The 119,408-nt window shown below is 49.9% G+C and overlaps 5 protein-coding genes across 15 annotated transcripts; 3 read left to right on the top strand and 2 right to left on the bottom strand.

Moving 5' to 3' along the window:
• Positions 1-4,642: 4,642 nt before the first annotated feature.
• On the bottom strand, positions 4,643-24,116 carry GSDMB (gasdermin B). Of its 7 annotated transcripts, none has more exons than XM_055388250.2 (11): positions 23,656-24,116; positions 21,271-22,813; positions 16,506-16,677; positions 13,931-14,099; positions 13,133-13,217; positions 12,359-12,397; positions 11,158-11,184; positions 10,308-10,468; positions 10,044-10,182; positions 9,623-9,693; positions 4,643-9,161 (listed from the first exon to the last, which is right to left on the bottom strand). In XM_055388250.2, exons 2-11 carry the CDS (start codon positions 21,503-21,505, stop codon positions 9,009-9,011), a joined length of 1,251 nt encoding a protein of 416 aa, XP_055244225.1. In that variant the 5' UTR covers positions 21,506-22,813; positions 23,656-24,116; the 3' UTR covers positions 4,643-9,008. The 7 variants fall into 7 exon arrangements, with proteins under 7 accessions (XP_055244225.1, XP_063562494.1, XP_018883925.1 ...); XM_063706424.1 differs by lacking the exon at positions 23,656-24,116 and having other exon boundaries at positions 21,271-21,510; positions 21,968-22,996; XM_019028380.3 differs by lacking the exon at positions 23,656-24,116 and having other exon boundaries at positions 21,271-21,510; positions 22,722-22,996.
• A 1,110-nt stretch (positions 24,117-25,226) lies between these two features.
• Positions 25,227-34,560, bottom strand: ORMDL3 (ORMDL sphingolipid biosynthesis regulator 3). 4 transcript variants are annotated; one of them, XM_019028257.4, is made up of 4 exons: positions 31,663-34,560; positions 28,204-28,394; positions 27,293-27,444; positions 25,227-26,865 (listed from the first exon to the last, which is right to left on the bottom strand). In XM_019028257.4, the coding sequence occupies exons 2-4, from the start codon at positions 28,375-28,377 to the stop codon at positions 26,730-26,732; spliced, it is 462 nt and encodes a 153-aa protein (XP_018883802.1). In that variant the 5' UTR covers positions 28,378-28,394; positions 31,663-34,560; the 3' UTR covers positions 25,227-26,729. The 4 variants fall into 4 exon arrangements, with proteins under 4 accessions (XP_018883802.1, XP_004041787.1, XP_004041789.2 ...); XM_004041739.5 differs by having other exon boundaries at positions 28,204-28,399; positions 31,663-31,796; XM_004041741.4 differs by lacking the exon at positions 31,663-34,560 and adding an exon at positions 30,996-31,118 and having other exon boundaries at positions 28,204-28,399.
• On the top strand, positions 31,924-50,725 carry LRRC3C (leucine rich repeat containing 3C). The gene is made up of 3 exons (XM_004041744.4): positions 31,924-31,992; positions 45,635-45,741; positions 48,127-50,725. The coding sequence occupies exons 2-3, from the start codon at positions 45,716-45,718 to the stop codon at positions 48,926-48,928; spliced, it is 828 nt and encodes a 275-aa protein (XP_004041792.1). The 5' UTR covers positions 31,924-31,992; positions 45,635-45,715; the 3' UTR covers positions 48,929-50,725.
• Positions 50,726-67,280: 16,555 nt separating this feature from the next.
• GSDMA (gasdermin A) lies at positions 67,281-83,398 on the top strand. Of its 2 annotated transcripts, XM_004041758.5 has the most exons (12): positions 67,281-67,375; positions 70,040-70,258; positions 70,617-70,794; positions 74,792-74,957; positions 75,819-75,915; positions 76,424-76,471; positions 76,883-76,909; positions 78,116-78,136; positions 78,582-78,736; positions 79,209-79,323; positions 80,238-80,311; positions 81,128-83,397. In XM_004041758.5, exons 2-12 carry the CDS (start codon positions 70,045-70,047, stop codon positions 81,368-81,370), a joined length of 1,338 nt encoding a protein of 445 aa, XP_004041806.2. In that variant the 5' UTR covers positions 67,281-67,375; positions 70,040-70,044; the 3' UTR covers positions 81,371-83,397. The 2 variants fall into 2 exon arrangements, with proteins under 2 accessions (XP_004041806.2, XP_055244222.2); XM_055388247.2 differs by lacking the exon at positions 76,883-76,909 and having other exon boundaries at positions 81,128-83,398.
• Positions 83,399-84,820: 1,422 nt separating this feature from the next.
• PSMD3 (proteasome 26S subunit, non-ATPase 3) lies at positions 84,821-102,272 on the top strand. The gene is made up of 12 exons (XM_019026897.3): positions 84,821-85,491; positions 88,589-88,779; positions 90,853-90,990; positions 92,977-93,113; positions 94,036-94,226; positions 94,391-94,494; positions 99,262-99,376; positions 99,484-99,603; positions 99,732-99,835; positions 100,490-100,645; positions 101,641-101,691; positions 101,817-102,272. The coding sequence occupies exons 1-12, from the start codon at positions 85,272-85,274 to the stop codon at positions 101,892-101,894; spliced, it is 1,605 nt and encodes a 534-aa protein (XP_018882442.1). The 5' UTR covers positions 84,821-85,271; the 3' UTR covers positions 101,895-102,272.
• The last annotated feature ends 17,136 nt before the right edge of the window (positions 102,273-119,408 follow it).

Below are 119,408 nucleotides of genomic sequence, written 5' to 3'. Positions count from 1 at the left end.
TGGGCTCAGCTATGAGGTGGAGTTTGATAAACAGATGCTATGCTATCACTTTGGATCATCCCAGGGTAACAACACATTGATATCTGGTATCAGAATCTAGAATCAAATAAAGAGCAATGAAGCTGTTTAGAAAATAAGGAAACAGGAAGCAAAAATAAAAAAAATTAAAAAGTAGCTTTTTTTTTTTTTTTTGAGATGGAGTCTCGCTTTGTCACCAGGCTGGAGTGCAGTGATGCGATCTCGGCTCACTGCAACCTCCTGCCTCAGCCTCCCGAGTAGCTGGGATTACAGGCAGTAGCCACCACACCCAGCTATTTTTTATTTTTATTTTTAGTAGAGACGGATTTTCACCATGTTAGCCAGGATGGTCTCAATCTCCTGACCTCCTGATCTGCCCGCCTCGGCTTCCCAAAGTGCTGGGATTACAGGCGTGAGCCACCGCGGCCAGCCAAAAGTAGCTTTGTAACACCAATCATTCAGGTTTTGCATGCAGTGCAGACAGCAGAGGAAGCACACTTCAGTCCAAATGAGCTTGAAGTCCTTTTTCTGCAGATGTAGTTCGCACAGCTTTGACTGAACAGCTCCAATTTAGATTCCTGGACCCTACCTCATTTCTGGGGTTTCCTGGAGTGTGGCTCACTTAGAAGGAAGTCAACCAAATTTCAAATGGAGAGGAAAGACTAAATTGAATCTGGAGATATGTGCATGTGCCTCCCTTTTCTTTCTTTATGGCCCAGCTTTGTTTGAGCCTACTATCAAATGTTTTTGTTTCGTTTTGTTTTCTTGTTTTGTTTTTGAGATACAGTCTCGCCCTGTCGCCAGGCTGGAGTGCTGTGGTGCGATCTCAGATCACTGCAACCTCCAACTCCCTAGTTCAAGCGATTCTCCTGCCTCAGCCTCCCAAACAGCTGGGATTACAGGTGCGCACCACCACACCCAGTTAATTTTTGTATTTGTAGTAGAGACAGGGTTTCACCATGTTGGCCAGGCTGGCCTTGATCTCCTGACCTCAAGATCTGCCTGCCTCGGCCTCCCAAAGTGCTGGGATTACAGGCATGAGCCACCACGCCCGGCCCCAATGGTTTCTAAAGCATCTCCCAAAGCATGTCTACCCTGAGTGACAGAAAGCAAGTGAGGAAGACATCTGCAACACACAATGGAAGGGGAAGGCCTCTGGCTTTCTGATTCTGGTCCTGGCTCCATCATTTTCTTTTTCTTTTTTTTCTTTTTGAGACAGGATCTCACTCTGTCACTCAGGCAGAGTACAGTGGCATGATCTCGGCTCACTGCAGCCTCTGCCCCGCTGGTTCAAGCTATTCTCCTGCCTTAGCCTCCTGTCTCCAAGAAGCTGGGACTACAGGCGTATGCCACCATGCCTGGCTAAGTCTTGTATTTTTAGTATTTTTAGTAGAGATGGGGTTTCATCATTTTGCCCAGGCTGGTCTTGAACTCCTGGCCTGAAGTAATCCACCTGCCTGAGCTTCCCAAAGTGCTGGGATTACAGACGTGAGCCACCATGCCTGGCCCTGGCTCTTATCATTTTCTAGTACAGTACATCTTTAGCAAAGACCATTTTCTCATCCCTTTCGTCAGTACAGCACAGTACTGTACTGTTTCATTAGATGCCACTGTAACCTAGATGGCAGCTTAGGACTCTGTCCCTTGGAGATATGGGTGGTAGACTTGAGAAAAGATTTCAGAAAGCGGATGGAGGAGGGGTTTACACTGCCACAACACACACAAAAACTTCAAATAGAACAGTAAGCATTACCATTCTCTTGTTTTTTCACCTTTTATATTGTGAAGTACATCATGGATACAGAAAAGTGTATTTAATATAAAACCATAGCTTAATGAATAATTACCAAATAAACTCCTGAGCTACCCACCACCCAGGTGAAGAAATAAAATATTGTTAGCATTCTTGAAACCCACCCCTTTCAGATGCTCAACCCCTTTCAGATATGATTCTCCTAATCATATCACTTTTCCACCAAAAAGGATGATTTCATAATAGTTATTTCCTTACCTTTCTTGGAATTTTACCGCCAAAGTGTAGATCCCTAAACAATATAGTTACTGTTTTTGAATGTTGTGTGCAGATAATATTGAATATATTCTTTTGTACTTTCTTTCCAAAGATTAATCTCCTGTAGTTTTAGTTCATTTATATCAATTGCTGTATAGTATTCCATTGTATGAATATACCTTAGTTTGTTTATCCATATTCAACTGTTGGTGAATATTCAAGTTGTTTCCAGTTTTTGGCTGTTAATGACATTCTACTAAAGAACTTTCCTAAGAGTGTATCCCACTGATCGACATGTGCATATGTTTCTCTAGGGTCTGTACCTCAACGTTGAATTTCTGGAACACAGCGTAGGCAAATCTTTGATTTGTAATGCCAAACTGTTATTCAAAGTGGCTGTACTAGTTTACCTTCCTAGCAGTAGTGTATGAAAGTTCCCATTTGTCCAGGTGCTCACCAACACTTGATATTGTCAGACTTTTAGATTTTACGGTGAGGGAATAATGTTATTTCATAGTGGTTTTAATTTGTATTTCCCTGATTAGTAATGGAGTCAAGCATCAGTTTATATATTTGTTAGCCATTTGGTTTTTCCTTTATGGAAAGTGCCGTTCAAATATTTTGTCTGTTTTTCTAATGGGTCATCTTTTTGTTATTGATTTGTATTAGTTCCTTATACATTCTGGATACTAGCCCTTTGTAAGTTGCATGTGTTTTAAATATCTTCTCCCACTCCATGGGCTTTTTACCCTCTTTATGATATATCTTGTGAACAGAAGTTTTTAATGTTAATATAATTATCATTTTACCTTTCACATTTAGATCTATAACCCATCTGGAATTTAATTTTTATGTATACTGTGTGATAGGGATCCTTTTTTTTTTTTTTTTTTTTTTTCTGAGACGGAGTCTCAACCTGTTGCCCAGGCTGGAGTGCAATGGCGTGATCTCAGCTCACTGCAACCTTCACCTCCCAGGTTCAAGCGATTCTCCTGCCTCAGCCTCCTGAATAGCCAGGATTACATGCGCCTGCCACCACACCCAGCTAATTTTTGTATTTTTAGTAGAGATGGGGTTTCACCATGTTGGCCAGGCTGGTCTCAAACTCCTGACCTCAGGTGATCTGCCCACCTTGGCCTCCCAAAGTGCTGGGATTACAGGCATGAGCCACCACACCTGGCTCATTTTTTTTTTCTTTTTAGAGACAGGGTTTCACTCTGTCACCCAGACTGGAGTGCAGTAGCAGTCATAGCTCACTGTAACCTCAAACTTCTGGCTCAAATTAACCTCCTACTTCAGCCTCCCAAAACGCTGGAATTACAGGTGTGAGCCACCATGCCCAGCCAAATTTCATTTTTTATCTACATGCTTATCCAGTTGTCTTGGCACCGTTTATTGAAAACTCTAGCCTTTCTTAACTAATCTTCAGTGACACTTTTCTCATATATCAAATGTCCATTTTTACATGGGGATCCATTTCTGAGATCTCTCTTTCATTCTGTTTTTCTGTCTATCCCTGTTCAGTGCCACACTGAAATAATATAGCTTTCAAAATCAGTCTTGGATCTGGTAGAACAAGTCTTTCCACCTTCTTCTTCTTCAAGAGCCTCATAGCTGTTTTTGCCCTTTGCATTTTAGAATCAGCTTATTAAATTACACACCTACATAAACACACACACACAAACACACACACTCACTCATTCACTCAACTGTTAGGATTTTTATTGGGATTGTACTGAATCCATAAATCAATCTGAGAAGAATTAACATTTTTACCATATTGTGTCTCCTAATCCTTCAATGTAGTATCTCTTCTTTTGTTTAAGTCTTTTCTAAGGTCTCTCAGTAAGATTTTTTTTTTTTCGAACAGAGTCTCGATCTGTCACCAGGCTGGAGTGCAATGGCGCGATCTCGGCTCACCACAACCTCTGCCTCCCGGGTTCAAGCGATTCTCCTGCCTCAGCCTCCCAAGTAGCTGAGATTACAGGTGTGCGCCACCACGCCCAGCTAATTCTGTATTTTTAGTAGAGACGGGGTTTCTCCATGTTGGTCAGGCTGGACTTGAACTCCCAGCCTCAGGTGATCTGCCCACCTCAGCCTCCCAAAATGTTGGGATTGCAGGCGTGAGCCACCACACCTGGCCTCAGTAAGATTTTATAACAATGTATTTCAGCTCTTTCAGACCTTCAGTTCAACATTTTCCTAAATATTTCATATTTTTGGTGCCATTATCATTGTATTTTTCAAATTTCATTTTGTACTTGTTAGTGGTATATATAGGATTACAACTGGTCCATACATTGATTTTACAAAATTGTCAAATTATTAATTTCATCATTTATCTGTAAATCTTCTGGATTTTCAATGTACACATTAGATCATCTGTAAGTAATGCAATATTTACAATTCTTACATATTTTGTTGCTTTTTCTTGTTTAACTGCATTTGCTAGATCTTCTGTACAATGTCAAATAGACAGTGATAGTGAATATCCTTGTCTTATTACTGATTTCAGAGAGAAAGCTTACAACATTTTACCATTAAATATGATATTTAATATACATATTTTGTACATACTCTTATCAGATTAAAGAAGTTTCCTCTTGTTCCTAGTTTTCTTTTCTTTTTTTTTTTTTTTTTTTGAGACGGAGTCTGGCTCTGTCCCCCAGGCTGGAGTGCAATGGCGTGATCTTGGTTCATTGCAACCTACACCTCCCGAGTTCAAACGACTCTCCCACCTCAGCCTCCCAAGTAGCTGGGGTTACAGGAACCCGCTACCAAGCCTGGCTAATTTTTGTATTTTTGTAGAGATGGGGTTTCACCATGTTGGCCAGGCTGGTCTTGAACCCCTGATGTCAAGTGATGTGCCCACCTCGGCCTCCCAAAGTGCTGGGATTACAGGTGTGAGCCACCACACCTGGCCCTATTCCTAGTTTTCTTGGAATTTTAATCATGAATGGATATTGAATTTTATCAGATGCATTTTTGTCTTTATTGAAATGATCCCATCATTTTTCTTCTTAAATTGCTAGTGTGGTAAATTACATTAATTTTTCAATGTTAAGCCAGCCTTGAAATCCCAGATAAATCCAGTTTATATTATTCTTTTTCTACGGTGATTTGGTTTGCTGATTTGTTTTTCTGTTTTTTCATCTAAGCTCACGAATGAGACTGGTCTGCATTTTCCTTTCTCTTATTGTTCTTGTTAAGTTTTGCTAGTGTTGTGGATGAATTGGAAAGTGTCCCTGAAAAAGTTTGTGTGAAATTAGAGTTACTTATTCTTAAATGCTTAATTGTATAACTGAAGAAACCATCTGGGCTTGGAATTTTCTTTGTGGGAATATTTTGTTTGTTTTTGAGAAAGAGTCTCACTCTGTCACCCAGGCTGGAGTGCAGTGTTGTGATCTCGGCTCACTGCAACCTCTGTCTCCCAGATTCAAGCAATTTTCATGCCTCAGCCTCCTAAGTAGCTGGAATTACAGGCATGCGCCATCATGCCCAGCTAATTTTTGTATTTTTAGTAGACACGGGCTTCACCATGTTTCCCAGATTGGTCTCGAATTCTTGACCTCAAGTGATCCACCCACCTCAGTCTCCCAAAGTGCTAGGATTACAGGTGTGAGCCACCATGCTTGGCCAATATTTTGTTCTTGATAGAGTATCCTTTGTTCTTAGAGGATTATTCATGTTTTCTGGTTTTTTTTTTTACTGTTGTTGTTTTTTGAGACAGAGTCTCGCTCTGTCGCTCAGGCTGGAGTGCAGTGGCACAATCTCTGCTCACTGCAAGCTCCGCTTCCCTGGTTCACGCCGTTCTCCTGCCTCAGCCTCCTGAGTAGCTGGGACTACAGGTGCCTGCCACCATGCCCGGCTAATTTTTTGTATTTTTAGTAGAGATGGGGTTTCACTGTGTCAGCCAGGATGGACTCGATCTCCTGACCTCGTGATCTGCCCACCTTGGCCTCCCAAGTGCTGGGATTACAGGCGTGAGCCACCGCGCCAGGCCCATGTTTTCTATTTTTTTCTGGGACAACTTTGGGAAATTATATTTTTTTAGGATAACACCCATTTCACCTAAAATTTCAAATTTATTGGCATAAAGTCATTTCTAATATCCTCCTGTCTTTTAAATGCCTGTAACATCTTTAGAACTGTTCCCTTTTCACTCTTAAAACTGATGATATTTGCTCCCTCTCTCTTTTTATCACTCTTGTCAAGCTGGGCACGGTGGCTCACACCTATAATCCCAGCACTTTGGGAGGCTGAGGTGGGTGGATTACCTGAAGTCAGGAGTTCAAGATCAGCCTGGCCAACATGGCAAAACTCTGTCTTTACTAAAAAATACAAAAATTAAACAGGTGTGGTGGTGTGCACCTGTAGTCCCAGCTACTCAAGAGGCTGAGGCAAGAGAATTGTTTGAATCCAGGCAGTGAAGGTTGCAGTGCGCCAAGATCGCACCACTGCACTCCAGCCTGGGAGACAGAGTGAGACTCCATCTCAAAAACAAAAACAAACAAATAAATTAAATTAAATATCACTCTTGTCAGAGATTTGTGAGTCATTTTAAAGGTCCAATGTCTGTCTTTATTGATCCTCTTAACGTTTTTGTTTCTTATTTTGTCAATTTGTGTGCTTTTTCTCCTCTTTTTCCTGGATTTATTTTGCTGGGCTTTTTTGGAGGGGAAGGGAGCGGCTTGTTGTTGGGTTTGTTTTGGAGTTTTCTTTGTTAGCTTTTTGACATGAATACTTAGCTTTTTGACTTTTTTTAGCTTTTTTTCTTTTCTAAAACAAACAAGGTGATACATATATTTTCTCTAAAAACAAAAGACTTTAGCTTAATTCCACAAGTTTGATATGTATATTTTTATTATCATTAAGTAGAAAAAAAATCTTATAACTTCCATTAGGATTTCTCCCTTGACTTTTGAGTTACTTGACAGTATGTGCCTTAGGCCGGCATAGTGGCTCACTCCTATAATTCCAACACTTCAGGAGGCTGAGGAGGGACGATCACTTGAGCCTAAGAGTTCAACACCAGCCCTGGCAACATAGTGAGGCCCTGGCAACATAGTGAGACCCCATCTCTACAAAAAATAAAAATAAAAAATTAGATGGGGCATGGTGGTGCGTACCTGCGGTCCCAGCTACTCAGGGGGCTGAAATGGAAGGATCACTTGAGCCCAGGAGGTAGAGGCTGCAGTGAGCCATGATTGCACCACTGCACTCTAGCCTGGGCAACAGAGCAATACCACACCTCTCAAAAGGAAAACATATGTGCCTTAGCCAGCCAAGCACAGTGACTCACACCTGTAATCCCAACACTTTGGGAGGCCAAGGCAGAAGGATCGCTTGAACCCAGAAATTCAAGACCAGCCTGGGCAATACAGGGAGATGCCATCTCTACAAAAAAAAATTTTTTAATTAGCCAGGCATGGTGGTGCACACCTGTAGTCCCAGCTACTCAAGAGGCTGAGGTGGGAGGATCGCTTGAGCCTGGGAAGTGGAGGCTGTAGTGAGCTGTGATTGCTCCACTGCACTCCAACCTGCGTGATAGAGCATGACTCTGTCTCAAATATATATATTTGTGGAAGATTACTTCCTCCAGAGATAATTTGTGTTTGGTTCTGACAGGCATCTGGGGGTACATTCAGTCCAAGACCCCCAAAAACCAAGTTCACAATTTCAGATTCTCTGGAATTCTCAAGAGGATACAAATGCAGGCTAAGTTCTGAGAAAAGACTGGGCTGTGGTTTTCTCAGAATTTTTTTTCCTTTCCTTTCGCTAACCTCTTCCTCACTTAGTACCAAGAGAGTCTTCCCTGCAGTCCCCTGGGGGTGGAGTAAGAACAGTAAGTTTACTGCTGATTCACCCTAACACTTACAGTGTAGCCTTTGAGATTAGTCTAATATGGTAGGGCAGGTTTCCTTTTACTAGACTCCCAAACTTGGATAGGCCCTTGGCCTTGGCTTCTGGAGCCATCAGTCCAGGAGGCTAGCCAAACCCAAACTTAGTTTGCCTGGATTTGCAAATATCAATCCCCCTCACCTGAGGCAAAATTACTTTAATGTTCTGATATTTCACTTACCTCTCTGGGTCTCTAGAAAGAAAGGGTAGGTCACAGAGTAACTTCACCTGCTAATTTATATTTGGGAAATGTTTGAATGGTTTATAACAAGCATACATTTCTTTAACTTTTAATTACAGTTTCTTTAAAAATATCAAATAGAACTAAAAAGCTGGCCAGGCGCGGTGGCTCACCGCTGTAATCCCAGTACTTTGGGAGGCCGAGGGGGGTGGATCACTGGAGCTCAGGAGTTCGAGACCAGCCTGGCCAACAAGGGTGAAACCCCTTCTCTACTAAAAATACAAAAATTAGCTGGGCATCATTGTGGGCACCTGTAATCCCAGCTATTCTGGAGACTGAGGCAGGAGAATCGCTTGAACCCAGGAGGCAGAGGTTGCAGTGAGCTGAGATCACGCCATTGCACTCCAGCCTAGGCAACAAGAGCAAAACTCTGTCTCAAAAATAAATAAATAAATAAATAAATAAATAAATAAATAAATAAAAGGCTGATGATAAAAACAGCAATCTACTGTCTACCCCTCAGTCCCACACCTCCCAGCCTGCACTCCTTTCATTGCTTTCTAGCTTCCAAAGATGTGTTAAAGTTTCTTATCTGCTGCTGCATTCTTTTTATCCTTGTAGGTTTATACAAAGCTTTTCTATTGCTTTACTGTCATTTAGTGAGGCTTCAAAAAACAAAATTAACATGCACAACCTGCCACTTTTAATCAGAAGTCCATGTATGAAATCCAGGCTGGTTTTGGATGTTAACATGGAGCGAATGGGATACATCAAAGAATGGTTGGCTGCTTGTTTTAAAGAGGTCCCACTGGTGACAGGATGGTAGTGGCGATGGCAGTGAGGACAGACTGGTGAAGGGAGAACCCAGGGGCTTGTGGGGAGAAAGGGCTTTTGTAGTTAGGAAGAGACAGAGGTAGGCCCCTCAGCCAGCTCCAGCAGGATAGAGACAACAACATACAGCGCACAGAGAATTCGTGCCTCAGGGTCATAGTCCATGTCAGGAGGACTGCTGGCCAGCTCATCCCAGTTCTGCTCCATGACAGATTTCACCTGGAAGGAAACCCACCAGATTGTAACAGCTAGGAACAACGATATACCAGAAATGGCAAATATTTGGCCACACTCCTTGCTGCTGAGCCGATAGGCAGACGTAATAATCCATCATGGCACTCTTTCCTGCAGAGCCCGGAGAGCTTCATACTCTCTCAACATAGTGGCAGGCTCTGCTAGTCAATCTGCATGGGAACTCAAGATCACACCAGCTGCTGTCCTGGGACTAACCAATTTGCAGCCCTCTCTTGCCCACAGATAAAAAACAGAGCCTAAAGAACCCACCACAAATTGTTCTGGCAACTCTCTGTCCAGGGAATTGTCACAAACCAGCTGCATGGATGTGAGCCGGCAGAAAACTATGGAATAAGAAGGGGCTGTACCCTGGGACTTCTGGGTCCCTTGAGAATATGGGCATTCCCTTCCACTATGACCATGGCCCTCAGCCCAGGCTGTCTCACCTGGTCCTTCAACAGAGGAAGGGTCCCCTTCTCCAGGGCCTCAGCCACAAACTGCTGCTCTTCAGACAGCTCTGGGGGCAAAGAAAGAGTGGTAAAAAGGAGAGATATATGGTGGGACAGGGCCTCAGTGGCTGATCACACCCAGAACATGCATCATCAAAAGGTTCCAGAGAGCCCCTGGGAGTGCTAGATGAGAGTTACTCCAAACAGGCCTCTGCTGTGACTCCTGCTTCCCTCTCGGCCTGCAGGAGTCACAGACGAGGAACCAGCCCCTCAATGCCTGGCCTGAGGAAGACATGAAGGAGTGCCCCCCATAAACTGTGAAGAGCAACATGCAGCCCCTCCTCCCAAGATGTGACTCCCCACAGGCCTCTCTGCTCACACTTCCTCCACCCCAGCCTACAGCGAGACCCTTCCTCACCTAGCAGGGCATCCAGGAAGTCCAGAATGGCTTTTGCACGTGCTTCTACCAAGACCCCAGCAGCATTAAAAAGGCTGCTTAGGAGAGGCTTGTCTGGGTCCTCCATGTGTAGCTCCCTGGAAATCAGGACCTCAGATACCTAGGGCCAGGAGGTGTGGGAGATGAGCAGCAGTCTCACCATAGCACATTATCCTCACTGTGCCAACTGCCATCCCCTCTGGCTCCTCTCTCTCTCTGCCCCAAGGCTTTCTTAGGTTCCCTTACTCTTTGCTCTAGATCCTGCCGAATCTCCTCCTTGCTGAGGCACTTAGCGAGGGAGTTTAGCATATCTTTTCTCTTCTCCTCTGTCAGGTCCTTGAGGACACCCTCCATGTCCTCCAACTTCTCCTTCATGTTTCTGGAATCCTCCGAACCCAAAGACTTTCCTGTAGAGGCAGCAATTGAGAACCTGGGCCACCCAGCCCAAAAGGTTTTATTTCTAAGGCTCTGTTATTTGTCTGACTGTCTTCTGGAGACCACCTCTTTGTATCTTCCCTTCCTCCAGTCTTTCCGTGTTAAAATTAAGCATCCTTCTTCCAAGATACCTACCATCATTGCCTCCCACTGACCCCACTTCCATCTTCCATCTCCCCAGCTCACCCCCAGTCTAGTCCCAACCCCAAATTCTTTTCCACCTCCTGGAAAAAAACAAAAACTTGGTTATTTGGCCCTTGCCATTCAAAGTGCAGTCCTCAGGCCACACTAGAAGTAATTAGGATTTGGAGAAAGTTAAAGCAGTGGTTCTCAACCTTGACTACATGAGAATCACCTGAGGAGTTATTACAAATCCTGATGTCCAGGCCACACCCCCACAATTAAGTCACAGTTTCTGGAGACGGGACTCAGTCGTCACTAGTTTTAAAGTTTCCTGGTGTGATTTCGGGGTATAACCAATGAGAACCACTGTGTTTAGAGGAGACAGATGCAGCCTCCAGACTAAAGTTGAAACCTGCTAGGCAGTGCCCCCCGACTTCCTACCCACTCAGCTGACCCCACCTGAGCAGCAGTCTTGAGCCACATGGACTCAGGGTGGGTTGGTGCAGCCACCCTGAACACACTTGGCTATCACCCTTACCTAAACAGGATGAAGCACCATCCTTCTCTACAAAGAGAGGAAGAGTTATTTCAGAATCTTCAGATCACCTCCAGTCCCCTGCAGACTTCTCTTCCCAGTGATGGAAGTTTTTACTCTTGCAATCTGAGCCCTCACTGCTGGTGCCAGGGAGCCTGCATCCTCATCAGTGTGTGTCAATGGGAAAGCACTGTATTTGCAGACCCTTCCCACATCCTCAAAAACAGGCAGTCATAGGACTGTGCCTAGATGATTGAGGAAGAAGCCAAGGCCCAGAAAGGGGGCAGCATACACTCAGTCGCTCCGCAAATTTGGGTCAGACTTCTCTATCCCTTTCCAAGCTCTCTTAGGCAGTACAACCCTGCTGGGATCAAGGGGAAAACCTAGAAATTCCAGAGGAAGCCACATAATTCAGAATCACAGGGACCTTCTAGTCTCACTCCTTTATTTTAAAGTCAGGAAAGGCTGGGCATGGTGGCTCACGCCTGTAATCCCAGCACTTTGGGAGGCTGCAGTGGGTGGATCACTTGAGTTCAGGAGTTTGAGAGCAGCCTGCCAATATATAGTGAAACCCTGTCTCTACTAAAAATACAAAAAAAACACAAAACTTAACTTGGCGTGGTGGTGGACACCTGTATTCCCAGCTACTTGGGAGGCTGAGGCAGGAGAATCGCTTGAACCCAGGAGGTGGAGGTTGCAGTGAGCCGAGATCACACCACTGCACTCCAGCCTGGGCGACAGAGCAAGACTCCGTCTCAAAAAATTAAATTAAATTAAATTAAAATAAAGTCAGGAAAACTGTGACTTGGGAGGCTGTAGAGCTAGTGAGTGGCAGGGTGGGACTAGACCCCGAGACTGCCTGACTCCAGTCCAGGACCCTTTTCACAGCCAGTGCTGTCATGCTGGAACTGGCCAAGTCATTTAATTGTGCTTCCTAGGCCAACGAGACTTCAGGGAGGGCTGTAAGCTCAGGATCCAGTTGACTGCCAGCACAAAGTTGTCCTAGGAGCAGCCTGGAAACCCTAGTCCAATGTACAATCCAGACTCTTCAACAGGCTAATTTTTCTCCTGCGCTTGCCATGGTTCCCACCTGTGGGTGCGTCTTACCACATCCTTGGACCTAACCACTCTATAATTCCATTTTTAAAAATAGTGTCTTTGCCCATTCTGAAATGACGAACAGGAAGCCCAGCAGCTCACTCACCTTCTGGAAAGGATTTTGTTTTGCCCCTGAAATGAATATCTAAACCAGCACCAAAAAGGGAGGAAAAAACAAGTTATTGGAGAGACCAGTTCTCACTCTGTAAGTTCCCTTTCTCCAGTCCCTCTCAATCCCTATACCAGCCTCCAATCAAAAAAAAAAAAAAAAAAAGACAATGTTTTTTTGTTTGTTTTTTGTTTTTTGTTTTTTTTTTTGAGATGGAGTTTTGCTCTTGTTGCCTAGGCTGGAGTGCAATGGTGAGATCTCGGCTCACTGCAACCTCCACTTCCCAGGTTCAAGCAATTCTCCTGCCTCAGCCTCCCAAGTAGCTGGGATTACAGGCGCATACCACCACACCCGGCTAATATTTATATTTTTAGTAGAGACAGGGTTTCACCATGTTGGCTAGGCTGGTCTCGAACTCCTGATCTCAGGTGATCCGCCCACCTTGGCCTCCCAAAGTGCTGGGATTACAGGCGTGAGCCACCACATCCAGCCAAAAAAGACAATTATTCCATTTGGAGACTGGGAGAGGAGTTAATGACTCTTATGTCATGTTCAGGCAAATCCTGGGTCAGCGGGTCCAGGTCCCCAGGTCAGAGCATGGAGCCTCAGTCCTTCCTAGTGCTGAACCCACCCTTTTCCCTGGACCCCTCCCCAACCTCCAAGCTCACCAGCCACCCACCCTAGGCTGAGAGAGCCTGGTTGAATCCCACCCCCCCACCTCACTGGTGTGTTTAGGGCCCCCCATCCTGTTCTCCATCAGCCTTTGCTTACTCATCGTCTCCTTGTTGGGGAAGACAAGCTGCTTTACTCGATAGCTCAGGACCCGATTTGGGGGGATGGTCACTTCCCTTTGGCCCTAGAAAAAGGAGCTCACATTGACGGATCCCCAGGTGTTTTTATATCATTATCTTGCCTGATCTCCCAAACAATCCTGTGAGGCAGTCATTTGTATCCCCATTTTATAGACGAGAAAACTGAGGCTCTGAGAGGTCAGCAGGTGAGCCAGTCTCACAGCTAAAAACAGTGGCAGAGCTGAAATTTGAACCCACGTCTGATGCCAAAACTCATCTTGTTGCCACTGTTCATTCAACAAATGTTTACTGAGGAGCTGCTTTGTTCTAGGCACCATGGCTCCTGTCCTCCTACCTCCTAGAAAGGAGACAGACAATAAACAAGCAAAAATACACCTGTGTAATGATGAACCATGGGAAATGTACAAAGAAAATGAAGGCTGGGTGCATGGCTCACACCTGTAATCCCAGCACTTTGGGAGGCCGAGGTGGGTGGATTGCTTGAGCCCAGGAGTTTGAGACCAGCCTGGACAACATGCAAGACCTCATCTCTATTTAAAAAAGAAAGAAAGAAAATGCAAACAAAAAGAGGGCACCGCTAGAGAGTAACAAGGGAAGGACTGGGCAATGCCACCCACCCTTTCTTGGGGCAAGGTGGCCAAGAGCAGCAGGGCTGCTCGGAGAGGAGTGAAGGAAGAGTCTAAGGCTGGCATCGCCTTGACCTGCAGGGTGTGGGCCAACACTGGCCTCCACAGTCCCTGCCTCTCAGGATCCTAACCTTGTGTTTATAGCTGAGATGGCCCTGAGAGATCTGGCTCCAAAATTTATATTGCCGGTCGCTTTTCAGGGTTTCCTCCTTTACCGTCTCCAGAGTTTCTGTCACCAGATACAGGTTTTCTCTCGTATTAATTGATCGGAATGAAAAGGGTAGTTCCCTCTTCAGCTTCCTGGAGAGAGCGGAGAGAGATGAGAGTTGAGGATCTCAGGGCCTTACCTCCCACTGACTCTTGTCCCTCTCTGTGAGCCAGCTCCTATTCAAGATTAATCACTTCTGAGACTGGAAAACCAAGGAACACAGCACCCCATCGCAGTTCACTTTACCCACCTCGGGGTGGAGGTAGGGGTGGGGTACAAAGTAGGGCGAGAGGCCAGGTACGGTGGCTATCGCCTGTAATCCCAGCATTTTGGGAGGCTGAGTGAGTGGATCACCAGGCACACATCTGTAATCCCAGCTACTCAGGAGGCTGAGACAGGAGAATCCCTTGAACCCGGGAGGCGGAGGTTTCAGTGAGCCAAGACTGCACCATTGCACTCCAGCCTGGGCAACAGAGCAAGACTCCACCTTAAAATAAATAAATAAAAACAAAGTGGGGCAAGAATTCACCAGCATTTATGGAAGATTACAATGTGCCAGCTGTGAGCCACGCTTTTCCACTTAACCTTCACATTCCTATGATGGTAGGCAGAATTACGTCCACTTTCCATGTAAAGACACTGAGGCTTAGTGACAGGTTGTGAATGGTCCAAGGTCACACAGCTAGTAAGTGTAGAGCTGGGATTCAAACCCTGGTCAGTGTAAGTCCAAAGAGAGTGCCCTTCCCGTGACACTGAGATAGGCATCTGTGAAGCCCAAGACACCCTCTTCTCTGACAAGGGGCTCCAGCTCCTTGCGCTGGTCCCTGGAGCCAGCTGCATCATCTGCCCTTAGGCTCATGAAGCATCAGATTCCATTCCCGCTGGGGGAAACTCATGTTGAGACCTAAAACAGTCTGATGGAGTTTCTATTTGCAATCAAAAGGCCCTCAAGGAAGACATGGGTCCCTGCCTCCGATGACTTTCCCCTACCTATCCAGTGCCCCACCCCACATACAGATACCAATACCCTCACCTGACAAACAAGCATTCTATAATAGAAAACACCGAGCTCTCTTAGAACAATTCTGAAGGCCTCTCCCCAGCAATACTGTGGTAGGGAGGGGTAATTCAAAGGACCAGTAAAATTTTATTGTAAGCCTTTGTTTTTAATTTATTAATAAAAAAGGGTGGCCTAGGCATGGTGGCTCACACCTGTAATCCCAGCACTTTGGGAGGCCAAGGCAGGTGGATCACCTGAGGTCAGGAGTTCGAGACCAGATCTCTCTCCAAAAAACCCTGGCCAATAGGGTGAATGAAACCCTGTCTCTACTAAAAATACAAAAATTAGCTAGGCGTGGTGGCAGGCACCTGTAGTCCCAGCTCCTCGGGAGGTTGAGGCAGAAGAATCTCTTGAATCCAGGAGGCAGAGGTTGCAGTGAGCCAAGAATGTGCCATTGCACTCCAGCCTGGGCAACAAAAGTGAAACTCCATCTCAAAAAAAAAGGAAAAGGAAAAGGAAAAGAAAAAAGGTACCCGCTCCACTCAAGGAGAGCAAGGCCAGGAAAACTGTGGGTCACCTTCCCCAGAGCTACTCCTCAATCTCCAACAATCCCAGCTGAAGAAAACAACAACAGAACTATTGCTGAGGGGATGGCTAGTGATGTCCTCTTGAATTGGAAGCACCTGCCCACCAGCTACCAGAACCTCTGTGGCACTGGATCGGTGCCACCCTGCTGGGGTGGGGTGGCTGTACTCCATGCAGGAAACGTCCTCCAAGGGGTTCTTTCCTTTCCTCGTGCTTCACTTCAGCTCTCTTTCACTCAGTACCTACTGTGTGCTTGGGGTCAATACAGAGAGGTTAGTAAAGTCAGTCCCTTGTCACAAGTTGCTTCCAGTCCAGTGGGAAAGACGAACATGGAAGCCACTGGCTTGCCCACAAGGCAGAGGGAAACAAGCACAAAATACTGATGTGGGCAGCTCAGTGCAGGAGAGCAGAGGAGAGCAAAGGAGAGTGCCTCTTAAACCACCAGGTTTGGAGGCGGAGGTTGCAGTGAGCCGAGATCACGCCATTGCCCTCTAGCCTGGCCGACAGAGCGAGACTCTGTCTCAAAAAAAAACAAAACAAAAACAAAACAAAAAAAAACAACCAGGTTTGTCCAAGTCAGAGGAATTAACCATCCTGGGGGACAGCAGGGATATGAGTGAACTGGGGGCATCAGAAGGCTTCCTGGAGGCTGCTCCTGGGTGAATGAGAAGGCTTTCTGGAAGCAGAGAAGAGGAAGGCGTGCTTGCGTAAAGGGGCGGGCTGAGGGAATCCTGGAAGTAGAGAGGGAGAGGCTGCCCTAGAGAGCCAGTCCCCCACAAAGCTCATGAAAAGCAGGGAAAAGAAAAAGAAAAATAAATAAATTTTAAAAAGAGCCGGTCTGCCACCCTTGAATCCCTTGGTGCCCAAGATGGGCTTCTTCCCCTCCTTCCCTGCTGCCCAACTCCAACCTCACCTGTTTTCAAGGGTAGCCAGATACTGCTGGGATATCCGGTTCTCCGATATCTTGATTTTCTGATGGTGGAAGCCCTGGAAACTGCCTGAAATTGTTATTTCTTTGGGTAATCTCACTATCAACTCTCCCGTTGAGTCTACATTATCCAGAATTTGAAACTCAGCCTTTTGACCTGGAAAGAGAATGGTAAAGGTCACTCTGGAGCGGACCCCCAAAATATCTCTCTCCAAAACACCCTCCCTGGGGCAGCCCCATCCTGGGCTCCGTGCCACCATCCCCCTCCCTTCTGAGGGAGCACCACAGCTGTGGCTGTCCAGGAAATGCTGTTCTCACCAGAAGCACAGTTACCTTGGGGTCACAGGATCCCAGATTTGAGCCCACTCCTCCACCTTCTTACCACATGACCTTGGGTAAGTCACTTAACTTCTTTGAATCTGTTTCTTCATCTATAGTAGGAGAATATTACTAATGTCTACTTCCTATATTTAGGGAAATTAAGGCCGGGCGCAGTGGCTCACGCCTGTAATCCCAGAACTTTGGGAGGCTGTGGCAGGCAGATCACTTGAGGTCAGGAGTTCGAGACCAGCCTGGCCAATATGGTGAAACCCCGTCTCTACTAAAAAATACAAAAAGTAGCCAGGCCTGGTGGTGTGTGCCTGTAATCCCAGCTACTTGAGAGGCTGAGGCATGAGAATCACTTGAACCCAGGAGGCGGAGGTTGCAGTGAGCTGAGATCACACCACTGCACTCCAGCCTGGAGGAGAGTGAGACTCTGCCTCTCTGCCTCAAAACAAAACAAAACAAGAAAAAGAAAAGGAAAAGAAAAGAAATGAAGAAATTAAATATAATGATGCAGTTAAGCACTTAACCAAGTGCCTGGCATACATTCTAACTGCTTAATAATTGTAAGCCAGTCTTGTAGGCTGAAACAAGACAAAGAAAAGTAAAGCTAAAGAAGTAGGAGCCCCAGCCAATTGGGAAATAAAAATTAAGCAGTTCTGGGTGGGCACGGTGGGGTGGCTCACGCCTGTAATCCCAGCACTTTGGGAGGCTGAGGTGGGTAGATCACTTGAGGTCAGGAGTTGGAGACCAACCTGGCCAACATGGTGAAACCCCATCTCTACCAAATTAGTCGGGGGTGGTGGCACGTGCCTGTAATTCCAGCTACTTGGGAGGCTGAGGCAGGAGAATCGCTTGAACCTGGGAGGCAGAAGCAAAGATTGCAGTGAGCCAAAATCAAGCCACTGCACTCCAGCCTGGGTGACAGCGAGACTCCATCTCCAAAAAAAGCAGTTCTGTCGCTGTTGTTTGTATGAACCACACAAGTATGAAGTGAGGCAACCCTGGAAAGTCACAAACATGCATGGACTCGGCCCTGATTGATCAGGCACTAATAAGGGCCTTGGTTCTGAGTCAGTTGCCACCCCAGGGTTCGTGGAGGATGTGTGGGCATGCTGAAGGGGCTGCGTGCCTTTGTCTCCAACCTCCCAGATGGGAACCTACAGGGGAGGGAGAGCTCCCACTGCTAGGTTTTGGAGGCAGGGCTGGATTTCCAAAGACAAATCCATTTTGGAACTGGTGGAAATGTGACAGAATTAGAAACAGTGACTGAAATCACTATTTGTGTGTACATGAGATACTAATGTCTTAGGGACCATTTGCTTCTTGAGCAGTGTAAAAGAAAAGAAAAATATCAGAGAGAAAAAGAAAAATAAAAACTATGTGCACAAAGAGTACTATATGAAGAAGAGGAAAAAGAGTAACTTCTGATAGAGAAACCTGACAAACATTACCTCAGCCAAGTGATCAAGGTCAACATCAACAGTGATAGATCATGTTGACAGTACATACCCCTGATGTGATGTAATAGGAATGGTCCTTTACCTCTGTGGTCTTCCTCCCCAAGACCCAGAACCCAGTCTAACCATAAGAAAAAACATCAGCCAAATTCCAACAGAGGGACGTTCTACAGTATCCCTGACCAGTACTGCTCAAAACTGCCAAGATTATCCCAAACAGGTAAAGTCTGAGAAACTGTCACAGCCAAGAGGAGCCTAAGGAGACATGACGACTAAATGTAATGTAGGATCCTGGATGGGATTCTGGAATAGAAAAAGGACACTAGGTCAAAACTAAGATAACATGGGCTGGGTGCAGTGGCTCACACCTGTAATCCCAGCACTTTGGGAGGCCAAGGCGGGCAGATCACCTGAGGTCAGGAGTTCAAGACCAGCCTGGCCAACATGGTGAAACCTTGTCTCTACTAAAAATACAAAAAATTTGCCAGGTGTGGTGGCAGGCACCTATAATCCCAGCTACTCGGGAGGCTGAGGCAGGAGAACCACTTGAACCTAGAGGTGAAGGTTGCAGTGAGCCGAGATCGCGCCACTGCTCTCCAGCCTGGGCAACAGAGTGACACTCCATCTCAAAAAAAAAAAACAAAAGTTAATATGAATAAAGTATGGACTTTAATAACAAACACAAAATCCTATGCACACTTTTTTTTTTTTTTTTTTTTTTGAGACGGAGTCTTGCTTTGTCGCCAGGCTGAAGTGCAGTGGTATAATCATGGCTCACTGTGCAACCTCCACCTCCCAGGTTCAAGCAATTCTCCTGCCTCAGCCTCCCGAGTAGCTGGGATTACAGGCATGCGACACCACGCCCAGCTAATTTTTGTATTTTTAGTAAAGACAGGGTTTTGCCATGTTGGCCAGGCTGGTCTCGAACTCCTGGCCTCAAGTGATCTGCCCGCCTCAGCCTCCCAAAGTGCTGGGATTACAGGCATGCGCCATCATGCCCAGCTAATTTTTGTATTTTTAGTAGAGACAGGGTTTCGCCATGTTGGCAAGGCCAAACTTGAACTCCTGACCTCAAGTGATCCACCCGCCTCAGTCTCCCAAAGTGCTGGGATTACAGGCGTGAGCCACTGTGCCCAGCCCTATGCACACTTTAACTGCACCATCAGCATTATACAGTTACAAAATAACCCATTTAAATAGGGAGCAGACCAAGCTAAAAATCAATTCAAATTACCAATTCCCAACATTGTAAGGATTTTCTTTTTAAGTTTGGTTTCACCTCTGCCTCCGAATTTTGTATGCACACAGATGAGCTTTTCCTTAAAGGAAGTTGACTGACTTAGTCAATTTTTTTTTTCCAGACTTACACTTTGCCCTGTCCCTGGGGAGTAATATTATTGTGGCAAAACATCCTAGTTCTGGGTTAAAGTATTTTTCCATTTTCAGTGAATTGATCATTTGGCAAACTGATTTTTTTTTTTTTTTTGAGAGCTGGCTTTTAGCAAATTGGCTCTTAGCAATTTACTTTTCAGAGAATTGACTCAGTCTTTGAAAGATGCGAATCTGAAATTTCTCCAAAAGCCCCTTGCTTGCTTAACAAAACTCTGCTTGTGGAAAGGTCCACCACCTCCAAGTAATCTGGGTACTGCTCTTGGTCACTTAAAGCAGTTCCTGGCACACTGTAATACTCTAAAACTGCTCAGGGCTGTTAGAGCTCTTTTCCGTCTCTTGGCATGAGACCTCATAAAAAGAAATGGACTGTATCAGAGAGGTCTGAGCTATGAACTCCTTGCTATTGTTCATATTATGAAATATTTTTTCACATTATGAAATATAATGAATTCCTCACCATATTCCAGTGTGGGCTCCAAGTGAGAGTTCAACACTTAACCCTGGGGCTTCTGAAACCCAAGTAACCCAGGAATAACTGAGATCAGAGGCAGGGGGTTGGAATAATTGACTCTTCCATAAATTCCCTCAATACCTTAGGGATTTCTGCTCATCAGCAACTTCCCTTTCAGTCTTGATAGCCAAGGAACATGAAAGGATAATAAGAATCACCACCGACCACCAGATGATGGGAGATAACTTTTATTGGGTGCTCCTTTTGTGGCAGGCATGGTGATAAATGATTCACATAATTTGTTCTCATTTGATTTTTTTTTTTTTTTTTTTTTTTTTTTTTGAGACAGAGGCTTGCTCTGTCTCCCAGGCTGGAGTGCAGTGGCGTGATCTCGGCTCACTGCAACCTCCACCTCCCGGGTTCAAGCAATTCTCCTGCCTCAGCCTCCTGAGTAGCCAGGACTACAGGCGCATGCCACCACGCCTGGCTAATTTTTTGTATTTTTTTTTTTTAAGTAGAGACGGGGTTTCACTGTGTTAGCCAGGATGGTCTCGATCTCCTGACCTCGTGATCCACCCACCTTGGCCTCCCAAAGTGCTGGGATTACAGGAGTTAGCCACCGCACCCATCCCTCATTTGATTCTTACAACAGTCCTCTAGAGTTGACACAGGAGGAAACTGAAACTTAGAGCAATAAAACAACTTGTCCAAAGGTTACCCAGCTGATAAGAGGCAGAGCCAGGCTTTGAAACCAGGTGCTTCCAGCCCTAAAGCCTGCATACTTTCTTAACCAGTAAGCAAACTGCTCTCATTTACTTATTCATTTAAATGATAAACACATGAGAAGAGCTCGCTAAATTAAAAGCAGATTATTTTACAAGCGAAAAAATGGAAAAGGAAGACCATTTAGGAATGGTTTCCAATGGAAATAAATCTCCACTTCTCCCACTCTCCTCCCACCATGCAGCTCTTCCGTGCATTTCTTAAATTAAGGTGTGTGGATGTGTACAAATCCCACAGTTTCGTTGTTGATTGGTTGATAACAATGGGGAATTGAGAAGGAGATGGAGTACAAACGGTCAAGGCCTCCTGGCTGGCCACCTGTCATCTACCTTATACTGACCTTGGAGCCCAGAATCCAGTTCATCTAACCACTTGTCCCCATCTGTGTCCAGAATGTCCATCAGGGTGAGGCCTGTTGTGTAGTGCCGGCATCCAAAGAAAGTTCTCTTCTCCCCCACCAGATGGAAGCAGCGGAATCTATCAGCATCAACGAGGCTTCTAACAGCAATCATATCCCCTCCAGCATCCATCTCCTTAACTACAATTCTTGTGATTTCCTCAAATACGCTGAACATTGCGCCTGGACCAACTCAGAAACAGAAGCCAATTTCAGTTTTTGGGAAGAGGGTATTGGTTCAAGTATTTAAATCTTCCACATTTGGCAGCCTGAGGTGTCAGGCCTCTGAACCCAAGCTAAGCCATCATATTCCCTGTGACCTGCATGTATACATCCAGATGGCCTGAAGCAACTGAAGATCCACAAAAGAAATGAAAATAGCCTTAACTGATGACATTCCACCATTGTGATTTGTTCCTGCCCCACCCTAACTGATACGATATAGTCTCCCCCCGCCCTTAAGAAGGTACTTTGTAATATTCTCCCCTGCCCTTAAGAAGGTACTCTGTAATATTTCTCCACCCTTGAGAATGTACTTTGTAAGCCTATCCCAAACATATAAGAACTAATGATAATCCCACCACCCTTTGCTGACCCCTTTTTTGGACTCAGCTTGCCTGCACCCAGCCTTGTTGCTCACATAAAGCCCGTTTCGTGGACTCTCTTCACATGGATGCACGTGACATGAGGTCAAGGAAGAGCCAAAGGTTCCAGGACAATCAGTACCTGGAATGATCTGCCTGCCTTACTTCTAGAATGTGAGGCAGCCATGACTCAGTAAAGAGGGCTAAACATCACAGATCCCAGATTCTCCTCTGCCCCTCATGGTACCCATCTGGAGGAAAAAAGTAGCAGCTATTGCCCCAAATAGACAAAGTGAGACCCATTTTCTACATCTCCCACAGCAGAGTTTCCCCTTGTTCCAAGGGGCCCAAGGGATGGAAAGGCAGGCCCACCATACCCCAGCCAGACTAGCCCCAACGTTGACGAACAGAGGAACCAGGGAGGAATGACGGGCACGGTTGCCAGACTTCACATTACTAACCTCAACTGGTTGTTTCTTCCCTTGGCTCTGATTCTTGGGCTCCCTGCCTTGCTGTATTCTGCAAGGCAATTGGATGGGTGCCTCCCTACCAACAATTTCCCAATGAGGTGGTGGTAAATTGGCCTCAGAAGAAACAACAGCTTCCTGGGATCCACTTCCCCATCCTACCTTTGGCCACCTTCCCCTATATCCCTTCTGCCCGGCACAGGCACTTATCCACTCACTGCTTCCTCCTCTGTCTCTGCCCCCATCATGGTGGTTGACTCTCAGTTCACTACCAACCTGGGAATTCTAGGTGTCTGGAAAGACAGTACCCGGGAACCACAGGCCCATCTCAAGTGGTACCCACCTCCTCTCTGACCTCAGCTGTTCACCAGAAATGGAAGTTGTGAGAATCCCCACAGATCTCTGCACAGTTCCTGGCCTCTGAATCTCAGGAAGCTAAAATAATGAAATTGAAAGTTGTCCAGGTGTGGAACTTCCTGGACGGGTGGGTAGGGCTGGGTGCCCCACCTCCCAAGCCTTTAGATAAGCCACCTTATAACTGAGCTGGAGGCAGATTAAGGCCAGAACTCCTTTTTTTTTTTTTTTTTTTGAGACGGAGTCTTGCTCTGTCGCCCAGGCTGGAGTGCAATGGCGCGATCTCGGCTCACTGCAAGCTCCGCCTCCCAGGTTCACGCCATTCTCCTGCCTCAGCCTCCCGAGTAGCTGGGACTACAGGTGCCCGCCACCACGCCCAGCTAATTTTTTTGTGTGTGTGTTTTAGTAGAGACGGGGTTTCACCGTGTTAGCCAGGATGGTCTCGATCTCCTGACCTTGTGACCCACCCACCTCGGCCTCTCAAAGTGCTGGGATTACAGGTGTGAGCCACCATGCCCGGCCAGAACCCCTTCTTCTTCTTGTACCTAGGGAATGGGTAGGAGATCCTGATATGTATTCTAGGTGAGTGTGGGCCAGACAATGGTGCACACCGTGGCGCCCTGGGCCATGCAATCCAGTGTGTTTGGAATAGAGAAATGGAATATGAGTAGGTATCAAGTGCCAGCAGGCAATGGCTGTGTCTGTGCCAGGGACATGAGGACCTTAACCCAGCAGAACCAGCTGCCCAAATGCCATGCGATGGTCAACACTGAAGACCCAGGACAACAGCAGCTAACACCTGGAGGGAACAGGGTGGGCCTGTAAGGAGCACTCAGCCTCCCTCCCCATCCCGTGCTCCCGTGTACACTCTCAAGGAGATGCTGGTCTTCCTTATCTGGATGCCACCTGGCTTCTCCACCTACCTCCTTCTCCAGGGAGAGGCCTCTGACCTCACCCATGTCCTCTCTCAGAGATAACCACCCGGGTGAGCCCAGCCTGTCTTCCAGCCTCTGCATGCCTCAGTTCTGAAAGAACATTTGAAGGGATGACAGGCCAGGCGTGGTGGTTCATGCCTGTAATCCCAACACTTTCGGAGGCCGAAGCAGGCAGATCACTTGAGGCCAGGAGTTCAAGACCAGCCTGACCAACATGGCGAAACCCCGTCTCTACCAAAAAAAAAAAAAAAAAAAAATTAGCCAGATGTTTTGGCACACACCTGTAATCCCAGCTACTCAGGAGGCTGAGGCATGAGAATTGCTTGAACCTGGGAGGCGGAGGTTGCAGTGAGCCAAGATGGCGCCACTGCACTCCAGCCTGGGCGACAGAGCAAGATTCAGTCTCAAAAAAATAAATAAATAAATAAATAGACGACAGTGGTGGTAGTAACAATTACAATTATAATAATACGGCTACCATATATTGAGTATTTACTATATGCCAGGCACTGTGCTAATGCTCACAACAGCCCTAAGAGGCATTATCCTTACACAACAGTGGAATAAACTGAAGCTCAGAGAAGTTGACACAGCAACATGGCTAATAAGCGGCAAAGCTGGGGTTTGAACCCAGATCGTTGTTGATGTTCTCCAGCACCTCACCCTGACTATACTCTTGCAGGCTGGTGAAAGCAACCAGGGCACCCCTACTCCCAGGAGTGAAAGCAGTGGCTATATTTCTCTTTCCAATACTGTGTGGGCTCTACTCGGAGAGGTGTGGTGGCTGGACTTGGGCAAATATCCCACACTCCCTGACACTCACTCCAAGGGTGCTGTGATGCTGGACCGGGGCTAGAGACCCCAGGCTGCTGGGGACAGCTTCTCCCTTCTACCTGGGACTCTGTGCCTCTCCTGGCAATAGCAGCTGATACTCCCCAGAACACGCTGGAAGGTCAGTGCCCTCGTGAGATAAGGATTCCTTGCTATAGGACTCCTCTCTCTCCTAGCCATGTTGGCCTCAGAAAGTCCCCAGAACCTCTTCCCCTGCCACTCAGGCTTATGGTGGGAGGAGGAAGTACGAAAAGTCCCCTCCACTGAAAGGCCAGAAGGAAACGCAGCGCTCCCAAGGGAGAGGTGACTGGGGAAAGGCCTTGGGGAGAGAAGTGAGAAACTGGAGAAGGGCTGGGGATTCACTGGGAAGGACTGGGCACCACTTGGGACCCCGGCTCCATGTGTAAACCATTGCTGGAGTGTCCCCCTCCTTGGCCATGGCACAGGTCACCCCAGCCTCTGGGGCCAAGGCGCAAGACCTGTCGGAGAACAGCCAGGCAAAAGCACAGAGAATTTTGCTCTCTGACTACCGCTGCCGCCGCCAGTTCCCTCACAGCCCCCTTGGGGGATTTCCCTGCTGAAGCCAGCAGAAAGCCCAGCAGTCCCAGCACCCCTCCCGCCACCGTCAGAGCTGCACTGATGCCCCACCAGCACCTCAGCGGGAGCCGCTGCCCACACCCCTGCCCCCTCCCCTCAGCCTTCCAGGAAGCGAAGGCCAGACACAGGGAAACAGAAACATGTTGCCCTTTTATTTGCGTTTCTCAGAATACTGTACAAAGGGAGTAAAAATCCTATTCACACTTTGCTTAGAAAGATTTTAAGGTGAAAGTTCCCTATGATACACGGGGTGGGAGATGCAGGGTCAGGAGGGAGAAAACAGGCCCAGTGACCTCTCCTGTTCCCTTGGACCCCTGGAAGAGGACACAGGGACCCACACCTTTTCAAAATTAACACTGCCCCTAGTCCGACTGGGGAGGGGAGAAGGCTCCAGCCCAGGCTCAGGCTCCTGGCCTTTCTTCTCTGCAGGCTGAGACAGTGCCTATAGGCCACGCCTTGCCCCTTCCTCTGTGCTGCTTGAGCAGGGATCCTACAGGACTCTCACCACAGACCCCACATGGGGTGGCCTCACAACGCCACATGTGCCTGCCACATGAGAGGCCCTGCCCAGTGCCAGTCTGCATGAGGAAGTTAAGGGGTGAGGGCCTGCAGAGGACCACAGCACCCATCGTTTCTGTCACAGCTTCCCCATACCCCCGCAGGAGTCAGGGCCAAGTTGGACCTGTGCTTACAATGACTCACGGGCCTTTTCCCCACCTGTCTACCCAACAGCCAACCCAGGAGTTAAACCCACAGCAGCCTCCCTCCCCTATTACTATCACATTCTGTGGGTAAATTAACCCTCCAAGCCTGCTTCCCTCCCTGCCCACATCCCAAAGGAGATTGGGTCTAGCTTCTGTCCCTACCCCTCCCTCCCTTACACCAGTCCTCTGCTGCTATGTGGCCCCATTCTTCTAAGTCTCAACTCACTAGCTCTCCTACAGCTCCCCAACCTCCACCAGGCCAGGATGGCAGCAGCCCTGGCCCCCTCACCTCTGGGACCAAGCCATCTACACTCTACCCCATCTTCCCCCAACCTGACCCTCCCCACTCCCAACCAGGACCCAGGGTGGGTTGCAGGGAAGCTGCCAAAAGCCTGGGACTTGGATTAGACAGCTCTCTACCCAGAAGGGCAAAGCCCCATCCCACACTTGCTTCCATACACAAAAGCACACACTGCGTGGCATCGAAAAAACCTAGGAATCACAGTGAAACAATCCAGAAGCCGTACCGCCCTCTGCTCCCTATGCAGGGGTTAAAGTGCTTTGGCTGCCTGAGGGCAAACAAGTGAGCAGGGGTTTTTCCCCTGGCCTCCTGTCGCAACTGCGTGGTCCATGTTCAGCCCAGGAGCCCAGCCCATTCCATGACCAACTCCATGGAGTCTCTATTCAAAAAGCAAAAGGAAAAGATCAAAAAATTCAGAAAAGGTCAGAGCCCGGGGGGCCTACCCCAACCCCACTACAAGCTACTCCAAGTTGGCTACTGGGGGAAGCGAGGGGGGAAATTAGGCCAGAGGCTCAACCCCCATCTCTGGCAGTGTCCAGAGGCTTCTTCTTTCTGTCTTCAGTGTTGCAGCACATGCCTTTTACCCTACCCCTCCCCTGCCACCCTGGGCAGGGGAAGGGGCTGCACTCTCAGTACTTATTGATTCCAAAAATCCGGACTCCGTGGAGCTGGGGCAGCTTGGGGATAAGCACGCTCATCAGGGACACGGTGTTGAGCACAAAATGGATCTGGTCGTACTTAGTGTAGAAGCTGGTGAGGAAGTACCTGGGAGGGGAAGGGTGGGGAGAGATATAAAAGACTGTTGGGAGGACCCCTTCCTCCCTCACTTCCTGGGTGGGGAAAGGCAGAATCCTGACAGCTAAGGAGTTACAGAAGAGGTTCCCAGACCAGCGTTAAGAAGCAAGAGCTCTCAGGCTAAAGGGGCCCCTCCTGGCCCAGCGCCGCCCCCACCTCCCAGCTTCACCCCAAGCCTGTAGGCCTATCTCACTAGCAGGAAGGAAGCTCCAATGGAGGAAAGATGGGGCCAGGGAGGCCCAAAGCCTGAGTCCAGTGTAAGACCCAGGAATATTCCAGCTTCCTCTGTTCATCCCTACACCAGGAGCCACGGCAGGGTTAATAAGCATGGCTGGGCCCTGAGGTCCTCCAGGCCTTGCCCTGCCTGCTGGTGTCTTCCTGTAGCCCAGGCACTCACAGCACGATGGGTGTGATGGTCAAGAACTTCCGAGAGGCCGTGAACTGGACCCCATAGTCCATCTGCTCCCAGTGGGTTAGCAGCCTCGCCTTGCCCTGGTCTGGGGTCTCAAAGGGTGTCCCCTTCACCGTGTGCAGGAAGATATACATGCCCTGGAGGAAGAAGTCTTTGTTAGAGGATACAAAAGGAAAGGCCCCCCTGCCCAGCTCCTCCACCCAGTCACAGACACAAGTAACTCCCAGTGATCTGGAGCCTCCCTCTGCTGGGCAGGGGGATATGGGCTGGAGGTCAGGATGGAGCAGCTGGGAGTATGGCAGGAGAAGAACAAGGGGACTCCCTGGGGGACGGGCTAGGCCTGGCATGAGAATGCACGGTGGGAGTTGGCCACAAGATAGGCACCGAGATGCTGCCCCCCTCCAGGCCACTCATAGCCCCCTGTGCCTGTTGGGAGGAGGCAAGCGATGGGACTAAGCCCTGCTTACCCGACAAAGAGTGCAAGGTAGCAAGTGGTGAGGGAGCAGAGAAGGGCAAAAGTGGAAGACGGTTCGAGAAGCTAACTTGAGAAAGGGGCATTTCTGTATCAGCCTAGGCACCAGGACTCTCGGGTCCTGGGAACTCTCTGGAGCCCTTTGTTCAGCTCTCAGGAGCACATCTTCCAGGCCAACAGCCACCCCACCCTAGAGATGTGCAAAAATCTGCAGATTTGATTCCTGTCATGGTACACAGGGCAGGAACCCAGAAGGGGGAGCAAGGCAGAGAGGTAAGGGCTAGGCCTGGGCTCTGGAGGCAGATGTTGTCAGTACATCACCCTGACAACTGGGCCAGGCTCGACAGGCTCCTCCTATCCCTCAGCCCTGCCAAAGGGCAGCCCACAGGGCAGGGGCAGGGGCAGGCAGCAGACAGGCTCTCACCATGTTGTGAATGAGGTTGGTGAGGGTCCAGACGACAGGGACACTCACAAACGGGATGCTCAGCAGCACGATGTGGAGGAGACCGATGGCCAGCACGTAGGAGAGCCAGATGCCACGGCTGTTCATCACCCGCGTGTTGGGGTTCACCTCGCTGTGCGCTGTGCCCACATTCATCCTGCTGCCCCTCTCCGCTGTTCTGCAAACAAGCAGCACAGGTCAGACAGGTCACACTGCTTTCCCTGCCCCCTCTCACCCTCGGATCCCGCTGGGAGGCAGGCCCTTGTTTCCCTGAGAACTCCAGGCAGTTCCACTCTTTTGATTCTGAAGCATGGAAAGTGGAGAAAGTCCATGTGGACTTAGCTCTACTCATTTCCTGCTGCTGGGCTGGGATAAACAACAGGCTGCCCCATGCATCATCCCATTGGGACAGGGCCCTGGCAGGGCATCGGAGGACAGGTCGTCAAGAGGCACGCAGCCCCAGAGCAGAGAAGTCAAGGCCCATCCCCCAGCCTCACCCCCTATGGCACTCCCATGAGGACCCTCTGCCGACAAAGCCCCAGGGAGAGAATTCTCACTCAGCACAACCCCTGCTGGACTGTGTCTCACTGAGGGCCTAATGTGGGACATCTACTCTTAAGCTCTTCCCATCAGGAGGGAAAGGAAGTGAGGCCTGTGGGTACAGGCAGCAGTGGATGAACTATTTTGAGGTCACTGCATCCACTCACCTCCTCTAACTTTTTCAATTCTGGATCTCCCCAAACCCCAACTTAGGAGGACTGATCAGGTAGAAAGAGGGAAGTGGGGAGGGAGGAAGGGAGGAAGAAAGGAGAAAACAACAGACTAGGGACAACCTTTGCCCAGACCTGGAAGGCACCCCTCCTGGGTGACACAAAACAACCCATCCGGATGTTTTCTCCATTTGGCAGCCACTCAGGCCAACCCTTGTGATGCTACCCACTCCACTGCCAAACCACCAGGGCCCTTTTCCCCACAAGAGAGGCGAGGATAGAGAACGTGGCCAACACCTGTAACTCCCACAGAGAGCTGGAATCCACCTCAACATATGTCTCCCAAGGGCACAGACTCGAACCTGTGGCCTCCCTCCTGCCCCCGTTCTTCTCTGTCCTGCCCATCCTCACCTCAGTCTCCCCTCTCAGCACCTGTTTCCAGGTGTATATTAATTAGCACCATGCCTTCCCCTGCCCAGCACCAACGGTAGGAGTCCTGCAGCAGGAGGAACCAGGAGGTGGCCGCAACCCACAGTGAGCAGAGGGAAGTAGAGAAGGAAGGGGTGGAATGATCTGCCCCTTATCCAGAGTTTGGCCGTCCCCAGATCCCTGAGGGCCCTGTGACCAGGAGAAAGTGGAGACAGATGGCACCTGTGTACTGGCTCACCTCCCTATCTGAGATAGGGTCCTGCTTGCTAAAGACCGTAAGGTCATCACCATGGTAACAGCCCCATCTTTCCTGGGAATGCAGAAAAAGAGTCCCAGATGGAGATATTCTAGAAGTACCCAGAAGGCCACCTCCCTCACGCCCCTGCAGCAACCCCGTCAGACCCAGATGCTATCTATCTCTGACTAGGATCCTAGCCAAACCTGCACAGGAGACTGAGTCCTCAGGGGCCAGTTCTTTACTTCCAGGATAACAGGAGCAAGTTTCCTCTTCTCAGACAGCTCCAAGCTTAGAGACCTCAGAGAAAATGTGACCCACAACACGCCGTCCCAACAAGCAAACACCCGTGCGCCAGCCTGGGGCACATTCTGATTGAAGTGATGCTCCTGGGACCCATCAGCGCAGCCCATTAGGCTGGGTAATTGAGCCTAACAGAAATTCAAGTATCTAGAAAGCCAGAGCTGGCTCAGATTGTTTATCTTCCCAGGGCCTTGGGGCTTCAGTTACTCTAGCAGCCCCTGGGACAGCTGCTACGCAAAAGCCTCCACCTGAGAGGGGAGGGCGGCATGTGGCTGACAAGTGAGGGCTCTGAAGGACTTAACTCTGACTAAGGAGAGGGAAAGAGCTTCCCAAGTCTGACCTGAAACTGCCACCCCATCACCTCTCTGTAACCCGCACCTACAGGGGTGCTGGTATAGAAAGCCCACTAACCCTTCCTAGTATTTGTCCAGGAGTGCCAAAAGCCTTGGGGAATCCCAGATCACAGGACCCCATACGCCTTTCTGGCTTTCACAGGGCAGCCAACAAAACTTGATGAGCCTAGGAAAAGCCTAGACCTAGGTCCTAGCCGACACCCTCAGAAGCTTCTTCCTGAAGCCTAAACACTAGGTGCCCTGAGAGCAGGAAACCACCAGAGACCCCTGAAAAAGAAGAGATCAATAAACTAACAAAAAGACTGGCAATGAAGAAACACTCTTGAGACTTTCGTGTGACTATGGATACATATCACTTCCATTAGTAAAACAACCAACTGGCCCCTACGCTAGATGGGGAGAAACAGAGAGAAGAGGCTGGCAGAGGTCGACTAGGTCTACAGGAGTTGAGCCGAAAACTTCTGCTGCCATAGCTGGCAGGTGGCTGCTTAGTGCTGGGCCCTGATGTGGTTTCATAACCTGCCTCAAACCAGAGCCTGCAGCAACTCTGTTCTGTTAACCACTTTTTTGCTGGTAGCTCTTTCCCTCTCCTTCCCTCCCCACCCCCTTGGCTCCACATACAAATATCCGGGCCCAGCCAGTATGCCAGACACTCAAGCCAAGGCTGAGCACCACCAGGGCAGCCACCAGGTGAGCCCTTCCCATTCCCTCCCCCAGGAAAGAGCAGCCCTCACAACAGCAAACCTCCTGTCTTCTGGAAGAGGAGCACAAAACATCCAGGCCTGGATGGGGACCCCAACGGGGAGTCCGGGGCAGCACGTCACAATGCCATGTCCATTCCGCCCACCCCCCAAGCTGCAGGACCACAGCTGATAACCTCTCAACTTTGGCCCAGCCACCCCGACTGGGGGAGGGCGGTAGGAGCGGAAAGCGAGTGCCCAGGCGAACCCGCACTAAGCACAGGAGAGGAGGAGCGAAGAGGCGGAGTCCTCACTGTTGTTGGGGTTTTCTGAGTGAGACCTCGGGCGCGGGGCCGGGGGGAGGGGTCCCGCTCTGTTCCCCAGCCTGGGTCTTCGCACTCGGAACCCGGTCCGGTCCGGGACCCCACAGCCATCTCCACGCGTTCACCCAGCCCTGGAGGCAGCCAAACGTTTATCCCCGAAGCCGAGCCGCTCCCCGCCTCCCACCCCTAGCCGAGGCGCTCCTCCCGACGTTCCACCCCCGGCCTCCCGCTCGCACTTTATTCCTTGGCCACCTCCCCAGCCGATGCACCCCCTCGGCTGATGCACTCCCTCCACCCCCCACTCCCTCTGCCCCCTTGTCTCCAGCCCGGGGCGCCTCCCCAGCAGCCCCCACCTTCTCTCCCGCCCCTCCCCTAGTCCTGGGGCCTCTTGGTTCCGTCCGGGCTCACCGTGTGGGGCCGAAGATCAACGGCCCGGGAACGGTTCCCGGGAGCGGGGGCCGCTGCTGCTCCAGCAGCTGTAACAACCCGCGGCTGCAGCCTCCCCGCTGGCAGCTCCGACCGAATCAGCGCTCCGCGCCGGTCCCCGTACGTCACCGCCCCGCGCCGGCACGCCCGACGCCTTCTGGGAGTTGTAGTTTCTTCCGCTGGCTCCGGGCCGGCCCTCCCGAGCCTCCTGGGAGTTGTAGTTTTTCCTGGGCTCCGTTCCCGGCCTCTTCGGCGACGCACGGTTGGAAGTTGTACCGTGACGTGATGGTCAGATCGGATGATAGAATTTTGGTGCGTAACAATTCCAACTTTTGCTTCTGTGCCCTTCAAGTGTATTTTATCCGTGCCCCAGTTTGCAGATGAGGAGACTCGGACTTGTAAGTAACTTTCTGTAGGTCTTTGCTGGGTCCTAGACTGGATCGAAACCCAAATATTCTGACCCCAACTGCAGGGTTTTTCCACTGCACCTGGCTGCCTCCGCCCTGGCCCCAGATTGGCTCCTCCAGAAACAGACTAGCCCGGCCCTTTGCCCTGCTGGGCCCTCCTGGGAGAGTGCTTTTCACAACATTGGCTGGGATGAGGGTCTGGAGGGCCCAGAACGGAGCCTGCCTTCTCCTTCTCAGTCACGCTTGGCCCAGGCTGCCCCGGGGGCCACATCCTTGGCCGCCCCGCACCTGACGTGAGAAGAGGCTACGTATCATAGATTCCTCTATCAGTAGTAAGGAGCCTGAGTTTCTGTCTCAGGTCAGCTTGTGTGGCTTTGAATGAGAGGCTCTGGTCTGCAGTTTTCACATCTGCATCGTCTAAAGGCAAGGGCACAGACTTTACTGCCTGGTAGACATGGGGTAGGCCCTCCTTTATTGGCAGTGTGACCCTGGGCAAATTACTTGTCTTAATCTCCAATTCCATACCTGTGAAACCCCACCTCCAAGGTTGTGGGAACCCAAAAGAATGTATGTAAAGCACCTGTTGCATTGTAGGAATCTACTTAATATTACTGTAGGAGGTTGAACTAAATGGCTCTTGAGGTCTCCTCGGTCACTCCCATTCTCCATGTCACCAAGAGGTCTTGTCTGGGTAGTTTCAACTCCTTACCCAGCTTCTTTCTAAGTCCACTCTATGCAGGGCAGGGCTGGAATAGCAAGATCAGATGATGTCATGGCATGCCAACCTGACTCTGAATGGCAGTTCATGGCACCCTGAACTGAAAGGGAGGGAACAGGAAGGAAAAGGCTAGCCCAGGGAAACTGGGGAGCACTTTACTCGGACTACACCTACCCTGCCTTCCCCAGGGGGCTGCCAGGAAACAGTTGTCACACAGCTGGAGTGGGACCCCCAGAGGCACTTAGTGGTCACCAGGCAGGTGGGTATTTGAACCACCCAGAGCAGAACAGGCAGCTTCTTCAATATTTCCAGGGCCAATGGCCCCAAAAGGGCTCATCCCAAGATCGAAATAATCATCCGAGTCTGAAATAGCTCTGCCTATGTCCTGTGGAAGTTTCTCCTGGTTTGTGGAGGTGCCTTTCCTTATAGTCATCTTTCTGCAGATATAAGCAAACCCAGCGTTGTTCTTTTCACAGAAACCTCCCCAGCATTAAGGCAAGAAAGGTGTCTCTGTTTTTTCCGAAGTGTGCCTGCTTGGCTCCTTTGATTTTTCTCTGGGATTCTTCATCCTCCATCAAGTTGATCGATCCCTCTGGATCTTGGTCAGTTTCCTGACATCTCTATGAAGTTCAGTGACCCAGACTGAGTCCACATCTCAAATAAGGTTCTGACTAATGCAGAGTCTAACAGAAAGATTACTGGACATGTCATGCACTATTAATAACTCCTGTTATCGAGGATTTTTTTTTCACAATAGGAATGAACAGAGTTCTGACTCACTCTAGGTTTGTGGTAAATTGCAGATCACTTTCTGCTTTATTTAGCCGGAGTCCCTGTCATCATCTTTCTCCTTCTCTCTTGGCCCTCATAATTACCATATCTTCCCCAAACGTTCTTCAGCTGTGAATAGCCCTAAGCACTATTCAGAGTGAGTGACAGCTCTCTTATTTCGTGCTGGGGGATATACAAACCCTTGGACAAACAATTGTCACTGTGTGCCAAGAAGCTGAAAAATTCTTCATGCCTCAGAGCCATAATTACACTTTTGGTAGCATATTCTAAGGAAGTCATCCCATGTACAGGAAAAGCTGCAATGTGTCAGGATGTTCATTCCAGCAATATTTATAGTAGTGAAAAACTGAAAGCAACCAAATGCCCAAGAAAAAAATTACAGTATATCCACTGGATGGAATAGTATGAAGCCATTTAGGACAGATTGTGAAAACCCTGTGGCAGTATGGGGAATGTTTGCTAAGTTATATGAAAAGATGAGGACACAAAATAGCATAACATACATTCCCCAGGGATATAGTCAGCAAAGTCTAGAATGAAGAAAATTAGGACAAACACCCAATTCCCTTAACAAATAAAACTGGGGCCAGGTATGGTGACTCACGCCTGTAATCCCAGCACTTTGAGAGGCCAAGGCTTGTGTCCAGGAGTTCGAGAACAACCTGGACAACATGGTAAAACCCCATGGTCTACAAAAAATACAAAAATTAGTTGGGCATGGTGGTGTGTCTATAGTCCCAGCTACTCAGGAGGCTGAGGTGGGAGGATCAATTGAGCCCGGGAGGTCAAGGCTGCAGTGAGCTGTGATCGTGCCAGTGCATTCCAGTCTGGGCAGCAGAGTGAGACCCTGTCTCAAAAAAAAAAAAAAAAAAGGAAAAAAAGAGGGGGAGAGACTTACAGATTAAAATAAATTAAATGATATATCGACTAAAAGTCTTATTTGGATCCTGATTCAAGCAAACTGACTTTAAAAAAAAAAAAAAAAAAAGGCCAGGCATGGTCACGCATGCCTGTAACCCCCGTACTTTGGGAGGCCAAGGTAGGCGGATCACCTGAGGTCAGGAGTTTGAGACCAGCCTGGCCAACGTGGTGAAACTCCGTCTCTACTAAAACTACAAAAACTAGCTGGGTGTGGTGATGGGCGCCTGTAATCCCAGCTACTCGGGAGGCTGAAGCAAGAGAATTGCTTGAACCCAGGAGGCAGAGGTTGAGTGAGCCAAGATTGCACCATTGGCACTCCAGCCTGGGCGACTGAGCAAGGCTCTGTCTCAAAAAAAAAAAAAAAAAAAAAAAAAAGATTTTATTAAGTTATCAGGCAAATTTGAATACTGACAAGGTATTCAACGATATTAAGGAATTCTAAATGTTTAGGCGTGATATGGAATTGTGGTAAGGTTGTTTTTTTAATTTAAAAAGTCCTCTATGGCCGGGCTTGGTAGCTCATGCCTGTAATCCCAGCACTTTGGGAGGCTGAGGCAGACAGATCACCTGAGGTCAGGAGTTCGAGACCAGCCTGGCCAACATGGTGAAACCCCGCCTCTACTAAAAATACAAAAATTAGCCAGGCGTGGTGACAGGCGTCTATAATCCCAGCTACTTGAGAAGCTGAGGCAGGAGAATCGCTTGAACCCAGGAGGTGGAGGATGCAGTGAGCCGAGATCGTGCCATTGCACTCCAGCCTGGGAGACAAGAGTGAGACTTCATCTCAAAAAAAAAAAAAAGTCTTCCTTGGCTAGGTGCGGTGGATCACACCTGTAATCCCAGCACTTTGGGAGGTGAGGCAGGCAGATCACAAGGTCAGGAGTTTGAGACCAGCCTGGCCAGCATGGTGAAATCCCGTCTCTACTAAAAATACAAAAAAATTAGCCAGGCATGGTGGCACGTGCCTGTAATCCCAGCTACTCGGGAGGCTGAGGCAGGAGAATTACTTGAAACTGGGAGGCAGAGGTTGCAGTGAGCCGAGATCATACCACTGTACTCCACCCCGGGTGACAGAGAGAGACTTCGTCTCAAAAAAAAAAAAAAAAATAGTCCTCCTTTCAGACATACATACTAAAATATCTGTGGATGAAATGATACAGTGATTGCATTTGCTTCGAAATAATCTGGACTGGGAACCATAGGGAAATAATAAGATGAGCCATGAGGTGATAATTATGGAAGTTGTGTGATGAGGACGTGAAGTTCCTTATATTATTTTCTATACTTTTTTTTTTTTTTTTTGAGACAGAGTCTCACTCTGTCACCCAGGCTGGAGCACAGTGGTGCAGTTTCGGCTCACTGCAACCTCCGCCTCCCTGGTTCAAGAGATTTTCCTGCCTCAGCCTCCCGAGTAGCTGGGATTACAGGTGCACGCCACCACATTCAGGTAATTTTTGTATTTTTAGTTGAGACGGGGTTTCACCATGTTGGCCAGGCTGGTTTTGAACTCCTGACTTCAAGTGATCTGCCCACCTTGGCCTCCCAAAGTGCTGGGATTACAGGCATGAGCCACCACGCCTGGGCTATTTTCTCTACTTTTTTTGTTTAAAACTGTTCATAATAAAAAGTCTAAACCTGCATATACATTAATGATTAACTTAAGCCAAAATAGAGCAGCACTGGTAACATCCTCTGGCACCAGACTGCCAGGGTTCAACTCGCAGCTCCTCTAGTTACCAGCTGTGTAACCTTAAGCAAGTTACTGAACCTCTCTGTGCTTCAGTTACCTCGTTGCTAAAAGAATTGGCAAGTGACACTGGTGTTCGGAAAAAATAAAGTAAATGAAGATGGCGATGATCATGATGATACCCTCCTCATGTTGTGGATATTAAATGGGTCAGTAAATGTGAAATGAAACGCTCAAAACAATTCCTGGCACATAATTAAGTGCTCAGTATGTGTTGCCTTTTATTAATTCATTCCACATTTGAATGATATTTGAGCATCTACTTTACTAGGTTATGGAAATTCAACAAAATAAAAACAGACCTTGGGCCGGGCACTGTGGCTCAAGCCTGTAATCCCAGCACTTTGGGAAGCTGAGGCGGGAGGATTGCTTGAGGCCAGGAGTTCAAGACCAGCCTGGCAACATAATGAGAACCCCCCCCAACCACCATCTCTATAAAAAATAAAAATAAATTAGCCGGGCATGGTGGCATGTTCCTGTAGTCCCAGCTACTCAGGAGGCTAAGGCGGGAGGATCGCTTGAGCCCAAGGAATTCGAGGCTGCAGTGAGTTATGATCTCGCTAGGAATTCGAGGCTGCAGTGAGTTATGATCTCGCTAGGAATTCGAGGCTGCAGTGAGATATGATCTCGCTATTTCACTCCAGCCTGGGCAATAAAGCAAGCCCTGTCTCTTAAAACAACAACAGCCGTTCGTGGTGGCTAGCGCCTGTAATCCCAGCACTTTGGGAGGCCGAGGCAGGTGGATCATCTGAGGTCAGGAGTTTGAGACCAGCCTGGCCAACATGGTGAAACCCCGTCTCTACTAAAAATGCAAAAATTAGCCGGGCATGGTGGCGCGCCCCTGTAATCCCAGTTACTAGGAAGACTGAGGTGGGAGAATTGCTTGAACCCGAGAGGCGGAGGCTGCAGAGAGCAGAGATGGCGCCATTGCACTCCAGCCTGGGCAACAAGAGTGGAACTTTGTCTCAAAAAATAAAGAAAGGAAGGAAGGAAGGAAGGAAGGAAGGAAGAAAGACAACAACAAAAAAACCTTGAATCAGGATGAAGGGATTTAGAGTGATCTTTTTCATTCTCTAGTTTCAAACTTCATGTAATGTGATATTACTTTTAAATTTTTTATTAAAATTGTTTAAAAACAAAATGAGTCTGCCACAGGCTCTTTCTGCCCTCTGGGAGTTCCTTAGGCTGCTGAGGTAGACACATTCCCCAGCCTCAGTGTGCTTTCATCTGGTGATCTGGGAGTGGTGATGGGGCCTCTGCTTGTGAGACATACACCGTCTTGTCGGCTGAGATAGGTTGATAAACAAGGAACATGTTCCTGGGATGCTGCTGGCCGTGTTCAGAAGCTGGGAGAAGGGATGTCAAGAAACAGTGCCTCGGGCTGGGTGCGGTGGCTCACGCCTGTAATCCCAGCACTTTGGGAGGCCGAGGCGGGCAGATCACGAGGTCAGGAAATCGAGACCATCCTGGCTAACACAGTGAAACCCCATCTCCACTAAAAATACAAAAATTAGCCGGGCGTGGTGGCGGGCGCCTGTAATCCCAGCTACTCAGGAGGCTGAGGCAGGAGAATGGCGTGAACCCGGGAGGCGGAGCTTGCAGTGAGCCGAGATGGCGCCACTGCACCCCAGCCTGGGCGACAGAGCGAGACTCCGTCTCAAAAAAAAAGAAAAGAAAAAAGAAACAGAGCCCCTTCCCCTGGGGGAAAGAATACCACCTCTCCACTCCTACTCCTCCCCTCCTCCCCCACCTGCTTCCTGAAGGGAGGGTGGTGAGGTCATGTCCAGAGCAAGTGCAAGGAAGGAAAGAACTGCTTATTTCATTGACAGTTGTGTTTTTATTTTTGTTTGGGTGGGGGATACCCCAGGCATGTGGTGGGAAGAAGGAGGGGGAGGGGAAGGCAGATGTTAAGCAGACAAAGGAGCAGCGAATGACCCTCCTGAGAACTACTGAGCCAGTCAGAAGCCAGGAGTGGGTGCGGGACTGGCAGCATCGCCAGCGGGCACTCTGTTCTGCCTCCCTCGCCCAGTCCTGTAGTTGGCTATTTTGGGCTGTGGAGAGAAAGGGCTGAACCGGTCAGGGCCACTGGGCCCCCATCCCCCAGCCTGTGCCTGGGAACAAGAACCTCCCTGGGGAACCAAGTGCAGGGAGGTACCTTAGGAACCCTTCAACCTGCATAATCTTTGATATGGACAATTGACACTCTCCCATGAACAAAAGCAGTTAGAAAACTGAAAATATTTCAGATCAAAAGGGCAATGGATATAAAAACAGTAAGTTCAAGACAAGACCCCCTAGCTCCCTGCCAACTGAGTTCCTACTCCTAGCCTCACCTGTCTAGAAATCTGGGTGGCCACCGTTCCCAGATCACCTTCTTCTGCCTAAGGCCAGCTCATCCCTCAGTAACAATCACAGCAAACATTATTGTTTGCTATGTTCCAGGCACTGGTCAAAGGGCTTTATTTGTCTGTTACAGAACCACCTCCCCCTGGGCTGCTAGACTTGCTCCCTGTCTCACATTTGCATTTCCTGAACAGAGTGAATTCTCAATAAATGTTAACTGAACTATGTAACGGAACTGTTACCAGAAAGGGGTCCCGATCCAGACCCCAAGAGAAGGATCTTGGATCTCATGCAAGAAAGAATTCAGGGTGAGTCCACAGTGCAAAGTAAAAGCAAGTTTATTAAGTAAAGGAATAAAATAATGGCTACTCAACAGACAGAGCAGCCCCGAGGGCTGCTGGTTGCCCATTTTTATGGTTATTTCTTGATGATGTGCTAAACAAGGGGTGGGTTATTCATGCTCCCCTTTTTAGACCATTTAAGGTAACTTCCTGACGTTGCCATGGCATTTGTAAACTGTCATGGCGCGGCTGAAAGTGTAGCAGTGAGGACCACCAGAGGTCACTCTCGTTGCCATTTTGGTTTTGATGGGTTTTGGCCAGCTCCTTTACTGCAACCTGGTTTATCAGCAAGGTCTTTATGACCTGTATTTTATGCTGACCTCCTATCTCATCCTGTGACTTAGAATGCCTTAACTGTAGGGTTCAGCCTCATTTTACCCAGCTTCTATTTAAGACGGAGTTGCTCTGGTTCACACGCCTCTGACAGAACTGCACGTCCCAGACCACAGCCACACAGCTCTCCCTTGTTCTTGCCTCAGCCTCGTACCCTTTTCCATCTGATGGACTCCTATACACCCCTCAAGGCCTACCTCACCTGTCACCTTCTCGGCGCAGCCTTCCCCAGTGTCCAAGCAGAGTCCACCGCTTCATCCTCCAGGCTCCTGTGGCCCTGGCAGATCCCTCAGCCCAAGCCTTCCCTTAGGTGATCAGAGGGCTATATTTGTGCACACACCAGTCTTCCCTCATTGGTTGGGGGACATTTAGTTCTCAGCCAGGCGCGGTGGCTCTACACAAAAATACAAAAGTTAGCTGGGTGTGGTGGTGTGCGCCTGTAGTCCCAGCTACTTGGGAGGGTGAGGTGGGAAGACGGCTTGAACCCAGGAGGTTGAGGCTGCAAGTGAGCTGTGATCATGCCACTGTGGTCCAGCCTGGATGACAGAACGAGACCTGTCTCAAACAAAAGAAAAAAACAACAACAACTCTGAATCCCCAATGCCTAAGAGGCCCTGGTACACAGTACATGCTCAGATATGTGTTAAGTAAATGAGACAGTATCTCCAAGCATGGCAGCATGAAGTGTATGTATACACCCCTTGCTCTTTTCTACAGGGAACAATAGCAGAGGTCTTTGTTGCCCTCTCCCCGAAACTGCCCAGTAACCTGGCATTAGACGGGTCCCTGGCTGACCTGATAGATAAAGAAGGTAGCCCTTCCTTATCTATCTTCTCTATCTATCTATCTGCCTACCTATCTATCTATCTTTTTCCTTTCAGTTATCCCCCCATCCAGGCTGGACCTGGAGGTCTCCAACATCAGGGAGGGAAGGGGATGGAGGCCTGCTGAACTTCTTTCCCCTGTGGTCACTTATTGGGGATATAGAGTTACCACCCTTGGAGGGAGGAGCTGTGACTCAGACTGCCGAGGGTGGGAGGCTAAGAGGCTCACTTTCCTGAGCCCTGAACTTGGGAGCCAGGGCCCTGCCATGCCTCAGTCTCTTCCCTGCCTGCCATTCTAGACACGTGGAGCATTAGGCTAGAAGGGATCTCAGAGACTGTGAGGGTCCAGAAAACAGAAAGGACGTGCCCCGTGGCATAAACATCTGCTGGTCTTGGGCCTAGCCCGAGAATTTTCCCAGGCACTTCACAGGCCAAGACAAAGCGTGAGACTCCCCGGTGATGGCTTTTCCAGACCCATGCCATGTGTCCCTCAGGTCTTTATCATCTCACACCTAGACCTTTGCCATAACTGGTTTTCCTGCCACCAACACATCCCCGACACAATCAACAGAGTGATCCAGACATCAAATCTAATTTTAAAACCTTTCAATCTGACCAGATGCGGTGGCTCACGCTTGTAATCCCAACACTTTGGGAAGCCGAGGAGGGTGGATCACTTGAACCCAGGAGTTTGAAACCAGCCTGCTCAATATGACCAAACCTCATCTCTACACAAAAATACAAAAAAAAAAAAAAAAAAATTATCTGGGTATGGTGGCATGCACCTCTGGTTGTAATCCCTTGGGAGGCTGAGGTGGAAGGATCTCCTGAGCCTGGGGAGGTTGAGGTTACAGTGAGCTGTGATGCCACCACTGCACTCCAGGCTGGGAGACAGAGTGGGACCCCGTCTCGAAAAAAATAAAAATAAAAATTTGGCCGGGCACAGTGGCTCACGCCTGTAATCCCAGCGCTTTGGGAGGCTGAGGTTGGAGGATCACTTGCGGTCAGGAGTTCAAGACTAGCCTGGACAACATGGTAAAACCCTGTCTCTATTAAAAAAAAATAACATTAATTTAAAAAATTGGCTGGGCATGGTGGTGCACGCCTGTAATCCCAGCTACTCGGGAGGCTGAGGTAGGAGAATTGCTTGAACCCGGGAGACAGAGATTGCAGTGAGCCGAGATCAAGCCACTGCACTCCAACCTGGGTGACAGAGTGAGACTCTGTCTAAAAAAAATAAATAAATAGGCCGGGCGCAGTGGCTCACGCCTGTAATCCCAGCACCTTGGGAGGCCAAGGCAGGCAGATAACCTGAGGTCAGAAGTTCAAGCCCAGCTTGGTCAACATGGTGAAACCCCGTATCTACTGAAAATACAAAAATTAGCCGGGTGTGGTGACGGGTGCCTGTAATCCCAGCTACTCCAGAGGCTGAGGCAGGAGAATCGCCTGAACCGGGGAGGCAGAGGTTTCAGTGAGCTGAGATCATGCCATTGCACTCCAGCCTGGGCAACAAGAGTGAAACTCCGTCTCAAAAAAATAAATAAATAAAATAATAAAAACTAAATAAAACCTTTTTAATCCATAAGCCACGGAATCAAGTCCCAACGCATCCATGGCGTGCAAGCCACAAGGATCTGCTCCCTTTTTACTTCTTTACCCCGGCCTTTGCCACCACCCCCTCCATCCACGCAGTGATCTGGAAGCCAAGCCATTTCATGCTCCCTTGCTCTTGCACATTCTGCTTCTCCACCTGATTAACCCAGCCTTGAAAGCCCAGCTCAAATGTCACTCCTTGGTGAAGCCTTCCTTGATTATACCCTGGAAAAGCTAGTGTACCAGTTAAGGATGCTCTCAGCAGAAATCAACAGAAAACCCAAATAATGATTCTTACCCTAGGTTGCCATTAGAATCACCTGAGGAGCTTTTGAAAATTCCCATCACCTGGCCAGGCACGGTGGCTCACTCCTGTGATCCCAGCACTTTGGGAGGCTGAGGCAAGTGGATCACCTGAGGTCAGGAGTTCGAGACTGGCCTGGCCAACATGGAGAAAACCCGTCTCTACTAAAAATACAAAAATTAGCTGGGCATAGTGGCGTGTGCCTGTAATCCCAGCTTCTTGGGAGGCTGAGGCAGGAGAATCTCTTGAACCCAGGAGGCAGAAGCTACTGTGAGCCGAGATGGTGCCACCGCACTCCAGCCTGGGCGACAGAGTGAGACTCTGTCTCAACAAGAAAAAAAATCTCCATTACCAGACACATGCCACATGGGTGTACCCAGGCATCAGCAGTTTTCAAAACTGCCTATATACCAGTGTGCAGCCAAGTTGAGAAGCAATGAAATTAGGGGGTTTTCTTTCTCACTTATTGAGTCTAGAGGTGGCAGTTGCTGGTGTTGGTTGAGTAGCTCAGTGATTTCCAGGCCAACATCTCAGTAATACTCAACCCTCCCTTTATGCTTTGTTGTCTCATGGCCACGAGATGACCTGAGTTGACCCTTTTTCATGTTCAAAGTAGGGGCCAGGCACGGTGGCTCACGCATGTAATCCCCAGCACTTTTGTGGGGGGGGCCACGGCAGGAGCCTTAAGGAGTTTGAGACCAGCCTAGGCAACAAAGTGAGACCCTCATCTCTACAAAAATAAAAATAAAAAAATTAAAAAAAATTGGCTGGTTGTGGTGGCACATGTCTGTGGTCCCAGCTACATAGAAGGCTGAGGTAGGAAGATTGCTTCAGTTTGGTAGGGGGTCAAGGCTGCAGTGAGCTGTGTTTGCATTCCAGCCCGGGCAACACAATGAGACCCTCTCTCAAAAAAAAAGGCTGGTGCAGTGGCTCACACCTGTAATCCCAGCACTTTCAGAGGCCAAGGAAGGTGGATCACCTGAGGTCAGGAGTTCAAGACCAGCCTGGCCAACATGGCGAAACCTCATCTCTGCTAAAAATACAAAAATTACCTGGGTGTGGTGATGCGGGCCTGTAATCCCAGCTACTCAGGAGGCTGAGGCAGGAGAATCACTTGAATCTGGGAAGTGAAGGTTGTAGTGAAGCGAGATCATGCAGTTGCACTCCAGCCTGGGTGACAGAGAGAGACTCCATCTCAAAAAAAAAAAAAAAAAAAGTAGGGAGAGGAGCAGAGCCCAGCCCTATCCTCTCTTACCAGCAAATCAAAGACTGTCCCACAAACCTATTCTGTGGACTTCTGCTTAGATGTCATTGACCAGAATTGGGCCACCCTCAGCTGCAAAGGAGATTGAAGAAGTAGGCAACAGGATTTCTGATGGGCTGAGATCAATCAGGTTGAATCATCAAGGACTGAGTGCATTGCCACTCCCAAAGCCGTGTGTGTTAATCTGGTAGTAGGAGGGAAGGGATGGTTCTGCCATGTTATTAATACTTATTCTCTCTCTGTGCTTCACAGCTCCCTGTACAAACATCAATTAATGCAGGCATCACATCAAAGCATTGTGGAGACATGTCTGTGCCTCCCTCCAGACCAACAATTCTCAACTCAGGCTGCTCGTTAGACATATCTGAGGAGCTTTTGAAAGAAACCAGTGCCTAGACCCCATGCACAGAGATTTTAACATAATTGGTCCAGATGAAGCCCCAGCATAACTAATCTGTAAAAGCTCCCAAAGTGATTTGAATGTGCAGGGTGTTTTGAGAACCCTGCCATAGACCCAGCACCTTAAGAACCCTGTCTATGTCCCCTTCAACTAGCACATAAGGCTCACAGGAAATCCTCACTGAATGAATAAACAAATAAATGGATGGCAGAGAATTTCTGCTCCAATTCTGCAGCCCCTAGTGGGCGGTGTGCACTGTCCTAAGTGTGGTTCCTCCTTCCCCCCAGATCTCCCTCCTTCACTGAGTTTGCACTCAGACTTCCTTAATTAACCACATCTGCAGCTCCAGCTGGGCTCCTGCTTCTCCCACAGCTGCTGTGCTGGACACCCTAGTTCCACTCTTTTCCTGGAAGCTGCCCTGGTCTTAGAAGGAAATAACCCTCCATCAACAGCCAGGCTCAATTCTTGTGCCTCAGTTAAAGCCCCTGCCCAGTGTGAGAGAGGAACAGGGGGAAAGGGAGGATTGCTCAGCTTTCTGTCCCACATTCAGCTACAGTCCCGAAATGGACACCAAGTAGCCAGCAGCAGAGTGTCCAGCCCTCAGAGAAAAGGTTTGCTTGTTGCTTCTCCTGCCTAAGTGTAGAAAGTTATCTGATTCCTTAGACAAATGTGAGTCTGCAAAATTCCCCTGTTGACATCACAGGAATAAGTCTGTGGTGAGTACATCCTCACAGATGATATCATCTGGCATCCTACCATCTGGTCTGGTCCCCATCATGCTTCTGAAACTGCTTGTTCAAAGGTAACCTACAGGGCCAGCCTCACAGGCATGCGGCCGACGAGGTCCCACAAGACCTCATGCCCTGTGCTCACAAGAGCTCTGCACTTGGTTTTACACTCTGCTGCTGTCGTCATCTTAAAATTCTTTTTTATTTTTATTTTTTAGAGACAGAGTCGCACTCTGTCACCCAGGCTAGAGTGCAGTGGTGCAATCACAGCTCACTGCAGCCTCCACTTCCCAGGCTCAAGCCATCCTCCTACCTCAGCCTCCCGAGTAGCTAGGACTAAAGTATGCACCACCATGGTCTGCTAATTTATTTTTCTTTTTGTAGAAAGTGCATTTGGACAATTTTTTTTTTTTTTTTTTTTTTTTTTGGAGAGACGAGGTTTCACTATGTTGCACAGGCCAGTCTCAAACTCATGAGGCTCCTTGGTCCTTGGCCTCCAAAAGTGCTGAGATTATAGGCATGAGCCACTGCACCCAGCCTTGAAATTCTTTTTTTTGAGACAGGGTCTTGATGCGTCACCTAGGCTGGAGTCAAGTGGCACGACCTTGGCTCAGTGAAACCACTGCTTCCTGGGTTCAAGTGATTCTTGTGCCTCAGCCTCCCAAATAGCTGGGATTACAGGTGTGCGCCACCTCAGCCCAGTTAATTTTTTGTATTTTTAGTAGAGATGGTGTTTCGCCACATTGGCCAGGCTGGTCTCGAATTCCTGGCCTCAAGTGATCCACCCACTTTGGCCTCCCGAAGAGCTAGGATTACAGGCGTGAGCCACCATACCTGGCAAGGCCTTGAAATTCTTAAGTTTTCGCCTGGGTGTGGTGGCTCACGTCTGTAATCCCAGCACTTTGGGAGGCCGAGGTGGGTGGATCACTAGAGGTCGGGAGTTCGAGACCAGCCTGGCCAATATGGTGAAACCCTGTCTCTACTAAAAATACAAAAATTAGCCGGGTGTGGTCGGCAGGCACCTGTAGTCTCAGCTACTCGGGAGACTAAGGCAGGAGAGTCGTTTTAACCTGGGAGGCAGAGGTTGCAGTGAGCCAAGGTTGTGGCACTGCACTCCAGCCTGGGCCACAGAGTGAGACTCTATCTAAAAAAAAAAAAAAAAAAAAAGGAAGAAATTCTTAACAGGTTTTTGAAACAAGGGACCCCCCCACACACACCCCATTTTTATTTTGCCCTCAGCTCTACAATTCCGTGTCCAGTCCTGGTCACCCATAGTCTTCCAAAATCCAGCAAGAAAAATCCTTCTCAGAAAGGTCTCCAATGCGTATGACCTCATCTTCCTTCGTGTAAGTATATCCACCCCTAGTCTCTGTGAAACCCCACTCTCCTGTTCTCTTCCACCTCTCTGACCTGGCAGGAGGGCTTCCAGGTTCCGTACAATACAATACCGTGGGTACCATCAGGCTCAACATGCAAGGATGTAGGGTATTGGTATGTGTGGCAGAGAGGCACAGAGGTAAGAGCTGCTAGCAGGCAATGGAAAGTGGTTGGACAAGGAGTCAGAAAACCGGGCTCTGGTCTTTGGCCACTGACTCATTGTGTAACTCTGGTCACATTCTGGGCCTCAGTTTACCGGTCTGCAAACTAAGGAGGGATCAACTGGCTGGTCCCTTCCTTTGAGCTCTATCAATCATTGAGGGTCTGAATCCCAGCACCGAACTGGAGATAGTGTGGGTAGGATGGTGCCATAGGAGGCACCATGTGGTTGGACTTGAGGGTCAAGGGAGTTGCAGGGGATAAGCCACCATGGGCTAAGGAATGAGATGGCTCATCCACATGGATCACATCTATGACCCTTTGTCACCCCTGCCCCTGCACAGCATACGAGAGGAGGTGAAGGGGAAAAGCCTGGCGTGGGTAATGAAATCATGGAGGAAGACCATGATGTGTTCTGGAAGTCAGTAATCCTAACAACTAGCCTTTGCACAGCACTTCACGAAGTACCTTCACATCCACTCAACCCTGGCGGGTCCTCCCAACCCTGCAGCAGTGTCAGGTGACATGCCCAGGTCACACACTAATCTCATCTTCTGCCTTGAAATCCTTCCTTCCCACTACCCAGTGAACATTAGGAGAGGGTGGTATCACGGAGTGGCGTGGCCTGCAAATGATGCCTGGGATAGGGACACCCTGGGGGAACAAGTCATCCAAGCCATCTTTGGTGCCCAGGCCTGAGGGAGAGTTCAAAGTGCCAACCTGAGAGTCCAGGGCTCTAGCAAACTGAGAGAACCTGAGTCAGTTCTCATCCAGATCATAAAATCAGCAGGAAAACTCAGAGATGACCACATCAGGCTTCAGGTGCCTCAAAGAACTCCTTCCAACTCCTAGAGAAGCAATCAATCTACCACGCAGAGAACAAACTGAAATTGAACCACAGCACCCCTGGCAGGCAGGAGGTCTGGGCACTGCGAGGAGCCAGGAAATGAGGAACCCTGGACAGACATGTTTTCCAAGGAAAGACTAGGGGAAGTTTGCTCACCGTGGAAGAAGGGGCCACCGAGCGTGGAAGAATGTGCCACGGCGTGAAAGAAGGGCAGAAGGGAGTAGGGAGAGGAATGGAGTTGGGGGAATACAGGTTGCTGGAGACACTGGATGTGAGATGGGGCCCACCCAGTCCTGCCCGCCAGGCCTGCCAAGCAGGGATCCTTCTGCCCTATCCAGGTTCTGGGTAAGGAAGAGGGGTTCTGGGAAGCAGTTTCAGCCTTGGGGAGCGAGGGAAGATGGCAGCATCAAGGCCTTGGGAGGGGAGCCTAGTGCAGGGAATGGAATTGGGTCCTGGTCTCCCCACAACAGAGTTCATCAGGGTCCAGGATCTGCCCTCTCTTGGCATTGCCTGGCCACACCATGGCTCAGGTATCCGACACCTGGGCCCAGAGTCACATGCCAGGAAACCCAACACTCTTGGGTCCCAGCCCCCAACTTCCAGCAGCTACGAGCAAACAGGGCTTCTGGAAGAGGAAGCGGGTCTCCAGAGCCCAGCAGCAGGGAGCCTACGTCCAGGGACAGGGCACCTGCACTGGAGAAGGCTCTGCCACCAACAGGGGTGAGAGGAATGGAGGAGGACGGGGAGGAGGAGGGAGGAAGTACAGAGCAGAGAGGACAGAGCTGGGGCAGGCAGAGGGGTGGATGCTCCCGGAAAAGGGGTAGATGGGCATAGAAGGTGGGGCCAGAGGTCTATTTTACCTAGTCACCTGGCCTGGCTGGACGCCCTGACACCCTATCGCTCATCCGTCCCCCTTGTCTCCATCACGCGAGTGCCAGCCAGACCCTCTGGTGCCTACCTAGCCCACTTGGCAGCCACCCAGGTAGGTAGGGGAAGAAGACTTTATTCCAATGAGAGAAATCAACACATGGACAGAGGCAGAAACTTAGAAACCCCCAGACCAAGAATGACCAACAAGGCCTCACAGATTAACCTTCTAGAATCAACAGACCCTAAAAGAGTTTCAAGTGCAAGAGACCCTTTACCCAAAAGACCCTATTGAGGAGACTTAAATCAAGAGAGACCCCAATAAGGAAGTGAAAAAGTCACCCAGGCTTGACAGAAGCCCCCAGAGAAGAGGCCCCAGCCCAAAAAGACTCCCCAGAGGGACCTCGGGAGGAGAAAGCTGGCAGTGGGGCATGCGATTCTCTCGACTCACTCTTCCTTTATGTGGCCTTTTCTTCCCCAGATCCTACTGCACTCCAGGACTATGCCAATTTATGGCCATGCTCCCAACAGCAGGTCACCTCCTGTCCCTCCTGCTGGTGATAGGCACAGGAGGTACTGTGCCCAGCCCCCAGGTGCCTCCCCAGGGCTGTTATGTGGCAAAGGAAGCAGGTGAACGGACTTTCCGCTGCAGCCAGGCAGGCCTCAGTGCTGTGCCCTCCGGCATCCCCAATGACACCCGCAAGCTCTACCTGGATGCCAACCAGCTGGCATCGGTGCCTGCTGGTGCCTTCCAGCACCTGCCTGCCCTGGAGGAGTTGGATCTGTCCCATAATGCCCTTGCCCACCTCTCAGGGGCGGCTTTCCAGGGCCTGGAGGGCACGTTGCGCCACCTGGACCTCTCGGCCAACCAGCTGGCCTCAGTGCCCGTGGAGGCCTTTGTGGGGCTACAGATCCAAGTGAACCTATCCGCAAACCCATGGCACTGTGACTGTGCCCTCCAGGAAGTGCTCCGGCAGGTGAGGCTGGTGCCGGGCACTGGGACAGGCATCGTGTGTGGCTCAGGAGCCCGACCGGACCTCGTGGGGCAGGAGTTCCTGCTGCTGGCAGGGGAGGAAGAGCTGTGTGGGTCGGGGTGGGGTGGGGCCCGGAGGAGCACCGATGTGGCCCTGCTGGTCACCATGGGGGGCTGGCTGACACTCGTGGTGGCTTATCTGGTGCATTATGTGTGGCAGAACCGAGATGAGACCAGGCGCTCCCTCAAGCGGGCCCCAGTGCTGCCCATGCGTTCCGAGGACTCCTCCATCCTCAGCACAGTGGTCTGATGACCCAGGATGCTCCTCCAGCCACACCCCACACTCCTGCCCCTATGCGCTCTCCTTTGCTCTGACCCCCTCTGCCTCCTGTGCAGCTTCACCCCTGCCCCCAAGCCCATCCCACCCCTCCCTCCTTTATTCCCCCTAAATACCTATGCTGGTTCTCTCTCTCTCTCTGTGTCGTCTTAACCAACACCATCTTTGATGCCTGGAGTTTTTTGGTGCCTACTCTGTGCCTGGATTGTGCTAGACTCAGAAAACCCATAACAGAGAATGACAGCAGGTGGGGTGGGAGCAAGGGAGGAGGGGCTGTGGGGGGGTAGGTTGAGGAGGGAGCCTGCACCTGGCCCAGGGCAATTTCAAAGGCTTCGCTGTAGGATGTTTGAACTGATTCTTTTTTTTTTGAGATGGAGTCTCACTGTGTCAGCAGACTGCAGTGCAGTGGCAGGATCTCTGCTCACTGCAACCTCTGCCTCCCAGGTTCAAGAGATTCTCCTGCCTCAGCCTCCTGAGTAGCTGGGACTACAGGCGCGCGCCACCACGCCCAGCTAATTTTTGTAGTTTTTAGTAGAGTTGGGGTTTCACCATGTTGGCCAGGATGGTCTTGATCTCTTGACCTCGTGATCTGCCCGACTTGGCCTCCCAAAGTGCTAGGATTACAGGCGTGAGCGCGCCCGGCCTGAACTGACTCAGGTGGGTGGATCACCCAAGGCAGCACGCAACGTGAACCCCTTGGGTGATTACAGGCCCACACAGCCCATCCACCACCAGCTTCTTCCTGCCCTACAGAGCTGAGGCCTGGAGTGGCAGTGAAAGCCAAGGGTACCCTGAGGGAGCCCCCAGCTGAGGGGGAGTGAAGCCCCACCCTTTCCTGAATTGGGCTCACAAACAGAGGCTTCGAGAGCGCAACTCTAAGACTGAGGTCTCCTACAGAGTGAGGGGCATCAAAGCCAGAGGCAACCTGGGGAGCTTATTCCAAAGGGAGGGACTGGCTCCCCCATTGGACTAAAGGGAGTTCAAACTGCTAGAAATGATTTTGCCTTAGGTCTCTGAGAATCTGCCATCATCAACCTCTCTTACCTCCAAGGAACCCATCTCTACTAAAAATACAAAAAATCAGCCGGGCGTGGTGGCAGGCACCTGTAATCCCAGCTACTCATGAGGCTGAGGCAGGAGAATCACTTGATCCCAGGAGGTTGAGGTGGCAGTGAGCTGAGATCACACCACTGCACTCCAGCCTGGGCCACAGATCGAGACCTTCTCTTAAAAAAAAAAAAAAAAAGAATAGGGAGAGCTTTGGACAGAAAAGCAAGAGCAGAGAAGGCCCCTAGATGAAAGGTGTGGACAAGGCAAGGAAGATGTGCAACAACTCAGAATGTCTGGGCAGCAGCAAGACTCACCCTGGGGCTGGAAGAGAGGGTGCAAAGAGGGGCAAGGGGAAAGTGGGTGGAACCAAGCTGGAGGCGAGGTCAAAAGCCAGGCTGTGGCCAGATTTAAAAGGACACTGTGGGCTCCTCCTGTCTTCTCCCTCTGCCTCTACTGAGAGCCTCCCCTGGCTTCTTGCTTCTCTTGTCCCCAGGCTCCTCTTCCTCCTGTGCCCTCTACTGAGGATCCCCTCCTCCGACTCAAGGTCCCTATCCAGAGACTCCCTATCTCTCTCCGTCCTCTCCTTTATACACTGATTAGTTTCCTGAGCTCCTTCTTGTTGGGGGAAGGTGGTCTCCTCTATGACTGAGCTGGGGACGGGTGACTGGAGAGCTGGGGGAAGTAAGGAGACCCTGGACAACTCAATAAAGTTACTTTTATCAATGCTCCGATCTCGTATTGCTCATTTTCCTGGGCACCTGTGGCCTGTTGGTGAAGAGAACGGGTGCTGAGCTTGTCTTCAGCCCCTCCACCACCCCTTTGGTGGGGGGTGCTCCTGCTGGGCTGGAGGCCAGCTTCCCATCTCCCCTTCTGCTCCCCAGCCCCTGCCACCAGAGTCCATCTGCTGGACTGGCCAGGACTGTGCCGACACACTCAGAGCGGCTCCTGCACGGAACGACTGCCCCAGAATCCCGGACTGCTCCCTCAGCATCCTGATCCCGGGCTTGTGCTTGTCCACTGGGCAGGCAGGAGGGGGTGACGTAACTGGCTTCACTCCCATCCTCACCTCTGCCATGGACCAGGGATCACAGGACCCTGGGTTCTGAGAAACCACGGAAGCCTGGTGAGGCAGCTGGACAGCCTCAGTGATGTTGCCCGCATCTGCCCTTCTGCCTGGGACAGAGGGAGAGAAAAGGCACGCTCTTCTGGGATACACACTATGTCAGTCCCAAATTCTCCCACCAGGAAATGCTGGAAGCTGGCTCAGGAACCAAGACAGCCCAGCCTACAGCTAGCCCAGGCCTGAGGCAAGAATTCCCGTGGCCTGGGCCCAGGTCCCAGCTTGTCACCACATGCAGCATCAGGGAGCCAGTGGGCTGTGATGAGAGGAGAGGGAGAGGCCTAAAACTGCCTTTGCAAAATGATGACTGAGACAGTGAAAGAGATTTAACTCAACTGATTCCATCTTGCTTTTAAACTCCAAGCTGTCCCCGCTCATTCCTAGGCATAGGCTGAACTAACTTTGGGAAAAACTTAGTTTATAGTTTAAACAAAGACAGTAACAGCTCTTTCCCAAAGCAGACCTCCTTCTTGCCTGGGGACTAGATTGCCTTTGTAGAACTAACATTAGCCACAAGATCAGAAATTATGGTTTAGGAGTCATGCTGCTGGAGGCTCCCTAAACTGCTCCTAAAATCAGTGCTTGAGATATTTTGCAGACCCTGCACTTGATGGATCAGCTGGCACCACCCAGATCAATAAACTGGCTCCTCTGGTCTTGTGGCCCCCACCCAGGAACTGACTGAGCACAAGAAGACAGCTTTGACTCCCTGTGATTTCATCTCTGACCAATCAGCACACCTGGTTCACTGGCTTCCCCACAACCCACCAAGTTATCCTTAAAAACTCTGCCCCCGACATGCTCATAGAGACTGATTTGGGTAATAATAAAGCTCTGGTCTCCCACACAGCCGGCTCTGCATGAATTACTCTTTCTCTATTGCAATTCCCCTGTCTTGATAAATCGGCTCTGTCTAGGCAGCACGCAACATGAACCCCTTGGGCGATTACAGGCCCACACAGCCCTTCCGCCACCAGCTTCTTCCTGCCCTACAGAGCTGAGGCCTGGAGTGGCAGAGAAAGCCAAGGGTACCCTGAGGGAGCCCCCAGCTGAGGGGGAGTGAAGCTCCACCCCTTCCTGAATTGGGCTCACAAACAGAGGCTTTGAGAGCACAACCCTAAGACTGAGGTCTCCTACAGAGTGAGGGGCATCAAAGCCAGAGGAACCCGGGGAGCTTATTCCAAAGGGAGGGGCTGCCTCCCCCATTGGACTAAAGGGAGTTCAAACTGCTAGAAATGGTTTCGCCTTAGCTCTCTGAGAATCTGCCATCATCAACCTCTCTTACCTCCAAGGAACAGTCACCCCAAACCAGGAAGGCAAAGGGAAAGCAGAACAAGGCCCCCAAGCTGCCAAATGGATGCCACCACAAGCCCACCCCTTCATTCAACAAGCATCTGTTGGTCGGGCGCGGTGGCTCCAGCCAGTAATCCCAGCACTTTGGGAGACCAAGGTGGGCCCTGAGCTCAGGAGTTCGAGACCAGCCTGGCCAAGATGGTGAAACCCCATCTCTACTAAAAATACAAAAATTAGCCGGGTGTGGTGGTGCGGGCCTATAATCCTAGCTACTCAAGAGGCTGAGGCAGGAGGATCGCTTGAACCCAGGAGGCAGAGGTTGCAGTGAGCCAAGACCGTGCCACTACACTCCAGCCTGGGTGACAGAATGAGACTCTGTCTCAAAACAAACAAACACCATCCATTGAGTTCCTGTGCATGGCAGGCGCTGCAACTACAAAGATCAGGAAGTTGTGCCTGACCCTGGGGACCTGACAGGCTAGTGTATCAGTGATGACAGTCCAGGAAGACAGGGCTGTGCACAGGGGCCCTGTGAACCCATAAGGAGCATCTCAATCAAACACCGACAAAGGGTCATGTACTTTGCTCACAGGAACCCTCGCTCAGAACTCATTTATTCTTAGTTTACAAGAGTTCTAATAATTTCAGAACTGTGGCTTCCTGCTTATAGCAAGTTAGAAACAGTATTTTTTAAGTAGCAAAAATTATATTACAGAGGGTCAGAATAACAGCAGTGAGAAAGTACACCCTAACGATGGGGAGGGACATGATTAAAAGTCTAAGAACTCAAAAGGCATTGTCATAGGGCATTTTAGTGTCTCTTAAATGGCCCTGTGTGGAAAACTGACTCCCCCTGCCTCACAGGGGCCTACGGGCATTGGCAAAATGCATGAAATCAGTACATTGACTTTGGGTTACCTGCAGAAAAGTTCAAATCTTGGAGTGTCCATTCTCAGAAGCAGGGAGCTGGTGATGCACTTGAGAAAGAATTTCCATCAAGGACTGAAGTAAATAAGGCAGAATGACTATTGGAAAATGCTACTTCAACCTCAACTACTTCCTTGTTCCTTCTTCCCACTGGTCGAAGATCTGCCCCTGGGGCCATGCAAAACAAACCAGCCTAAAAGCCTAGTTTTTTTTTTTCTTTTGTCTTTTTTTTTAATTTAGAGACAGGGTCTCACTCTTTCTCCCAGGCTGGAGTGCAGTGGTGTGATCACAGCTTTTATGTCCCACTACCACCACACACACATATGTGAGCACACACACACGTACCTGCCTCGGGCCCCTGTAATGCAGTTGATCTTCCCCAATCATAATATATATTTCAGCCGGGCACAGTGGCTCACGCCTGTAATCCCAGCACTTCGGGAGGCCGAGGCTGGTGGATCACCTGAGGTTGGGAGTTCAAGACCAGCCTGGCCAACCTGGCAAAACCCCGTCTCCACTAAAAATACAAAACTTAGCTGGGCATGGTGGCGGGCGCCTGTAATCCCAGCTACTCAGGAGGCTGAGGCAGAAGAATCACTTGAACCCGGGAGGCAGAGGTTGCAGTGAGCTGAGATCACGCCGTTGCACTCCAGCCTGAGTGACAGAGTGAGAATCCGTCTCAAAAAAAAAAAAAAAAAAATATATATATATATATATATATATATGTTCCTACACTTATGACAACTGCCATCTTCCTCTTTTAGAACACCAAACAAAACTTAAGCCCCCACACTAATACTAATGTCTAAGGTCAGCCCTCACTTCTCATTCACTTTTGGGGCCAAGGCAATTTATCAGGGAATGTTTCCAGCAGAGGGTGTATGGGAACGAGCACAGGGCACATCTGTCCTGTAGAACTAAGAAAAGACTCAAGATCACCAAGACTGCAGTCACAGGGGTCCTGGTGAATGCCTCTGTCACTGTCGAAGGCAAATGTCAAAACTCCCTGGACATCCAAAACCTCAGCCATCATCGTGAATGATCTGGAAAACCTGAGGAAGAGGCGAGCTTGCAGGGTGGGGTGAGGAGGCAGGTTGAGGATTCCAGGCCAGATGCTAGAGGCTGGTACAGAGGAATAGCACCCACCCAGAATCGCACGGACTGCTCAAGTTGGCAGGGATCTCTGTTTTACAAAAGGGCCCAAAGAGGGGCAGCGAGTTATCCAAGGTCACATAGGGAGGGAAGGAAAGAACCAGGACTAGAATCCACAGGGCCCTGTCCCTCTGGGACATACACATACTCCCCTTCCAGGGGAATGAAATAAGGGAGAGATAGGGAGAGACAACCATGAGCCCAGGGTGCAGCTGAAATGGGCAGAGGGTCTACCCACTCGCAACCTCTGACAGCCTCTGAGTCTAGCCCCACCCCTTCCACAAAGCTGAAGTAGGCAGAGCAGTCCTTCCTCCAGAAGCTTCCGGAGGATGGGGAGAATCTATACGTGGTGACCAAAACCATGGAGATGCTGAAGAAGGGGGGTAAGGCCAGAGGGGCAGTTCCATCCCCGACCTCACTGCTGTGGGGCTCAAGGTTGGGAATCTCTGAGATGCCTTCTCTGCCCCATCCCTTCCATGCACACTTGCCCCTCTCCTTCCCCCACGCAGCCCCTACTCTCCTCTGCATTCTGTGCCATTTCCCTTCACACTTTTATCTTTTCTAAGGACTTTTTCATCTATCACCTCACAGGAATCCCCTGAGGAAGGCAAAATTGCTATTGCAATCACCATTTCGTACAGTTTAGGAAACTGGACTTTGGAAAAGTCCAGGGACTGACCCAAGGTCAATCTGTGAGCAAAGCCCAGGTTTTGAGATTCCCAGCTGGCTCTTTCGCCAGGCAGCTCCACTGCAGCCAGGGTTCTCCCACCATCTGCCAGGGTTCCCTTCTTTCATTCTCTCCCATCTCCTCCCCTCCCCTCCCCTCCCTGCCCTGCAGACAGCTGCATTTCCCAGGGCTCTCTGTTTCCACACGGGAGCATCATCATGGCCTTTCTCCCCAAGCAGTGGGTCACTGGGGAGGAGAGCTGGAGTCACAGAGTACAGTGTGAGGGAGGGAAGGGGAGGGGAGGCGGCCTCCCAAGGGACGGTTCCTACTCAGAGCCAAGCCCTCAGAGCTGAGCTGAAGTCTGGAAGTTTGGAGTCTTCCATTTCTGTTTGGGCTCTGCCCCCCAAACCAGCTGGCGACTCCACCCCCTCCTGGGTCCCTCCCAATCCCTATTCCACATCCCCTGCTGTGTGGCTCCCTAATGCCTGCACCTACGTGTCCCCTCCTGGAGGCAACACTATATATATTGGGTGCAGGGGCGGGTGGGGGTGGGAAGGGACAGAGAAGTCAGAGACAGCCAGTGCCCAGTGCCCCATTTCTTCTTTTTTTTGAGACAGAGTCTCGCCCTTGTTGCCCAGACTGGAGCGCAATGGTGCGATCTCGGCTCACTGCAATCTCCGCCTCCTGGGTTCAAGCAATTCTCCTGCCTCAGCCTCCTGAGTAGCTGGGACTACAGGCACACACCAGCACACCTAGCTAATTTTGTGTTTTTAGTAGAGATGGGAGAGCATCCACGGGGCCCTGTGCCTCTGGGACACACACATACTCCCCTTCCAGTGGAATGAAATAGGAGAGATAGGGAGAGACAGTTTCACCATGTTGGCCAGGCTGGTCTCAAACTCCTGTTCTCATGTGATCCACCTGCCTCAGCCTCCCAAAGAGTTGGGATTACAGGCGTGAGCCACCACGCCTGGCCACAGTGCCCCATTTCTGACATTCACAGACATCCCCCATCCAAGAACAAGAAGCTGAAAACGCCCTCAGAAGGTCAGAGAAGCAGAGGGCTCTTCTCCCCATCCCCACCCCAAGGGTGGACAAAACCTTAGAAGGTGAGAGGGACACAGAGACCCCTTTCCTAAGCAAAGGAAAGAAACCTGTCAAGTCAGCAGCTGAAGCCCAGAGCCCCTTCGCAAGGGAAAGACTTTGGGGTGATGGTGGGTGGGATGCAGAGGGGTCCCCTGGACATTGGCGGGACGTAGTGCTGACTGTGATGGCAGCCACGGGTTTCTTGGGCCTTTTCGGTGCATCCTCCCCGCAAGCCTCCACCACGCTGTTCCAGGTAGGCTGAGGCTAGGCCCACTCAGGGCGGCACCTTGGCGCAGGACACCTCTTCCGTTTGGGCTTTCCGTCCTCGTGATTTCGCTCTCCATCTGACAGTCATCCATGGTGACAGGGTGTGTCCCTTTCCCCTTCATCCATGGTGACAGGGTGTGTCCCTTTCCCCTAAACAGGATCCTCAATGCCCATCGGAAAACGTTGTAAGGCGTTGAGCCCCCAACGCCCCCTCACCACAAGACCCTGCTGTGACCATCTTTTCCTGGTGAGGAGAGTCTGCACGGGGGAGCAGGGCGCCATACCCCAGAAAGAAACCTCTGTGCCTGGGAGTGAGGGACTCGCTGAGTAAAGTGAGGTCGAAGAGGGTGGAGAGGGGTAGGGTGCCAGTCACCACTGTCCTGAACCCACAGTTCAGTCCGGGCCCAAGATGGCCCCACAGGAGCACAGGGGGTTTCGGGCGCTGCAGGTGGAGGTGAAGTACCAGCTGCGGTGTGGAAAGGCCTGACCCGGGCGGCAGATCGCCTGCGGAGAGAATGACCGGCTGGGGTGGAGGCGGGGCTGGGGCGGTGTGGGCGTGGCTGGGGGAGGCGTGGCTGGTGTGGTAGGCTTAAGCAGTGAGGGCGGGACTGGGGCAGAGGCGGGGTTGGGGGGCTGAGGGCGGGGCTGGGGCTTTGAGGAGGTGGCTGGGGCTGGGACGAGGCTGGTGCGGAGGCGGGGTTGGGGCGGTGAGGGCGGGGCTGGGTCAGAGGCGGGGCTGGCGGAGTGAAGGCGGGGCTGGGGTGGTGAGGGCCGGGCTGGTGCGGAGGCGGTGCTGGGGAGGTGTGGGTGGGGCTGGGGCCGAGACGGAGTTTGGGCAGTAAGGGCGGGGCTGGTGCGGAGGCTGGGCTGGTGAGGTGAGGGCGGGGCTGGGTGGAGGCGGGGCTGGGGCAGAGGCGGGGCTGGGGCGGAATTGCGGGCTGCGGGGCAGAGATGGTGATGGCGTCCGGGGGGCGGGGCAGGGTGGACGGCCGGACTACAAGGGACGAGAGGCTGGGCTTAAGGTAGCAGGGGGCAGAGCGGATTGCCCAGGGGCGGGGCGGGATCGGGGACAGGGCTCAAGTGCTGAGGATCAGACATGCGCCGGAAGCCCAAGCCCGGCTAGCAAGTAGGAGGGTGGATGGTGGGGGGTGATAGGCTAGGCTTAAGATGGCTGAGGGCGGGGATACAAGGTGGTAGGGCCAGAGATGGGCTGGATGGGGCGTGATCGGCCTCCTCCTGGGAGATCTCAGCCCACCTGAGTAGGCTTCTTCCGGCCGCAAGAGAGACTGGGGCCTGGCCCTGATGGAATGGCCATTCTGAGCGTGAAGACCTGCGTCCCCCTCCCTTCAGGAAGCTCCCTGTCTGTCAAATTTCAGGGGGATCATCACTTCCCATCTCTCTGCCAGGTTGATCGAGTTCTGGATCTACAGGAGCCAGTTCTGAGAGGGAGGACTGGGGGTAGGAACGGGGTCTTTGAATGGCTGCGGGACTGCAGGAGACTTCCAGCAACCTCAGCTCCATGTTGGAGGAACATTCTGTACCTGCTGGGTGCTCTGTGTGGTGAGGGTCAGGGATGAGGGTGAGGGCCATCCCTGATGTACCAGGCCTACTAGGTTAGGCCCAATGGTACCAAGCAAGACCTACCACAAAAGTTAAGGGTCCCAGTGCAAATTGAAAATGCATGACTCCTTGCTACAAAAGTTATTAAGAATTATATTTGGCCAGACGTGGTGGCTCACACCTGTAATCCCAGCACTTTGGGAGGCCAAGGTGGGGGCGAATCACCTGAGGTCAGGGGTTCGAGACCAGCCTGGCCAACATGGTGAAACCCCCGTCTCTACTAAAGATACAAAATTAGCCAGGTGTTGTGGCACATGCCTATAATCCCGGCTACTTGGGAGGCTGAGGCAGGAGAATCGCTCGAACATGGGAGGCGGAGTTTGCAGTGAGCTGAGACCTCGCCATTGCACTCCAGCCTGGGCAACAAGAGCAAAACTCAAAAAAAAAAAAAAATTATATTCAAGACAGTAGCAGCAGAGCATTAAACCAAGCATGGGGCCATGTGCAACTGCACAGGTTGCATGCCCATGAAGCCAGCCCTGATACCAAGCTACAAGCAGAGTGGGCAGGGTGCAGACCCTATTGTCCCCTCCTCCAAGGAAAAGGCAAGAGGGGCAAGCCCACCTATCATCCCTACGCCAGCTCATTTTTCCCAAAAGGGGAAAAGGGAACATACCATTCCAGGAATCTCCTCTCATCCTCTCCTGGAGGAGAAAAAATGAATCTGCCACCCACTTCCCCTCCACGGACACACATGGGAGCTAACCCCAGTTCCCAGAGCCACATTTTTTTTTTTTTTTTAAGACGGAGTCTCTCTCTGTTGCCCAGGCTGGAGTACAGCAGTGGGATCTCAGCTCACTGCAACCTCTGCCTCCCAGGTTCAAGCGATTCTCCTGCCTCAGCCTCCCGAGTAGCTGGGATTACAGGCATGTACCACCACACCCAGCTAATTTGTGTATTTTTAGTAGAGATGGGATTTCCCCATCACGGCCAGGTTGGTCTCAAACTCCTGACCTCAAGTCATCCGCTCCCCTCAGCTTCCCAAAGTGCTGGGATTACAGGTGTGAACCACCACACCCAGCCCCCAGAGCCACTTTACAATGCCCTGCCCACAGAAGGAGGGAGAGCATGCCCTGTCCCTCATGCCCTCTCCTCTCCTTTACCCTCTGCAGAGCTGAATGAGGTGCAACAGCAGCTGCTGGCCATGTCCAGGGAGAAGGGGATCCTTTCCCAATAGGTGGAGCTGGAGAGGGGCCTGGGGGATGACAACGAGGAGAAAATTGAGTTTGAGCTCATCCAGCTCCACCCCCACACTTGTGGATGGGCAGTCTGAGGCCCAGAGAGCACACAAGACTTTAGGGCCACACAGCAGGCTCTTAGCAGAACTCTCTACAGAACTTAGGTCTCCGGATTCTTAATCCTTGCCCATCTCTGCTTCACTCTAGCATTAACAGACAGAGGGGGGATCAAGGATGGGGACTGTAATAAAATAGCTTGTTGAATAGCAAGAGAGGCCGGGTGCGGTGGCTCACACCTACAATCCCAGAACTTTGGGAGGCCGAGGCAGGAAGATTGCTTGAGGCCAAGAGTTCCACACCAGCTTGGGCAACATAGCCAGACCCCGTCTCTATTTAATATAAGAAATAATAAAAAATAAAAAGTAAAAGAATGGCAGTGTGATGCCATCTTGAAGCAAAACTGCCATGGTGACTGGTATTGGATTCCTGATTCTGGCAGCAAAGTCTTTAAACAATGCCTGTAGCATAGATAACCCCTGTATTAGTCCATTCTCACACTGCTGTGAAGAAATACCTGAGACTGGGTAATTTATAAGGGAAACACGTTTAATTGACTCACAGTTCCACATTGCTGGGGAGGCCTCAGAAAACTTAAAATTATGGCGGAAAGGAAAAGAGAAGCAGACACCTTCACAGAGCAGCAGGACAGAGTGAATGCAAGCAGGGGAAATGCCAGACACTTATAAAACCATCAGATCTCATGAGACTCACTCATGATCATGAAAACAGCATAGGGGTAACCATCCCCATCACCCAATTACCTCCACCCGGTCCCACCCCCAACACATGGGGATTATGGTGATTATAATTCAAGATAAGATTTTGGGTGGGGGACACAGCAAAACCATACCAACCCCTCATAAAGCAACAATGCCTGTAACACAGATAATCCCTCATATAGATGTGTATCTAACCTCCCCAGTGGCCATGACTTTTGCAAGACAGTCTGAGCCATGACTGGCTGCACCTGTTTTACTCTAAAAGCTTGTTATAGAAAAGATATTTTCTGGACAGCAGGTGTGGGGAACCACTTTTGTTCGTAAGTCTCTATTAAATGTTTCTTTCTAAGAAGCTGGATTTGTCAGCCTCTTTCTTTCTTTCTTTCTTTCCTCCTTTCTTTCTTTCTTTCTTTTCTTTTCTTTCTTTCTTTTCTTTTCTTTTCTTTTTTCTGAGATGAAGTCTCGCTGTTGTCCCCCAGGCTGGAGTACAATGGCGTGATCTCGGCTCACTGCAACTCCGCCTTCTGGGTTCAAACGATTCTCCTACCTCAGCCTCCCAAATAGCTGGGATTACAGGCGTCTGCCACCACGCCCAGCTAATTTTTGTATTTTTAGTAGAGATGGGAGTTCACTATGTTGGCCAGGCTGGTCTCAAACTCCTGACCTAAGATCATCCACCCGCCTCGGCCTCCCAAAGTGCTGGAATTACAGGCGTGAGCCACCACACCTGGCCTGTCAGCCTCCTTCTTTGGCCTTTCAATTCTCTTGGCCTTTGGGGGTAGGTTTGCAGATATCTGCTCACTGCAGAACAGCGACAGGGGCTGAAATTTAAATTTTTACTGAAAATTAAAATTTAAAATTTTACTGCAGGCCAGGCATGGTGGCTCACACCTGTAATCCCAGCACTTAGGGAGGCCAAGGCAGACAGATCACCTGAGGTCAGGAGTTCGAGACCCATCTGGCCAACCTGGTGAAACCCCATCTCTACTAAAAATACAAAAATTAGCTGGGCATGGTGGTATGTTCCTGTACATACAGCTACTTGTGAGGCTGAGTCAGGAGACTTGCTTGAACCTGGGAGGCAGAGGCTGCAGTGAGCCGAGATCATGCCACTGCACTCCAGCCTGGGCGATAGAGGAAGACTCTGTCTCAAAAATAGACAGGTAGATAGATGATAGATAGATAGATAGATAGATAGATAGATAGATAGATAGATAGATAGATAATAAAATACAATTTTACTGCAGACCACTTCTGAAGTTGGTGGCTCCCTAAATGCAAAGCATCCTGTGATGCTTTTTCTCCACTGTGCAGATGGAAACCATCCTGGACTAGAATTTCTTTCAGGGAGAGATGGAGCCCTTCTGTCTTGACTTTGAGCTGCTCAGGGGGTTCTGAGGTGAGGAGCTGAAAGTGGTCAGGCCCTGATGGGACTCTGTGGCCTTGACATATAAGGAGACCAAGGAGACAGATCCTCCTTACACCTGGGAGCCAAATGCCTTGACGCCACTCTGTGTCCTGTAAGCCAGCCTCTCCATCTTTCGGGCCAACAACACTTGGCTCTCCAGATATTTTATTCATCAGGGATCCCCAGCCCTGCCCGCCCGTGGCTAGGGAAGGCAGGGTGGGGCTTGAGGACAAGCCTAGGGGAGCTGGTGAAAATACAGAATACTGGCCGGGCGCGGTGGCTCATGCCTATAATCCCAGCACTTTGGAAGGCCGAGGTGGTTGGATCACCTGAGGTCAGGAGTTCGAGACCAGCCTGGCCAACATGGTGAAACCCCATCTATACTGAAAATGCAACAATTATTCGGGTGTGGTGTCACGCATCTGCAATCCCAGCTACTCGGGAGGCTGAGGCAGGAGAATCGCTTGAACCCGGGGGGCGGAGTTTGCAGTGAGCCAAGATTGGCACTCCAGCCTGAACAACAAGAGCGAAACTCAATCTCAAAAAAAAAAAAAAGAAAGAAAAAGAAAAAAAAAATACAGAGAAGCTCCAACACATGCTCCCGTGCATCAGCAGGGGCTCAGGAAGAGGTGGGTTGCTGGGAGGATCACCTGACAGAAGAGAGTTCTCTGGGTTTGGGCTGGAGGCTGGCAGTGGCCTCCTTGCCCAGACAGGGCTGATGGGTAGGGGGATTGGCAGTGGAGGGGTGGGGGCAGTGAGGGCTGACACCTTGAAGCTGGATGCTGAGTTTGACACACTTAGAGCTGAACACTGATGTCTGTTCAGCCAGAGTCTGGGGAGGTCTTGGACTCCAAAGCTGATTTGGGAATTTGGGAAGAAACGTTAAAGCTTTTTAGAGAATAAGGAAAGAGTATGGGAGCTTTACTCTGTTCAGAAAGGAGAATTTATGGAAGTATAGCTCACAATCTATGATCTGCACCCCCAAACATCCAACCTCCCATATGAGAGATAAAACACAGCATCCCTAGGAAGCATTCTTCCTGCGCCTCCACCAGGCAGTCATGCCCCAGCCCAGCCTGTCTTCATCCCTAACCATTACCATTCCACCTCCTTTTGTTCAGGGCAGGTCTGGGAATATGTTCATGTGAGGGATCACTTCTTGCAAATGCTCCAGTTATCCTGCACCCTTCAAGTAGGCTCCAAATCCTACAACATTCTCCTTGCCCTCCCAACTCCCAGAGTGCCAGCTTCTTCCCATTCTGGCCAGAGTTTGTGACTTCCATGAACGCCCATAATCTACTTTTCTCTGTTTCCTCTGACCCCTTGCTGAGGGGGAAATCAACAATAATAAAAAGGAGGCCAGGCACAGTGGATCACACCTGTAATCCCAGCAATTTGGGAGGCCAAGGCGGGCGCATCACTTGAGGCCAGGAGTTCGAGACCAGCCTGGCCAATGTGGTGAAACTTTGTCTCTACTAAAAACACAAAAAATAGCCCGGCGTGGTGGTGCGCACCTGTAGTCCCAGCTACTCGGGAGGCTGAGGCAGGAGAATCACTTGAACCTGGGAGGCGGAGGTTGCAGTGAACCGAGATTGTGCCACTGCACTCCAGCCAGCAACAGTGTGAGGCTCGGTCTCAAAAAACAACAACAAAAACAATAACAAAAGGGAAAATGAGTAAGGAAATAATGCCCTGTCCCAATGACTGTGTCTGTCTGCAGTGCACTCTATGGGTCAGAGAGACAGAAATGGTCCCACGGGGCAGGTGCCTGGGGCTTCCTCTCCTAAATCAATTCCCTTTCCTGATCCCTGTCTCCTAACAACCCTACATAGTCACAAGCTTGGTCTCTAAATCAGAGGTGATCATTGTCCATCACTACCTTAATTGACCACCAGAGGGAGGTAGAGAGCAAAGTTTACCGCCCGCCTGAGCAGCACCCACCCCATGACCTCCTGCTTCCTTATTGTCTCTTTTAATTGACCTGAAGCGTCGTTACAAGGCAGTCTAACTTAAATATCCGCCAGTACAATTTAAATTCTGCCCCAGGCCGGGCGCAGTGGCTTACGCCTGTAACCCCAGCACTTTGGGAGACCGAGGCAGGAGGACTGCTTGAGCCTAGGAGTTCAAGATCAGCCTGAGCAACATAGGGAGACTCCCTTCTCTACAAAAAATTAAAAAGTGAGCCAGGCATGGCCGGGCGCAGTGGCTCAAGCCTGTAATCCTAGCACTTTGGGAGGCCGAGGCGGGCGGATCACGAAGTCAGGAGATCGAGACCATCCTGGCTAACATGGTGAAACCCCGTCTTTACTAAAAATACAAAAAATTAGCCAAGCGTGGTGGTGCGTGCCTGTAATCCCAGCTATTTTGGAGGCTGAGGTAGGAGAATCGCTTGAACCCAGGAGGCGGAGGTTGCAGTGAGCCAATATTGTGCCATTGCACTCCAGCCTGGGCGATAAGAGCAAAACTCCATCTCAAAAAAAAGCCAGGTGTGGTGACACATGCCTATAGTTCCAGGCACTGGGAGCAGGGAGCGGGCGCTGAGATGAGAGAATCCCTTTAGCCCAGGAAGTCAAGGCTGCAGTGAGCCATGACTGCACCACTGCACTCCAGCCTGGGCAACAGAGTGAGAACCTGTCTCAAAAAAAAAAAAAAAAAAAAAAAAAACAGAAAGAAAGAAAGAAGAGAAAAAGACGCAGCTGGGCACGGTAGCTCACGCTTGTAATCCCAGCACCTTCAGAGGCCGAGGTGGGTGGATCACCTGAGGTCAGGAGTTCGAGACCAGCCTGGCCAACAGGGTTGAAACCCCGTCTTTACTAAAAATACAAAAATTAGTTGGGAGCGGTGGCATGTGCTTGTAATCCCAGCTACTCGGGAGGCTGAGGTAGGAGAATTGCTTGAACCCAGGAGGCGGAGGTTGCAGTGAGCCGAGATTACACCACTGCCCTCCAGCCTGGGAGACAGAGTGAGGCTCCATCTCAAAAAAAAAAAAAAAAAAAGAAAGAAAGAAAAAGAGGCAGGGCACCCTGGATGGGAGGAAGGAGCACCACCAAGACAAGCCTAAATGTGGATATTTTCATTCCAAAAGCACAAGAACTTCAATCTGGCTGACCCCACAAGCCCATATATCTCCTCCCTGCCTTGAACTCACCAAGCCCCCTGCTTGGAATACCAGTAGGCAGTCTGGGGGAATGGGACAATGTGGCGCAGGCAGGGTCAGGACGACACCAGGAGTGTGAGGACAGGCCCGGCAGAGTGCTCTGAGATCAGACTGAAGGCGGGAGAAATGAGAGAAGCAAGACTTCCCGGTCAGAGGAGAGAAAGCTGACTAGATGGGCTTTGCGGGTCCTCGGGGAGAGCAGAGCCACGTGTGGCTTTTAGATGCCACTGTTCTCCAGATCTTTGCAGAATCCACTAGACTAGGAACCTTGGCCTGCAGCCAGTGGGAGAAGGGTAGTCACTGGGAAGAAACTCCCAGAAGTCTGACCGAGGCAATGCTAGGCTGGTGAGAGGGTGGGAGTGGGACTACCTTCCCCGGAGCTGATTAAGGCATAAGGAGACTGCACAGCCTCAGGACTATATGCTGAAATGCAGGCATCACGTCAGTGTAGTGGCTGAGAGATACAAGGAGGAAGAGGTGGAAATCCAGGAAAACAGACAGAGATGAAAAGACTATAACACACACAACAGGTTTCTATGTAAATATGTGCTTGTGATAGGGACCAGATGACTAACGACAACCTTTTTTTTCTTTTTCTTTTTTTTTTTTTTTTGAATCGGAGTCTTGCTCTGTCGCCCAGCCTGGCATGCAGTGGCACGATCTCGGCTCACTGCAACCTCCACCTCCCGGGTTCAAGTGATTCTCCTGCCTCAGCCTCCAAAGTAGCTGGGATTACAGGCACCTGCCACCACGCCCAGCTAATTTTTGCAGTTTTGGTAGAGATGGTGTTTCCCTCATGTTGGCCAGGCTGGTCTCAAACTCCTGACCTCAGGTGATCCACCCACTTCTGCCTCCCAAAGTGCTGGAATTACAGCCGTGACCCACCGCACCCAGCCTAATGACAACCTTCCCACACACTCAAGCCCCCACCTCTGCCTCTCCTAAGGAGAAGGGACATTTGATTGCTGGAATGGCTGGAGCTGTGGAAGGAGGATGAAGTATTGGGTGGCTGCAGTGAGCCGTGATCAAGCCACTGCACTCCAGCCTGGGTGACAGAGCGAGGCCCTGTCTCAAAAAGGTTTAGGGTGGATGGGAAAGTATGTAAAGAAAAAGAGAGTGAGCAGGGACCAGAGAGGCAGAGGCAAGGCTTGGCTTTGTTCTGTTTCAAGACATAGAGAAGAGATATTTGGGAGCATCTGTCATATTGAATGAGACTTTGGGGACACAAGTGGAGTGATGACTATTTTAGGGAGTTTTCCTAAGTGTGGAATGGTCTAGTCTCATTCACCATCAGCCCCTCAAGGAAACCTTCAGTAAAGATGGAATTGGCTGGGCGCGGTGGCTCATCCTGTAATCCCAGCACTTTGGGAGGCCGAGGCGGGCAGATCATGAGGTCAGGAGATCAAGACCCTCCTGGCCACCATGGCGAAACCCCATCTCTAATAAAAATACAAAACTAGCCAGGCATGGTGGCGCATGCCTGTAATCCCAGCTACTCAGGAGGCTGAGGCAGAGAACTGTTTGAACCCGGGAGGTGGAAGTTGCAGTGAGCTGAGATTGCACCGCTGCACTCCAGCCTGGAGGACAGAGCGAGACTCCTTCCCAAAAAAAAAAAAAGATGGAATTTACTCTTCACAGCATTCAGGATTGCGTTTCTTTTTCCATGAGTGGTACTAAGAAGAGCCTCAAGGTGGGAGCAGGAAGGCTCTGCTGTGTCAGGTTATACGTGCACATATGCATGGCCACATGGCCCAACACTGTAAGGGCCTTGCTTGTAAGTCCCTTATTCTGTCCTCTAGCAATGTGACCATGTAGGCAACATTTGAAATTCCTTTAAAATTCCTTCTAGGCAGAGATTTAAGCTAAGAGGAGGACCTGAGTGACCTCTGGTGCAACACCTGAAAGCCCACGACAAGCCTCCTGGGCTTTTCCATGAATATCGCTGTGCCCCTGCCTACGGATATGCTGATGTGTGTATACAATATTCTGTGAGAAGTAGAGATGCTGAACACTAAACAACAGAAACCCATTTGGTCTAACTCCATCTCTGCCTACTCAGACATCTGCTTCTAGCGGTATCAGAGTTATGTCTATGTAGCTAAAACAAATGGAGTAAGGCAGCAATACACACAGGCTGACAAGCCCAGGATGGAGGGCGGCACTGCAGATGCTCTGCTCTCTGCTGGAATGTGTGGACATACAGGAATCCCTATCCCAGGACACCCGCAGACCCCCACCATGAATCCGAGATGCTCCCCAATGACGGTGATGATGACAGAACAGAGATGCCATCCCTGGTCACTCACACACACACACACACACACACACACACACACTCCCACTGCCTCCCTCTGCACCCCTCCCAAAGGCACCTGCCTTCCTCTCCTCTCAATCCACAAGCCAACCTCCAGCTGCCACCTCTCTATCAGCCTTGGCTACCCCCACCCACGCTGGCATCTGCCTGGCAGCTCCCTATCCACCCCCTCAGCCCTCAGGAGGCCAGGGCACACATGGAACAGGTTGATGCTGTTCTCCAGGAAGTGGAGTGGGAGGGGGGTGGGGTCACTAGGGCAGGCGGGGTCCCCGGAAGCCTCTGTCCCTGCATAAAGCAGCCTGTCCTGGCAAGGGACGGTCATCCTCTCAACCTACAGACCCAGTGAGCCCTAGGCCCTCACCCCAGACCCAGCTGCTGGACAGGACCCAGCCCCACTCCCAGGTAAGAACTTGATGACAGCAGGGAAGGCAGGGGTGCTCTGAGGACACAGGAAGATGGGTGGACCAAGAAGGGAATGGAACTCCCCTAGAGTCCAATGGGATAAGTATCCCAATAGGCCTTGGGGAGGGAAGGGAGAGGCAGGCCTGTGGACATCTCTCTGGTGAAGAGGAGGCTGCTGTTGCCCAAGCCCTTCCCAGGTGCACCCAGGTGGCACCAGGAGGTTGTCCTGCCCCATCCTGGCCCTCCCAGGAATGAGGGTAAAAGAAAAAAAAAAGCACCTTGAAGCTGGCAGAACAGCCCCACGCATCTGTGCCGTGCTTCCTGCCCCCCCTGCTGCTGTGAAGTGCCTGTGGTGGATGTGGGATGCTTCCACGCCAGCTGGTGTGGCCTCTTCCACCCACGGGGATAACTGGGGTGTGCCGATCGGCCACCCAGCCAGAGCACCTGGACTCAAACTTCAAAGACAGAGACTTAAGATGTTGACCCTCAGGTCAGGTACGGTGGCTCACACCTGTAATCCCAGCACTTTGGGAGGGTGAGATGGGCGGATCACCTGAGGTCAGGAGTTCAAGACCAGCCTGGCCAACATGGTGAAACACCGTTTCTACTAAAAACACAAAAATTAGCTGGGCATGGTGGCAGGCGCCTGTAATCCCAGCTACCTGGGAGACTGAGGCAGGAGAATCACTTGAACCCAGGAGATGGAGGTTGCAGTGAGCCGAGATCGTGCCATTGCACTCCAGCCTGGGCAACAAGAATGAAACTCCATCTCAAAAAGAAAAAAAAAATGTTACCTCTCAGGTTCCCATGGGCCCCACATTCTCCAGGGCCCTCTCACCCTAGTGCACATCTCTCAGGGCCACATTCATTGGTTCTTTCCACACACATTTGCCAAGCTCGAACTCTGTGCCAGGTGTGGTACTTGCTGCTGCAGAGGTGACTAAGACCCATTTCCTGCCCTCTGGGAAGTCACAGACGAGGAGCTGATAGGGTCAGGTGAACAGATCATAACAGGAAGGTGCTTCAGAAGAGCACTTTGGAAACACAGATACAGTCACCAGCTGCCTGGAGGACTGAGGGAAGAGGTTCCAGGAGGTGACCTGAATTGAGCGTTAGAGGAGGACTAGGGAGTCTTCAGATCCGGAAGCGGGTATTGTAAGCAGAGGGGGCAAAGGTGAAGAGCATCAAAATGCCTGGATCCTGGCTGGGCACAGAGGCTCACACCTGTAATCACAGTACTTTGGGAGGTCAAGGAGGGCGGATCATCTGAGGTCAGGAGTTCGAGACCAGCATGACCAACATGGTGAAACCCTGTCTCCATTAAAAATACAAAAATTAGCCAGGCGTGGTGGCACACACCTGCAGTCCCAGCTACTCGGGAGGCTGAGGCAGGAGAATCGCTTGAATCTGAGAGGTGGAGACTGCAGGGAGCCAAGATGGCACCACTGCACGCCACCCTGGGCAACAGAGGAAGACTCCATCTCAAAAAGAAAAAAAAAAGTCTGGATCCAGGCATCCCCCAGGGGCTGTGAGAGGGGAGTGGGTCTACTCATACCTGTGGCACGCATGAGGGAAGGACAGGGTGCAGGGAAGTGTAACCCACACACGGAAAGGGCAACTGGGGCAGGTGAACAGCTTGGCCACCCAGGCTCTTGTTGCCAGCAGCATCTCCTTCCCTCCCCTGGTGTCCTCCGACTCTGGCTATTGCTAGTCTCTGGTGTGAGAGAAAGCTTTACTTCCATTGCTAAATAAATGCTCTAGACCAGGCACAGTGGCTCACATCTGTAATCCCAGCACTTCAGGAGGCTGAGATGGGAGGATCACTTGAGCCAGGAGTTTGAGACCAGCCTGGGAAACATAGTGAGACTCCGTCTCTACAAAAAAAATTTAAAAATTAGCCAAGTGCATGACTGCAGTCCCAGCTACTCAGGAGGCTGAAGTGGGAGGATCAATCAAGCCTTGGCGGTCAAGGCTGCAGTGAGCTGTGATCACGCCACTGCACTCCAGCCTGGGCAACAGAGTAAGACCTTGTCTCGGAAGAAAAGAGAAGAAAGCAAAGCAAGGCAAGGCGAGGTGGAGGGAAGGAAGGGAAGGAAGGAAGGAAGGGAGCGGGGGAAGAAAGAAAGAGGAAAGAAAGAAAGAAGGAAGGAAGGAAGGAAGGGAGGGAGGGAGGGAGGGAAGAAAGAAAGAAAGAAGGAAGGAAAGAAAGAAAGAAAGGAAGGAAGGAAGGAAGAAAGGAAAGAAAGAAAGAAAAAGAAAGAAAGAAAGAAAGAAAGAAAGAAAGAAAGAAAGAAAGAAAGAAAGAAAGAAAGAAAGAAAGAAAAGAAAGAAAAGAAGTGCTCCAGCTGGGCTCTGTGGCAGTGAAGAAAATGAGTGTGGAGTGAGAAAAATGCCCTTGACAAAGAAAAGGGAGGTGTGGCTTTGCTGGCCATCTATGGGACTTTGGGGCAACTCTTTCAACTCTCCAGCCCTAGGTTCCTCATCATAAAATGCAGACTCCCTCGATTCTTTCCAGCTGTGACATGAGACAATCCAGGCATCTCTAAGAGTTCTCCCTGCCCCAGAGCCGGGTAAACTCTCTCTGCAGGGGCCCAGCCCATATCCCGGGCTCCTTGGCAGCCTTGGCAGCCACCTTAACACTCTCCTGTCTCCCCACCTCCACAGAGACAATGACCATGTTTGAAAATGTCACCCGGGCCCTGGCCAGACAGCTAAACCCTCGAGGGGACCTGACACCACTTGACAGCCTCATCGACTTCAAGCGCTTCCATCCCTTCTGCCTGCTGCTGAGGAAGAGGAAGAGCACGCTCTTCTGGGGGGCCCGGTACGTCCGCACCGACTACACACTGCTGGATGTGCTTGAGCCCGGCAGCTCACCTTCAGGTCAGCCTCAAGCGGGGCTGGGAACTGAGGGATACTGAGGGATGGGGGCTGGGCACCTGGCCTGCAAGGAGGACCTCAAAGCTCCCTCTGGCCAGAGGTGATTAGATGTCATCTAGCCCAAAGTCATCATCAGGAGCTGAGGAGGCTGGTGGTCGGGGGGATACCTCTCAGCTCAGCTTCTTTTATTTATTTACTTGTTTGTTTTTGTAGAGATGGGTTCTTCCTTTGTTGCCCAGGCTGGTTTCAAACTCCTGCGCTCAAGCAATCCTTCCACCTTGGCCTCCCAAAATGCTGGGATTACAGGCATGAGTTACTGCACCCAGCCAGCCCAGCCCCTTTTGTCTTTTCCCTCCTGCAGACCCAACAGACACTGGGAATTTTGGCTTTAAGAATATGCTGGACACCCGAGTGGAGGGAGATGTGGATGTACCGAAGACGGTGAAGGTGAAGGGAACAGCAGGGCTCTCGCAGAACAGCACTCTGGAGGTCCAGACACTCAGTGTGGCTCCCAAGGCCCTGGAGACCTTGCGGGAGAGGTGAGAGTGGGTGGGACTGAAGGTCTCCCGGAATGTGGGTGGGGCAGTGCATGGAAAGGGTGCTTGGGGCCTTGAGTTGAAAGGTAGGACCCTTGCACTGACCTTTGCCAATGTGGTCATGACAGGGGAGCTCTTGGAGGCAACCCTTCTGGCCCATGGCTGCATCCAGGCCATTTCCTAGTCACACCTCCCGGTGCTGCCACCGCCTCCAGGACCACCTCCCCACTGTCACGCATGCACAGGGAAGACGATGTCCACACTAGCTTGCTGTGTGATCTTGGAAAAGTCACTTCTCTTGGGACCTCAGTTTTCTTTTCTGCAAAATGACAGGATTGGATGATCATCTCTAAGGCTCCTTCTAACTCCAAGACTATGCAATACACTAGAAAAAGGAGGGATGGGTCTTAACTGCCCCCAGCTGAGACCTGAGCACTGTGTTCTGCTCCCATAAATGAAGCCTCCTGCCTGACCCCAATACACACTAAGCACGCCCTCGGGAATGCTGCCCCACAGCACAAAGGGTGTGGCAGGTGCCACATCGATGCTGGGCACCACGGATGTTTGGCTTCACACGGGAACTGACTTTTAAGTAGTTAAGTAGTGGTTGAAAGAAGGAGGTAAGGACTGTGAAGGCCAGAAGGAAAGGCCGAGGTAGTCATCCAGCAAGCATGTATATAGTAAAGCACTCTACTACGGGCTGGGGTGCGCCTAGAACATCTTTGTCCAAGAACCTTGCAGTCTAGGAAGGTGAAAATTTTCAAAACCTGTGCAACAGTAATTATAATCAAAGCCAAGAAGTGCTAAGTGCTGTAGGGATGGTTTGACTGAGTCTTGTGGCAGGTCAAAGGGATTTCTGGCTGGGGAAATAAGGGAAGATCTCACAGACATGGAAGCCTCTGTTTTGGGCCTTGAAAGATGAGCAGAAATTGGGCATGCAGGGCTGGGAGAAGGGTATTATGAAGGCACACAGGTGAGCAATCTCAAAACCACCAAGGGCCAGGAACAGCCAGCATGGCAGGGGCGGAAGAGGTGTGAGTAGAACGAGCAGGAAATGCAGGTGAACCCAAACCATGGAAGAGGCAAGTGGCAGCTCCAGGAGACTGAATTGTAGGCACCAGGAAGATCCTGAAAATGTTCTGATGTGCCCCATGACTAATCCAGCCAGATGGAGGAAGTGTGTCAGATAGGGGAAGAGGAACAGGGGTTTGAAGCAGTCAGACAAGGCAAGACACTTTTCTTCTTTTTTTTTGTTTGAAACAGTTTTTCGCTCTTGTTGCCCAGGCTAGAGTGCTGTGGTGCAATCTCGGCTCACCGCAACCTCCGCCTCCCAGGTTCAAGCAATTCTCCTGCCTCAGCCTCACAAGTAGCTGGGATTACAGGTGCCCGCCACTACGCCCGGATAATTTTTTATTATTTTATTTTATTTATTTATTTATTTTGAGATGGAGTCTCACTCTGTCGCCCAGGCTGGAGTGCAGTGGCATGATCTTAGCTCACTGCAAACTCCGCCTCCCGGGTTCAAGCAATTATCCAGCCTCAGCCTCCCAATTAGCTGGGACTACAGGTGTCTGTCACCACGCCCAGCTAATTTTTTATATTTTTAGTGGAGACGGGGTTTCACCATATTGGCTAGGCTGATCTCGAACTCCTGACTTTGTGATCTGTCCTCCTCGGCCTCCCAAAGTTCTGGGATTACAGGGAAGTAATCCCAGTTAAGTAGTGGTTGAAAGAAGGAGGTAAGGTGGCTCGTGAGACACCATACCCGGCTAATTTTTGTATTTTTAGTAGAGATGGGGTTTCACCATGTTAGTCAGGCTGGTCTTGAACTCCTGACCTCAGGTGATCCGCCTGCCTCAGCCCCCAAAAGTGCTGGGATTACAGGCATGAGCCACTGTGCCTGGTCTTTTTTTTTTTTTTTTTTTTGAGACGGAGTCTCTCTCTGTTGCACAGGCTGGAGTGCAGTGACACGATACCAGGTCACTGCAACCTCCGCCTCCCAGGTTCAAGCAGTCCTCCTGCCTCAGCCTCCTGAGTAGCTGGGATTGCAGGCGCACGCCACCACATCCAGCTAATTTTCGTATTTTTGGAAGAGATAGGGTTTTACCATGTTGGCCAGGCTGGTCTCGAACTCCTGACCGCAGGTGACCTGCCTACCTCGGCCTCCCAAAGTGCTGGGATTACAGGCGTGAGCCACCACCCCCAGCCAAGATACTGTTCTTCTATCCCATGAGCAATGAAAACTGAGGACCCGAGCTGGGGAAGGGCAAGAGGAGTGAAGAGGGAGGAATGGATGCAATGCCCATTGCCAACGGTGATAGAATGGCCTGGGCTTGGTAGCTGATTGCAGGATGAGGGAAAGGGTTTTGTCAAAGGTGACTGTGAGATTTTACCCAGGTTGTGACATTATAGGACATTAAAGGTACCATTACAGGTGACAAACAGGGAGACATAGGTTAGAGGTAGATTTGGAGATTGTGAGTTCCTTTTGGATGTTTTGAGTTTCTGGTTCTGCTGAGACATCAGCTGAGAATGTTGAACAGGTGATTGGAAATAAGGGCCTGGAGCTCAGGAGAGAGGTCAAAGTGAAGATACACACAAGGTAATCAGCACTATAAAGATTAAAACTGTAGGAGCCAGGGGAGGAGTCTCACTCCCGTAAGCCCAGCACTTTGGGAAGCCAAGGCAGGATTGCTTGTCCCAGGAGTTCAAACCAGCCTGGGCAAGAGAGTGAAACCCCCATCTCTACAAAAAATGCAATATTAGCCGGGCATGGTGGTGCACCTAGAGTCCCAGCTACTCAGGAGGTTGAGGCAAGGGGATCACTTAAGCCCAAGAGCTCTAGTCTGCAGTGAGTTATGATCGAGCCACTGCACTTCAGCCTGGGCAACAGAGTGGGACCTTAAAAAAAAAAAAAGAAAAAACTGTAGGAGTGAGTTGGGTGTGGGGAGCTTTTGGAGGGAGTTGAGAAAACAGGACTGAGAACAGAATCTTACAGAACATAAAATTTTAGCGAACCAAAGAAACTGGAAAATGAAGTGCAGAAAGAATGGATAAGATTTAGAAACTAGAAGTACTGGAGTTGAGCCAGGGTGGTACAGTGTGACTGGAAGCCAAGAGAAGCCAGTGTTGCACGGAGGGTTTCCACAGCAGGATCGAGTATTGCACAGAGTTAGGCAAGGTCATTGAGACTGATAGGTAAGAGATCATTGTAATTTCAGCTGAGTAGTGGAAATACAAGGCAAATTATAAAGAATTTAGGTGGACCGGCATGGTGGCTCACATCTGTAATCCCAGCTATTCGGGAGGCTGAGGGAGAAGAATCGCTTGAACCCGGGAGGCAGAGGTTGTAGTGAGCCAAGATCGCGCCACTGCACTCCAGCCTGGGTGACAGAGTGAGTGAGACTCCGTCTCAAAAAAAAAAAAGAATTTTTTTGATATATTTGTCAATGAAATGAAGGAAAAAAATAGGGTAGTAATTTGAGGGAGTGGCATGATCAAAGCAAACAAATTTGTTAAGGATTAGGGACACGTTTATATATGGAAGCAGACAGAAGGAGCAAGTGGAGAGGAGGAACTGGTGTTAACAGCAAGAGAGCGCATAAGATGTGGAGAGAAAGGATCCCAGAGAGATGAATGAGGAGGAAATGGGGGGGGGGGGCGCATCTACCCCTGAACTGGAGGAAAAGGGGGTAAGAAGCACCCAAGAGGCCCTGTTCCCGGCCAGGTGCTGGCCCAGACAATTACCGAGTTTATCTCTGAGCAACCCAGGAGGTCAGCATCATTATACTCATTTCATAGATGAGGCAGTTAAGACTCAGAGAAGCTGCCCCGCCAGTAAGTGTGAGATCTGGGTTTCAACCTCAGCCCTAGTCCAGAGTCCTCACTCCTTCCCTGCCACCACAATGTCTAGCTCCTGGGAATGACAGAAGGAAAGAGGAGGGTGTGGTACAGGCAGGAAGGAGCTCTGAATGGTTCACTTATGTTTCTCCTGCCACAGGAAGCTGGCAGCAGACCACCCATTCCTGAAGGAGATGCAAGATCAAGGGGAGAACCTGTATGTGGTGATGGAGGTGGTGGAGACGGTGCAGGAGGTCACACTGGAGCGAGCCGGCAAGGCAGAGGCCTGCTTCTCCCTCCCCTTCTTCGCCCCATTGGGGCTACAGGTTTGATTCAAACACACACACACACTCTCACACCCACACTCACACTCACACTCACACATACACATTTACATTCAGCCCCTCCTTGGAGACTTCATTAGCTTTGCCTGATCAGCACCCACCGAGGATGCTGAAAAGGGCCACTCCTTCGGGCCACTCCTTCCCCCGGCTCTTAAAGATCCAAATCCCAGACACATGCCGCCTCCCTGGTCAGTGGCACCCAGTGAGGGCAGATCCCTGCGCCAGATGCCACAGGGAACTACTGGGGAAGGGGAAAGTCACATTCCTGGGTTTTCCCTCGTGGTGCTCCCAATCCAAAGAGGAGATATCTTTACTCTCAGAAAGTCATCAGGTTCATAGAGGAGACACAGAGGCTAAAGCCCAGAGAACACAGGCTTGGAAAAGCCAATGGAAATAAGGAATGGTCTCCATACCTCTATCTATTGCATCTAAATATTCAAGGGATGATTTGGGATTTGGAGCCGGGAGTAGGGGTTAGTCATGGAAGGCATCCTGAAAGAGGTAAGCATGGGACAGATGGTGAAGAGGAAGAAGGAGCCAGGGCTTGGATGGAAGCTCTAGGGTGATGTACAGGCAGGAGATGGAGCAGGTCTGCCCAGTTCCTTTCATGCATCTGAACCAGGAAGACAGATACAGGTCACTGGAGGGAAAATCAGCAGAAATGAGCACAAGGACTTTGAAGTCCTTCCTCAGAGTCCAGACCAGGGACACCACGGAAGGCTTCCAGCTTCTTATCTCCCTGAAGGCTCTCAGCCCTGACCCTGCACCTCCCCCAACTCACGCTCCCAATATCTCATACTTAAGATGTCCAGAGATTCGCAAATTCTCATTGTCTAATTCTAGGGATCCATAAATCACAAGGAGGCTGTAACCATCCCCAAGGGCTGCGTCCTGGCCTTTCGAGTGAGACAGCTGATGGTCAAAGGCAAAGATGAGTGGGGTGAGCAGAGACCCACATGTTCTCCCCACAAGATGAGAATTACCTGCACCAATACTGAGGCACCCTGGTCCCCTCTTGCGGAAATGTCAGAGAATGAGTAGGGGGGTGTATTGTACTGTGATCCGACTGCAGCCATGGAGCCTGCTCTGGAGAGAAGGGTGAAGAGGCTCCTGGATTCTCAGCATCTTCTGGGTGCTGGGCACTGTGGTCATTGGGGGAGGGGGTACAAAGACAAACATGCACTGCCTCTGCTCTCAAGAAGTCTGTGGCCAAAGGAGGAAACAGACAGAGACTGGAATGGAAGGTAGAAAGTAGTGTTCTCATAGTGGAGAATTTATCAAGGAAGAAAAGATTGCTTCCAGCAATGGAGGTTGAAGCCGGGAATTAAATGAAGCATTTGGGGTGCAAGGTCCTAGCCCTTAGCAGAGCCCTTTGGCTTGAGACTGAAGAAGGGAATGTGGGGCAGCTGCTAAGTGTCCTCCTGCCCTCCCTCCCTTGCCCTTCACAGATATTCCACATATCTGCAATGATAACATGCAAACCTTCCCTCCTGGAGGTAAGTGAAATTGCTTACGGGCTTCCCACATCTTCCGCCCTATCCCTGACATTATCTGCCAAAATCCTCCACCCTCTCCTAGCTTATACTATAATCCCCCAAGGGGCCTCTGCTTTTGTTTCCCAAGTCCCTAAGAATACCTAGCCTCAACTTTAGGAAAGACAGATAGAGGCATATAAATACTGTCCCAGAGAGATATAGAAATTGACAGACAGAGACTGGAAGGCACAGTCAGAAGCAGCAGTAAGACTTGGAGACAGAGTGTGTTCCCGAATCATGGGGGTGGATGAGCTAGCATAATCTCCCTGTGTTTTTATAATGATCACTGATGAAACTGCCTTGAAGACTGTTTTAGATGAAAAGGCAAAAATGGGTTTTGTGCTGACAGATGTGCATTTTTTCTGTCTTCAGAAAAGTCAGGAGAGGAGAAGGTCATCCGTAAGTGTTTCCTTTCATTCCACTAAAACTTTCTTGACTCAGAATTTTAAAACTCCAGTCTTTTTCTTTCCTTCTGACAGGCCTGACAGGGAAATAGCAGAGCGAATCTCAGCAAATAATTGTCCCCGAAACATGGCAGAAATTCCAATAGCTTGGGAAAAAGCAGTGGAAAGGGGGAGTCTTTGGACAAGATGCCCAGGTGGTCTGACGCCTGAGACCTTTGTCCTCAACAGCCTTAGTAGCAGCCAGGCACAGTGATTCACGCCTATAATCCCAGCACTTTGGGAGGCTGAGGCAGGAGGATCCCTTGAGCTCAGGAGTTCAAGACCAGCCTGGGCAACATAGTGAGACAATGTCTCTATTTTTAAAAAAAAATTTTTTTTTGAGATGGAGTTTCACTCTTGTTGCCCAGGCTGGAGTGTAGTGGCGCAATCTCAGTCCACTGCAACCTCCACCTCCCCAGTTCAAGTGATTCTCCTGCCTCAGCCTCTGGAGTAGCTGGGATTACAGGCACCCGCCACCATGCCCTGCTAAGTTTTTGTATTTTTAGTAGAGATGGGGTTTCACCATGTTGGTCAGGCAGGTCTTGAACTCCTGACCTCAGGTGATCCACCCACCTCAGCCTCCCAAAGTATTGGGATTACAGGCGTGAGCCACGGCGCCTGGCCTTTTTTTTTTTTTCTTGAGACAGAGTCTCATTCTGTTGCCCAGACTGGAGTGCAATGGTGAGATCTCAGCTCACTGCAAACTCTGCCTCCCGGGTTCAAGCAATTCTTGTGCGTCAGCCTCCTGAGTAGCTAGGATAACAGGCGTGGGCCACCACACTCGGCGAATTTTTAGTATAGATGGGGTTTCACCATGTTGGCCAGGCTGGTCTCAAACTCCTGACCTCAGGTGATCCTCCCACCTTGGCCTCCCAAAGTGCTGGGATCACAGGTGTGAGCCACTGCACCTGGCCTAGAAAAAAAAAAAAATTAAAAGTCTTAGTAGCTATAACCTGCTACACACACATCTGCAACTCGGCCACCCAGCAACTGGGGCCAGAGCCACTGAGTCACAGTAATGCCAGGAACAAGGTAGCTGGGCTCTCCCAGGAGACAGGCAGGATGTATTTCCTCATCTTCCTTAGTGTCTCATCCCCTGGGTATGGCTGCCATTCTGAAGGATTGCATTCTTATCTTTTTTTTTTTTCCTTTTTTTTCTCAGTTATCCAGGCATCTGATGTTGGTAAGGAACTTTGTGAGTTTCCCCCAAGACTTTGGCATGGAGGTAGCATTAGGGGTAGAGAGAGGAGAAGGCGAAGTCATTCTTCTTTGTCAGCTAACTCATGGGAAGGGAAAACAGACCCTCTTTCTCCACTTTTTGCTGGAGTCTCAAAGAAAAGTCAAGTGTGTACTGATATGGGATAAGGCCTGGGATCTCAGGAAGATTAACTGTTGGGTTAGATGATACATGCATCCTGGCCCACCTTCTCGCCCCAACCCTCAGGTTAGGGTTGGTGGATAGTTCTGTCACCGCATTCCTTGGTAAAGAAAAATGGGGCCAGGCTCAAACTGGGGGGTAGAGCATGGGTACCTAAAGGGGGCTGAGTGTAGGAGCCCTGCAGGGGGAATGCTGACTGGAGGGGAAGGTGCCCGATGGAGGGCTGTGTGTCCCATTATTGTCCCCATAGGGGACGTACACGAAGGCTTCAGGACACTAAAAGAAGAAGTTCAGAGAGAGACCCAACAAGTGGAGAAGCTGAGCCGAGTAGGGCAAAGCTCCCTGCTCAGCTCCCTCAGCAAACTTCTAGGGAAGAAAAAGGAGCTACAAGACCTTGAGCTCGCAGTGAGGACCTAGTGGAAGTGGGGAAGGGTGGGAGAAGGCATGTTTTGGTGAAGATTTGGTGGGGGCGGGTATTGCAGCAAGTGGGGAGATCTGACAGGGGCAGGAGGTGGGTGGCCAGGGGAGTCCACCTTAGATACCTTCCCCAAGGCTGGCCACGTGCCCCAAGGCTGCCAGGCTGCTGCTCCTCCCTTTGTCCCCTGGAAAAGGGCAAACAGTGGGTTCCCCCAAGGCACATGCTCCCTCTGATGGCCAGAAGGGCCGTCTGCTGGAGGGGCTGGAACCTTCTCTTTCCAGAGTCCAAAACTCAGGAAACAAGGAACCCAGGAGTCCAGTACTCTTCAGGACATGAGGCCTCAAAAAAGAAATCAGGAAATGGAGAGAGTTCCCGCATGTCAAGGGGTTATAATGCGCTGGGCCCTGGGTTGGGCCCTTGCCTATGTTATCTTCAATAGTCGCCCACCTTCCCCCACAGCTTGAAGGGGCTCTAGACAAGGGACATGAAGTGACCCTGGAGGCACTCCCAAAAGATGTCCTGCTATCAAAGGAGGCCGTGGGCGCCATCCTCTATTTCGTTGGAGCCCTAACAGGTAAGTGGGGAATCAGGTCTTCATTTATAGACCTTTTCAGTAATAGGAATGAATCGCTTGAATCAATTCCCAAATGGATGAATAAATGAATGAATGACAAATTATACCACAGTTAAGTAGTTTATATCTACATTTTTATAAACTGGTTTCATGGCTGGCTGCAGTGGCTCATGCCTGTAATCCCAGCACTTTGGGAGACCAAGGTGGATGGATCACCTGCGGTCAAGAGTTCGAGACCAGCCTGGCCAACATGGTGAAACCCCGCCTCTTCCAAAAATACAAAAATTAGCCAGGTGTGGTGGCAGGTGCCTGTAATCCCAACTACTTGGGAGGCTAAGACAGGAGAATTGCTTGAACCCGGGAGGGGGAGGGTGCAGTGAGCCGAGATCACTCCATTGTACTCCAGCCTGGGCAACAGAGAAAGACTCCATCAAAAAAAAAAAAAAAAAAATTGGTTTCATTCCTAAGGATTTGCTTGGTCACATTGGGTGGTCTGAGAAGACAGCCTAGTCTTGCTAATAGAGGTTGAATAACCCTAGTTTTATCGGCAACATATTTAAAATTTTTGCATATAGCTAAGCTCATCACTTCTATCCTGATACCTGTTAGCTTTAACTTCAGGGAGTAACATTTTCTTATCTTGCCCCTGAAAGCTCTTCTTCCCTCCACATTTTCTAGTTTTCCACTTAGAAAAACTCTGTGGTCCTTCAGGTGTAAGCCGAAACGTTTGTTCCCTTAAGAAGCCTGCCCTCCAACTCCAAGACCAAAGTGGACCCCTCAGCTATGGCTCCCTTAACACCTGCGTTGTAATTACATCCAATGAATGAAGGCTGAAATTCTGGAAGTGCGCTATTTGGAGGCTGTAGTCCCCTCTGCACCAGCAACACACATCTTTCTCTGCTTTTTTTCTCCAGAGCTAAGTGAAGCCCAACAGAAGCTGCTGGTGAAATCCATGGAGAAAAAGATCCTACCCGTGCAGCTAAAGCTGGTGAGGGAAAAACAGCAGATGCTGGGGAGAGTCTGGGAGTAGCTGCAGCCAGTGGAGATGCAGATTTCGCCTAAGGATGGAGCCATTCTGGAGGATCCCCGTCTTATCCCAGGGGCTTATGCCCACTCCCCCTTTCTCTCTCTATTTCTCCTTTTTTGTTATTTCACAAGAGGTGGAAGACTGAATTTCTGGGCAATAATCTGGGTTTATTAGCCTGATCTTGGGAGAAGAGACAGAAACTCTGGCCTTGCTTATTCCTAGCCAAATATTGTAAGCAAAATTTTTTTTTTTTTTTTGAGATGGAGTTTCACTCTTTTTGCCCAGGCTGGAGTGCAATGGTGCGATCTTGGCTCACCACAACCTCCGCCTCCCAGGTTCAAGCGATTCTCCTGCCTCAGCCTCCCGAGTAGCTGGGATTACAGGCGCCCACCACCACACCCTGCTAATTTTGTATTTTTAGTAGAGACAGGGTTTCACCATGTTGGCCAGGCTGGTCTCAAACTCCCGACCTCAGGTGATCTGCCCACCTCAGCCTCCCAAAGTGCTGGGATTACAGGTGTGAGCCACCTCACCTGGGCTGTGAGCAAATTTTTTAATGTGTCTGAGTCTGTCTCAATTTATTCCTCTGTAAAATGGGGCTAAAAATCAATGTGCTGCCCACTGTATAGGGCTGTTCAAAGACCCAGATGGGGTTATAATGTAAGGTAAAGTAAGGAATTCTAATAAGGGGAATGTAACCTTCTTGTGATTTTTGTGAGTTAGGAGAGGAGAGAGGTTTCCAGTTCTTTCTTTTCATGCTGTTTTGATTCCCTCCAGGTGGAGAGCACGATGGAACAGAACTTCCTGCTGGATAAAGAGGGTGTTTTCCCCCTGCAACCTGAGCTGCTCTCCTCCCTTGGGGACGAGGAGCTGACCCTCACGGAGGCTCTAGTTGGGCTAAGCGGCCTGGAAGTGCAGAGATCGGGCCCCCAATATATGTGGGACCCAGACACCCTCCCTCGCCTCTGTGCTCTTTATGCGGGCCTCTCTCTCCTTCAGCAGCTGACCAAGGCCTCCTAATTTGCCTTTTACGTCTGCTTCATGACTCCCTAATGCTTTCCCAACCTCGTGGTGCTGTGTCCTTACCACCTAAGGGCATTTCAGAGCCATCGGCTGAAGACATCTGAAATCTCAGTTGGTCACCCATGATAACCAACTTCCACCTGCCCAACCATATATCACCCCCTATGCCTCCAGCTCCACAACCCACTAAGCCCATCTGCTGATGCTTAAATTTTCTTTACTTTTCTTTTTTTTCCTTTTTTTTGAAATGGAGGCTCGCTCTGTCACCCAGGCTGGAGTGCAGTGGTGTGATCTTGGCTCACTGCGACCTCCGCCTCCCGGGTTCAAGCAATTCTCCTGCCTCAGCCTCTCGAGCAGCTGGAATTACAGGCACGCGCCACGACACCCAGCTAATTTTTGTATTTTTAGTAGAGACAAGGTTTCATCATGTTGCGCAGGTTGGTCTCGAACTCCTGGCCTCAAGTGATCTGCCCGCCTCGGCCTCCCAAAGTGCTGGGATTACAGGCATGAGCCACCGTGCCCGGCCTATGCTTAAATATTCTAGGAGTAGAAGCACTCAGACTTTTAAAACTATGAGCCGTTTCAGCAAAACTGAGAAAAAAAAAAGATTAATTAATTTCCTATCCTAATCCCTCCTACTTATACTACCCCAAAAAACAAGCTTTACTGGAATTAATGGAAAATATTATGTCAATCTTAGGAATGATATGTCTTTTGGTGTTTTTCTTTAAAGAATTTATCATACAGAAATTCTTAATTTGTGCCAGAAAAAGAAATTGTTATCATACTGCATATAAATCATATGTACATGAATATGATGCTGTACTGTCCTCAGGCAAACTGGAAAATGCTCAGAGGGTATAGAATGTGGAATCCAGATTTTTTTTTCTGTTGAATTAGTTTTCTTTAATGGAATCTTGAGTCTCAAGTGAGAAGATATCAAAGCAGTTTGTCTTCAAAGAAGAGCATTTGGGGGTCCCCTAGCTCTGGGTTGAGGGAAAGACCGAGAGATATATAGTAGAATCCCGAAACAAAAATAAGACAGATTTCAAATTTATTGAACAGAAAATGCAGATGGGCCTTTAAAAAAAAGGGGGACCCAAGAATAAGACTAACCCAAAACTTTAAAAACTAAATTGTGATATTATTTCACCTTTCTCTGTTCTGCCCTGAAATTTAGGGTTCTTGTAGGAGGAAGTAGTGTGGGTAGGCTTGGCATATGGACCTACTACTAATATGGATATTACAATCTCATCAAACCGCTGGGTTTATATCATCCTCCTCTGCCTAAAAGCTGGGTTTGAACATCTTTCACCAACCTCTTTTAAAGCAGTATCAGGACCGGACACCGTAGCTCACGCCTGTAATCCCAGCACTTTGGGAGGCTAATGTGGGCAGATCGCTTGAATCCAGGAGTTCAAGACCAGCCTGGGCAACATGGCGAAACCCCATCTCTACAAGATATACCAAAAATTAGCCAGGCATAGTGGCATGTGTCTGTGGTCCCAGCTACTCGGGAGACTGAGGTTGGAGGATCACTTGAGCCTGGGAGGCTGAGGCTGCAGTTAGCCAAGATAGCACCACTGCACTCCAGCTTGGGTGATGGAGCGAGATCCTGTCTCAAAAAATAAAAATAATTTTTAAAAAAGTAGTTCTGTGAGTGCAGCGCATGCCTGTAATCCCAGCACTTTGCAAGGCCGAGGCAGGAGGATCATCTGAGGTCAGGAGTTCAAGAACAGCCTAACCAACATAGTGAAGCCCTGTCTCTACTAAAAATTAAAAAAAAAAATTAAAAATTAGCTGGACGTGGTGGCTCGCACCTGTAGTCCCAGCTACTCAGGAGAAGGAGGCAGGAGAATCGCTTGAACCCCAGAGGGGGAGGTTGCAGTGAGCCAAGATCACGACACTGTACTCCCTAGCCTGGCCAACAGAATGAGATTCCGTTTAAAAAAAAAAAAAGTTTTATGAGTGGAAGAATTTCTCTAAGGATTTTGGTCCCTGGAGTCAGACTCTCCCGCAGTGTCTTAGTCGCCCCCTGCCCAGCCTGGTTCCCTCATCCACCAAGAATTCATGACCAACTGCCAGAAGCTTTGTGTTATGCCGCCAGCCTCCCTGATCCTGAGCACCTTCCAAAGCCTCACTCTATTGCTCATGGATATACTGGGTTGTTATCTGCTGACTTGGTTGTTTTCTCCTTGTGATGTAAACTTAATAGAGAGATGAGCTAACACCCTAACTATCTAGAAGAGTAACTCCTTTGATTGTTAAGGATGAACATAACTCATCTGTTTTCTTCCTTACCATTCTCGCCCACCTTCAGTTGCAGATACGGTGTTATGAAGAGGTTCTAATGAGTTTATTCCAATGATCATTCAAAAGTCCTGTTATCCACCCCCCAGCCCTGGAAGGTGAGAGGACAGTTGAGGAGGAACTGGTCAAGGCATGTTCCCTAAAACTAGAGCACATATCTTTCCAGTTAGCAAGTGGCTGTTTAATGCAAGGAACATCCTGCAATCCTATGAAAGAGGATGCAAAAGATATGCAGGATACCCTTTATATATGCAAAGGAGGAGGTCAAAACATATTTCCTGCCTTCTAGGTCCTTACAAAAGGGCTAGATTGTCTTGTAGGGTCCGTGAAAAGTCTAAAACTCAGGACTTCCACTTATGGGAGAGAGAAAAGTTTCAAGGTAGGGAGAGAGTTTTTGTTTTGTGTTCTAAGAAATTGGGAGCTATATCCTTCACCTTGTTCCCTGCAGAACCAGTGGGGGAGTCCTTTGAAAAATAAGTGGGTAGGGTTTCTTGTCCAATTTGCTTCCCCTTAGGTACACCACTAAGTAAACAATCATTCTCTCCTTAGGCACACCATTATTCTGTTCCCCATTTCACAATGTCTGTCTGGATGTATAAAAGCCCTCTCAATGGGCTCCCTAAAGCGTCTGCCAGTAGGGGCTCCCACCCTCTTTCCTCAACACTCCCAATCCACCGCAGCCCAGAGCACAGTGTCTGCTTATCTAACCATCTGACTCCCCCGTATACTACATTCTTGAGCTGTTTTTCACCCCCCTATTTGCCAACCGTGGGCCGTACATAGGGTGGACCCCTATATTGTTAAACTGGAGTGATTCTACGCAAATGCACGCTCCTACCTATCGGCACTCCCAGCCTGCAGAAATTGTATGCCTTATGTTCAACACTAAACTGAAATCTAACCAAGGAAGTCCGGATCCCATAGGGTTCTTCCTACTCTCCAGTTCGGTTTATTTTAAGCCCAACAGCCCTAGCTTCACGTCCCTCCTTCGCAGCCTTCTTTCCTTCCCTCCTGCCGGATGCGCCCGGCAGCCGTTGAGCACAAGCCCCGCGGATCTGGAAGGAGACTCCCCCGCGACCGGGGAAAATTGAGCAAACTCGGGCGCAAAACCCGCCCGGCAACTCGTGACGTCATCTCGTCCCGCGCTCGGATAGGCTTTACCCACTCCACGCTGGTTGAGACGCTCTTAAAGTCCTTTGTAACCCAGATTGGAGCCTGAGGGGACCTCTCGTGGACGCCCACAGAAATGCACTCGAGAGGAACATAAAAGCATCACACTTAAGCGCTCGAAAGAAAGCCCCACGAACCCATACAGGCTCCTCCCCGCTCCTTCCTCGAAGCTCCTCCTTCATCCTGCACCTCGGCTGTTGATTTATTTCCCCTTTGTTGACTCGGCCATCGCCCTGCCGGGCCTGGCGTTTCCCAGAAGGCCCAGCGCCGGGAAGGGGTTTGCAGCTGCTCCGTCATCGTGCGGCCGGACGTTATCTCGCGCTCGTGTGCAGGCCCGGCTCGGCTCCTGGTTCCCGGTGCGAGGGTTCACGCGAGGCCCCGGCCTCGGTCCCCGGACTAGGCCGCGACCCCGGGTGCCATGAAGCAGGAGGGCTCGGCGCGGCGCCGCGGCGCGGACAAGGCGAAACCGCCGCCCGGCGGAGGAGAACAAGAACCCCCACCGCCGCCGGCCCCCCAGGATGTGGAGATGAAAGAGGAGGCAGCGACGGGTGGCGGGTCAACGGGGGAGGCAGACGGCAAGACGGCGGCGGCAGCGGCTGAGCACTCCCAACGAGAGCTGGACACCGTCACCTTGGAGGGTACGGCAGCCCAGGCCGGGAACGTGCCGCGATCGCGGGTGACAGCGACCCCTGTGATTTGGCTTCTTGCTGGGAAGCCACAGCAGCCTCCACCACCCTCAGTTCTTTGGGATCACCCCCAGATACCTGCTCCCACTGCCCCGACACTCCCGACTCCAGGCCCAATGACTGAACCTTCTCTCCAGGCTGGGAACCACTCCCCTCCCATCCCCTCCATCCCCATATCTGGGGTTGCATCTATATCTAGGTCCCGGTGGGCCTGGGGACTCCCTCTTCTAAGTCCTCCCCTCTGACCTATTCCGTTTATATCCCACCCGACTGATTTTAGCGCCTCCAATATATGACTGATTGTTCCCGCTAGAAACCAGTGTTTGTGTCTGTGTGTAAACAGTGCCAGGATGACCTAGAATATTGACTCCTGAGTTTTAAAACTGTACAGCAGGTTTTTGTTGTCCTAGCTGCCTTTAGCACACTCCCCTGAATGAACCATTTCGACCTAGTATCTTGTTTCCTACTTCTCTAACTGAAGTGTCCCAACAGTCCCCTTGCTGTCTGCTCCCTTCAGGTCCTTACTGCCCCTCTGTTTCTAAAGGGTTTAAGTACATACACACTTAAAACTTTTCGGGTGTCATCTTTGTTTGGTTTTGTAATACTCACCTTTGGCCTAAACTCCTATATACCGGTGTCTCTTATTTCTTTTCTCCGAGGTTCCTGTTTCGAGTGTCTGTAGTCCTCTTGTTCCTCCAAGTTCATGTTTTACTTTCCCCACTTAGAGCGTCCTGTTTCCATTTGAAGTGGGCAAAGTGAGAGCTTCCCACTGTGATCCTGGTGCCATTTTCCTGGTTCTGGATCAAGTGGGACCAGACTACTTACTAGGTTTTCTTTTCACTAAAATGCGTGAGAAACTAGCTCAAAAACATTGAGATAAGCAAAGTTATCCTCCTAGGTGGTGCTTTTGAGGATGTGATGGTGTTGACTACATCAGCTCTCACTGTAAAGTTGAGCAACAGGATCGATATTTAATAGAGATCCTTTTACCTAAAGTAGTGGCAGCAATGTCAAAGGTGCCACTCAGCATTGCCTACTGGGTGTGTTTATTACAGGCACTTCATTTTCTTCTTGTAAAGTAATTCATATTCATTGCAGAAATTGTGGAATGTATGAGAAGTTAAAAGCAGGGGATAAAAAAACATGGTTAACATTTTTTCTTGTGAATTTTTGAGCTGCTCTCCTATAATTGAGAGCAAGTTATGTATACAGTTTGTATCAAGGCATAACAATATAAATTTTGAATTTTATGTGTTTTCATTAACATTCGTAAACATAATCAGCATTCAATTTATTCCAGAAACATTTATTGAATACCCAATATAGTGGTTAAGAGTACAAGTTCTGGAATTAGTTCCCTCATCTGTATAAATACGAGTAATAGTACAGTACTTTATTGGGTTGTTGTGAACGTTAAAATGCTTAAAACTGTGCCTAGCACATAAATATCAGCTGTTATTATTATATCATTAGTGTGGCCCAGATACCCTGTGCTAATCGCTGAATATACAGAAGTGCCTAGGAAACTACTCATTGATTGCATTCCCTTATTGCTTTGCATTTAAACTGTTTCTAGTTTCTTGCTATCATAAATAGCTTTGAAGCAATCATCTTTGTGCCCAACTTAAAAAATCTACTTTTATAATTATTTCTTCAGTACAGATTCCCACCAAAACCTATATGCCTGAGTTTAAAAGGCTGAACATTTTAAAGGTTTTTGATAGTTATCGTCCAGAAAAACTGTGCTGATTTACATTATACCAGGAGAAATGTAGTTTTCACTGTACTCTATAATTTTTTTTTTTTTTTGAGACGGAGTCTTGCTCTGTTGCCCAGGCTGGAGTGCAATGGCGCGATCTCGGCTCACTGCAACCTGTGCCTCCGAAGTTCAAGCGATTCTCCTGCCTCAGCCTCCCGAGTAGCTGGGATTACGGGCACCCACCACCACGCCCGGCTAATTTTTTTATTTTTAGTAGAGACTGGGTTTCACCATGTTGGCCAGGCTGGTCTCGAACTGCTACCCTTAATGATCCGCCCTCCTTAGCCTCCCAAAGTACTGGGATTACAGGCGTGAGCCACTGTGCCCCACCTATAATTTTTTTAATGTTACAAATTTGGTAGTTTAAAAATGTTTCCATTTGCAATTACTCAAACACTAATGGAATATAATTTTTGTCTGTTAGCTATTTTTCCTCTTTGTATGTTAGTTCGTCTCCATTTTTGTTTTGAAATTGTGGCAATATAATCATTATACCATTATATCTCTTAACCATTTATACAAGCTCTTTATAGAATAAAAATATGAATCTTTGATCACATTTGTTGAAAATATTTTTCTTTTGTATACACAGTTATCTAAAAGGCTTTTTTTAAATGAAGTCAAGCCCACTAATCTTTTGTGCGTATGTGATTTCTCCCATTGTTCACATTTAGAAAGTCTTTTCCATTAAGATCTGATAACTCTGGACTCCAGGTTTCTGTAGTTAATTGGTTTTTCTTTTCTTCCTCTGTCATCCTCTACCCCATCCTGCACCCCCACTGTATGTTTTTCTTGCCACTTGGTTATGTCTTAAAATCAGTGTGTGGAATCTGTAAATATTATGGACCCCATTAGGGCAGAAAAGGTGAGTGGTCGCATTTTTCCCCTCTGTGAGAGGCTCCTTAGAACTCCGTGCCTGGCCGTTGCGGTGGCTCACGCCTATAATCCCAGCACTTTGGGAAGCCGAGGTGGGCAGATCAGGAGGTCAGGAGATCGAGACCATCCTGGCTAACACGGTGAAACCCCGTCTCTACTAAAAATACAAAAAATTTAGCCAGGCGTGGTGGCGGGTGCCTGTAGTCCCAGCTACTCGGGAGGCTGAGGTGGGAGAATGGTGTGAACCCAGCAGGCGGAGCTTGCAGTGAGCCAAGATCACACCACTGCACTCCAGCCTGGGCGACAGAGTGAGACTCCATCTCAAAAAAAAAAAAAAAAAAAAGAACTCCTTGCCTGGAGTGGTGGGAGACTAAGAGTGAAAGTGACATCATTTTCTTCTCTGCTCCTCTTCAGACATCAAGGAGCACGTGAAACAGCTAGAGAAAGCGGTTTCAGGCAAGGAGCCGAGATTCGTGCTGCGGGCCCTGCGGATGCTGCCTTCCACATCACGCCGCCTCAACCACTATGTTCTGTATAAGGCTGTGCAGGGCTTCTTTACTTCAAATAATGCCACTCGAGACTTCTTGCTCCCCTTCCTGGAAGAGGTGAGTGAGTCAGGCCAACTTAAAGGGTGCAGGCCTGGCCTCAGATCCCCAGGAACAGCATTGTTTTCCATCCTAAAGTCCCATCTTATTACCTGTGGTAGCATGAGGAGAGAAGCCAAAGCAGTCCATTTGAATACTCATCTGCATGGTGACAAGGGAACCGTCCACTGCCCTGTAGTGTCATTCTTCCAAGTCAGGGGATCAGGACTCTCCCAGCCAAACTCATTTCCCACTACCCTGCAACCTGTACCCCCTACTCCAGTTGAGGTTGTGTTGGGTGACCTCTCTGTTGTTCTAGGAGAGAGAAGGTGCTGCTGCCTCTTTCCTCTGAAGCTTCACCATGGAGGAGGTAGAGAACAGTGGTTAGGAGGAGCACAGCTGTCGGGGCCGGGCACAGTGGCTCACACGTGTCTTCCCAGCACTTTGGGAGGCTGAGGCGGGCACAGTGGCTAACATCGTCATCCCAGCACTTTGGGAGGCTGAGGCGAGCAGATCGTTTGAGTCCAGCCTGGATTCAAACAATCTGCCCGCCCAGGAGTTTGAGACCAGCCTGGGCGACATGGCAAGACCCTGTCTCTGCAAAAAGTACAAAAATTAGCCAGGCATGGTGGCACCTGCCTGTAGTCCCAGCTACTCGGGAGGCTGAGGCAGGAGGATCACTTGAATGCAGGAGGGGGAGATTGCAGTGAACCAAGATTGCACCACTGCACTCTAGCCTAGGTGACAGGGTGACCCCCCTACCTCAAAACAAAACAAAAACCACAGATTTTAGAGGTAGAGTTGAATTTGAATCCAAACCCTGACAGTTAGTACCTGTGGGACTTGGACGAGTGACTTCATTTTCCTGTGCCTCGTTTTCTTCATTTGTTAAATGTGATGAACGGATTGGGAAGCAGGCAGTGTAAAGCTCCTAGAGCAGTGCCTGGCACGTAGTGAATGCAGACGAAGTCAGTTTGGTGGTGGTGGTGGCGCCTCCGTGCCAGGAGAGACCTCTCCTTATCCTCTGTAGCTGTAAACTCTCCCTCATGATTCATGGCATGGGCCAGGTCTCAGCCTTCTCCAATTCCACTGACCTTCCAGCACCTGCATTTCCTTAAAATCCTGTATACTCAGTCAGCTCCATGGATGGGGAAACTCAGAACATCCCTGGAGGTAGGGCAGTGAAGAGTTTCTTGTCTGGGAAAGGGGAAAAACGTACTGTTCCCCCAACTCCACCTTGAATATTTTCTGACCTTCACATCTCTAAACTCATGAAATGTGATTATTTTGGGGGGTGACTGTAACACATTATTTTTTCCAGTGTCAGTGACAAAATATGAAAATATGTTTTGTTTATATGTTGACTTTCCCTAAATTTTCTTTGTTCCCACAAGAAACAATTTTTTGGTCTCATTATTCTGATTTCATCTCTAGAATTATTTCGTTCAGCCCTGTCCAGTAGTATTTGCAGTGGATCCAGGTGTGGTGGTTTAATGTCTCCACTTAGGTTGTAGCCTCTTTGAAGGTTCCTTACATCGTCCTTTGTCTCCATTATGTTGTGTAAAGAAATTTATTATTCTCCTGTAACACTTTATTGTGTTTATTAATATTATATTGCCAGCCTCCTTGATTTGTTTTGTTTTTTTGAGATGGGGTCTTGCTCTGTCACCCAGGCTGAAGCACAGTGGCACACTTATGGCCCAGTGCGGCCTCAAACTCCTGGTATCAAGCAGTCCTCCTGCCTCAGCCTCCCGAGTAGCTGGGAATACAGATGCATGCCACCATGCCTGGCTAGTTCTTTTTTATTTTTTGAGAGATGGGGTCTCACTGTGTTGCCCAGACTGGTCTCAAATTCCTGGCCTCAAGCATTCTCCTGCCTCAGCCTTCCTACCGGTGTGAGCCACCACACCCAGCTCCTCCTTGATTTCTTTGGGAAAGACTGTCATCTTTATTTTTTTATCCCTAGCACCTAACAAAATCTTGGCACATGGTAGACACTCAATAAATATGTTGAAATACATAGTGGATGCTCAATAAATTCTTGGTTACTTGATCAGACTGAGCTTTTCCATGGTAACTTCTGTCCTCTCCTAGCCCATGGACACAGAGGCTGATTTACAGTTCCGTCCCCGCACGGGAAAAGCTGCGTCGACACCCCTCCTGCCTGAAGTGGAAGCCTATCTCCAACTCCTCATGGTCATCTTCATGATGAACAGCAAGCGCTACAAAGAGGTATCCAGGATGCAGTGAGAGCGATTCATAAGCCCCAAGTGATGCAAGGGGTTTGGCAGGGAGATGGTCCCTGGTGAAGAAATGGAAATAATCACTGATTCTTAAGAACTGTCCCCCACACTCTTTCCCCATAGAGGTATGCGTTTGATCCCACATCCCGGGAGAACCCACTCCTGCTCTGGGCACTGTGGGACAGGGCTTGCAGTGGTCATGCTGTACTGGTCTGTGGGGGATACCAGCGTAGTACATTCTTGGGGAAAAGTAGGGGCATTTGGAGACAGAAAGACCTGGGTTCCAATCCCAGCCATACCCTAGGCAAATTAATTTCTCCCAGCTATATGTAAGATGGGGATAATAGTGCCTACCTTACCAGATGGTTAGCATTACATAAAATAATTTGTTTAGAAATACTTAGCACAATGATCTGCATATAGTAAGCTTTCATGATATTTTCATAAATGGTAGCTGTTATTATGGACTAATAGCTCCATTTTGCAAACTGCACTTCCACCACTCCCCCAGCTAGGGCCAGCTTCTTTGTTCATCATAGCCACTGTCACAGGAGCACACTCAGGAAGTAAGTCGCACTCCTTAATTCCCTGGTTTGTTTCCTTTCCTTACCACACTATTTTTGGTTGTTGTTTGGTTGGGGGTTTTTTTGAGATTGGGTCTTGCTTTGTTGCCCATGCTGGAGGGCAGTGGTGTGATCACAGTTCGCTGCAGCCTTGACCTCCCCGGCTTAAGTGATCCTTCCACCTCAGCTTCTTGGGTAGCTGGGACTACAGGCATGTGCCACCACGCCCAGCTAATTTTTGCATTTTTTTTGTAGAGACAGGATTTCACCTTCTTGCCAAGCTGGTCTCCAACCCCTGGGCTCAAGTGATTTCCTGGGCTCAGCCTCCCAGAGTGTTAGGGTTACAGGCATGAGCCACTGCTCCTGGCCCACTGTTTTGTTTTTATTGGAGATGGGGTCTTGCTATGTTAACCAAGCTGGTCTTGAACTCCTGGGCTCAGGTAATCCTCCCGCCTCAGCCTCTCATGTAGCTGGGATTACAGGCACGTGCCACTGTACTTGACTGTTTGTTTTTGAGATATAATTCACCCCTTTAAAGTGTACTACAGGCCAGGTATGGTGGCTCACGCCTGTAATCCCAGCACTTCGGGAGGCCAAGGCAGGCGGATCATGACGTCAGACAATCAAGACCATCCTGGCCAACATGGTGAAACCCTGTCTTTACTAAAAATACAAAAAATTAGCCAGGCGTGGTGGCATGTGCCTGTAGCCCCAGCTACTCAGAAGGCTGAGGCAGGGGAATTGCTTGAACCAGGGAGGCGGAGGTTGTGGTGAGCCAGGATTGTGCCACTGCACTCCAGCCTGGTGACAGAGCGAGACTCCGTCAAACAAATAAATAAAGTATACTACAATTTAGTGGGTTTTAGTATATTCCCAAAGTTGTATATCCACCCCTAATTCCAGAACATTTTCATCACCCCACAAAGAAACATCATACGTATTTACGTATTAGTAGTCACTTTTCATTTTCCCCTTACCCAGCCCCTGGCAGCTACTAATCTGCCTTGTCTCTACTGAGGATTTACTTACTCTGGACATTTCATGTAAATGGAATTACACACCGTGTGCCCTTGGTTTCTGGCTTTTTTCACTTAGCATCATGTTTTCAGGGTTGACCCATGTTGTAGTGTGTGTCAGTACTTCCTTCCTTTTTAAGGCTGAGTAATATTCCCTCGTGTGGATGTGCCACATTTTGTTTATCTGTTCATCAGCTGACGGGCACCTGGGTTGTTTCTACTCTTTGGTTATGAATAATGCTTCTGTGAACATTCGTGTACATGCTTTTATGTGAGCCTAAGTTTCCAGTTCTCTTGGCTTGCATACCTAGGATAGGAATTGCTGGCTCAAATGACAACTCCATGTTTATCCTTTTGAGGAACTGCCACTTGATTCTCTTTTGGCTTCCTCCCCAGGCACAGAAGATCTCTGATGACCTGATGCAGAAGATCAGTACTCAGAACCGCCGGGCCCTAGACCTTGTAGCCGCAAAGTGTTACTATTATCACGCCCGGGTCTATGAGTTCCTGGACAAGCTGGATGTGGTGCGCAGGTACAGGCAGCCAAGGATCTCACTTGGGGTCCGTGGGGTCAGAGACTTGGTCAGTCACAAGCACACAGCTGTGGATCTGCAGAGGGCGAAGAACCTGTAGATGTAAGCAGGGAAGAGGGGCAGTGGTTCCCATGCCCTGCGCCACGTGAGGGGTGTGGGAGAGAGACTGGTGCTAGATGAAGAAGTGGGTCACTGCTGGGCTGTAAAGAACTGTCCCCAGGTTCTTCCCTTCACCCCACATCAAGGTAGGACTGAGGGTGGGTTAGGGGTGGGGGGACAGGCTAGAAAACATTTTACTTCTTTGCTCAAAACCTGCAGTGGCTTCCCGTCTCAAGGAAAGACAAAGTCCTTACAATACCTCATAAGGCCTGACATGATCTGCTCCATTTTGACCTCCCAGACTTCACCTCCTCCTGCTCCTCAGCCCCACTGGCCTGCCTTTCCTCTGGTGTGCCCGGCACACTCTTCTTCAGAGCCTTTGCACTGGCTGCCCCTCTGTCCAGAACACTCTTCTCTCCGCCTCCTTCAAGCCTTCCCTTAACTGATCCCTTCTCAGTGAGTCCTGCCTTGGCCAAGCTATTGAAAAGTTCGACTCATCTTTCTCACGTCCTGCATTCCCCATTGCAGTTCCCCTGGCCTCACAGGCCTCCCGTCTTCTACCACACTGCAGGCCGTGCTTCTTTCTCATGACCATTGCCTCCCCCACTGCACTGCATTCCCTAAGGGCAGGGTTTTGTCCCTTTTTCACACCCAGAATAGTGCTGTACACCTTAGGCACTCGATAGTTAACAGTATTCAGCAAATAACCAGAAAAGCAATTTGTATAACTTTTTTAAGGAATTGAGAAAGAGTGAAGAGTTAAAGGCAGTTCAGAGAGTTGTGATTTGAAGCCTTTGACATCTTTCTTCTTTCCTTCTTGAAGCTTCTTGCATGCTCGGCTCCGGACAGCTACACTTCGGCATGACGCAGACGGGCAGGCCACCCTGTTGAACCTCCTGCTGCGGAATTACCTACACTACAGCTTGTACGACCAGGCTGAGAAGCTGGTGTCCAAGTCTGTGTTCCCAGAGCAGGCCAACAACAATGAGTGGGCCAGGTACCTCTACTACACAGGTGAGCAGAGGGGCCCAACCCATAAATCAGAAGGTGTCTCAGGCCTGCCTGGTGCAAATTTTCCAAGGGGTGGTGCATAAGAGGCCCATTTGGCACCCTGGCTTATCGGTGGGGAGTTGGATGACCCTACTCTGTTGACCAACTCTCCTCTCCTCCACTCCCAGGGCGAATCAAAGCCATCCAGCTGGAGTACTCAGAGGCCCGGAGAACGATGACCAACGCCCTTCGCAAGGCCCCTCAGCACACAGCTGTCGGCTTCAAACAGACGGTGAGCCACAACTACCATCATCCCTTTGCCTCTTTTTTTTTTTTTTTTTTTTTTAAATTAAGATGGTGTCTTGCTATGTTACCTGGGCTGGTCTTGAACTCCTGGGTTCAAGAAGTCCTCCCATCTCAGCTTCCCAAAGTGCTGGGATCACAGGTATGAGCCACCATGCCTGGCCCCTTTGCCTGTTACTCATTCCCTACCACTTCAGTTCTCTTCTCTATGCTAGGGGCTAGGAAAGGCATCCTTAACCTTCCTATCCAGAAGGACTTCAACTTTTATTATTATTTTTTTGTGTGTGGAGACAGGCATATCACTGTTGCTCAGGTGAGAACTCCTGGGCTCAAGCAATCCTTCGGCCTCTGCCTCCCTAAGTGCTGAGATTGCAGGTGCGAGCTGCCATGTCTGCAAAAGGTTGCTTCACATCTATTTGTGGGTGTCATGAAGCAGACACTACCTGTACCTCTGGCAGTGGATATTCAGAGTGTTCTTGGCAGATAGGTTTAGAATATTCCTGATTCCCCAGCGCTCCTGACAGTCATTCCAGGCTTGGACCTAGATTGTGTTGATACAAACCCCAGGTTTTTAATCTGGTCCTTCATGTTCACATTTGGAAACTGTATTGTCTGTGGCCAAGGAACCCAGAAAATCTCTGCAAGGCTGAGTGGCTCAAGTAAACATAAAACTTGGCCACTTAAGAGCTGTCAGTCAGCAAGTATTTAAGCATCAACCTTGGTATTAGGCACTGTAAGGGATAGGAAGGGAGGATAATAAGTGATCTTTCTTTCTTTTCTTTCGTTTTTTTGTTTTTTGAGACAGAGTCTCCCTCTGTCACTCAGGCTGGAGTGCAGTGGCGCGATCTTTTCTCACTGCAACCTCCGCCTCCCGAGTTCAAGTGATTCTCCTGCCTCAGCTTCCTCAGTAGCTGGGCAGGCGCCTGCCACCACATCCAACTAATTTTTTTGTTTGTTTTTTTGGTTCTTTTTTTTGAAACGGAGTCTTGCTCTGTCTCCCAGGCTGGAGACAGAGGTGCCATCTTGGCTCACTGCAACCCCTGTCTTTGGGGTTCAAGGGATTCTCCTGCCTCAGCCTCCCGAGTAACTGGGATTACAGGCGCCTGCCACCACGCCCAGCTAATTTTTTGTATTTTTAGTAGAGATGGGGTTTCACCATGTTGGCCAGGCTGGTCTCGAACTCCTGACCTCAAGTGATCCACCCACCTCAGCCTCCCAAAGTCCTGGGATTACAGGCATGAGCCACCGCTCCAGGCCAGGTATTTCTTATTATTAGAGTATTTCAAAGAGATAAAGAATGTTGTGTCAGAAAGCTTGAGGGTGTATGTGAAGTCACAGAGCCCAGTAGCCAGGATGTAGATCCAGTCTTCCCAAATTCAAACCTCTGCTCCTGCCTTCACACAACATCCACCTCCATGGTGTCTTGACAGGGAACGGGAGACGTGTGTTGATTAGGTCAATGTAGTAGGAGATTCATTTTATTTTTGTTCAGAAGTTCAGAGAAAGTCAGATTTGTTTTTGATCAAATAATGAAAGAGAAAGGGTCTTAAAGAAAAAGTTGGCTAGGTACAGGGCTCACACCTGTAATCCCAGCACTTTGGGAGGCTGTGGCAAGAGGATTGCTTGAGACCAACCTGAGCAACTTATGGAGACACCGCCTCTGCAAAAATAAAAAACCTAGCTGGGCGTGATGGCATGCACCTGTAGTCCCAGCTACTTGGGAGGCTGAGGTGCAAGGATCACTTGGGCCCAGGAAGTCGAGGCTGCAGTGAGCCATGATCGTGCCACTGCACTGCAGCCTGGGCGACAGAGCAAGACTCTGTCTCAAAAAAAAACAAACATTAAAATTGAACTGGTCTTTGAAAGATGGGTAGGATTTTCACAAGGAGTAAAGGCTTTTCAGACACACAGGGCGCGTGAGCAAAATGTTAGATTGCTTACAATATGAGAGACACTAAAGTTTCTTTTGAAAATCACTAAAAATACTAGTAATTAACATGTATAAAATGTGTCATGTACCATGAGAGAGGCTTTCAGGCATTTAAATCTCAGTGGCAGGAAGGCGTAGAGAGCTGGAAGAGAGGTCTTGGGCTGTTGGTGAGGGAGCGCAGGGAGAGAGAGGGCGGGAGTGAAGGCATATTTGGGAGAAGGCCTGCAACCAGCCCTCTGCCCTCTGCCCTCACACACCCTTGCCGTACCCCTGTCACCACCCAGCTTACAGAATCACCTGGGGGTCTGATGAAGCTGTAGATTCCGATTCAGAGAGTCTGTGTTCCTAACAGGCCCTGGGTGATGCCAGTGCTGCTGGTGCACAGAGCGCTCTGAGGAGGGCGGTGCTGGCTCATCCTGTTCAAAGCTGGAGGCTGGCTAGCATTCATTCCTGCAGCCACCTTGTCTCTTGTAAACTTGAATGTCTTTCTCCGCCCATTTTCACCCTCCCTGTCTTTACTTAACACCAGTGTTAAGTACCTGTGTTTTCCATCACACTCCTTCCTCTCTCTTCTAGCCTTGGCCCATCACCTGTTTGCTTCAGTCTCCAGGAAGAAAACCCCCAGCCCTGCTGCTTCCTCTCTCAGGCGGCCATTCCTGTCTCCCCTGGCTCCCTCCCCAACAGTGCACTGGCCAGCCCCTTCCCTCCAGTGTTCTCTCTGCTCCTTCTCACCACCTGGGCCTCAGCAGAGCACTCTGAGAGCTTCTCTGTCGATAGTAAAACCCTCATTCTCTCCTTGAGTGACCTTGTTTGCTTTCCCAGCTTCAGCGTTTGCCTGCATGATGCTCTTCAGCCCGTACATTACTAACTCCGTTACTCTGCTGGCACTGCCACCGCAAGGTCCCACAGACTTGGCGGCTTAAACAACCGAAATTGATTTCATCACAATTCTGGAGGCTCTAAGTCCAAGAGCAAAGTGTGACACGATTGGTTTCTTCTGAGGGCCTCTCTCGTCTGCTTGTCGATGGCCGTCTCCTGGTGTTTTCACATGGTCTTCCCTCTGTGCGTGTCTGTGTCCTGCTTTTGTCTTAGAAGGACAATAGTCATGTAGGATTAGGGTCCACCCATATGACCTCACTTTACCATAATTACCTCTTTAAAGGCCCTGTGTCCAAATAGAGTCCCATTCTGAGGTACTGGGGTTTAGGTCTCTAACATGAACTTGAGGGGGATGCAGTTTAGCCCATAACACTAACTGTGACCCCTCTCACGAGCATCAGGCCTGCAGATCCAGCTCCCCCTCCCACTCCCCATGTCTCTCTCTACAGCGTGTCCCAAAGAGACCCTTCCTGGCCCCCTTACCATTCCTTCCTCCTGCTTTCCCGATCCAGATCAGGGCCTTGGGATCATCTCTGACTCTCCCCCATCCTCCTTCCCATCACTTGGTCATCTGTTGAATTGTCTGCACATCTTCTGTGTTTGCCTGTTCCTTCATATTGCCAGTGCCATGGTTTGAGCCACTAACATTCCCAGACACTTCTGCCTGGTCATCTTCCTCTCCAGCAGCCCAGCTTACATTCACTTGCCTTACTAAGCAGAGCTCCAGCTCTGTCCTTCCCTTGCCTGGGAAGCTTCCATTGCTCCCCACTGCTGTAGGGTATCATAACGGTCTTGTGAGGTAGACAGGCTAGGTATTGTTATTGTTATTTGGTAGTTTTAGAGATGAGGAACTAAGGACCCAGTTGCTCAGTGTTTCCTAGCTAGTGAATAGAGACTAGACACCAAGTGTTCTACATGCAGACTTTATACTGCTCAGCCTGGCACGCAAAATGGCAATGGCATAGTCCCCAGACTGTGGTCCCAACTGTCTCTTTCCTAACAGCTCCCCAGGCACCCACACTTTTCTGCCTCTTTTTCAATCTGTACCCTTGACCCTCCTCCTTTTTCTGCTTTGTCAGACTCCTTAAGGCACTTCATAAATTAACCATTTCCAGGGATTTCCCCTCACACATGAGTTACTCCAGTGGACAGGGCAGCCTCATGGGTGCCTGTGGAGGGTGAAGGGTCTGCCTGGCCGTAGGTGTGATCACACACTCCCGTTGTAACCCCTGCCTCCTGTGACACTTGCTGCCCCACGATTTAGCTGCTTTGTGTTCCATGCCTCCTGTTTGCTGGTGAACTCCTGAGTTGGGGGGCGTCATTCCCTCCACTGTAGTTCTTCCGCGATGCTGAATCCACCCACGGTCAGCACCACTCGGAAATACCTCACAGTCCTGTAGAGGAAGACAGGTCCAGGTTTCCAGTTACCCTTCTATGTCTGTATACTCTGCTCATTCACTGAAGCCGGGCCCCTTCCTGCACTTATGCCTCTACCCACATAATGAGTTCTACCCACTGATGACCTCCTCTCCTCTAGTAACAGTCCGCCTCCCTAATGAGCATCTCTGGCCGACACACGTTCCGTTCTCCAGGCCTGTGAGCCCTGGTCCCTCACTGTTGCTGAGCCACAGCACCCGCCCTTCTGGCCTCACTTTAGAGCACTGTCATTTCAGAGCAGACTACGTGCGGGGTGGCCAGGTGAAATGCAGCTGACGGCTCTGCGACCAAATGTGACCAAAGGGCCACATTCCCAGCACCCGGCTCCAAAGGCAGAGCTTGGATTCTATGCCCAGCACAGGTTTTCAGGGCTTCCTCCTCTCTCTGGGCCTAAGCAGTGATCCCTTTCCCTGTTTCCCACTACATCTGGCAGAATTTAGACCACATTTCATTTTCTTCTTCCGCCCATGGGGTTCCCTGCCCACTGTGTTCCCCTGTCACTCTGTCCAGGTGCACAAGCTTCTCATCGTGGTGGAGCTGTTGCTGGGGGAGATCCCTGACCGGCTGCAGTTCCGCCAGCCCTCCCTCAAGCGCTCACTCATGCCCTATTTCCTTCTGACTCAAGGTAAGGCTGGCTTCCCCACCCCAGAGCCCACTAGGCCCCCTTCACTGGGGCCTCTTACCTGCCTGTGCCTATTTGCATCATCCAATCTACTCCTGTTCTGCCTGCAGCTGTCAGGACAGGAAACCTAGCCAAGTTCAACCAGGTCCTGGATCAGTTTGGGGAGAAGTTTCAAGCAGATGGGACCTACACCCTAATTATCCGGCTGCGGCACAACGTGATTAAGACAGGTGTGGATCAGGATCTGAGGGGCTGTTGGAGGAGCAGAAGCCAGGCCAGGGCAAACCTAGTGGGTATCCTTGGGCAAGTGAAGGGTCTGTGTCCACTCTGCCCACCCCATCGCTCCTTCCTCTCCCAGGTGTACGCATGATCAGCCTCTCCTATTCCCGAATCTCCTTGGCTGACATCGCCCAGAAGCTGCAGTTGGATAGCCCCGAAGATGCAGAGTTCATTGTTGCCAAGGTGGGGCTGGTTCAGGAACCACAGTGACCAGGTTGTCACTTTCCTGCCAATCTCAGGAGGCAGGAGTGGGAGGGGTTTGGCCAAGGAGGGGAATAGGTAAAGCAATGGCATAGTCATTTCAGGGCGTGCCCGTCATTTGCAGTGAAGCCAAGAAGCTGCCAGAGAGAGCATGGATGTGCGTGTGAGTGTGTGAGTGTAGGTGTGTGCACATGTTGAGTTTATGATAGTGCCTGTGAGTGTGAGAATATAAGGAGGACAGAGGAATGGGATGGAACAAGATGTTCTCTGACTTAGAAGATGGGCGTGCTGGGCCAGGTGCAGTAGCTCATGCCTGTAATCCCAGCACTTTGGGAGGCTGACGTGGGCAGATCACCTGAGGTCAGGAGTTTGAGACAAGCCTGGCCAACTTGGCGAAACCCCATCTCTACTGAAAATACAAAAATTAGCCAGGCCTGGTGGCAGGTTCCTGTAATCCCGGCTACTTGGGAGGCTGAGGCAGGAGAATCGCTTGAACCTGGGAGGTAAAGGTTGCAGTGAGCTGAGATCGCACCACTGCACTCTCCTGCCTGGGTGACAGAGCGAGACTCCATCTCAAAAAAAAAAAAAAGAAGAAGCCGGGTGTGCTGGTGAACTTTCCTCTTTGGGGGCCTGCAGGCCATCCGGGATGGTGTCATTGAGGCCAGCATCAACCACGAGAAGGGCTATGTCCAATCCAAGGAGATGATTGACATCTATTCCACCCGAGAGCCCCAGCTAGCCTTCCACCAGCGCATCTCCTTCTGCCTAGATATCCACAACATGTCTGTCAAGGTGAGAAGCCCGTGGCTGCAGAGTCACGCCTGGCAGCAGCACACCCCTCCCTCCACACTCATGGATTCCTCAGAGAAGACTGGCTTAATTTGTGGCCCACGTCCCAGCCAATCTCTGTAAAATCACTGAGCTGCAGCACAGGGGGCCCAGAATGGGGAGGGGACTTGGCCATAGTTCCATAGCTAGTTGCCCTCTCCTGTTGCACTTAAGGTATGATGTGGTCACCAGAGAGGACCAGGCAGGGATTCAGAGGGCGGGGTTCTACATTTGGTTCCAAATTTGAGGCATTTAACTTCTCAAAGCTCTGTTTCTCCATCTCTGAAGCTGATAGGGAGGTGTTACCTGTCTTGCTTGCTTCACAGGGTTGGTAAGATTAAAAGAAGTCCCTGTATTGAGGCACTTAGCGAAGTCTAAATTGTAAAAAAGATGGCACTGGTATCTAGCTCCACAAAAGGGTGAGCCCTTATCCTCAGTTAAGCACTGAGTTTGGCGCTGTTACTATTTGCTTACCATGTTTTTTTCTGGTCTCCTCCCAGGAAACTAGGATATTGCTGCCTTGCTTAAAATCTGGCTAAGCCCTACTCCACGTGACATGCAAGGCCCTTTGTGACCTGGTCCCTTAGGTCAAGCCTCCCCTCCCACTCCTGCCCCACCACCCAGCAGCCAGCCCCACTGGGTGCAGGCCAGGCCCCTCCCACATGGAATCCTCCACCGGGAAGGCCTCTCCCCGTTGCCACATCCACTGTGTTCCTCCTTTTCCTCCTCCCTGCCCAGTCAAGAGAGTTGGTCGTTTATTCCTCTTTTTTCAGCATTTCCCACAGGGCACTGTAATAATAATTCCTTTGATGCCTAGCCCCCCACTAGACTAACTGGAGAGGGGCCCGCCGCTTCCTGCCTGGTGTCTAGCTCACAGAGGGGACGCAGGGAGTGCAGGTTGCGTGAGTGCCTCACCTGCTTCCTTCCCTCCCTCATCTCCTCTCTTTGCTGTGCCCCAGGCCATGAGGTTTCCTCCCAAATCGTACAACAAGGACTTGGAGTCTGCAGAGGTAAGCTCTCTGCTTTCTGGGTGAGACCGAAAGGTCAAACTTCCACACAGAAGGGGAGTTGGGCGAGTGTCTGGAAGGGCTGAGAGCTGCTCTGAAGCTTTGGCCTCACTTGCCTCTCTCCCCAGGAACGGCGTGAGCGAGAACAGCAGGACTTGGAGTTTGCCAAGGAGATGGCGGAAGATGATGATGACAGCTTCCCTTGAGCTGGGGGGCTGGGGAGGGGTAGGGGGAATGGGGACAGGCTCTTTCCCCCTTGGGGGTCCCCTGCCCAGGGCACTGTCCCCATTTTCCCACACACAGCTCATACGCTGCATTCGTGCAGGGGGTGGGGGTGCTGGGAGCCAGCCACCCTGACCTCCCCCAGGGCTCCTCCCCAGCCGGTGACTTACTGTACAGCAGGCAGGAGGGTGGGCAGGCAACCTCCCCGGGCAGGGTCCTGGCCAGCGGTGTGGGAGCAGGAGGGGAAGGATAGTTCTGTGTACTCCTTTAGGGAGTGGGGGACTAGAACTGGGATGTCTTGGCTTGTATGTTTTTTGAAGCTTCGATTATGATTTTTAAACAATAAAAAGTTCTCCAAAGTGCTTTGTGCATCAGTTACTATACTTCACTGCAGTATTGGCAGGCTCAGATTTTGGGTTTTTTGGCCTTAGAGTACTAGCCCCAGGTGTGTAATCTGAGGGCGATGGGTCTGCAGATGGGGAGGTGCCCAGGGGAGGATGAAGGGACCCTGACCTGGGGTCGGGGGCCTAGGTTTACTCTCTTTCGTACCTGTATGGCTTTGGTAAGGTCTTGTTAGGAAAAGTGTACCATGTGTCCATCACCAGCTGCAGACCTTCATCTCCCAATACACCTCATGGTGCTTCACGGTTATTGCAGTTTTTACAAATTAAAGGTTTGGCCAGGCGTGGTGGCTCATGCCTGTAATCCCAACACTTTGGGAGGCTAAGGTGGGCGGATCACTAGAGGTCAGGAGTTTGAGACCAGCCTGACCAACATGGCAAAACCCCGTCTCTACTAAAAATAAAAAAATCAGCTGGGCGTGGAGGCAGGCGCCTGTAATCCCAGCTACTTGGGAGGCTGAAGCAGGAGAATTGCTTGAACCCGGGAGGTGGAGCACGCAGTGAGCCAAGATCTCGCCACTGCACTCCAGCCTGGGCAACAGAGTGAGACTGTGTCTCAAAAGAAAAAGAAAAGGACAAATTGAAGGTTTCTGGCAACACTGCATCAAGCAAATCTGTCGGTGCCATTTTCCCAACAGCATGTGCTCACTTAGCGTCTCTGGGTCACATTTTGGTAAATCCTCTCGATATCTCAAACTTTTTCATTATATCTGTTATGGTGATGTGTGATCAGTGATCTTTGATGTTACTATTGTCATTGTTGGGGCACCACAAATTGCACCCATATAGGATGGTGAACTTAGCCGGGCACGGTGGCTCGCGCTTGTAATCCCAGCACTTTGGCAGGCCGAGGCAGGTGGATCACCTGAGGTCAGGAGTTCAGGACCAGCTTGGACAACATGGGGAAACCACGTCTCTACTAAAAATACAAAAAACAGCCGGGGGTGGTGGCAGGCACCTGTAATTCCAGCTACTTGGGAGACTGAGGCAGGAGAATTGCTTGAACCCAGGAGGCGGAGGTTCCAGTGAGCCAAGATCGTGCCATTGCACTCCAGCCTGGGTGACACAGTGAGACATTGTCAAAAAAAAAAAAAAGATGGTGAACTTAATAAATGTCGAGTGTGTTCTCACTGCTCACACTGGTCACTCCATTCCCTGTCTCTCTCCCTCTTCTTGAGTCTCTCCATGCCCTGAGACACAAAATAATATTGAAATTAGGCCTGTTAGTAACCCTACAATGGCCTCTTAAGTGTTCCAGTGAGAGAAAGAGTCATTGGCCAGGCCTGGTGACTCACGCCTGTTATCCCAGCACTTTGGGAGGCCAAGGCTGGTGGACCCCTTGAGCTCAGGAGTTGGAGATCAGCCTGGGCAACACAATGAAACCTTATCGCTACAAAAAATATAAAAATTAGCTGGGCATGTGGCACGCACCTGTAGTCCCAGCTACTAGGAAGCCTGAGGTGGAAGGAGCCCTTGAGCCTGGGAGGTAAAGGCAGAGGCTGCAGTGACCTGAGATCCTGCCACTGCACTCCCACCTGGGCGACAGTGAGACCCTGTCTCAAAACAAGAAAACAGAAAAAGGGAGAAAGAATCACACATCTCTCACTTTAAATCAAAAGGTCAAAATGATTATGCTTAGTGAGGAAGGCATGTTGAAAGCTGAGAGAGGCCAAAAGCCAGGTCTCCTGCACCAAACAGGTAGCCAAGTTGTGAAGGAGGAGTTCTTTAAGGAAATTAAAAGTGCTGCTCCAGGTTGGGCGCGGTGGCTCACAACTGTAATCCCAGCACTTTGGGAGGCTGAGGCGGGCAGATCACAAGGTCAGGAGTTCGAGACCAGCCTGGCCAACATGGTGAAACCCCGTCTCTACTACAAATACAAAAACTAGCCAGGCATGGCAGTGGGCGCCTGTAATCCCAGCTACTCGGGAGGCTGAGATAGGAGAATCCTTGAAACCGGAAGGCAGAGGTTGCAGTGAGCCGAGATCACACCACTGCACTTCAGCCTGGGTAACAAAAGCGAAACTCTGTCTCAAAAAAAATGTTTTAAAAAGAGTTCGAGACCAGCCTGGCCAACATGGTAAAACCCCATCTCTACTAAAAATACAAAAAATTAGCTGGGCGTGGTGGTGCACGCCTGTACTCCCAACTACTTAGGAGGCTGAGGCAGGAGAATCGCTTGGAGTGGGGAGGCGGAGGTTACCATGAGTCAAGATCGCACCACTGCACTCCAACCTGGGTGACAGAGCGAAATTCTGTCTCAAAACAATAAAAATAAAAATGATGTATTAAAAGTGCTGCTCTAGTGGACACACGAATGATATGAAAGCAGAATAGCATTATTGCTGATACGGAGAAAGTTTGAGTCTGGAAAGAAGATCAAATCAGCCACAACATTCCTTTAAGCCAAAGCCTAGTCCGGAGAAAGGCCCTCACTCTCTTCAATCCTTTGAAGGTAGAGAGAGGTGAGAAAGTTGCAGAAGAAAAGTCAGAAGCTAACAGAGGTTGGTTTGTGAGGTTGAAAGAAAGAAGCCGTCTCTGTAACATAAAAGTGCAAAGTGAAGCAGCAAGTGCTGATGGAGAAGCTGCAGTAAGTTATCCATCAGATCTAGCTGATCTCACTGACGAAGGTGGCTACACTCAAAAACAGACTTTCAATGTAGACAAACAGCCTTCTATTGGAAGAAGATGCCACCTGGGACTTTCATAGCTACAGAAGAGAAGTCAATCCCTGGCTTCAAAGCTTCGAAGGACAGGCTGACTCTCTTGTTAGGGCTAATGCAGCTGGCGACTTTAAGTTGAAGCCAATGCTCATTTACCATTCCGAAAATCCTAGGGCTCTTAAGAATGATGCTAAATCTATTCTGCCTGTGCTCTGTGGATGGAACAACAAAGCCTGGATGACAGCCCATCTGTTCCCAGCATGGTTTACCGAACATTTTAAGCCACTGTTGAGACCAACTCCTTCGTCGGCTCTGTCGGCCAGGCTGGAGTGCCGTGGCATGATCTCAGCTCACTGCAACCTCTGCTTCTAGGTTCAAGCAATTCTCCTGCCTCAGCCTCCTGAGTAGCTGGGATTACAGGCATGAGCCACCGCACTCGGCCAAAAAAAAAAATTTTTTTAAAGTTATTACTGCTGATTGACGATGCACCTGATTACCCAAGGGCTCTGATGGAGGGATACCAGGAAATAATATTGTTTTCATTCCTGCTAACACATCCATTCTGCAGCCCATGGATGAAGAAGTAATTTCAACTTTCAAGTCTTTTTTAAGAAATACATTTTGTAAAGCTAGAGCTGCCATAGTGATTCCGCTGATGGATCTGGGTAAACTGAAAACTTAGAAAGCATTCATCATTCTAGATGCCATTAAGAATATTCATGATTAGGGCCGGACGTGGTGGCTCATGCCTGTAATCCCAGCACTTTGGGAGGCTGAGGCAGGTGGATAAACTGAGGTCAGAAATTTGAGACCAAGCTGGCCAACATGGTGAAACTCCATCTCCACTAAAAATAAATAAATAAATAAATACAAAAATTAGTCAGGTATGGTGGCACGCACCTGTAGTCCCAGCTACTCGGGAGGCTGAGACATGAGAATCGCTTGAATCCGGGAGGCAGAGGATGCAGTGAGCCGAGATCATGCCAATGCACTTCAGCCTGGGTGACAGAGTGAGACTCTCTCAAAAAACAAAAAAAGAATATTCATGATTAGGCCGGGAGTGGTGGCTGACACCTATAATTCCAGCACTTTGGGAGGCTGAGGCAAGAAGATCGCTTGAGCCCAGGAGGCCAAGAGCAGCCTGAATAACAAAGTGAGACCCCATCTGTATTAAAAAAATTTAAAAATTAGGCCGAGCACAGCGGCTCACACCTGTAACTCCAGCACTTTGGGAGGATGAAGCGGGTGGATCACTTGAGGACAGGAGTTCGAGACCAGCCTGACCAACATGGTGAAACCACATCTCTACTAAAAATACAAAACTGGCTGGGCATGGTGGCGCTTTCCTGTAACCCCAGCTATTTGGGAGGCTGAGGCAGGAGAATCGCTTGAACCCGGGAGGTGGAGGTTGCAGTGAGCCGAGATCATGCCATTGCACTCCAGCCTGGGTGACAAAAGCAAGGCTCCATCTCAAAAAATTAACATTAGCAGGAGTTTGAAAGAAGTTGATTACAACCTTCATGGGTGACTTTGAGGGGCTGAAGACATACTTCAGTGGAGGAAAAAAACTGCAGATGTAGAAATAGCAAAAGAACTAGAATTAGAAGTGGACCCTGAGGCCAGGCCCACTGGCTCACACCTGCAATCCCAGCAATTTGGGAGGCCAGGGCAGGAGGATAACTTGAGCTCAGAAGTTCCAAACCAACCTGGGTAACATAGCAAGACCTTGTCTCTACAAAAAAAAAAAAAAAAAAAAAAAAAAGTGGAGCCTGAAGATGGGACTGAATTGCTGCCATCTCATGATAACATTTGAACAGATGAGTTGCTTCTATGGATGAGCAAGGAAAGTGGTTTCTTGAGATGGAATCTACTCCCGGCGAAGATGCTGTGAACATTGCTGAAATGGCAACAAAGATTTAGGATATTACATATACTTAGTTGATAAAGCAGCAGCAGTTTGAGAGGATTGACTCCATTTCTTTCTTTTTTTTTTTTTTTTTTTTTGAGATGGAGTCTTGCTCTGTCGCCCAGGCTGGAGTGCAGTGCAGTGGCATGATCTTGGCTCACTGCAACCTCCACCTCCTGGGTCCAAGAGGTTCTCCCACCTCAGCCTCCCCAGTAGCTGGGACTACAGGTGCACGCCACCACGCCCAGTTAATTTTTTTCTATTTTTGGAAGAGATGGGGTTTCACCATGTTGGCCAGGCTGGTCTCGAACTCCTGACCTCAGGTGATCCACCCGCCTCAGCCTCCCAAAGTGCTGTGATTACAGGCGTGAGCCACCGCTCCAGGCCAGGATTGACTTCAATTTTGAAAGAAGTTCTACTGTGGGTAGAACGATGTCAAACAGCATCATATGCTATAGAGAAACCTTTCTAGAAATGAAGAGTCCGCCGGGCACGGTGGCTCACGCCTGTAATGCCAGCACTTTGGGAGGCCGAGGCGGGCAGATCACCTGAGGTCAGGAGTTCGAGACCAGCCTGGCCAACATGGTGAAATCTCGTCCCTACTAAAAATTCAAAAATGAGACGGGCATGGTGGTGGGAGCCTGTAATCCCAGCTACTTGGGAGGCTGAGGCAGGAAAATTGCTTGAATCCGGGAGGCAGAGCTTGCAGTGAGCCGGGATTGTGCCACTGCACTCCAGCCTGGGCAACAGAGGGAGACCCCATCTCAAAACAAAACAAAACAAACAAACAAACAAACAAAAATGAAAAAAGAAAAGTCAATTGATGCAGAAAATTTCATTATTTTCTTATTTTAAGAAATTGTTTTCACCTGAAGGCACTAGGAAAAATAAAAACAAAAATAAGGAAAAAAAAAAAGAAATTGCTACAGTCACCCCAAACTTCAGCAGCCACCACCCTGATCAGTGAGTGGTCATCAACATGAGGCAAGACCCTTCACTAGCAAAAAGATTAGGACTTGCTGAAGGCACAGATGATTGTTAGCATTTTTAGCAATAAAGGTTTTTTTTTGTTTTGTTTTGTTTTTTGAGGCAGAGTCTTGCTCTGTCACCTAGGCTGGAGTGCAATGGTGCAGTCTTGGCTCACTGCAACCTCTGCCTCCGGATTCAAGCGATTCTCCTGCCTCAGCCTCCTGAGTAGCTGGGACTATAGGCGCCAGCTACCACACCCGGCTAATTTTTGTATTTTTAGTAGAGACGGGGTTTAACTATGTTGTCCAGGCTGGTCTCGAACTTCTGACCTCAGGTGATCCACCCGTCTCGGCCTCCCAAAGTGCTGGGATTACAAGCACGAGCCACTGCGCCCGGCCAATTATTTTTAAATTAAAGTATGTACATATATATGTTTTTAAATATAATGCTATTGCACACTTAATAGACTACGGTATAGTGTAAACCTAACTTTTTTTTTTGAGACAGGGTCTCACTCTGTCATCCAGGCTGAAATCAGTGGCACTATCACAGCTCACTGTAGCCTTGACCTCTTTGGGCTCAGGTAGATGATCCTCTCACCTCAGCCTCCCAAGTAACTGGGACTATAGGCGAGTGCTACCACACCCAGCTAATTTTTTATTTTTTTGTAGAGATGGGGTCTTGCAATGTTGCCCAGGCTGGACTTGAACTTCTGGGCTCAAGTGATCCATCCGCCTCGGCCTCCCAAAGTGCTGGGATTACAGGCATGAGCTACCGTGCCTGGCCCATATTGTGTAAACATAACTTTTCTATGCAGTGGGAAACCAGCACCTCTGTGACACCCTTTATCGTGGTGGTCTGGAACCGAACCTGCAATATCTCCGAGGTCTGCCTGTATTCATAATTTCCATTAAATACAGGTTTTGGCCTGGCCTTGCTCTGGCTCCTGATCATACTCCAGCCCTGGTCACAATATTTGGCATCACCCCCTTCCTTTGATCTTCGGCTGCCTCTCGGTATAATGAAACTCCTAAAGTTGACTTTGCAAAACGACACTTCTCCTGTGTTTCCCACACCCGCCCTTCAATCTCTGTGGCAGATGTTTTGATCCTAGCGTCCGGATTCTTCATCTATTTTTAGGGCTCCAATCCTTGCCCCATTTTAACCTTTGATTTTGCAAATCAATCCCAAAACCTTCTCATAGATCTTTGATTCCCTTCCAGGAAGGGTGTGGTGGGAGGACTACGGTTAAGCACCTCCTCCGTGTCCTTTTAGGATGTGAGGACAGGTTCAGGTGGGTTAAATGAGTCCTGCAGTTGAACCCAGGCTGACCTGATACCAAGTTCAATGCGCCTTCTCTCAGGCTGTGCTGCCTTCTTCCTGCCTCAGCCTGGATGTATTAGTCAGGGTCCTCTAGAGGGACAGAACTAATACAATAGTTGTATATATAAAGGGGAGTTTAAGGAGTATTGACTCACGCAACAGGCCGTCTGCAAGCTGAGGAGCAAGGAAGCCAGTCCGCATCCCAAAACCTCAAAAGTAGGGAAGGTAACAGTACAGCCTTCAGTCTGTGGTCAAAGGTCCAAACGTCCCAAAGCTGAAGAACTTAAGAGTCCAGCGTTCAAGGGCGTGAAGCATCCAGCACGGGAGAAAGATGGAGGCCAGAAGACTCAGCCAGTCTGGTCTTTCCATGCTCTTCTGCCTGCTTTTTATTCTGCCTGCTCTGGCAGCTGATTAGATTGTGCTCACCCCAATTGAGGTCTACCTTTCCCAGTCCTCTGACTCAAATATTAATCTCCTTTGGCAACACCCTCACAGACACACCCAGGATCAATACTTTGTATCCTTCAATCCAATCAAGTTGACACTCAATATTAACCATCACTCTGGGGTTCTGTTATCCAGTCAGTCTTCATTTGTCTTTGGGTCTCCATGTAGCAGTCCTTCTGGCCCTTGACAGCTTTCCATGACTTCAAAAGCCAACTTTTCTTGAGTGTGTGATCCGGAGACATACATATGGCAGGCACAGCTGCCTGAGGCCCTTTCCAGCCTGTTCAATGTTTGTAGCTGTAATGAGCATTCTTCCTGAGGAGCCCAGCCTCACAAGAGGTTATAAATCTTCAGCCTTGGTTGTAAGTGACCGGAGAGAGTTTATCACCCTCTTCCAGAGAGCTGGGGTCATTCGCCATGATTCCCTGGTTCTTGCCCACATAAGGTCTATGGGCCATTTTTCCGTCTGCTCACTGTCTGGAGGCTTCTTCATCCACTGTTCGGATGAACCTTGTTGGCATGGCTTCTAATTTCCTGAAGAAACTCAGTGTCACTTTTTTTTTTTTTTTTTTTTTAAAGACAGAGTCTCACTCTGTCGCTCAGGCTGGAGTGCAGTGGCACAATCTTGGCTCACTACAACCTCCGCCTCCCAAGTTCAAGCAATTATCCTGCCTCAGCTTCCCAAGTAGCTGGGATTACAGGCACACGCCACCACGCCTGGCTAATTTTTTTGTATTTTTAGAAGAGATGGCGTTTCGCCATGTTGGCCAGGCTGGTCTTGAGCTTCTGACCTCAGGTGATCCACCTGCCTCGGTCTCACAAAGTACTTGGATTACAGGCATGAGCCACCGCGCCCAGCCAAGTGTCACTTTCATGCTTAGAAAGTTCACTGTATTCTTTTACCTTCCAGTTTTATTTGTTTGTTTGTTTGTTTTGGGACGGAATCTCACTCTGTCACCCAGGCTGGAGTGCAGTGTTGTGATTTCGGCTCACCGCAACCTCTGCTGCCAGGGTTCAAGCGATTCTCCTGCCTCAGCCTCTCCAGTAGCTGGGATTACAGGCATACACCACCACACCCAGCTGATTTTTGTATTTTAGTAGAGATGGGGTTTCACCATGTGGGCCAGGTTGGTCTCGAACTCCTGACCTCAAGTGATCCGCCCGCCTTGGCCTCCCAAAGTGCTGGGATTACAAACATGAGCCACCCTGCCCGGCTACCTTCCAGTTTTGTTGTGTTTTTTAATTTGAAAACTACATAGAAGTACAAAGAATAACATAACAAATATGTACCCGTATATTCTCCACCCAAGTTTAATCATGTTAACATTTCATTAGTCTGTGAAGTTTTTTAATCAAAAAAGAAATAAATTGGACACCATGGTTCATGCCTATAATCTCAGCCCTTTGAGAGGCCAATGCAGGAGGATCGCTTGAGCCTAGAAGTTTGAGACCAGCCTGGGCAACACAGTGAGATCCCATCTCTACAAAATAAATAGATAAATAAAACATTATGGCTAAGCTGGAAGTCCATCTTGTTCCCCTGGCAAAGCCAGCCACTTTAATGAATTCAGCTGGCAGGCTTCTAGTTTGTTTTTATACTTTTACTACATAATAGTATTGAGCTGGCAGGTGCAATGGCTCACGCCTGTAATCCCAGCACTTTGGAAGGCTGAGGCGGGAAGATTGCTCGAGCCCAGGAGTTTGAGACCAGCCTGGGCAACATGGCAAACCCCCTCTCTATAAAAAACACAAAAAATGCCAGGAGCAGTGGCTCACGCCTGTAATCCCATCACTTTGGGAGGCTGAGGCGGGTGGATCACAAGGTCAGGAGATTGAGACCATCCTGGCTAACATGGTGAAACCCCGTCTCTACTAAAAATATTAAAAATTAGCTGGGCGTGGTGGCGGGCGCCTGTAGTCCCAGCTACTCAGGAAGCTGAGGCAGGAGAATGGCATGAACCTGGAAAGCGGAGCTTGCAGTGAGCCGAGATCACGCCACTGCATTCCAGCCTGGGCAACAGAGTGAGACTCCTACTCAAAAAAAAAGGGCCTGGTGCAGTGGGTCACGCCTGTAATGCCAGCTCTTTGGGAGGCCGAGGTGGGCAGATCACATGGTCAGGAGATCGAGACCATCCTTGACCAACATGGTGAAACCCCGTCTCTACTAAAAATACAAAAATTAGCTGTGCCTGGTGGCGCGTGCCTGTATACTAGCTACTCGGGAGACTGAGACAGGAGAATTGCTTGAACCCAAGAGTCAGAGGTTGCAGTGAGCAGAGATCTCGCCATAGCACTCCAGCCTGGCGACAGAGAGAGACTCCATCTCAAAAAAAAAAAAAATTAGGCAGGCACAGTGGTGCACACCTGCAGTCCCAGCTACTTAGGGAGGCTAAGGTGGAAGGATCCCTTGAGCCCTGGGGGGCAGAGGTTTCAGTGAGCCAAGATTGCGCCACTGCACTCCAGCCTAAGTGACAGAGTGAGACCCTGTCTCAAAAAAAAACAAGAATAATATTGAGCTTTTATTCATTTTATTATTGAATTAGTCTGTTCTCACACTGCTATAAAGACATACCTGAGACAGGGTAATTTACAAATAAAAGAGGCTTCACTGGCTCATGGTTCTGCGGGCTGTACAGGCTTCTTGCTTCTCAGGAGGCCTCAGGAAACTTATAATCATAAGAGGAAGGGGTGGAAGACGAAGGGGAAGTAATCACGTTTCCATGGTGGGAGCAGGAGAAAGACAAAAGGCAAAAGGGAAGGTGCAACACACTTACCTCCCACCAGGCCCTACCTCCAACACTCAGAATCACAATTCAACATGAGATTTGGGTGGGCAGACAGAGCCAAACCATATCAATTTTATTTATTTATTTATTTATTTTTCGAGGACAGAGTCTCACTCTGTCATCCAGGCTGGACTGCAGTGGGGTGATTACAGCTCACTGCAGCCTCAACCTCCCTGGCCCAAGCGATCCTCCCACCTCAGCCTCCCAGGTAGCTAGAACTACAGGCTTGCACAACCATGCCCGGCAAATTTTTTGATTTTTTTTTTGTAGAGATGGGGCCTCCTTATGTCGCCCAGGCTTATCTTAAACTCCTGGACTCACAAGCAATCCTCCTATCTCAGGCTCCCTACGTGCTGGGATTATAGGCATGAACCACCATGCCCGGCCAGTATTGAGTTTTAAAATTCTTGTAACTGGTATATTACAGGAATGTAATTTGCTCTGTTTTCGCTCAATATTGTTTTTGAGACCTAATCACATTGATGCCCATGCCAAGCACTGTTCTGGGCACTGAGAATACAAATTCTCAGAGTCTTCACTCTGGACAGCTTTCCTCTCAGCGTCTTTCCTCTCAGAGTCTTCACTCTGGACAGGTTGGGAGGCATACATAGCATGAAGGGACCAGTATCTATCTAGCTATTCCCATGCTGATGGGCATTGCAAATGCATTTCCATTGGTTTACTATAACAGTGTTCCAAACAACATCTCTGGCCAGGTGCAGTGGCTCACGCCTGTAATCCTAACACTTTTTAGGAGGTCAAGGCAGGAGGATCACTTGAGGACAGTAGTTCAAGACCAGCCTGGGCAGCATAGGGAGACTGTCTCTACGAAAAATCAAAAAATTATGGCCGGGCATGGTGGCTCACGTCTGTAATTCCTGAACTTTGGGACATCAAGGCAAGTGGATCACTTGAGGTCAGGAGTTCGAGACTAGCCTGGCCAACATGGTGAAACCCTATCTCTACTAAAAATACAAAAATTAGCCAGGCATGGTGGCAGGCACCTGTAATCCCGGCTACTCAGGAGGCTGAGGCAGGAGAATCACTTGAACCCAGGAGGCGGAGGTTGCAGTGAGCTGAGATCACACCACTGCACTCCAGCCTGGGTGACAGAGCGAGACTCTATCTCAAAAAAAAAAAAAAAAAAATCAAAAAATTAGCCAGGCATGGTGGTGCACACCTCTAGTCTCAGCTACTCAGGAGGCTGAGGTGGGAGGATCTCTTGAACCTGGGCAGTCGAGGCTGCAGTGAGCCAAGATCATGCCACTGCACTCCAGCCTGGGCAACAGAGAGAGACCCTGTCTCTAAAAAAATAATAATAATAAAGAAAAAAACAGCTCTGTTTATGTCTCCTGGTACATACATACTATGTATATAGTTTGCAAACTCAAAGATCCAGATAGTCAATTTTTTAGGCTTGTGGGCCGTATGGTCTCTGTCACAATCACTCTGCCCTGTCTTTCTAGCACAAAAGCAGCTATAAACAATACATACATGAATTTTTTATAGACATCGAGATTTGAATTTCATATGATTTTTACATTTTATAAAATAATCTTTTTAAAAATTTTCCCCTAACCATTTAAAAGTGTAAAAGCCGGCCAGGCGCCATGGCTCACGCCTGTAATTCCAGCACTTTGGGAGGCTGAGGCGGGCAGATCACTTGAGATCAACAGTTCAAGACCAGCCTGGCCAACATAGCAAAACCCCATTTCTACTAAAAATAAAAAAATTAGCTGGGCATGGTGGTGCACACCTGTGATCCCAGCTACTTGGGAGGCTGAGGCAGGAGAATCGCTTGAACCCGGGAAGCGGAGGTTGCAGTGAGCCAACATCATGCCACTGCACTCCAGCCTGGGTGACAGAGCGAGACTTCGTCTCAAAGAAAAAAAAAGTGTAAAAGCCATTCCTAACTCAGTGTACATCAGTGTACATACTCAGGTCTGCGTACTGCTGCTCTGAGGCATACCTGAGAAGTAGAGTTGCTTGGTCACGGGACATACACAGTTCCACATTAACTAGACACTACCAAGTTGCCATCCAAGGAGGTTTTTTTTTTACAATCTACACTCCCCCCAGCAACAAATGCGAGTTACTCCAGATCCTTTACAAAGATGCTCTAAGCCCAGTACCAGATGAAAACAGGAAGTGGGAGGGGAAGCTGCCGGCTCCTTCTAACCATGAAGAAATACCTGGGAGAGCCTTCTGGATGCTGGAAGGATGAATAACGGGGGTCTCTGGAGCCTGCCCCCTGTCAGATCACTGTGGCTTCTGAGCCTCCAGTCCAGCTCAGCCCCATGTGTCATGGCCAGTGATAATGAGCCCTCACTCTCTGTTTGGTCTTTATTCTCCCCCATGTGGGGCTGAAGTCTGGATTGAGCCGTTATTCAAGATGTACAGCTTTCTTGACAGGAAAGTAGTGTCACAGAAACAGCAGGGGCTTGGGAAGATGATCTAACTGCAAATCCTACCTGGCTCAGCCACCAGCTAGTTCTGTGATCTTGAACAAGTTTTTTCACTTCTCTGAGGCCATCCCTTGGCTACAACACACCAGTTGGTTGACAGGATGAAATGACGAAAGTGCCTCACACCTGTAATCCCAGCACTTTGGGAGGCCAAGGCGGGTGGATGGCTTGAGCCTGAGAGGTGACAGCATGTTGGCAGTCCTCACAGCCCTCGTTCGCTCTCGGCGCCTCCTCTGCCTGGGCTCCCACTTCGGTGGCACTTGAGGAGCCCTTCAGCCCACCGCTGCACTGTGGGAGCCCCTTTCTGGGCTGGCCAAGGCCGGAGCCGGCTCCCTCAGCTTGCAGGGAGGTGTGGAGGGAGAGGTGCAAGCGGGAACCGGGGCTGCGCGCGGCGCTTGTGGGCCAGCTGGAGTTCCGGGTGGGCGTGGGCTTGGCGGGCCCCGCACTCGGAGCAGCGGGCCAGCCCTGCCAGGCCCCGGGCAATGAGAGGCTTAGCACCCGGGCCAGCGGCTGCGGAGGGTGTACTGGGTCCCCCAGCAGTGCCAGCCCGCCGGCGCTGCGCTCGCTCGATTTCTCACTGGGCCTTAGCTGCCTTCCCCGCGGGGCAGGGCTCGGGACCTGCAGCCCGCCATGCCTGAGCCTCCCCTCCATGGGCTCCTGTGCGGCCCGAGCCTCCCCGACAAGCGCCACCCCCTGCTCCACGGCGCCCAGTCCCATCGACCACGCAAGGGCTGAGAAGTGCGGGCGCACAGCACCGGGACTGGCAAGCAGCTCCACCTGCAGCCCTGGTGCGGGATCCACTGGGCGAAGCCAGCTGGGCTCCTGAGTCTGGTGGAGACGTGGAGAACCTTTATGTCTAGCTCCGGGATCGTAAATACACCAATCAGCACCCTGTGTCTAGCTCAGGGTCTGTGACTGCACCAATCCACACTCTGTATCTAGCTACTCTGATGGGGCCTTGGAGAACCTTTATGTCTAGCTCAGGGATTGTAAATACACCAATCGGCACTCTGTATCTAGCTCAAGGTTTGTAAACACACCAATCAGCACCCTGTGTCTAGCTCAGGGTATGTGAATGCACCAATCGACACTCTGTATCTGGCTACTTTCATGCACCAATCGACACTCCGTATCTGGCTACTTTCATGCGCATCCGTGTGAAGAGACCACCAAACAGGCTTTGTGTGAGCAATAAAGCTTTTATCACCTGGGTGCAGGTGGGCTGAGTCCAAAAAGACAGTCAGCGAAGGGAGATAAGGGTGGGGCCGTTTTATAGGATTTGGGTAGGTAAAGGAAAATTACAGTCAAAGGGGGTTTGTTCTCTGGCAGGCAGGAGTGGGGGGTCGCAAGGTGCTCAGTGGGGGTGCTTTTTGAGCCAGGATGAGCCAGGAAAAGGACTTTCACAAGGTAATGTCATCAATTAAGGCAAGGACCGGCCATTTACACCTCTTTTGTGGTGGAATGTCATCAGTTAAGTTGGGGCAGGGCATATTCACTTCTTTTGTGATTCTTCAGTTACTTCAGGCCATCTGGGCGTATATGTGCAAGTTACAGGGGATGCGATGGCTTGGCTTGGGCTCAGAGGCTTGACAGCTACTCTGGTGGGGACTTGGAGGACGTTTGTGTCGACACTCTGTATCTAGTTAATCTAGTGGGGACGTGGAGAACCTTTGTGTCTAGCTCAGGGATTGTAAACGCACCAATCAGCGCCCTGTCAAAACAGACCACTCGGCTCTACCAATCAGCAGGATGTGGGTGGGGCCAGATAAGAGAATAAAAGCAGGCTGCCCGAGCCAGCAGTGGCAACCCGCGCGGGTCTCCATCCACAATGTGGCAGCTTTGTTCTTTTGCTCTTTGCAATAAATTTTGCTACTGCTCACTCTTTGGGTCCACACTACTTTTATGAGCTGTAACACTCACCACGAAGGTCTGCAGCTTCACTCCTGAAGCCAGTAAGACCACGAGCCCACTGGGAGGAACGAACAACTCCGGCCACGCTGCCTTAAGAGCTATAACACTCACCGCGAAGGTCTGCAGCTTCACTCCTGAAGCCAGCGAGACCATGAGCCTCCCCGGAGGAACGAGCAACTCCAGACGCGCTGCCTTAAGAGCTGTAACATTCACCGCGAAGGTCTGCAGCTTCACTCCTCGGCCAGCGAGACCACGAACCCACCAGAAGGAAGAAACTGCGAACACATCCGAACATCAGAAGGAACAAACTCCAGACGCACCACCTTAAGAGCTGTAACACTCACCGCGAGGGTCCGCGGCTTCCTTCTTGAAGTCAGTGAGACCAAGCACTCACCAATTTCGGACACAAACCCAGGAGTTCGAGATCAGCCTGGGCAACATGATGAAACCCCCTCTCTGCAAAAAAAAAAAAAAATTACAAAAATTGGCGGAGCATGGTGGTCCGTGCCTGTGGTCCCAGCTACGCGGGAGGCTAAAGTGGGAGGATCGCTTGAGCCTGGGAGGTGGAGACTGCAGTGAGCTGTGATTGTACCATGGCCCTCTAGGCTGGGGGACAGAATGAGACCCTGTTTCCCCCCCGCAAAAAAATTGACAAAAGTGTAATAAGAGGTGCCTGACATGGCTAGGCGCAGTGGCTCATGCCTGTAATCCCAGCACTTTGGGAAGCCGAGGCGGGCAGATCACCTAAGGTCAGGAGTTTGAGACCAGCCTGGCCAACATGGAGAAAGTCCATCTCTACTAAAAATACAAAATTAGCCAGCTGTGGGGGCAGTGGTGGAGCATGCCTGTAATCCCAGCTACTCAGGAGGCTGAGGCAGGAGAATTGCTTGAACCCAGGAGGCGGCGGTTGCAGTGAGCTGAGATCGTGCCATTGCACTCCACCCACTCCAGCCTGGGCAACAAGAGCCCCAAACTCTGTCTTAAAAAAAAAAAAAGTGCCTGACGTATAAGAGGTGTGCAATACAATAGTTGCCAGGCAACATGTTTAAGAATGTGGAGCTCCTGCCTTCCATGGTCCTGTTAAAAACCCACCCTCAAGGCCAGGTGCAGTGGCTCATGCCTGTAATCCCAGCACTTTGGGAGGCCAAGGCGGGTGGATCACCTGAGGTCAGGAGTTCGAGACCAGCCTGACCACCAACATGGTGAAATCCCACCTCTACTAAAAATACAAAATTAGATGAGCATGGTGGTGCATGCCTGTAATCCCACCTACTTGGGAGGCTGAGGCAGGAAAATCACTAGAACCAGGGAGGCGGAGGTTGTAGTGAGCCGAGATCGTGCCACTGCACTCCAGCCTGAGCAATGAGCGAAACTCCATCTCAAAAAAATGAAAACAAAAACCCACCTTCTACTCCCAGGGAGCTGGGTACAGAGCTGGGCCCCATCAGTGCAAGGTGCTGAGCCACGGAGCTAAGGCGGAGCTGCAGGACCGCGGACCAGATAACAGTGTGTGAGATCAGTGTGTGAGATCAGACGTCCCTGCCATTGGTGACCACCAGGGGGCCCCCAAGCACCAGAGATGGCCCCATCCAGTGACCACGTCCACTTCTCATCCAGAGATGTCTGTTTCTTGGCACGCTGGGGTAAATTAGGACAGAAGGTGACAGTCTTGGGTGTGGTCAGTCAGACTGCCCCAGGCAGGCCCTGTGGCCTGTAGAAAACGTTCAGGCCTAGGCCGGGCACGGTGGCTCACGCCTGTGATCCCAGCACTTTGGGAGGTCGAGGCGGGTGGATCACGAGGTCAGGAGATCAAAACCATCCTGGCTAACACGGTGAAACCCCGTCTCTACTAAAAATACAAAACATTGGCCGGGCATGGTGGCGGGCACCTGTAGTTCCAGCTACTCGGGAGGCTGAGGCAGGAGAATGGCGTGAACCCGGGAGGCGGAGTTTGCAGTGAGCCGAGATCGCGCCACTGCACTCCAGCCTGGGCGACAGAGCAAGACTCCGTCTGGAAAAGAAAAAGAAAACGTTCAGGTCTGAGCCAGAGGCCCAGGCTGTAATTCTGTCACTTACCATGACCTTGGGCAAGGCACTTCCTTCCCTGGCCCAGTTCACGGGGTTGGAATCGACTCCAAGGTCCCTTCCAGCATTGACGCTGCATGGTTCTAAGATGAGAAGATGGGGCAGTTTCCCCTCTCTCACCCCAGCCCGTGTCCACTTCAAGGTGAATGACCAGGGAAGTGACGTGTCCCAATCCCGCAGTTCCAAAGCCCTTGGGGACCCTACTGTCAGGGTCGTGCACGAGGAGGTGAAGGTCAGGTGAGCCAATCGCCTCGAAGGGTCTTGCCTCATTCGGGACAGACATCCGGTTTCCTCTGGGCTCTACCGGGATTCTAGGGGCTTTAGCCGAATGAGTCATGGGGGGCGGGGGGGTTTCTGGGGGAGTTCCCAGCTAATCAACTTGGGACAGGACAGCCTGGAACTTTCGATGGTGCCTATCCAAGTGTGGGGTGGGCACAGCAGCCAAGACCCAATGTCCTTATCTCAGGTAGGGGCTCAGGAGGTCTCCCAGACAGGCAGCCTCCGGAGAGTTTGGGGGTAGGAATGGGGGCAACCAGCTTCTTTTT

The sequence above is a fragment of the Gorilla gorilla genome, chromosome 4 (assembly GCF_029281585.2).
Source record: "Gorilla gorilla gorilla isolate KB3781 chromosome 4, NHGRI_mGorGor1-v2.1_pri, whole genome shotgun sequence".
In the NCBI taxonomy this organism is placed as follows: domain Eukaryota; kingdom Metazoa; phylum Chordata; class Mammalia; order Primates; family Hominidae; genus Gorilla; species Gorilla gorilla.
The sequence above is the reverse complement of the archived record's forward strand: the minus strand, read 5'-3'. Positions and strand labels throughout refer to the sequence as shown.

Excerpts from the sequence above, each read along its gene's own strand:
- GSDMB (XM_055388250.2), bottom strand. The coding sequence starts at position 21,505 with ATGTTCAGCGTATTTGAGGAAATCACAAGAATTGTAGTTAAGGAGATG. Across the intron at positions 14,100-16,505 it reads CTGGCTACCCTTGAAAACAG|GAAGCTGAAGAGGGAACTAC; the intron begins GTGAGGTTGGAG and ends CGCTCTCTCCAG. Across the intron at positions 13,218-13,930 it reads ATCTCAGCTATAAACACAAG|GGCCAAAGGGAAGTGACCAT; the intron begins GTTAGGATCCTG and ends TCCTTTTTCTAG.
- ORMDL3 (XM_004041741.4), bottom strand. The coding sequence starts at position 31,027 with ATGTTTTGTGCTCCTCTTCCAGAAGACAGGAG. Across the intron at positions 27,445-28,203 it reads CCAACCTCATTCACAACATG|GGCATGTATATCTTCCTGCA; the intron begins GTGAGAGCCTGT and ends TTCTTCCTCCAG. Across the intron at positions 26,866-27,292 it reads ACCATCACACCCATCGTGCT|GTACTTCCTCACCAGCTTCT; the intron begins GTGAGTGCCTGG and ends TTCCCCTCCCAG.
- LRRC3C (XM_004041744.4), top strand. The coding sequence starts at position 45,716 with ATGCGTATGACCTCATCTTCCTTCGT. Across the intron at positions 45,742-48,126 it reads ATGACCTCATCTTCCTTCGT|ATCCTACTGCACTCCAGGAC; the intron begins GTAAGTATATCC and ends TTTCTTCCCCAG.
- GSDMA (XM_004041758.5), top strand. The coding sequence starts at position 70,045 with ATGACCATGTTTGAAAATGTCACCCGGGCCCTGGCCAGACAGCTAAAC. Across the intron at positions 70,795-74,791 it reads CTGGAGACCTTGCGGGAGAG|GAAGCTGGCAGCAGACCACC; the intron begins GTGAGAGTGGGT and ends CTCCTGCCACAG. Across the intron at positions 78,137-78,581 it reads TATCCAGGCATCTGATGTTG|GGGACGTACACGAAGGCTTC; the intron begins GTAAGGAACTTT and ends TTGTCCCCATAG.
- PSMD3 (XM_019026897.3), top strand. The coding sequence starts at position 85,272 with ATGAAGCAGGAGGGCTCGGCGCGGCGCCGCGGCGCGGACAAGGCGAAA. Across the intron at positions 93,114-94,035 it reads AAGCTGGATGTGGTGCGCAG|CTTCTTGCATGCTCGGCTCC; the intron begins GTACAGGCAGCC and ends TCCTTCTTGAAG. Across the intron at positions 99,377-99,483 it reads CTATTTCCTTCTGACTCAAG|CTGTCAGGACAGGAAACCTA; the intron begins GTAAGGCTGGCT and ends TTCTGCCTGCAG.